Source organism: Pithys albifrons, chromosome 2 (assembly GCF_047495875.1).
Source record: "Pithys albifrons albifrons isolate INPA30051 chromosome 2, PitAlb_v1, whole genome shotgun sequence".
In the NCBI taxonomy this organism is placed as follows: domain Eukaryota; kingdom Metazoa; phylum Chordata; class Aves; order Passeriformes; family Thamnophilidae; genus Pithys; species Pithys albifrons.
This window is the reverse complement of record NC_092459.1, coordinates 119,122,698-119,251,399: the sequence shown is the minus strand read 5'-3', so window position 1 is coordinate 119,251,399 and position 128,702 is coordinate 119,122,698. Positions and strand designations below refer to the sequence as shown.

The following is a 128,702-nucleotide window of genomic DNA, read 5'->3' as shown; positions in this document are numbered from 1 at the left end:
GAGGCCCAGAGCTGAGCATCGTGTGAAGAAGGAATTAATCCAGCAATTCCTCCCAACTGAGGGGCTGTGCTGGAGGTTCAGCCAGTTCAGTGATGCCCCTGCTGTGGTGTTCAGGCTGGGAGCTCTGCTACCCTGGGATCAGAGTGGAGACAGCTGGGCATGTCTGGGAAGCAAATCCCACCTTAAATCACTGATCCGACTTGCCCAGTGCAGTCACTGCAATGGACCTGGCAGGTCCTGTCAAGATTCAACGTTGAGTGGATGCATCCAAATCTGCCTGGGAGCTGAGAGACAGTGGTGCAAGGGGGGTAAAAGTTCATCTGTAATTCTGTAATCGTGAAATCAGTGCCTTCCAATGAACTGTCACATCACAGGATCTCCTGCAACTCCAGCTCTCCTGCAAAGCCTGGCACCTGGAAGGAGCAGGGAGGTTGCACCAACATGCTCCAGCCTGGCCTTTCCTAATCCTGGAGCATTTGACTCTGCAACTGCAACACGTCCTCCATCCTCCTGTGCGTGGGGGGAGGGAAGTGGGAATGTTTTCTAAGGTTGTAAAAGCCCAGCAGGCAAATCCACACTCCAGAATTACCCAGAGGCCTCAGTCTGCATTTATACCTGAATAGGACCAGGGTCAGGGGCACACACCCTTCTGCAATGACCTTCCTGTTATTTTGGTGTGATTGTGGCCCAGGCTGAGTGCCAGGAATGCAAACAATGCCCAGGTAAGGGTCAAGGTGAGCAAAACCCAGGGGTCGTTCACAGGAGGCTGTTCGGATTCTGGGAGAATTTAGTAGGAGGGAAGGACCAGTTGGTCTCAGAGCTGATCTCTTTATTTTCCTGCATAGATGTATCCATGGGAGCCACCAGAGCCTCTGGAAGCTCGATGCCACCAATGCCACCAAGGCACAGGAGGAGGCTGCCACCTCTCCCAGGCGAGCTCTGAAGAGAATCAGCATCACAGAATCAGCATCATAGAATCATGGAATCATAAAATCACAGAATATTCTGAGCTGGAAGGGACCCAAAAGGATCATCCAGTCCAGTTCCTGCCCCTGCACAGACACCCCAACAATCCCACCCTGTCCCTCAGAGCATTGTCCAAACACTCCTGGAACTCTGGCAGCCTTGGGGCTGTGCCCACTGCCCTGGGGAGCCTGGTCAGTGCCCACCACCCTCTGGGGGAAGAACCTTCTCCCAAGACCAACCTACTTGGGACCTGCACTCTGCTGAGACTTTCCCCAGTCTGTGCTGACAGCTGTGGAATAGGAGGCCAAGGGATGCTCCTTTCTCCAGTCCATAACTCAATGTCCCCTGTGTGTATATACATAAAATCATAGAGTCATAGAATGGTTTGGGTTGGAAAGGACCTTAAAACTCATCCAATTCTGCTCCCTGCCATAGTCCAGGGTGCTCCAAGCCCTGTCCAACCTGGCCTTGGACACTTCCAGGGATGGAGCAGCCACAGCTTCTCTGCCCAACCTGTGCCAGAGCCTCACCACCCTCATCATAAAAAAACTCTTCCCTATATCTTGTCTAAATCTACCCTCTCTTAGTTTAAAACCATCACCCTTTGTCCTGTTGTGAAATGCTCTGCTAAGAAGTCAGAACTTGTCTTTTATATCTATATTTATATCTATATCTATATCTATATCTATATATAAAGTATATATTTATATTAATATATTTATATATATTTATTTATACTTTATCTATATAAAATATATATTTATATATATATGTGTCATATCTTCTGTATATGTGTATATATATCTACAGATGTCTATATATCTACATAAATGTCTATATTTTGTATCTCCAGTGAATGACAGAGGTAGAGTTGGGAATACCAACTACCCCCGAGCAGAGTTGATGGTGCTCCTGGATTTAGAGAAAAATGAAACCTCAAGCCCTTTCTACTCTGGAGGGTCTGAATGGTGACAATCACAACTACAAGAAGTGTGGCCCTGAGAGGAGAAACATCAAACAGCTGGTCCCAGGTCAGGTGTGCTGAGGAGCCTGTTTTAAACTAAGGTTTTTGGCATCCTCCCTGAATTTTGGCCAAGGCCCAAAAGGGCAGTGTGGAGGTTCTTCACTCACCAAATCCAGCCTTTCCCACTGAACCTTCAGGAAAGAGAACCAAACACAAAAGCAATGTTTTGTTTATCAAACCAAGAAAACAGGGGGTGGTGGTGGACAGGGATTTTGGGTGCCCTGGCAGGTCTCAGGGCTCAGAGGGACCTGCCATCCCTCGATACCCGATCCCGCTCACTGGGATGCCAGGAGGGCACAGCAGGATCGTGACTCAGCCCCCACGTGAGCAGGTTTCCTTCCTGCACCACCAGCCTGGGCTTCTGATGTTTTGTTTGCCAGTGAAGCTCTGGGGCCAAGTGGGAGCTCCTGGAAATCAAAGGAAAAGAACAACATCTTGGGCTTGACAAAGCGGGGTCCCACCCGGCTGGGGCAGGGGGGGCACTCTGGGTGCTGAGAGAAGAGGGAGGGGTGGGAGGGTCTGGGAGTGGGCACAGGTCAGGCCTCCAGCATGACCCTCATTATCCACAAACTCTCCTTGCACTCAGCATTGCTCCTTGGATGTTCTTCAGCTGCCGGTGGAACCCTCAGGGGCTCCTCAAGCTCTTAGGAGGAAGAAGGAAAGGGGTTCCTCCTCTCTCCTGTCTTCTCTGAGTGTCTTCCAGTCCTCTCTCTGACCCCCCAGCAACTCCTTTTGGATTGAAATGGGATAGGAGGCACCTCAGCTCTTGTCAACCACCCTGGACAGGAGATTGCCAGATTTTCTCAATTTTCAGTCTTCACCCTGCTGATGCCAAAGATAAAACTCTCAATCAAAAATTATTCAGTGTTTGGTCCTGAGGCCCCTGGGTTGGTCTGGCCACATCCAGACCACGTGGACCCATTCAAACCTTCACCAAAAATGTTCTCACTACCCCTGCCCTAGGGCTGGGGCAGAACTTGCTGGCTTGGCCATCACTGTGTTGGGGACTGGGGGATTTTCAGTGGCGATGGCAGCGCTTCAGGGCTGGGGGTCTTCCTTGTCCTGGTTTCTTGAGCAGTCTGAGTGTAGTGAGGGGCTCTCTGTGTCCCTTCCAGCATCCAAAGGTGACCCTGAACATGCACCAGCCCTGAGGCAGGGCAGAGGTTTTGTGGATTATCCCAGAAGGATGGCAGGAGTGCAAAAGCTGCATTAAAAAGAGGATGGTCCAGTCAGCACTGGATTCTACTTATTTATTTGCAAAGATATGGAGAAAATCTTTCTTTATCTCATTCCCTCCATACCCAATGCACAACCCCTCCCTCCTCCCCAGCCAGATGGACCCAATTCTCCCATTATCCACCCATTTTCCACATCCCTGGATGACAGAGGTGGGCAGAAGCTCACCCTGGACCTCCAGTAGGTGTGGGTGCCTTGGCTCCTGCCTTGAAGGGGCTCATCTGAGGGGCTGGATCTCCTCCAGGTGGGCACCAGAGGTGACACACTGGGTTTGGCCAAGGCAACTCTGGATTGGTGCTGAGCCTGATCCTAACATTCCCGAGCCTGCACTATCCAGCCACAGGCTTTCCTCCCCCTGCCTTTGCCTTGGCACCCTCCTGTCCCATCCCCAGCGGGCAGGGAGAGACCCCAACCCACAGTCCTCCTCCTCCTTCTCCCCCATCACCCACCTCCATCCCCTCGCCCCCGTTTCCCTATTCCCAGCATTCCCCTCCCCGCACGTAGCCCTGGGGGAGCCCGAGGATTGTACACAGAGGGAGAAGTTATTTTTCCTTGACATAAACATCCAAGCCTTTCCTCGGCCCCTTCTCTTGAAACGTGGAGGTAGGACCTGGACTCATAACATCCGGCAGGAGGGGCTGGCCTTATCTGCCAGGAAACACTCAGCTCCGGATACATCCTCCCCTGCTCCCGGCACCCCGAGCAGCTCCCATTGGCAGTGCCGGGCAGGAAACCACTCAGCAGCTTGTCTCATTCCCTGCTCTGGAGACACGGCAGGGAGCGCCCGAGCCAGCCCTCCCTGCGGGGTTCGGAGCCAGGGTGGGATGGGGGGAAAAAGAGGTGGAGGGGGAAGGTGTTTACTCGTGAGCAGAATGGGGTTGATGGAGGCAAAAGGGGATTTGGGGATTGGCTCTGCTGCTCAGCCAAGTCACCTCATCCCCTTGTCAGCCTCTACTTCCCTGCCTTGGTTCTGCTCTGAAAAGCTGGGAAAAACATCAGCTTTCAGCTCATTTCTCTGCAGGATCCGTGCCCCTCACATGGGGTGGGGACCCCTCCTGTTAAGGGCAGAACAAGCACTTGGACCTGTCCAAACTCTTGGGAAGACACAGGTCATGTCCCAACGCTGATCAGAGAAAGGAGGGGAGGGAAGGAAGTATTATCACTTTTACAAACAGGGAAACTGAGGCACGGAGCACCCACGTGGCTCCTTGTCCTCAGAGTCCACCCCTGCCCAGTGGCCCTGGGACCAGCAGATGTGGCCAGTGAGGCTGGAGAGGAGCCACTACCTGCTCTAGGGATGCAAAGGAAGTTGCTCAGGGCATGACACACACCCAGCTCCCGGCCAGCCCAAATCCCAGCACTGTCCAGGAAAGTGACCTCATCCCTGCTCCCAATGCCTGGCACTGTGACCTGCACAGCCACGGGGGCCAAGGACTGGCCAGAGGCAGAGGACACTGAGGGCAGAGGGCTCCCAACCCTGGTCACCTCCTGGCGAGGAGACACCCTTGTCCTGCCCCAACCTGACACCCCTGAGCAGAAGCCCAAATGTGGTGTGAGGCCCTTTTATCCCTTCCTACAGCCCTGATTTGATTTTCCTGCTGGTTCCCAGCCCATCCCAGCCTGGGGAAAGCTGGCCACAAACCACAAAGCTCCTCGGCGTGCGCAGAGACAGCCTTGGGCTCCTGGATTTGGAATGGGGAGGGAGGAGAAACATGCCCAGGATTGATGCAGAACAAGCCTTGTGTGGGGTGGAGACGCCCCCCCAGCATCCATAAACCACTGTGGCCATCAGTCTTCCACACAGATATCCACTTCCCAACCAGAAAAGGCTCCATCCCACCTCTCTCAGCCGCTTATTTTCCAGCCAGTCCCCACGGCATCCCAAAAAATCGCTGTGGGGAGTGGGTTGGGCTGTAGCATTGCCTTTTCCATGCCTCTGGAGAAGGGGCTGGCTGGTTTTACTCCTGGCCTTCATCCCCATTGCCGGTGTGGCGGCGGTGGGCGCCGGCTGCCCGCGGCGCTGGGCGTGTGCCGGGATCCGGCCGCGGAGCTCTGGCTCCCAGGGAGCCGCACCTCGCCTTGGCTGCGACTCCCAACGCCCTCGGGGGGCCCCTGCTCCCCGTTGGGGCCTGTAGCTGTTCCTGGCGTGCAGAGAGCGCAGGGACACGCTCCCACCTCTCCTCACGTGGCTCCAGGGTTGGGCAAGTGGGGACAGGCTGGGCTGGCAGGACTCTCCGTTTATCCCAGGCTCCTCGGGGCTGGGATGCCTGGAGAAATCCCTTGTCGTGGAGAAATCCCATTGTGGAGAAATGCCTTGTCCCGGGGAAATCAGGCTCTGGCCGCTGCCACTGGGAGCTCTTGGAGGGGACTTTGCCTCTGCCAACCATGAAGGTGGTGAAGGGAAGGACAGAGAAGCTCATTGATCCCATTGCTGCTCGGGCAATGGGAATAAAGGCAAGGACAGGTGGGAGCAGCCAAAGTCCCCCAGAGGAGGGTCCCACTGGGGGGATGATGCAACAGCCCAAATCAGGGTGGGGGCAATACCCAAAGCTGATTTTGTGGGGGTCTGGGACAGCTGAACCTCTTTCCCAAAGCAGTTTAAAACTCATTACACTGTTCTCAGCTGCCCCTCAGGCCTGGGGCACCACAGGGATCGTGGTCAGAGGTGGAGGAGGGAGAAACAACTTCTCCAGCCCCACTTCTGCTCCTGGAATGGTCCCATGTGACTCAGTGCTGCTGGGCAGAGAGGCCAGACAGAGTCATGGCACCTCCCTCCCTCCAGCCCTACCGTGCTGGCTCACAAATCCTCTTGGAAAAGTCACATCTGGGATGAGCCACACCAGCCAGGGAGCCACCACAGTGCCTGGGGCCAGCAGGACACCCAAGGGTGTCCATTTTGTTCTCCCTAAAAGAGAAACCAGCTGCACGTGGCCAAGGGTGAGTTTGGATGCCTGAGAGTTGGACAAAGCAAGAGGCTGCGTGTGATGGGAGAGCTGAATCCAGAGGGCACGAGTTGGGGACAAAGGAGCACCATAAGCACAGGGCAGGAGCATATCAGTGTCTCCCCAAATACTCAGACTCCCACCTTCTGGGACCATGGGCTCCCTGGGGCAGAGAGAAGTCATTTATGGGAGGCAAACCAGCCCAAGTGTTTGGCTTGAGTTCAGTGAGTGACCTCTGGAGATCCCTTCCCACCAACACAGAGATGGGCATCACAAAGTTCTCTGAGAAACTTGCTCCTCCACTTTTTGGGGCCAAGCAGGAGGATGCAGCCTTGGAAGACACTGCTTTGGAAGGTATTTACCCAGCCCTGGCAGCGGGGTTGGAAAAGATGATCTCCAGAGGTCCCTCCCTTCCAACCCTAACAATTCTGTGTGCACATGGCTTCACCTCCAGGACCATGTCTGGCAAGAACAGGCTGTGATGTTTTTCCATGGACAAGATGAAGCTTTTCCCTTTGCTGGCCAGGCCTGAAGACCATCATTTAACATCCACCTTGACCCACACATTTCTCAGGCCTCATTACCTTGATCTGCACCTGCACCAAGGACCCTTTACATGACCCTCACACCATGGAGCACCTTAAATGGTGCCTCAGCACAAACTGTGAGAGAAAACCTTAAATGGGATTAAAAGTCACACTCCAGGCACTGGCACTCGCTCCATAAATTGGCAGCATTTTTTGTGCTCTCCAAGACACCAAAGGCAAAGCTCTGCCTTAACTTCACTGTAATATTGACATAGGACCTGGTGCTAAAAGATCCCATTTGAGAGATGGGAAAAGGAGGATCGAGGCTACCAGAGGGCCTTGTTGCCCCCCAAAACACACCTTGAGAAGCAAAGGTAGGAACTCGTCATTCCTTGTGTCAGTTTGTTAGAAAGCAATTCACAATTTGTAAAGATAACCACAGATCTTTGTTTTATTTTAAAAAAATGGAAGTAGAAAAATTGGCTGAAAAGACCAACAACAACAACAACAACAAATAATAATAATAAAAAAATAGCACTCGCAAGGGAAATGTTTCTGTTTTGAAAACTTTTGTCAATAGTGGCAGCAATTTAAATCATTGAACAATCATCGTATAAAAACATATTTATTTTAAATTAAATATTTTATGCAAACTCGTATCTACACTCATTCAAAATGCATAGAGCCACACAAAAGAGATGGAATGTATTAGCTTAAAATCCGGTGAAATTGTGGGGTGGTTTGGGGTTTTTTTTTTAAGTATTACTTGCAATTATTATTAATACTTTTTGGAGACCGAAACCAGGAAATCATAACCACGCTACTAACTAATCATTACCAAGTGCCATACAGTAAACACTAAGATTAATCATGTCATATAACTGATTTAAAATAAAGCTTCATCTTTATGAAAAGGAAGAGAACTCCAGCAATACAAAATCCGAGGAGGGGGGGAATAATGAAAGGAATGAATCAATGCACAGCTTTATTACAAGCAATAATACGCTGGAGTCAGGAGAGGAATTGGGCACTGTGGCTCCAAACGTGGAGCCTTCGCCTTCAAAGGATGGTTGATAGAAAAAGTGTCTGCTACATCATCACCTCTTGGCCAAATGTTCATCCCAGGGGTGGATTCTGGATGGATCCTGCCTTTCCAAGTCCTGATCTTACCCTCCTCTGGAATGTGCTGAGCGCCCTCAGGGCTGCCTGCCCCCTTCCTGGCTGGTGTCCCATCCCCTCGGGGGTTTCCCAAGGAATGAAGCCCCCAGTCCATGCTCCCAGTACGGGTGGGGGGGGTTTAATCTCCGCCGCTGTGATCGGGCGGGTCAGGGCGGCTGCAGCAACATCAACACCAGAACCCAAGAACAGCTCAGAGACCATGCAGCCCTTCCCCAAAACCTTCCCTTTTCCTCCCATCCCTGCCTTTTCCCCTTCCAGAGGGACTTCAGACCTGACATTTGCGGGATGCTGCCGCACTCCTGGCTCCAAAACAGAGCTGGGGATGCCCCAAAATGAGGGGCAGCCTTCCCGCGTTCCCACGAGCATCTCTGCTTTGGAAGAGGGACCTGGGCCAAAGGGCTTTGGCATCGCGAAGTGCTCCCCAGCCCCGTTCAGAGCAGGGCACTGGAGGCTTTGCACCGGTGGTGACCCAACAACCAAAATCCTTTACCTACGGCACCGAGGAGACTCCACGGCCCTGGCGGCTCGGACTCGGTCACCCCGAGGGGTGGGGAGCGACGGCCCCGGGGAGCGACGCCCCGGGACGTTGTGTCGGGTCCTTCCAGGCGGCCCCGGCCGGGCTCTCTAGGACACGCTGTAGTTGTTGTAGTAGGTGGCCGTGGCATCGGCCAGGACGGAGATGAGGCTGTTCTCGGAGGTGTGGGAGCTGCCGGACGCCGGCACGTGTCCGTTGACCAAGACCCCGCCGTGGTGGTCGCCGTGGTGGCCGGGGTTGTTGAGATACTGGTCGAACTCGTTGCGGTCCATCTCGCCCAGGAGCTCCGCCTGGCTCAGCTGGTCCAAGGTGTCAAAGCCGTGGTGGTCGGGAGGTGGGGAGAGTTGGCCCAGGTGGGCATGGAGGCTGGGCGGGGGCAGGGAGGGGAAGGCGGGGGTGTAGTAGCTGGGGGGAGGAGGAGGAGGGAGGGAAGGGCAGCTGGAGGCCGGGGGGATCATGCAGGTGGCCGGCTGGGACATGGGGCTGAGCGGGTGGTGGTTGCACGGGAGGGAGTTCCCCGCGTACTCCGGGGAGTAGGTGGCTCCGGCGAGGTGGGAGCGGTGATGCTCGTCGGGGCAGGGCGAGGAGAAGAAGCTCTGCTCGGGGTCTATGGCGTCCAGCGGGGACATCTCCGGCGGGGTGGGCAGCCCGTAGGGGTAGGTGTCCACGCTGGCGCTGCCGCCGCTGCCCGGAGCCTCCCGGTATCCGCGGACCGCCGGCAGCCCCGGGCGGGGCGGGTACTCACCCTGCCCCTCCTTGTCCCCCCCGGCCCTGCTGCAGGTCCGCTTCTCCGGCACCGCGTTCTGGTCCCGGGCCAGGCTGCCCAGCAAAAAACCGGGGTCCACCCTCTTGCCGATCCGCTTGACCTGCTTCTTCCGCCGGGGCCGGTATTTGTAGTTGGGATAGTCTTGCATGTGCTTCACCCGCAGCCGCTCGGCCTCCTCCACGTAGGGACGCTTCTGCGAGAGGCTCAGCGCCTTCCAGGACTTCCCTGAAACGGGGAACACACTCCCTTAGAACCCCGTGGGGCTGGAGGGAAGGGGCTGCCTCCCAAACTTGCAGGTACTCTGTCCAAGGGCAAAGTGGGGGCTCCCGATATCCGAGCTGGCACACACGAAGGACACATCCCACAAAACCCACAGGAGGACAAGACAGCAGTGGAGAACAGGAGATTGAAGGCACTGTAGATTCTCCAACTTTCTCAGTTCCAAGTCCCCAGACAGGGTGGGCTCAGGGTTAGGATATAAATCTGGGCAGATAAACTGTCCCAGTTCCACAGCCTGGGACAGAAAGCCAAGGCCATGCCAGGCTGAGCAGGGGGGTCAGGACGTCGTGCCCTTGAATGTGCCCCAGCCTGTGCCCTGCCAGGACTTGCACCAGGGCATAAGAGAACCTGGGCACTGTGACACCTGCTCTGAGCAACCTGGTCTAGTGAAGGTGTCCCTGCCCATGGCAGGGGGTTGGAATTAGGTGAGATTTAAGGTCCCTTCCAAGTCAAACCATTCTGTGATTCTATGAATCCGTGACTTCACTTCTCCCTGCTTGAGATACACCAAATGTCACCAAGACACAGGACAGAGGCAGTGCTGGGTCGGGGAGGGGGTTGTATTCCATGGAGAGGCTGTCCCAGAGTTCTCCTCAGGGTAAGGGGGAGAAATGAGGATACAGATCAAAGCATTTGATGCCTTCCCATGGCCTGAGACAGCAGAAATTACACTAACAAGCTGAGATACTGCATGGCAAAGCAGCGAGGAGAAACCCCAAACCACCAAAGAAAACACCACACAACTGTCCAGGGAACACAAACTTTGGATGAGGTTGGGCAGCAAAGCTGTTTTGCAATTCGGGCAGCACTTTCTCAGCCTGTCTGGGCTGGTTATTTCGGTTTGCCCACTTGGTTTCACACAAAAAAATGGGGATTGGGAGCTGGGAAAATTAGTGGATGGGGAGTGGGAAACAAATGTGTGCTTAAAATGGGTTGTGATCCCCCAAAGAAACGGCAGAAATACAAAATATACACACCCCAACCATGAAATGCTGGATGGGTGAGTGAGGTGGGGGACAAAGTGGAATAGCAAAGACATGCCAGGAAAATTTTGGGGTCCCTCCTTGCACAGCAAAGCAGCACCTGCAGGGTTTGTACACATGGGTGTCTGTCCCCTGGGGTGCAGGACACCAGCAGGATTTACACCCCCAAGGCGTCCAGGGGGATGTTAGCCCAGGGTGCCAGACCCAGGCTGGCTTTGCACCCTCAGGTGGGTGCAGGGGTGCCCACCTTCTGTGTGCCAGACCAGCTCCCTATCTCTGCAGGGTTTGGACCTCCAGGGATGGCTGCGGGCACAGGGGTTCCCAGTCTGGGGTACTGGATCTGGATGGGATTTGCCTCGTGCCCACCCCAGGGCACTGGATAAGAACGGGATTTGCACCCCCGGGGAAAGCTATGTGGGTGCCTGAGTGCCCACCCCAGGGCACTGGATCCGGGCAGGATTTGCACCCCAGGAATGCCCCGGTGGGTGCATGGGTGCCATAGGGCACTGGATCCGGGCAGGGTTTGTATCTGGATGGGTGGGTGCCTGGGTGCCCACCCCGAGGTACTGAATCCGAACGAGATTTGGACCCCATGGAATGCCTGGGTGGGTGCCCACCCCGAGGTACTGAATCTGAACGAGATTTGGACCCCATGGAATGCCTGGGTGGGTGCCCACCCCGAGGTACTGAATCCGAACAAGATTGGACCCCATGGCATATCTGGGTGGGTGCCCACCCCGAGGTACTGAATCCGAACGAGATTGGACCCCATGGCATGTCTGGGTGGGTGCACGTCCCAAGACACTGGATCCGAACGGGATTTGCACCCCATGGAATGCCTGGGTGGGTGCCCACCCCGAGGCACCGAATCCGGGCAGTGTTTACCCCAGGGGGGATGCCCGGTTGGGTACCCACCCTCCCATCCCCGCCTCGCCCCCTCCCGCGAACCCCCCACACCGCCGGCTCCTCACCGAGCATCTTGCTGAGCTCCGCGTTGTGCAGGTCGGGGTTCTGCACCGCCAGCCGCTTCCTCTCGTCCTTCGCCCACACCATGAACGCGTTCATGGGCCGGCGGATGCGGCTCTCGGAGCCCTTCTCGCCCTGCGGGGCTCGGGGGGGCGGCCCCGGGGGCAGCCCCTCGCCCGCGTCCCCCTCCAGCCGCTCGGGCCAGGGGTAGGTGCTGAGCAGCGCAGCCATGACCCCCCTCGGGCCCCCCCCGCCCCCGCTGCGCTGCCCTCGGGGTCCCCGCGCAGTCCCAGCCTCCTGCCCGGCCTCTCCCGTATTTATGAGCTCCTTGGAAAAAGCCTCCTCCAATGACACCGAAGGGACTCGCTGCTCCTCCTTGTTTGCAAACTCCTCAGCCCCGGCCGGGATGGTGCGGGGAGAAAAAACTTCTCCCCTCCCTCTGCCCGGCACCCCCCGCGGGAGGGGAGCAACCCCCGCAAGACTCCCCCCCCCCTTCTCCTTCCCATCCCCCTTTCCCTCCCCTCTCTTTATTATTGTTATTTTTACTTATTTTGCCCGCTGAAAGGGAGGGAGGAGGGAGCTGGAAATGTCCCTGCCCACCCCAAGCAGCTCCGCTGCCCCCAACACCTCGGGGACCCTCAAACTTTAAAGGCTGAGGGGGAACGCAGACACTGCAAATGAGGGCACTGAGAACTTGGGAAAAAAGGAAAATGTCCCCAAAAGAAGGTCCCCAGCAGGGTGCTAAAGGTCCCCCCAGACCCCTCCCCAGGATTTGTGACCCGCCGGGGCACTCTTTTTGCCAGGGGAAATCCCGCAGTCCCACGGGCAGGGCCCCTTTGCCCCACTCCTGCTTTAACCACAGTCCGGGCTGTTCTTTGCCACCCCATCTGGGTTTTCACCCCAAACTTTCAGGTCCCCTCATACGGGATGGAAACTGGGACGCTGAACCTGCTGGCGGGTGCTTGTCCAGCCTGTTTGGGCTCCTGAGGGAGCTTTGCAGGAGCAATCGAGGCAGGGATGGGGCTGGGTACAGCCCAGAGAGGCTCCAGCATTCCCGGGCGGTCCCAATTGCACAGCCCTGGACACCGGGAAACAAAGGATCTTTTCCTTGCTGCTGCATTGTATGGGATTGGTGCCGCATCCCGCAGAGCCACTCCGTGGGATTTCCCACTAACCCCAGTTTGGTGTTCCTGAGGGTGGGAAAGTCATCCGAGCAGCTTTCCCCTCACTAGGACAAAGGATCTCCAGGAAGGCGAAGGGACCGAAAATTCCCAGCTGGCTGCCCTTTCCCGGCTCATCCCTGCAACCTGCCCCGAGGAATATATTTAGTCGCTGGATTCCTTTATGATTCTGACCCCCTGACATGGGTTGCAGGGCTGCGGCGGCTCCGCTGTGACTGATGGTGGATTTCCTCTCCGCGCTGCCAGAAAAGCAGCGGGACGGGGTGCGGGACGGGATGGCATTTCCTGCGGGTGCGGGATGGGACGGCATTCCTTCGGGATGCGGGATGGGACGGCCTTTCCTCGGGCTGAGCGCCGCTGCCCCATCCAACGCCCGGAGAAGGGGCAAACCCCGGCGCAGCTGCCGAGCCCGGGGTGTTTGTGCAGGTCTCCCACGTGCCTGGGTGTTCTATTGACTCTTGTCACATTAGGAGTGATGGAGAGAGCGGTGTGTAAATGGGAGCAGGATCCGCCTGGGCTTCCTGGTCTGTCCCTTCCCCTTTACACGGATCGGGATGGCTCTGGTTTCTCAGGGATTACAGCGATTTTGGGGATCTGGAGAGGTGGGATCTGCCAACTCCACTCGCAGCAGAAGCAACAACTGCCCTTTCCGAGCTTTTCCCCGGGACCAAATTAAAACCCTGCAGAAGCAACAACATTTTCCAAAGGAACTGATTAAATCTATTAAGCTATTTACAAGTGGGCTCCATCAGAGCTGCGTTATCTGGGAATACAACAGGAAGGCAACTTCTCTTAAATCTAAAAGGCGCAGGAGATTTCCTGGTCTCGGGACAGATTTATAAACCCTTTACACACAGAGAGGCCTGCACGGAGCAGCTGCCTTTTATCTGGGATTTGGAGCTGGGGACAGCTTGTCCTGTCCCAGGAGGAGCTCCAGTTCTCTCCCCAAGTCCTTCCTCACGCCTGGAAGTGCCGGGATGGCGCAGGGAGGGAGGATGCCAAGCCCTCCATCCTGCCCTCAACGGGTCTCCTGGGTGTACTTTGCAAACGGGATTTGCTGCAGAGGTTGAAAGTGAGAAGTGGGGAAGAAAACCTTGTAACATCTCTAATTTTTTTGAGTTCCCTTTAGGAGGGGTTGAAGTGCCCTGAAAAAGAGGCTTGTCTGGGGTTGCAAGGTTTGGTTTTGAATAGGGTGGTGTTCTGGATATGGTGAGTGTGGTGCATGGCCCAGCCTTATTTGTGAACCCTCAGGATGTTTAGGGCCTGGGGATCATTAATATAAGAACACCACCTCTGTCAAGGGCCCAGAGACCAGAAATTTTTAGTAGAACACATTCCCTCTAGAGAAAAGGATAGGAATGGATGAATTTCACTCAACCCCTTTTACAGGACTCCCTCCACCCTGCCCTGGGTTTCCACATTTTGCAGGATGGGAGAAAAGGTTTGGGGGGAGGACAAATCCCTGAGCAGGGCCAGGACCTGCATCCACCTCCTGTCTCTGCTGTCCCTGACCTGCCTATTCCCTCCACATCCTGGGGGTAACCCTTGATCTCCCACAGGTATCACTCATGGCTTTTCAGAATTCCCTGAGACACAAACTGGGACTCCTGTGGGGTCACAGCACAAAGAAATCCAGCAAAAAAGTCCTCATTTGGATTTTCTCCTTTCCCTGAGCCCCCCCTTCAGCATTTTAAGTGCAACCACCAATACTAATACTACCAATAATCCTCTTTTTTCCTTTCTGCCCCTCTGCCACAGCCCCTGACATTCTGATGGCATTAGTAAGAAGGGTTTCATTCTGCACCCTGCCTAAAATGCTGGTTAAACCTGTCCTGTAGGAAGCTCCTGCGTTACATAAAGAGGTGAAAATGCCACCTCTTCATTGCCACCCTATCAGGGTAATTAAGCAGCAGCCTGGAAAAACTCAGCATTACCTTTTCCATGCTCTGGTGTGAGGCTTCACCTGTATCTGGGGCACAGGAAGCAGCAGAGCTCTCCCAGGGCTTTGGGAACAGGGAAATTACAGCTAAAAGCTAAAATAGACAGAGCAGACAAAGGGGGGAAGAAAGCTTTGTTCTCCCCATTTTCACGGCTGGGGAACAGTGGCAGCAACTCCCAAGGGTCAGGCAGGGAATTAGTGACTGAACCCAATCTGGAATGACCATCCTCACCCTTTAAAAATATCCCTTTTTTTTGGGGGGGGGGGTGGATCCCACATCTGGCATTTCACTCGGCTTGCAAAGTGCAGGTTTATTTTCACCACCACCTTGAGGGACATTCAAATGTGTGAGAAAGTGCAAACCCTAAATTAGCTCAATATTCTCATGTTCCTTAATTATTGATGAAACTCTCGGCTCCCAAGGGCAGTTTTTGCACAGACAGCTGGGGGGTCCCAGCAGAAGAGCTGCAGTCCCCACCCCTGCCCACTGCCCATCCTCCCTGATTCCACCAGGTTTTCCCCAGGGATCACTACCTGGACCATTTATTTTCTAGGAAAAGAACCAGAGCTTTCCCATTATACAAAAAAAATGCAGACAAAAACCCCCAAAGATGCTGAAATTTTCAGCAAGCACACATGGTGCTGAATATTTCTGCTCTATTTTTAAAATGCAGGTTTAAGTTATAAAAAAATACATATTTAAGTCAAAATGAACCAGCAAGTTTCCATCTTACAGTTTAAAATTTATAAAAATGGATTAAGAAAAAAATATCTTTGAGTGACTCAGAGGTGGATTTTAAGTTCTGACGTGCTGAGAAATGGAGCTTCAATTTGTTTTTGTAACACCATTCCCACTTCTGCCACCACAAAAATGTATATTTTTCCTCTATTTCCCAGTCCCACATCACGAAAACTTTGCTGATCCAAGAAAAAGTTGGTTTATCCCTGGATGGGACAGGTACAGAGACAAGAGCCTTGCTTATTGTCCCAAGTTCTTGGAGCTCTGATCCTTCCTGGAGATTCCTGCCCAGGGACAAGGAGGAATAAAGCAAAGGATGGCTTTGGGTGCCCACAGTTCTTACAGAATTCCAGGACCTTTTTTTTTCCAGCTAGGCGTGATGCTGGGCAGTGTTTCCAAGAGACTTTGTGTGGTTTTCCTCTCTTCTTGGAGCTTCCTTCCTCCTCTGAGTGTTGGCAGGTTCGGAGGGTTGGTGACGCAAATGGCGCCTTTTGAAGGTGGACGCTGCGAGAACGTCAAAGTCGGGGCTTCAAACAGGAGCAAATCTGCTCATTCCTTCGCTGCAAGTGGCTCATTTTCGGGGCTGAGCTGATGGTGGGAGGGCAGTGAAGCACCAGAGCTGCTTAAATAAAGGGGAACTGCAGCAACCAACACGGTGTTGAGCTGTCCCCAAATGCAGCTCAGTCACACAATCATTTAGGTTGGAAAAGCCCTCAGAGCGGGGAGTTCAATTCCCTCAGCACTGCCAAGGCCACCTCTGACCCATGTCCCCAAGTGCCACATCCACAGGGCTTTTAAATCCCTCCAGGGATGAGGATTTAACACTGCCCTGGGCAGCTGTGCCAGGGTTGGACAACCCTCTGGGTGAAGGAATTGTTCCCACCATCCAACCCAAACCTCCTCTGGCACAACTTGAGGCTGTTTCCCCTCATCCTGTCCCTGTTCCCTGGGAGCAGAGCCTGACCCCCCTTGGCTTCCTCCTCCTGTCAGGGAGTTGTAGAGAGCCAGAAGGTCCCCTCTGAGCCTCCTTTTCTCCAGGCTGAGCCCCCCCCAGCTCCCTCAGCTGCTCCTGGAGCTCCAGCCCCTTCCCAGCTCCATTCCCTGCACACGCTCCAGCCCTTCAATCCACAATTTCCAGCTGCATCTCAGATACCATCAAATGGACTCAAATTCACTTAAACCTGAGGGGAAGTGGCTCTGAAATCATCAACAGTGTGTTGCACTTATGCTTTGAACCAACCCTGGTTGTCACTACAGAGCACTTGGGGACATGGTCAGTGGTGGCCTTGGCAGTGCTGGGGGAACATTAGACTGGATCTCAGAGGGCTTTTCCAACCTTAAAGATTCCAGGATTCTCTGACTCTGTTTTCACTGGCTGCTTGTGAAGCACCAAAGCCAGAACATCTTGGAAGGAAATTCCAGGAATGGTGCCTGTCCCACACATCTGGGCTGCCACACAGGGAGCACCAGCTTGGTGTCCCATCCCTGGCTCCAAGGAAAGCTCCACACCAAGATCAAAACTCCTAAAGCCCAGAAAGCTCATGGTCTAATGCAGACTTTGGTCTAATGCTGGTACCAGGCTGCTTTTCCATGGCCTCCACTTCCCGGGATAGTTCAGTGCTTGCAGGTTTCTACAAGCACAAGGCAACCAACAGTGCACTTGCAAACCACATCAGGGAACACCCAAACCTGCAAAGAACGGAAAAACTCCCGAGAAACCATCAAGGTGGAATGTTCAGTGCAAAAAGGGAAGTTTTCTTCTCTGTCACTGGTGATCTGGGGTTGCCCAAACTGAAAATATTTTAATATCTGTGCTGCGTGTGCATCGTTCTCTGGATGTGAAAGCACAGCCCCATTTTGGTTATTTTCTAAGGTAATTCCACTTGGAGGAACATCCTTTGGGTGCTGCAGTTTGGGAGCACAAGGGATAAATTAAATACAATGGATAAATGAGCAACAAAAGGCCTTGCAGTTTAAGAGCCTGAATTTCATGGAAATGAAACCAAGTCATTCCTTTGTGCTCACATTCCAGTTCCACCATTTGGGCACTGATGTCATTCTTTTCCTTGTGCTTTCTAAAAAAAGGACCTTCTTGCCAAACCAGAGTTTGGTTAAAACTGAACTCACAGCCCACTACAAACAACAACAGCAAAAAAAAAAAAAAAATCATAATTTATTACTTTGAAACATGTTCCTGTTGTTCCAATTTCACTGGACAGTATCTTGTAAGAAGAGCTTTGCATTGAGTAACACAGTGAGGGCTGAGCCCTAACACAGAGCAGGGCACTTCAATGAATTGCTTGTGTCAAATACAAGCAATTTATGATTTGTGATTATTTATTTATTATGGTTTTTCCCCCCCACAACCACATGCAGAGCTCGAGGCACATTAAAATCCCACATTTTCTGGGATAAAAAGCCATGAATTGCTTGTAGAGACTCTTCCATTTGTAGCTGCTACTTCCATCTGAGCCAGAGTTAAATCCTGGGTATCCTGTACTTTGCTGCAGTGAAACCATAAATTTAAAGATTTATTCCTGGTTTGATTCTTTCTATAACTGGCACTGGAATGTGGCCAAACACCCCAAAGAATTAGCACATAGAAACAAGAGAAGATTAATAGAGGGAAAAAACAAGCCCAGCAGAGTTTGGAGAAGGAAATTTTATTCCTTGATTACCTTTTGGAACTGAAATCCCAGACAGGCTGAATTTCAGCTGCTTAAGAGTTAAAAAGAAATTAATTAGAAACAATCAGACTTTTGGATTCTACTAATAAACAAAAATTTTGACCTGGGGTGAGCAAGATGTTACATAAAACATTATTTTGCTGTCTTCTTCCATTGAGAAGATTATTTTTTCATCTCAGTCATGGAATTTACTCCCAACTTCAAGCTGATGGCATCAAGTGGTATTTCATTTAAGGTAGCCAGGAAAAAGCAGGATCATCTTGGATAATAATTGTATTTCCCCTGAACAGGAGATGCTCCAAGGGTTAAAACCCACTGGCAATGATGTGAAACACAAAGAAAGGCATCTTGTTCTTCCATACAATAAGTAAAACTACAGTAATTTTGCTGCAATGAATGAGCATGTCCTGAGGGCAAGAAAAAAAAAGGTGCACTGGAAAGCAGGAGATGTTAAAAGGGAAGAGTTCAGCTGGGACTCCAACATCCCAAGCCATGTGGTCTGTGCTGCAGATGAAGCTCCTTCCACTGGACAATAAAAGCAGCTTAAGGAAATTTTTTTCATATTCACATCTGCATCTTGACAATGTTTCTCAAACCCTGTTAAGCAACTCCACCGAGCTGAGACAATATAAAAATGTCCCCATTTTATTCAGCAGAGCAGCCAATGGGATGTTTTAGATTTGCACTGATGAGGCACAGCCAGGCCTGACTGGAAGGAGCTGAATTCTGGATCAGACCAGGATAACTGGCTGGTTTTCAGGGCTCTGCTGTCCATTTGCTGTGGCCAAAGGAATACCAGAACAGGACACCAGGATGGTGAATCCTTCTTCCCATTCCAACACTTCCAAGCTCACCCATCACTTCTGACAGCTCTTAACTGAGAGACAACACATCAAACCTCATGCTGAATGTTTAAGATCTCACACAAAACTTCTCCTGGCAGTGCTGAGTTCCAGCATTACTGATTTCCAGGCTCACAATTAGAAACAAGCTCTAATTTGGTTATCAATCTAAACTGCAAGATCTTTTTAATGTGTAAGTGGCAACACTAATGCACAGGACTGTGCTGTTAAAAGCTATTGGTCTCCTAATTTCATAAAACAAACTTGCTCCATCCAAGACAACTTTCTGAATGGCAGATGCAACACTGAAGAGACCCTGAATATTCCTGGGAATGAAAGATTTAGGCTAATAAATGATATGGTTAATAGTCATCTAAATAAACAGGTGTGGTTCCCTCATGGCTCCTTCAGCTTTAGTGCAAAGTTACAACAGTTTCACAGCAATTAACAACTGGTTTGGAAACACAGGGAGGCATTTTTATTTCAGTATTTGATATCAGTATTTTAGTACTGACACTCAGTTGTAAACCTTTAATCAGAGTTAAGTATTTTGAGAAGAGACAACATTCATTCCCATTGTAAAAGGACATCAATGAAAAAATTAAGACACCACTTTGCAAAAATCAGTGAAAAAATACAGACAGCTTTGCAATCCCCCCTCCTGTTTCCAGAAGCAGAGCTGGGCTCTCCCAAGGGAAAACAACTTTAATAAAAAAGGCAGTGGTAGGGGTGACTTTTCTGTTATTTTTTCCTGGATTGAGAAGAGCACAGTCAGTGTGAAGCAGCAGAAAGTAATTCCCTGCCTTCCACAGTCTCAGCCATGTGTCAGTCCCACATGGAGCCCTTTTGAACGTGGCACTGAAGCTCCTGTTGGCCCCATCACCACGTTCTCCCTTGGGAGAGACACTTAATCCCAGGCTGTGGGCCCAGCTGGAGGTGGAGCAGCAAAGTGGAGCACAAGGTGGTTGCTGCTGAGTTTGCAGAGTCCTCCTCTCCCTCAGCTCAGAGCCCCAGCCTGACTCTGGAATGGTTAAATGTGCTTGCAGTGCTTCTTTTTCTTCCTGGGGGCTCCTTCCCCACACTCCTCCACCTCCTCCTTTTGCTTTTTGTGTTTCTTCTTCTGACGTTTCTTCTGCTTTGCCTCGTGGTCCTTCACTCCAAGATCCTCCCCATCAGAAATTCCCAGATACATTTCTCCATTGCCCACATTTCCATCACAACTGATGCTTTCCCCTTCATGCTGCTCTTTATGTTTCCTCTTCTTTTTCCCTCTGTGACATTCACTTAATGGAGCCTCCAATTCCTGCCCATCCCAACCTGTCTCAGGCTGTTTCTCACCACGTTCTGTCCTCTCTGCCTCCTCATCTCTCTTCTGCTTCTTCTTTTTCTTTTTCACTTTGGTTTCCAGCTCTTCCAAGGGCTCCAAAGCTTCGTCAGCTGTTGGGCTGGGATTATCTACCTTTGTTTCCTTCTGGACTCCCTTCAGCTTTGCCATGCGCTTGGCAAAATATTCCTGCACAGTGAGAACACTCTTCACTGTGTTGGAACCATCTGCAGGGTCAGAGAGCCAACCCTTCCTCTCCTTCTCCTCCTGAGACCCAGGATCAGTGACATCCTCCTGCAAGAAAACAGAGGGGCAGGGTCAGAGTCAGGATCACAGATCACAAACTGTTCTGAGTTGGAAGGGACCCACAGGGATCATCGAGTCCAACTCTTCAGTCAATGGCCCACACAGGGGATTGAACCCATGACCTTGGCATTATACAACCAAGTTTTAACCAACTGGCTTTAAATATAAAGCTAATTTTTGCACACTAAGAAGGAAAACATTGCAATGTGGTGCTTTGAAAATTAACTGTAGAAGTCTAGACTTGGGTGGAAGTCTTTATGTCAGACTTTCTGGGGGTTTAGAGGTGGGATCACACAAACCCAGACAATTCCCAGTTGGTCTGAACTCCTTATTTCACCTGCTCCTGTGCAGCTCAGGCAGGGTGTGTGCCCTCCCACCACACTCTCTGTGTTACACTCACTGAGTCTCTGCAAGACCTAAACCAACACAAGAAATAATCCAGCACCATCTCTCAGCCCACGGCACAACGGAAATCCCATCCTGGAATCCCTCTCCAGGGAAGGACTCAGGATCCAGGGAGCAATCCAGCACTGAGGCACCTCTTCCATCTTATCTGATATTTAGAGATGTTTGTCTCGTGGCGTTTGCTGTCATTGTGTCCCAGATGTTGTTGTTTAAACACCCTCCATTTGATCACACCTTATCAGATGGCAAAAACAACATCACAGGTTACATCTTACAAGGCTCCTGCAGACATGAAATGAAGAGCTGCTGAGCTCTGCTTGCAGGTGAGGAGTTATTAAAAGAGTTGTAGCTGGAAAGTAAATATAAAACTAAAAGCCAAGTCTGGCTATGGGGGTGGATGTTTTATATGGCACCAAGAGAACTGACTCTGAAAAAGCAACAAATGCAACAAGTTGCAAATATGTAATTTGCTAAATTGTCTGGGATTTACAAAATAAACAAGCCAAAGAGGCAGCTGAAATTAAGGCTTGTTCACATACATACCAAAGCAGCCAAAAAAAAAAGCCTGTGTGGCTTTTGCTTGGCAAAAGTCACAAATGACTCTTGGAAATGCCCCAGATTTTCAAAGAATCCCAGAATCAGTGAGGTTGGAAAAGATGTCCAGGATCATCAGGTACAAGCAGTGACTGATCCCCACCTTGTCACCCAGCCCAGAGCATTGAGTGCCATGTTCTTGGACTCCTCCAGGGATGGGAACTCCACCACCTCCCTGAGCAGCCCCTTCCAATGCCTGACCACCCTTTCCATCAAGAAATTCTTCATGATGTTCAACCTGAACCTCCCTTGGTGCAGCTTGAGGTCATGTCTTCTTGTCCAATCACTTCTTGCCAGGGTGAAGATGCCAATCCCTACCTTGCTCCTTTCAGGCAGTTACAGGAGCAAGAAGGTCCCCCCTGAGCCTCCTTTTCTCCAGGTTGAGCCCCTCAAGCTCATTAATTGTTTTTTTAATGGGATCATAGAATCGATTGGGTTGGGAAAGACCTCTGAGATCATCTTTTAAAGCCTTGTTCACACTGCAGGTAACCCAAGACATCCCTCTGGATGGGAAAAGCTGAGCAGGTCAGGATGAAGCAGAATCCTCACCACCATCTGGCCTACAACCCATTCCTGAAGGGGAGATAAACCACAGCTATTCCAGCCCAGTGTGGGGAGTATGACTGAGGTAATTCCCTGTTTTTCCATTCAGAAATGCCCAGGGAGAGAAGAGCCTCCACTCTGCCCACACATCCTGGATGTGAACTGAGGGGACTGTAAACCACCTCCAAATGAGGGCAGAAATATTTCACAGCCACTTTACTGCCATAAACTGATACCCAGGGAAGGCCAGCAGAGAACTGGGAGATATAAACCCACTTATCTCAGCCCTTTACAGTTATTGACCTGCCTCTCCTTGGAGCATCCTTAAACCTGCTGGCTGGACTGGGGTTTGGGAGGAAGGTTTTCCAGCTCTGACTCCTTCTGCATCCATAACCTTTACTCACATGAGCAGGAATGCACAAATTGGTGTAATTAGTGATGCATTACGAGTGGATTTCCTCATGTATCTGCTTTCAAGAGAGCTATTCCAGTGGAACCAAAGTAAGGCTGCACTTGAGATTCCAGGAATGTTTGTGTGGGGCACTTATGAAGATCAGGTACTTTTCTTGTAGGAATATGTTGTAGTGTTCCTGCAGGTTTATGGAGTAACTGAAAGTATTTGGCTTCTGGTAAAGAAGCCTGAAAAGAGATATTGGATATGGGGAAAACCAGGATGGATCCACAGACATCCATACAGGTGACATTTGAAAGGGGAGCTGGGGCAGAGGTTTGACAAGACAGAATTCCCAGGATAAATGGACTGAGCTATGTTTATAGTAACTGTTTTAAATAAGACTTAACCTTCTAACCCAACAAGCACAGAATCCCACTGTATCCCTGAATCCCTGAGGTTGGAAAAGACCTCCAGGATCATGGAGTCCAACTTGTGACTGATGCCCACCTTGTCACCCAGCCCAGAGCACTGAGTGCCACGTCCAGGTGTTCCTTGGGCACCTCCAGGGATGGGGACTCCACCACCTTCCCTGGGCAGCCCCTTCCAATGCTTGAGAACCCTTTCAATGAAGAAATTCCTCCTGATGTCCAACCTGAACCTCCCCTGGCACAACTTGAGGCAGTTCCTTCTCCTCCTGTCCCTGCTCCCTGGAGCAGAGCCTGACCCTCCCCTGGATCCATCAGGGATTGCAGAGCCAGAAGGTCCCCCCCGAGCCTCCTTTTCTCCACGCTGAGCCCCCCCCAAGCTCCCTCAGCTGCTCCTGGAGCTCCAGCCCCTTCCCAGCTCCATTCCCTGCCCTGCACACACTTCAGCCCCTCAATGGGCTCTTGTCTGAGAACTGCCCCCATCACTGGAGGTGCCCCAGCAGTGCCAGCACAGGGATGGGCACTGCCCTGGTCCTGCTGCCACACCAGGGCTGGTACAACCAGGTGCCCTTGGCCACCTTGCCCACGTTCAGCCACTCTTGCCCAGCCCCTGCAGGTCCTTTTCCAGCTTTCCAGCCCCTCTCCCCCAGCCTGGAGCTGCAGGGGGTTGTTGTGACCAAGCACAGGACCCAACACTTGGCCTTGTTGAGCCTCACCCTGTTAGTCCCAGCCTGGATCCAGCCTGAGTGTGGGTCAAAACCTGCTGCCCTGCCAAGCCCAGGGAAACAGGGCATTTGCCCTCTGCCCACTGCAGGGTTTTGACACCCTGTGTTGCCAAGGGACAAACAGTCTCCCAGGTTTTCAGCCAGAACAGTTTCCCTCCCCACCCCAATATGTAAAACACTCCTGGGACCAGAACACCACCAGTCACCCCCTGGCCAACCAGGAAAGGATTTTCTCATTCCCTTGGTGACTTCAAGTCCTGACAACTTAATTACTGTAATTGAAGGCAAATATTACTTGAACTCTACACGTTTCTTTTTATAAAATACATTAGGCATAAAAAACAAATGTTCCTTTGGTTGAGCAGAAGAGTTCAGAAGGTTTGCACGAGCCCAGAAAATAAGAACCTTGCTCAGAAAGTCCTTTATTGATAAGAATTTTAATAACCACGGGCCACTGAGCACAGAACTAACAGGGCATGGAGACAAGCAAAGAGGTGCCAACCCTAGAAAACCTCTGGGTTTAGGAAAAGCTTATGTAAAACCATAAATCACCTGGAAGGGCTGTTAAATGCCAAAGTGTTCCCATTGCTGTGATGTACCTGTCCCAGTAGCCATGGGAACACTGCTCAGCTCCAAACAGGGGTTTTCTCTAACCCCTCACAGTTCATGCAATTCCTCCCCTCCTTGAGTCAACACACAGGAAAAATTCAAAGAAAAATAAGAAGTGCATCCTGCAATGTGTATTGGGCTGCTGCAGGTTCTGAACAGCAATTTTGCACAAGATTAAAGACATTCCTATTCCAAAAAATGATGGTCATGTAAAAGAGAAAGAGCAATTGGGCTGTAACTGGTGGGAAACCTGAAGATTGGGCTTTGGAGGAAATAAGAGACATGTTTGTCCTCACCACGAGTTCCAAAATTGTCAATGGAATCGGTCTGAGAAGATGATTTAGAAGGAATTGAGAATCCTGCTCTGTAGGGAATTGGTAGGATGGTCCCCAGCAAGAGAAAACAACTGCTTGAAACGTGGTGCTAAATGTGGAATGATTAGCAGGAAACAATAGGAAAATTCAAGGAGAGGTTGGGAAGGGCACAGGAAAAGAGGAAGGTCATTTAGAGCCACAAGTCCCCAGTAAATATCAGCTGTTTATGTAATTAGTTCAATGTATGGAAAATAATCGGAAGGACATAAAGCACTTTATGTACTGCTGTGTTTTCTTCACCTGCTGATTAAATCATTACTTATGGGGGGAAATCCTGGTGCCCCTGAATCCTGCAGGATCAGGATTGTACCTCTAAGGTGTCACCTCTCAAACCACCTTCCAGGCAATTATTTAGGGAAAGAAAAAATTGGGGATTCTGGTCAATTATCAAAGCAATTCACATCACATCATGACAACAGTCTGGCAAGAGCAGAAGCCTCAAGTGGAAAGGATTTGGACACCTGAAAACATAGTTTGAAACCCAGACTGGTCTAGTGGAAGGTTCCCTACCCATGGGAATGAGATGAAATTTCAGGTCCCTTCCAACCCAAAGAACTCTGTGACTCAATGATAATTAATATTCAAAAAGTAAAACTGCACCTGCACGTTGGTCTGGGAGGAAAAGTGAGATACAACCAACCAGCAAAGCACAGGGTGCTGGGACATGAGCCACAGAAGCAGCTTGGGTTAATTCAGAGAAGTTTCCCTCCTCTTCAGAATGCAAGGATGTCTTTTTTGGCACTTAAAAAGAATAGAATAGGGGAATAAAAACTCTACTACACATTCTCAGATCTGCCAATATGAACTACTATTATTTAAGCCTTTGATTCCTTGCTTGGAAATGAGGGGGGTTCTAATTCACACCGATTTTGTGAGCTCCAATTCACAAAAATGACACAAAAGGCAAAGGCAGGATAAAGCTAAACTCTAATTTTAGTAGAATCTCACTTAAATTACAGAAAGTTGGCTGGGTGAAGCACTTGGAGCCTGAGTTACATGGAAAACACACATCATTCAGAGCTTTAAAATGCACCCACCCCTTTTGGCTGAACCACAACCATCACCCACTTTCTTGCTGGGAAACTGTAACAATGAGATTAAGATATTCTTAAAACAATAAATTGTTTTTCTGCTCCTTCAGATCCTCACTGAGGTGAGCTGGGCTGACCCTGTGCTGTGCACAGAACTGGACAGGCAGGACCTGAGGGATCTCTGTCAGCCAGGAATGGTGCACATCATTCCTGGAGAGCCACTCCAGAGCTCTGCAGACACCAACAGTGACAGAGTCTTGCTGGAAGGAGCTCACAACCTCCAGTGAAGTGTGAGCAGAAACGTTTGGATTGGGATCAAACGGGCAGGAGAGTGAACAAAGAGTTTAGCACGAGGAGTTTAAGCAGGATGAAAATAAATACATGCATAAATAAGGACACATCCCATCAGTTCTGAGCTCAGAGCAGGTGCTCAGGAGGCTCTGATGGTTTTAGTTTACCTGCAGACAGCATCTTGTGAAGAACTAATGACAACAGGCTTCCAAGGTAGAAAGGGCTGATGCAAAGGGAAAATGGGACAATTTTCCTGCTGCTCATGAGGAGAAGGATGTAAATCACCCACAGGAAACTTTGCCAGCAGCAGAAATCAGTGCTTATGTAGAGCCTCAACAACCACGGGGAGTCTCAACCACTGAAAGGAACTCAGACAACTCTCAGGGAAGGGTTAGGTGAGTTAATCCTTGGCTGGAATGGAAAATGGAGGATCTGGACTCCAGAAGCATCTCTTGGCCCTGTAATGCTTTAGAAACTTAAACAGGGATACAATTTGACCTCCTGGTAACCTGGGAATTTAAGGCTGGAAAAGCTCTCTTAAGGTCATCAAGTCCAAACATCCCTCAGCACTGCCACGGCCACCACTAACTCATATCCCCAAGTGCCACATGTTTTAAACCCCTGTTAGATGGGGACTCCATCACATCCATGTTACAAGAAATGAAGGCCACACCTTGAGTGTTGTGTTCAGTTCTGGGCCCCTCAGCTGAGGCAAGAGATTGAGGGGCTGGAGCGGGGCCAGAGAAGAGCAACGAGGCTGGAGAAGGGACTGGATGTGGCTCTGAGTGTCCTCTGTAACACCTCCAGGGACAGAGAATCCACCATGTCTTGATCCAACCCTACTGTGATCACCAGCCCAGGGCACTCAGTGCCATGGGCTGGTGATCACAGTGGGGTTGGATCAAGGGTTGGAATTGATGATCTCAGAGGTCTCTTTCAACCCAACTGAGAAGAGCAACGAGGCTGGAGAAGGGACTGGACATGGCAGAGTGTCCTCTGAAACACCTCCAGAGATTCCAGAGAATCCACCATGTCTTGATCCAACCCCACTGTGATGTGGGGAGAGGCTGAGGGAGCTGGGGGTGTTCAGCCTGGAGAAGAGGAGGCTCAGAGGTGACCTCAGCACTGTCTGGAACTGCCTGAAGGGAAGTTCTGGCCAGGTGGGGGTTGGTCTCTTCTCCCAGGCACTCAGCAATAGGACAAGGGGGCACGATGGGCTCAAGCTCTGCCAGGGGAAATTGAAGTTGGAGATGAGAAAAAACTTCTTTGCAGAGAGAGTGCTCAGGCATTGGAATGGGCTGCCCAGAGAGGGGGTGGATTCCCCATCCCTGGAGGTTTTTCAGCTGAGCTTGGCCGTGGCACTGAGTGCCATGATCTGGTAAAGGGACTGGAGTTGGACCAAGGGTTGGACTGGATGATCTTGGAGGTCTTTTCCAACCCAATCCATTCTAGGATTCTATGATAAGATTTCATAAAAGAGATAAGAAACAGGAATACTCAACCTGGGAAAAAAATCATAAAAATTCACCTCACCTGCAATTTTGGTTTTTTGGTTTTATTTTTTTGCTGGTATTGTAACCACCAGGACACCTCAGAGAACCACAACAAGGTTTAACTTTACTGCTGTTTATCCTGAGTGCCAATAAACCAGTGAATCCACTTGTGGGAAATGGAATGAAAATCCTGAATGTCTAATGCCTGTATGACATGCCAGCACTTTTTAAAAGGCCAAGTTCCAATTGCTACAGAAAAGCCCTTTCCTGACTCCATTAAAGTAAGTTCTGTGTTGGAATACACTGAAAAACCAGCTGCTGTCTCACAGTTGAGATCAACTGCTGCACTCCCCATGAACTGTCAGCTCCTTCTCTAGCCCAGCAAGGACAAGGAGAGAGGTTAGGAAGTAATTAATGGAAAGGGGACAAGGAAAAACTGTTTTTCCATGGAATTATGAAGATCCATTTTTGCCACACCTGTAACTCCAGAAGACACAGCAAACAGGTTTTGCTTCTTGCAATTAAAAAGCAAAATAATTTTATTATGGTAAATCTCTGCACAGAATAATTGGGGGGGTTATGAATAGAATCCTGGAGCTCTGGAGGTCTTTAGCCCAGCATTCAGCCTGGAGCAGCACTGGACAAGGTCAGCTTTTGTAGCAGAATCTTGGAAACCTCCAAGGACAGAGGTCCCACCATCCTTCAGCACTCCCAGATTCTGAGCAGAGAATCCCAGAATGGTTTGGGTTCAAGGGAGCTTAAAGATCATCTCATTCCAACCCTCTGCCATGGGCAGGGACACCTCCCACTATCCCAGGTTACTGCAAGCCCTGTCCAACCTGGCCTTGGATGTGGCACCACAGCACAGCGAGGAGGTTTTAGTACCACATGACTGAACCCGTTTCATTCCTATATAAATCTCCAGATACTTGTTTTTTAAGTACAATTACACTGTGTTTGCTGATTCCATTTTTTATCCCAGTTTTAAATTCTGACGTGATGTGTTTCTCTTAGAACCACATTTAAATTCTGCCAGGTTGTCTTGTAATTCTATTTTATGGTTTTGCCAAAAGCTCATCCTGTACCTCAGAAAGTGGCCAATTTCAGCATTTTCATTCGTTCTCACAATAGAAAGGCACCATCTCCAGGTATCCAGAATGCCATTTGTTTGTCATATAACCAACACATCTTTAGTGTTTTGGATCCCAGCCTGTTCCCAGCACTGAAACAGGAGCTGCACAATGAGCTGGAACCCTCAGCCAGGTTTTGCCTTCAGCCTGCAAACAACAGAGGGCCAGGAAACAACAGGGTTGCAAAAGTGCAGGGGATTAAATGTTGGCCTGAGAGCTGATTGCAACGATAGCCATGGGGATTCATTCCAGCTGTCATTAGCAGATCCTGGGCAGTTCACAGCACCTGTACTTCCAATGGCAGCTTGGGAACCCTGACAGGGTGTTGCACAGACTTCCTCCTACTGTTCTTCCACTTTTCAGGAAAAAAAAAAAAGCATTTCTTTAAGTTTCAGCACAACAAAGGCAGTAAAATCCAGGAGCTGAGGAGAGAAGGGGGAACACCCAAGAGGTGCAGAAGGCTGAAGGCATGTAGGGAAAGAGTTAAAAACCTCAGCACAGGGCAGAGAAAATCCCTGTGACATCTCGTTTCAGTGCAGCTCCACTGCTGAGCCCAGCAAAACCTCTGTTCCTTTGCATTTCCTTGCAAATTCCATCTGTGCCTTACACTGAGCATAAACAAACCTAAAGGAAGAGTTTTCCCTTAGGATCTCTCTATTGGCACAGCACAGAGATCCAAACACAGTGACTTCATCTTCCCAGCAGCACCTAAATCAGCTCCAACCGTTCTGTTCTCACCTTGAATAACAGAGGAAGTGCAGACCAGCAAAGAGCACAGGAATGGAAGGTCACGTTTCCCAAGTTCTCTTCCCAGCTGGTGGAATGCCTTGGGGAAGTTATTCCCTCCAGCTCTGGCACAGGTTATCAAAGCACCAAACATGCCTGATCAACTGTATGAAACTCACAGAAGAGCTCAAGAGTTTCGTTAAGTGTTTGGGAAGTGCTTTGAGATCCCTCAAAGAGGGACCCCAGATGGACAGGACACTGTGGAAGGATGGAATAACTCCAGTGTTCCCTTCATCTGGGGCTCTGCTGCAGGGCTGGGACACTCAACAGAGAACAGACACAGCTCCACCTTTGTCTGTGCTTGATATGCCTGTATATAACCAAAACATCAGGAGACCTTCCAATACAGCATTTTTAAGGAGTACAATCATAGAATGGTTTAGGTTGGAAGGGACCTTAAAAGCTCATCTCATTCCACCCCGTGCCATGGGCAGGGACACCTTCATAGAATCATAGAATGGTTTGGGTTGGAAGGGACCTTAAAAGCTCATCTCATTCCACCCCGTGCCATGGGCAGGGACACCTTCACAGAATCATAGAATGGATTGAGTTGGAAAGCCCTCCGAGATCATCAAGTCCAACCCTTGGTTCAACTCCAGTCCCTTTACCAGATCATGGCACTCAGTGCCACGGCCAAGCTCAGCTGAAAAACCTCCAGGGATGGGAAATCCACCCCCTCTCTGGGCAGCCCATTCCAATCCCTGAGCACTCTCTCTGCAAAGGATTTTTTTCTCATCTCCAACTTCAATTTCCCCTGGCAGAGCTTGAGCCCATCGTGCCCCCTTGTCCTATTGCTGAGTGCCTGGGAGAAGAGACCAACCCCCACCTGGCCAGAACTTCCCTTCCACTAGCCCAGGTTGCTCCAAGCCCTGTCCAACCTGGCCTTGGACACTTCCAGGGATAGGACAGCCACAGCTTCTCTGCCCAACCTGTGCCAGGGCCTGCCCACCCTCACAACCAAGAATTTCTTCCCAATATTCCATCTATCCCTACCCTCTGTCATTAGGAAGCCATTCCCCCTTGTCCTGTCCCTCCAGCCCTTGTCCCGGGTCCCTCTCCAGCTCTCCTGGTGCCCCTTCAGGCTCTGGAAGGGCCTCCAAGGTCTCCCTGGATCCTTCTCCTTTCCAGGTGACCCCCCCCAGCTCTCCCAGCCTGGCTCCAGCCCAGAGGAGCTCCAGCCCTGGAGCATCTCCGGGGCCTCCTCTGGACTCTCCAGCAGCTCCACATCCTTGTGCTGCTGTTCCCAGGGCTGGGGCAGCTCTGCAGGTGAGGTCTCACCTGAGGGGGCAGAGGGGCAGAATCCCCCCCTCTCCTGCTGCCCACACTGTGGGATGTGCCCAGGATGCAAATCAGAGCAGAGTGGTCTTTTCATCCTGTCTCCACACTCTGAATGCCAATGCCCTCCAACCCCCAGGACAGTCACCACAGGTATTGGTGAGATGCCAGTGGGACTACAAGGCACACTCAGAAGAAATCCAAGAGTTCTCCATATGTAATTTCATTCCCTGGGCATTTTTCATCATCCCTCTGTGATGTGTGTGGAACAGACACCTCCTAATCAGGATTTGGAAGACAAACCCCTCCTTGATTGATGAGCTGAGGATTTTTAACTGTGCTCCACAGATAGAGAAGGACTGAACAAACCACAAGAGAACTTGGGCAGCCAAACTGGGAACACAAGCAAAGGTATTAACAAGGGCTCTGAAGATTTAAGATGCCAAGACAAGCCACTGAGAGAAAAGATGCAATAAAAACCACTGGAAGTACAACCAGAGGAGAGAAAGGAGTTCTGGTGGCAGTTCCCAGAGCAAGGACACTCAACATCCCAGCCTGGCTTCTGGCAAAGGAGACTCCATGTGCTTCCAAATCTGAAAATAACACCTGCCTACATAAAACTCCTCTTTTAGCTCTTTTCTATTCATACATGTAGAAAACCAAACCTGTGTATAAATGAAGGAGCACTCAGAGCATGCAATTTAAACCAAACCTTCACTCCTTTCCCCTTCCCCTTAGAAAATGCTTCTCCAAAGGAAAAGGCACACTGGGAACTCTTCCGTTTCTGTGCTCTGAGAGGGTGAAAAGCTGCAGAGCTGCTCCAGGGATCGAAACCAGCTCAGAGCTCTGGCCAAGGGGACAGACATTTCCTGTTTTTCAGCCCCAGCAGTGGCTGAGGAGCTGCTGAGAAATACCTTGTGTCACTTTTTCAGTGTGCCTTGGTCAGACTTGGTTCCTCTGCTCTGAGCAGGTGTGAAAGGGCACTCACAGTGCAGGAAAATGAATCAGAACATCCCAATCTGGAGCAGCACAGCCCAGAAACACCACAGGGCTGTCCTGTGCAGACCAAAGCACAGATGCAGAAACACAAACAGCAAGAGGGAGAATTAAATTTGAAATACAACAGCATGGATGTGTCTGCAGAGTTTTTTTGTTTCTCTCCTATCTATAAGGGTCTGAAGAAAGCAGTTTGTGTGAGCAAAGGGTTTTATTTTTCCAGCAATATCACTCATGCAGTGCACCCACAGGTCACAGGGATCTCATCCCTGTTTTCCAGGATTCACACAGCACAGCCCTGGGACTATAACCCAGCCAGGTACAATCTCCCTGCAGCCCTTTTTTCATAAATTCTTGCATTTCTTCTTCATTCTTACCTTTAGTTTTGGTGCTTCCTTAAACAACTATTCTGACAAGTCAGCTCCTCAGATCAATTCCAATTAGGATCCCTCCTCTCCTGCACAAACCAGCCCAACTCTTCTCCTCCAAGCCTCCCAATGCTGCTCCTGAGTTTCCCTACCCACATTTCCCGTGTCCTACCTTACCCCCTTTCCCATCTGAGATGTGTAACATCCTGCCCTTGTTCTGTCCATCATTTCACTGGAAGCTCTCTGGGGAAGCAATTAGCCCACTTGTGAGCACTCCTATAACATAATTAACAAATAACAACCACCGAGAAATGTAGGCCAAAAAAGCAAAGTTATCACAGCACCATTTCTGCAGAGACTTGTACTGTTCTGTGCTCACTTGCAGCCCCCAAATTCCTGGAGGCACATTTTGAACTCCAAGCAGCACAAAAGCAAAGGTGAATGCTGTGCTTTGAAGAAGACATAAGATGTTCTGACTTTATTTGGATTTACAGGCTTTGCTGCTTTTCATTAACATGAGCAGCTCTAAGTGTTTACACAGAACACTACAATTAATTTCAGGATTGGAGGTGAAAGGCTCCTAATTTGGGTCTAAATTAACATTGGCAAGGAGAGTATTGAAGGAAGGAAAGACAGGATGACTGTAACCATGAGCAAGATGCAACACAAACGTTGCAATGACATCATTTAGTATGAAAAAACTACTAGAGGAGGCAAGGACAGAACCTCCTTCTTGGGGATTCATCCACACACTCACAACAGTCAGTAGGGAATGGCAACAGTTACCAGGGAAAGCTTAAAAACTCCCTCTTATTTCAGCAGGAAACAAAATATTTGCAATTCCTGAGTCTTCCTCCTGCAAGACAGCTCTTGTAGCCTCTTGCACACTTGGTAGGAAGTGCAAGGAGACCTGGGTATGCCTTCAGTGCTGCCTCTATCCCCTTGATAATGAAAAATAAGTCTGGCTGTTAAGGTGCCAGAGCAATTTGACAGAGGTTTCTAATTAAGCTGAAGCAGAATTCCTACTTCATGGGGACCTGAGGAGCTAAGGAAGGATAAAGGAGAATGAAAAAAGGGAAGAAAAGCATAAATGATGAATTTGGAGTGGTTATTGGGATGAAGGAAGAGGGCACTTGGAATGTACAGAGGAAGAATTATGTGATTTCACCTCCACATTTGTCATCCTTGGGTTATGTCAGTGACTCTGAAATACCAATTTTAGATCCAGCCATCACTGATCCTGTCCTGAGACACCAAATTAAGGTGGCCCCTACTGAGCAAACAGAACATTTGGGCCACAAATGGTGGAAAACCTGCCAAGGAGAGGTGGCACTAATTTGTGGATAATCCCTGGAGACCACAAGTGCCACCACGACCTGCTGAGCGAGACGGGACACGTTTGATGTGACCTGTGACAAAGACTTTCAATGGTCAGTTTGTGAAATCTGCACTCTCTGGCAGAACTTTGGCTCTGTCAACCTGTGAAACAACTCACCTGGTTTAACCTTAGCAGGTCATGTGAGGAGAGAACAGCTTAGATCAGCAGGAGCAAGGTCTGTATTTCCAAGCCTGCCTTGATGGCAAAGAAAGTCTTACCTATCCATGAGAAGAAGACAAGTCTTGTCCTCCAAAACTGACAGACAGCCATGACAGGGGGGTTGGAACTACATGATCCTTAAGGTCCCTTCCAACCCAAAGTATTCTGTGATCTGATGATCCAATAACACTGAGACAGTTTGCAGCCTCACAGTCAGGGTCTCAGCTCAGCTTCTCTGCCATGGGCAATCCACCCCTGATCTCCAAAGCACTGGAAGTGAAAACATTGGGTTTGTTAGTGTTTCACATCCCTATCTGTCCAGGCTGCTCTGGGGTTTACATCAGTTTCCTCTCCTGGGAGTAAAGGGCCTGATTTTCCACCTTCAAACCAATCCTTGGGCTGTATTTCCTTTGGCTTGTTTTCCATGCCCAACCTTTGTGTTTCTGCTCTGCCTTTAATAAAACCATGGAATGGTTTGGGTTGGAAGGGACCTTAAAGCTCAGCTCATCCCCACTCCCTGCCATGGGCAGGGACACCTCCCACTAGCCCAGGTTGCTCCAAGCCCTGTCCAATCTGGCCTTGGACACTTCCAGGGATGGGGCAGGGATGTTTCCCTCCCTTCTTCCCTTTTTTTTTGGTGATAATTGCTTCTATAATTCTGACCTAAGTGAGTTCTAAAGACACAATACACTGAGCATTACCTTAATGATACTGCACAAAAATTCAGCAGTAACACAAAAAGACACCAATGAGAAAATCCCTGTGCCTGTAATTCCAGCTCGATTTCCTAGGATTTTATTCTTAACACCTTCTGTAATGCCCTAAGGGAAGCCAAGTGCTCTCTGGTTGCCCAGAGAAGCACACAAAGCACATAACCTGTGCCTTAAGGGACTTGCAGGTTGAAGCCTTGGGTGGGTACAAACCAATCCAAGTAATTGCCAGGGAGGCAATCCCAGAGGCAGCCTGGGTGTTCCAAGCTGGAATGTCTCCTGGCACAGGAGCTTTGAAACAGGAGTGGGAATGGGATGCTCATCACAGCTTAGCAGCAAAGTGCTCCAGGAATAAGCAGCAAAATGAAGACTCAAGAGGAAGTGTCAGATTAAAGGGAAGACCAATTTGTTCCCAGTGTTTGACTTGCTCCTATTGCTTTACAGGGAAGCAAAGGCAGGGAAACAGAATCATTAAGGCTGGAAAAGCCTTCTGGGATCACCGAGGCCAACAACTCCCCCAGCACTGCCAAGGCCACCACTAACATGTCCTTAAGTGTCACATCCACATGGCTTTTAGATCCCTCCAGGGATGGGGACTCACCACTGCCCTGGGCAGCTGTGCCAGGGCTGGACAGCCCTTCCTATGAAGAAGTTTTTCTTAATATCCAACCTAAACCTCCTCTGGTGCAACTTGACATTTCCTCTGGTCCTGTCACTTGTTCCCTGGGAGAAGAGCCTGACCCCCACCAGGCTCCCCCCTCCTGTCAGGGAATGCAACAGCCCAACAAAGCTGCCACCTCCAGTCCCTCAGCTGTGTCCTGGGAAGCTGCTCTGCAGAGAGGGAAGAGCTTCCTTAGCAGAGGGCTTGGATGGGGCAGAGAGGAACAAGGTGCCAACCAGCAAAGAGAGTCTGCTTGATGCTGAGCATTCCAAGGGTATAGAGAAAAGAGGAAAACAAGAATCACAGAATGGTTTGGGTTGGAAGGGGCCTTAAAAACCACCCAATTCCAACCCCTGGCCATGGGCAGGGGCACCTTCCACTAGACAAGGTTGCTCCAAGCCCCATCCAACCTGGCCTTGGACACCTCCAGTGATGGGGAACATCCCCTCCTCCAACAGAGCTGACTGGCCCAGCATTTAGCAAGAGTGGAGGAGCTCTAAAAGATGATGTTTAGTCCCAATTAGCCTCTAACAATCCACCTTAAAAGCTGCTCTCTACCTTTGCTTTACCTCCTTCTGGTTAACCTTCTACTCTTTCATTAGCTGAGCCCTCTGCTAATCCCTCCTGTTCCCTCCACCTGGAGCTGAGCTCCACCATCACCTCAAACCCCAGAAGTGACAGCTCAGGTTTATTCCTCCCCTTCATTCCCCCACACTTAATGCCCTAAGAAAAGCAGGAAGGTGGAGCCATGGAATTCTTAAAGAAGTCACTGCAAGCACAGGTGAAGGTCATGGGCACTCCAGGGTGTGAACTATGTTTTTCATTCAAGAAAAGATGGTTGTAATAACTCTGAGCAGAGGAACTTGACTTCCTGTGGCTTTGCATCTTGTGGCTGGATGGCCCCACACTTACCAAGTGCAAGTTCTGACAGGAGCTGTTCCTGTGGTCACCGAGTTTGTAACGGCTTCGCTCTGTGTGGACTCTCTGATGTCTAATAACACAGTTGGGTCCAGCTGGGAAGACAGTTTGTCTTTCCTTTTCATGAGACCATTTATTCTCACAAAGAGTAGGAACTTAGTATCTATAGGGTTTCTGTCTGCCAATGTTATCACAGAATCATAGAATGGATTGGGTTGGAAAAGATCTCAGAGATCAAGTCCAACCCTTGGTCCAACTCCAGTCCCTTTACCAGATCATGGCACTCAGTGCCACGGCCAAGCTCAGCTGAAAAACCTCCAGGGATGGGGAATCCACCCCCTCTCTGGGCAGCCCATTCCAATCCCTGAGCACTCTCTCTGCAAAGAAGTTTTTTCTCATCTCCAACTTCAATTTCCCCTGGCAGAGCTTGAGCCCATCGTGCCCCCTTGTCCTATTGCTGAGTGCCTGGGAGAAGAGACCAACCCTCACCTGGCCAGAACTTCCCTTCAGGCAGTTCCAGACAGTGCTGAGGTCACCTCTGAGCCTCCTCTTCTCCAGGCTAAACACCCCCAGCTCCCTCAGCCTCTCCCCACAGCACTTGTGCTCCAGTCCCTTCTCCAGCCTCGTTGCTCTTCTCTGGCCCCGCTCCAGCCCCTCAATCTCTTGCCTCAACTCAGGGGCCCAGAACTGAACACAACACTCAAGGTGTGGCCTCCCCAAGGCAGAGTCCAGGGGAAGGGTCACTGCCCTGGGCCTGCTGGCCACGCTACTTTGGATCCAGGCCAGGATCCCATTGGCCTTCTTGGCCACCTGGGCACACTGGTGGCTCCTCTTGAGCTTCCTGTCCCTCAGTCCTCCCAGGTCCCTCTGCCTGGCTGCTCTCCAGCCACTCTGTGCCCAGCCTGGAGCGCTGCAGGGGTTGGGGTGGCCAAAGGGCAGGACCTGCACTTGGCCTTGTTGAACCTTATCCCATTGGAATCAGCCCATCCCTCCAGCCTGTCCAGATCCCTCTGCAGAGCCCTCCTGCCTTCCAGCAGGTCACCACTCCCTCCCAACTTGGTGTCATCAGCAAATTTGCTGCTGATGGACTCAATCCCCTCATCTAAATCATCAATAAAGAAGTTAAACAGGACTGGACCCAACACTGACCCCTGGGGACACCACTGGTGACCGGCCACCAGCTGGATGCTGTGTGGTGGAGATCACTGAGAGAGGATGGAAGACACAAATCAAATCATGGAATTGTTCAGGCTGGAAAAGACCTTTAAAATCATCAAGTCTCACCATCAACCCAGCACAACTAAACCATGTGCTCAAGTGCCCCATCCACACATTTTCGGAACACTTCCAAGGATGGTGAGTGCTCAAAAATGACAAAAAATCATACAGGCTTTAACTGAGCTGGAAACCAGCCTAAAAGTGAAGCAGTCATTTAAGTAGTTGAAATAACAACAAAAGAAATTTAGTGTTACAAAATATAAAAGATATGCACAAATGTAAAGAAAATAAAAATAAATGCACTTGGGTCAAATAGAACCTGGCACTGAAGAGTGTAAAAGTCAGGATGTATTTGAGCAGTTCACCCAGCCTGTCACTGGATGTCATTGACAGTTCTGCATGTCTCAGATATCAAACACATTAGTAGTTGGACAACTGAGAAAGCAGCAAAACACAGAGAAGGTTAAAAAGAAAATCCAGGTAATGCTGATGAGCCCCAAATCTCCCAAAGTCCAATGTGCCAGAACTATTCCCTATTAAACCTTTCTGCCCTTACTCTGCTTTCTCAGACATCTCTCACCCCTTCAGGAGAACATGAGCTGTGGGAAGAGTAGGTGTTGATTTAATGTGGAAATGAGGCTCACTGAGGATTAGGAAAACAGTAATGACACTATAAATGACCACTAAAGACCACTTGGAGTAATACTTTGTGCTGAAGCAGATGAGAAGCAGCCCCAGAGGCCGTTCCAGAGAGGAAATCACCTCTGGAAAAGTGGCACTAACACACAAGTGGAAGTGGTGAGGGTAAGGTGCAATGGCAACCATTAGCATGACTGTTTTTGCAGCAATCAACACCTCTGGAAGGCAAAGGAAAGAATCCATGCTAAGTCATAGGTGGTAAGGAGCCAACACATCCCTGCAGAGGAGGAACTCTTCAATTATTCCTCTGCAGAGGCACCGACATCCATGTTACAACCTGTTACCAACCGCAGCACGTCCAAGGGATTAAAAGCTCATGACAAAGCACCATTCCTCCTAAAACCTTGTGCCAAACCAAGGTCTCCCACTTTCCCAGCCTAAATATCCACAGTTGCAACATCACACCGAGGCTGTTTGTTCCTAATGAAGGAGGTGATTCACTTTCTTCCGAGGAGCTGCACCGTAAAATGTGGATTAAAGCGCAACCCGCCCCCAAAATTCAAAGAATACAAAGTGAGGTGTAAAAGGAGATGGGAATCGAGGGGGAAATCAAAGCAGAGAATCCACCAGGAGGTAGAGATTTTATCAAAGTGATTGGTTCATTAGGCAGAAAATTTGACTGTGCATTACCACGGTACAATTGTGGTTTTTGTTAGGGAGGTCTTCAGGGCAGACACCTTTGTCTTTCTACTTGTAAAACACCAATTAGTACCTTGGGCAGACTACAAACAAATCAACATTAAAACAAAGCAGTGAAATAAAACCATTTGTATCTCTCGTTATGCCTGGAGTCACTAGGACAGATTCAAGTCTCTGGAGAGACACCACATTCTTTGTTTTCCAACCATCCTGCACGTCTGCAGGAGTTAAACAGCACAAACCTGGATTTAGCTCCCTGCTTTGGTTCAGAGGGAGTTCACCCCAGGATGCAGCTCTGGGAATTCTTCTTACACCTTTCATGGATGTGTATTCAGGCTGGGTTTAAATTAGTCACAGAGGCATCAGTGCCTTCCCAACGTGGTTACCACCCACCCTCTGAAGGATCACGTTTGGGATTGCTGGAATGGGATTGGAAGACATACAGGGTGGAAGGAGTCAGACATGGCTCAGTCATGTCCACATGGTTGGACTGGGAAGGGCTCCTGGCACTGTCTCCAGGAGTTCAAAGGGGGTGTGTCTTGGAGAGGAATTGCTCATTCACTTTGAAGCAGAGTTAGGGAGGGAATTTACTTCCAGTATCCAGGAGGGAAAAGCAGGACCATGTTGTATCAGCAAAGGTATATACAGCAAATCAAGAGAACTTATTCCACAGACACCACCAGCTTCCCTTTCATGGAATCACAGAATGGTTAAGGTTGGCAAAGACACCTCAGATCAAATCCAACCACCAGCCCAGCACCACCACCATGCTCACCACCAAATCATGTCCCCAGGTGCGACATCCACACATTTTTTGAACACTTCCAGGGATGGTGATTCCCCCAGTTCCCTGAGCAGCCTGTTCCAGGGCTGGACAACACTATCCAGGACAGAATTGTTCCTTATACCCTAACCTAAACCTCCCCTGGCACAACTTGAGGCCATTCCCTCTCATCCCTTGTTCCCTGAGAGCAGATCCCAAATCCCCCCAGCTCTCCCCTCCTGTCAGGGGTTGCAGAGAGTAAGAAGGTCCCCCCTGAGCCTCCTTTTCTCCAGGCTGAGCCCCCACAGCTCCCTCAGCTGCTCCTGCTGCTCCAGCCCCTTCCCCTTTCAACCTGCCCTACCCAATGCAGGATCTTTCCAAACACTTTCTAAATAATATTAAATGTCTTTTCTGGTTTAACTCCCTAAAATATGTTCAGAAGGTCAGACACATCAGAAATCTGCTGGTTTAGGGTCACAGTAACAGTTAAGATGTCAAACTACAGATCCAGAGTCTGAGCCTTCCCTGAATCACACTAAGGGCTGATTAGGGGCAAAAACCCAGTAATTTAGCCTTGATTGAAAAAAGGTGAAGATCTGTCAGTCACCTCCCTGCCTGACATGCCAGAAGGCATTAAAACCCTAATCAAGGCTACAGAAAGGAGTGAATGACTTGGGGTTTATGATTCCTAGAGCAAGGCTGATGTCAAAGGTTGGGAGAGAACAACGGTCTTCTCCTCCCTACGGTAAAGAAATAATGATCTTAAATACCAGTGACAGAAATCCATTTTTTAGGATCTGGAAAAGCCTTTCCACATTTAGTCAAGCACACAACAGGCTGTGCAGAGTCTGTGGGGTTCATGAGAGAAGCCAGTTAAGTGTTTTTTAAACACATCTGTCACGACTCACGTGAGCAGAGAAAAGGTGATGGATTTGATGAGCATTTAAAGTCCTTTCCTGACTTACCTCCTTTGTAAAGAAACCTGGACAGCAGCTTGGAGACAGGAGACTTAGAGGTTTTATGAAAGAGTTAAACATTCAGACAGGTAATACCTGAATTTTGAAAGAATTTGGCCACTGCAGCTCCTTCCCTGTAACAGTTCCGAGAAGCTGCTGCCAAAGGTAACATCGGGAGGCAGATACCGACAGGACTTCTTTGCCCAGTCAGATGCTGGGATTGACACTCATTTAGACAAGCCAGTACAAACAGGAATAAAAGGCCACCTCCTGTGGCAACGCTGCTCAAGGAGCTAAGAAATGCACCAAGAGCCATGAAATCTCTGGCAAGGAGAAGGGTTCACTTCCCAAATGTCCTGGGGCACGGAAAAGCTGATGTGACTCACGTACAGCAACGGTTCCTACCACGCTGCTGAAGCCCGGGGAGATGGAGAGATGAGTGACAGCCCCTGCAACATCCAACAGCAATTGTTCAAACCTGGCAAGGTGGCCTTTCAGACACTGGCCAAGGATGGGGGGGAAACTGTAGTTGCAGGTCAGGCTCCTCGTGAGAGGACAGGAAGTTTTGCAGAACCACCAGCAACATGAATTTTACTTCAGGCTTGAATGCAAAGAGCAAATTTCTTACACAAGAGTTACTGCCCAGGTTGGACAGGGCTTGGAGCAACCTGGCCTAGTGGAAGGTGTCCCTATCCATGGCAGGGGGTTGGTATTAGATCATCTTTAAGGTTTGAATTCTAACTACTGCCCAGATTTCTGCCTCTGCATTTTACAGCTCTGGTCACACCATCTCAGCCAACAACTCTGTGCTGGTGCTGAAGGTGACACTGATTCAGAGAGGAAGCTGAGCTCATTCTGCCAAGTCCAGGGGAAGGGTGAGCTGTGCATGAGGTACAGAGTGTTCCCTCACAGTCTGGGATCTGCACAGCCCGTGCTCAGACCAGTTTCCAGTTTTCCTGCCTCTAAGTCAGGGGGATGTGGGTGTAAGCCTGGAGCTGAACTCCCATCTCCAGCCACTCTGCTTCCCAGAAAACTGCCATCAGCATCCCTGTAGCTGGCATTTCAATCCAAAATTCTGCCCTTTAGTCCACCACTTGTTTGAAGGCTGCAGAATAACCTCAATCCCAACAAATTTAATCTGAGCCCAGCAGCACTTTAGAAAAAGTTTTGGCACCTCTGCCCAGCAGTTGTGCTTTGAGTTTAAGCCAAGCCGACAGCAACATGGATCCTGGAGAGCTGGATAGCCATGGAGGAATGACAATGTAAAGGTTTCAAGATGATTTCTGGAACACCAGAAGGCCTGGATAGGGAGCTGAGAGCCTGCCATCGATGCCAGAGCAGCCAACTCTCCAGGGTACAATTTGCATCTGATTCACAGGGACTGGAAGAGAACTGGGAAATTGAGATTATAATGGGATTAATCATCTGACTGCAGGGATCCCATTCATCCCACTGCTGAAGGGCCCTAGAGCTGCTCTCTGCTGTCTGAGCTGCATTTAGGAAGTTTTGAGGGTTTGCTGGGGCAGGAATATCAGATTGGAAAGTGGAAGAGATAAAGGTTTGCTGGTTTTCCACTCAAAGCTGTATCAAAGTTAAGTGACCACAAGCCGAGATTAAGGACTGTCCCAAACCTCAAATTCCAGACTGGAGCTGAAAACCTCTTGAGATTTAACGCTGCTAAATTCCAACAGCTCTCACATTTCCCAGGAGTGACTGTTCAAAAAAAAATAAAATAAAACAAATCAATCATTGTGGAGGAACTGTTCTGCATCCTGAAACAAAGGGAAAGGATGAGATCATCCCTATTTCTTCAGCCCTGCTGAGGTCTCAAGTTAACATCTGAAGCAGCTGAGGAGACTTGTCTCAGCAAGGCCTGCCAATGTCAGAGCAATAAATAAATGTCCAAATAATAAGGTGATGTGGCAGCACATTGCACTGCTGTCAAACCCAGGGAAGGGATCCCAGGATTGCTGGGGAACTGGAGATCTGGTGCCACGTTGACCTGAAGGGACACTCTGGAGCCAGGGGACAGGGTTGGGCTGCCAGGCCCTTCATTACAAGGGAAACACTTTCCAAAGTCTCTTTCCCACCATGATCCTGTGTGTGAACTTGGCATTACCAAGGAGTTCTTGGGCTGTCCTACCAACAGGGACACCAAGGCCCAGGGAGCAGCAAAGCACTTTGTCCCAAACTCTTCAGCATCAATATTTGATGTGGGGACTCCTGGTTTTGTTCCTGCATTTCTCCTCCTGAACTTTGGCCACTGAGGTTATTTCCAGATGAAAAAGAAAAGCTGCAACCTGGAGCTCCTCAGGAACAAACTCCAACTATTATTAAGTGCCACAAATGGGCTGGTGAAACCAATTCAGAACAGTGTTTATGCTTTTCCAAGATTGAACTTGGCATTACCAAGAAGTTCTTGGGCTGTCCTACCAACAGGGACACCAAGGCCCAGGGAGCAGCAAAGCACTTTGTCCCAAACTCTTCAGCATCAATATTTGATGTGGGGACTCCTGGTTTTGTTCCTGGGTTTCTCCTCCTGAGCTTTGGCCACTGAGGTTATTTCCAGATGAAAAAGAAAAGCTGCAACCTGGGGCTTCTCAGGAACAAACTCCAACTATTATTAAGTGCCACAAATGGGCTGGTCAAACCAATTCAGAACAGTGTTTATGCTTTTCCAAGATTGAACTTGGCATTACCAAGGAGTTCTTGGGCTCTCCTACCAACAGGGACAACAAGGCCCAGGGAGCAGCAAAGCACTTTGTCCCAAACTCTTCAGCATCAATATTTGACATGGGGACTCCTGGTTTTGTTCCTGGATTTCTCCTCCTGAGCTTTGGCCACTGAGGTTATTTCCAGATGAAAAAGAAAAGCTGCAACCTGGAGCTCCTCAGGAATGAACTCCAACTATTATTAAGTGCCACAAATGGGCTGGTGAAACCAATTCAAACAGTGTTTATGTTTTTCCAAGATTGAACTTGGCATAAACCAAGGAGTTCTTGGGCTGTCCTACCACCACGGACACCAAGGCCCAGGGAGCAGCAAAGCACTTTGTCCCAAACTCTTCAGCATCAATATTTGACGTGGGGACTCCTGGTTTTGTTCCTGGATTTCTCCTCCTGAGCTTTGGCCACTGAGGTTATTTCCAGATGAAAAAGAAAAGCTGCAACCTGGGGCTTCTCAGGAACAAACTCCAACTATTATTAAGTGCCACAAATGGGCTGGTGAAACCAATTCAGAACAGTGTTTATGTTTTTCCAAGATTGAACTTGGCATAAACCAAGGAGTTCTTGGGCTGTCCTACCACCACGGACACCAAGGCCCAGGGAGCAGCAAAGCACTTTGTCCCAAACTCTTCAGCATCAATATTTGACGTGGGGACTCCTGGTTTTGTTCCTGGGTTTCTCCTCCTGAGCTTTGGCCACTGAGGTTATTTCCAGATGAAAAAGAAAAGCTGCAACCTGGGGCTTCTCAGGAACAAACTCCAGCTATTATTAAGTGCCACAAATGGGTTGGTCAAACCAATTAGAAAGGTGTTGATGCTTTTCCAAGAATTGGTTCCTAACCCAGACACAGCCCAGACCTTGGCACAGGTCCTGAGGTCCAGGCATTCCTGGTGGAAGGTTCTCTTTGCTCCAATTCCCATTCCCTTTGCCTTAGACCCTTCATTTCTAGGTCACATCAAGACAATACATAAAAGAGAACCTCTGATGTTCATCTACAACACTCACTGTCCAATAACCCCTTATTTGAGGACAACTTTGGTCTGACCTTTGTTCTGATTTTTTTAATAAAACTCTTGGAAAACACAGTTAACTTTTTTTTTCTCTTTTCTGTTTTTAAACTTAATTCACCTTCTGGGAAAAAAAACTAAACAATTAGGAGTCATGCTTGAATTTATGTCCTTTTGGGGGAAAAAATATCTACACATATCCACAATATCTACAGAGATGTCTATTGACCCAGCAGTTATCAGAAATGTGGTGGGGTTTTTTTTCCCTTTTTGGCACAAACCCAGCTTTCTAAACACCAGTGACCCACTTTCACCTAGCTGGCCTCTGAAGTTGAGAGAAGATTCATCCCCTCTAGACGCTGGAGGCTCTGTTTGAAGTCCCTGCTGTCAGGAGATGGTCAGTTTACGTCTCCTGTCCTAGCACAGGAAAAGGATGCACTCTCAGCTCCATGTGTTGCAGGCAGATAAGCACAAAGATTTCTGTCCTATGCCCTTATCAGCTTTTCCTGCTACTCTCCAGAACAGACACCACCAAGACTGGCAGTAAAAAAAAATTAAACTTCAGCAAAAAAAAAAAAAGAAAAAAAAAAGAAAAAAGAAGAAAAAAAAGAGTCAAGTATTTCTCGTAACTGTAATTGAAAAGGTTGAAGGTTTGGGGAAAAAATTCTGGGATTTTTAGTACTGAAAACTACCTAAAACCTTCTGTATCCTCAGTGCAAATGGATCTACTGCTCTGACAGAGCCAGGGTGACTTAGGGTTTAAAATACATCTCAGCAGTTCATGGAATCACAGAATGGATTGGGTTGGAAAAGCCCTCCGAGATCATCAAGTCCAACCCTTGGTCCAACTCCAGTCCCTTTACCAGATCATGGCACTCAGTGCCACGGCCAAGCTCAGCTGAAAAACCTCCAGGGATGGGGAATCCACCCCCTCTCTGGGCAGCCCATTCCAATGCCTGAGCACTCTCTCTGTAGCTAAATGGTCTTTGCTGCATGAGAGATAGAAATAGTCAAGTTGAAAATAAACTCATCAGCTGGTAAAAGGACACTCCTTGTACATGGAAATGATCAGAATCACAGAATGGATTGGGTTGGAAGGGACCTCAAAGACCAACTTGTTCCAACCCCATAAAGCTGAGGAAGAAGTGGGACAATAACACCCCCTTCAACCCCCTCAGCTGAGCTCAGCCCACCCAGAGCCTTCATCTTTCCTCCTCAAAACTTCCCTTTGCCCAACCAGGACAGATTTAATCTGTTCCTAGACCCATATTTGGTCCATTCCTGTGGTATTTTTCCATAACCACCTCAGTGATGGGGATTTTAGGTCGGTTGGTTCCCTTTAATGTTGCCACAGAAACAGTAAATGGCATCTTGTTGGCATCCAGGTTGGGATGATCCCAGGAGAGACCCCCATGACATTTCCTTGAGTGTGAAACCATGTCCCCAAAAGGGACACCTCCCACTAGACCAGGCTGCTCATTCTCTATATTAATACTTTTATTTCATGGTTTCCTTTGCTTTGCACTCTGTCTTTGCTGCTCTCTCCTTCTCTTTATGTGCCTTCAGTCCTTCCACCTCCCCTGAGTGTGCAGAGGACACAGAAAGAGCCTCCAAGGGTTTGGTTTATCTCCCATCTTCCCATCTCCTGCCCACACAGCATTTAATTTATGGCTCTTCAGCCTCCACCCTGCATAAAACTGGTGTTACTTCTTGTTAAAACATCATCACCCACAAGAGAGATGGGACTCAACTTGGTTTTAGGAGGCATCTCCAACCACCACTTGAACACACAGGTGATAAATAAACCTTCCAGATGGAAACCAAATCTCTCTGCAAAGCCCCACTTTGACCTACCAATGTACAGAAAACCAAAACACCCTTTGGCATATCCCCACATATATAGAAACCTCAGCAATTGTTCTTCTGGTCCTTCTCAGCCCTCAATATACTAAAATTACGAGTCTTGACATCTCTCACTGCCTCTCTGAAGCACCAAAACCCAGAGAAAAGAAAGAAATCAGCAAAGTCAGCTTATAAATGGAACCAATTTTAGAAAACCCCCCTGATGTGATTGCAGCAGGTGTTTAATACACATCATGGAAGTCACAGGGAGTCAAAAACTGTGAGGAGAACTTTGTGGATACTCAAAGTATCACTGAAAAGCCACAGGAAAGAATTCCTGCCTAAGTCAAGTCTCTTGACTTCTAGACTCACTTCTGCTACTAAATTCTTCTAGGACAAGGTATTTTATTTTTAAAAGCACACAAAGTCTTAAAATATATTCACTTTCCAGGGGACTGAAAGACCAACCTATGTATCTACACAGAAGAACATCTGGAGAGCCAAAATGAACTTATAATCCATACACTTGTTTTTTAGGCAAAGCAGAACTTCCCTGTTAGGAATTCCTGGTTTTCCTCCTCCTTAAAAGAAGCTTCTCAAATTTTGCATTTAAATTAATATGTTCCTGATACGTTTTAACCCTTAAACCTGACTGAGTAACCTCATTCCAGCAAAAAAACCCACTTCTCTGCATCCATGGAATACCAAAATACCAATATTCTTGAGTTTATTGAGGATTCAAAAGGAAAATCATGATCTAAGTCATTCTGCCACTTCTCTGTAAATTCTGCTCCAATGAAGAAAAATTCACTCACTCTAATCCTTTGCAATAATAAGAAAACATGGAAATGGTGACAAAATGCACATTGGGCAAGGCAAGAACTACAGTGATGGCATCAAAAATGTCAAATATTCCTTCGAATTGGAATGAAACAAGTATTTTAAGAATGAAAGAACAAACCCAGCAGTCTGGATAAACCCTGTGTGGGGCTGTGTCTGGGTGTGTTTATCCCTAAGATATCAGACAGGACAGGAAAGGAAGAGTTGAAACACTTGTCCAGAAAATGCTCCAAAAGAAAACACAGCCAGACCAAATTTAGAAGCTGCCCTGAGCTGGGATATCAAAGGCAGAGCTGCCTGGAAAAGCAACCACCTCTCAAGAATGGCAAAGTAAACTTCCACGAGTCTCGGGAGGAAAACACGGATCAGAGGCTGGATATTGTTCCCTGCTCCTGTTTTGGTTAAGGGAGGTCCTTTCTGACATTGCTGAGATAGTCTTGTCAAAGAACAACAAAAAGGAAAAGCAAAGACAAAAAGACACGAGGCATTTCAGGGGGAATCTGTTTGGCAAAGGGCCTTGGAGTTGGTGTCTGAAGGAACAAAATGAACACCCTAAAATATTCCACTTTTTTAAATTTTTTTTTTTTTTTTACTTTTGGTCTCCTTTGGAAAAGCAAATTTCAATGGGCTGATTGGCAACTCGTTCCCTGATCAAAGCTGAAACATCTGAAATAGATTTGCTGAAAAAAGCAGGGGGAAAAAAGCATTTCAAGCTCAATTCAGAAGAAAGTTTCCCAAGCAGAAACTAGGCTATTTGAATTTTTTTTTTTTTTAAAAAAAGGAAGTTTCCATCAACTACAATGAGCCCAAAGTGACATATTTTAGTAACTTCTGTCTTCAAGACATGCAGATCTATCACCTGGCTAAGACACCAGGGTACTGAAATGAGGGTTGGAAAGTGTGGTGATTAATTTGCTCATATTTCACAGAAGAGGATTCACCTCAGACTCAGGAGAACATCTGGATTCTTCTCTCCTAGAAACCATAATCCCAATTTTATGCACAATTTTAGATGGGAGGGTTGCATCACTGCTAAAAAAAAAAAAAAGAAGGAAAAGTGGAACAAAAAAGAAAATCCTGAACTTTTTCCACCTGGGGAAGTCTTGCAGGAGGATTCAGTGAAGCAAAGTGTGTCAACGTGATCTGTACCATCCAATGGAGAAAACTGGCTGCAGAATTCACCCTCCAAGTGCCAAACTGCCTTGATATTCCCAAATTGAAGTGATGTCAAGCAATTTCCCTTGGCTTCAGGTCCTGCCAGCAGACAGACACTCTGACGCCAGCAGAGCGCGATGGGGAGATAGTGAGTCCCTCTCATTTGCACAAGAACTCCAGGGAGCTGCTCCCCTATCTCGGGCAGAATTAATCAAGATAACTTCATGTGTGATAACATGTATCTCAAGTGCTCAGAAGGCAAGAAAACCTGGGCAGCTTCTGGCTCTCCAGGATTAACTGCACCAGCTCTCCAAGAAACACAAAACTTTCCTTTCGGGCCCTGATCCAGCCCAAGAGCAGAGCTCAGGCTGGAGAGTGGGAGGTGAGGGTGAGAGGACAGGGGATGTCACAGGGATGTGACACCATGGAGAAGCAGCTCATAATATTGACCTATTATTGATGGTTTTACACCCTGGCACAAGAAGCTTTTACTCCTCCTGCTGCTGCTACTCTCGAAATACTCCACAGTAATGGAATTATTTCTCCACCCACAAACATGGGCATTTTGAGGCATTTCAGGGAGGTCTAAGCTCTATTTTGTTGCTCTATTACCAACATGACAGGTTTTATATTACATGAAAACACCAAAAACTACTGGAATATTTGAACTGTGGGGAAGGTAGGAAACTGCACAAAGGTTTTGGCTGCAACCATGTAAGGTGGAGTGTAAAGAGACCACTGTGCAAACACTCCCATGAACTTTTCTCTCTGTCACCCAAGGGCACCACTCAAGCTGTTGCCTTTCCAACCAGTCCTGCCTTTCCAGTCACAAAATTATGGAATCACAGAATGGTTTGCAGTGGAAAGGACCTTAAAGATCATCCAGTCCCACCCCTTGCCATGAGCAGGGACACCTCCCACTATTCCAGGCTGCTCCAAGCCCCATCCAACCTGGCCTTGGACACTTCCAGTGATGGGGCAGCCTCTCTGTGCCAGGCCCTCCTCACTGCCAAGAATTTTTTGCTAATATCCAATTTAAACCCGCTGTCTGTCAGTGGGAAGCCATTCCCACCTGTCCTGTCACTCCAGGCCCTTGTAAATAGTCTTTCTCCACCTTCCTTGCAGGCTTCCTTCAGGCACTGAAGGCTGCAATTAGGGCACCCCAAAGCCTTCTCTCCTTCAGGTTGAACAATCCCAACTCCCTCAGCCTTTCCTCCTCTGATCATCTTGGTGGCTGCTCTGGACTCATTCCATGTTCTTCCTGTGAAGGGATCCCAGACCTGGAGGCAGCTCTGCAGGTGGGGTCTCACCTGAGGGGACAGAGGGGCAGAATCCCCTCCCTCAACCTGCTGCCCACACTGTGATATTCTTTTTTATTCTTCAAAAAACTCTTATGAAAACAGAATGAAAAGATGGGCTTGACATTTTCCTTGGTCTGTAACCAAGATGACATCCCTGAAGTGTCCAAGGCCAGGTAGGACAGGGCTTGGAGCAACCTGGGCTTGGGGAAGATGTCCCTGCCCATGGCAGGAGGGTGGAATGAGATGATTTTAAGGTCCCTTCCAACCCACCCCACCCCACGATGCTGCTCTGTGGGCCATGAGCTGACTATAAATGATGGGGATGAGTCACCACCAGAGGTAGACACAGAGAAGATCAACTCACAGAATCATAGAATGGATTGGGTTGGAAAAGACCTCTGAGATCATCAAGTCCAACCCTTGGTCCAACTCCAGTCCCTTTACCAGATCATGGCACTCAGTGCCACAGCCAAGCTCAGTTGAAAAACCTCCAGGGATGGGGAATCCACCCCCTCTCTGGGCAGCCCATTCCAATCCCTGAGCACTCTCTCTGCAAAGGATTTTTTTCTGATCTCCAACTTCAGTTTCCCCTGGCAGAGCTTGAGCCCATCGTGCCCCCTTGTCCTATTGCTGAGTGCCTGGGAGAAGAGACCAACCCCCACCTGGCCAGAACTTCCCTTCAGGTAGTTCTAGACAGTGCTGAGGTCACCTCTGAGCCACAGCACTCGGTACCCAATTAAAAAGCCACCAGAAACAGTAAAATGAGGGGTATGTACAACAACACATTTTTGCTTACTTTATATCAACTGCTCTGGTTGTTCTGCCCTGCAGCTGCCAAACCTTTGGAGGTGGCACAGTCTGCAGGACCACGAGGGGCTGGAGCAGCTCTGTCCTCCCCAGTGTGACACAGCAACTCAAAGAGTCCCCCACCAGCTCCCAGGGGCTACAGACACTCCATCTGAGCACCTTCACCCATCACAAATGAGGGATGTTGCAGCCTCCAAGTCTTGCAGCCACACGACAACAAGGAACACGCAGGAGTCACAAACCACCAAGCAAATCTCTGCTGGGAGTGCTTTGAAGTGTTCACAGGGAATTCCCAATGAGTGCAATCAATTAGATGTAATTAATAAACCATGCCAGCAAGACAGGGGCTGTCTGCTTGTGCTCACTGTCACTGGCAGGCACATACAGGCACACAGACATGTGCACACAGGGACATCAGGGATGGAGCCAGGCAGCCAAAAGGGGCTAAAAATATCTCCTGGTATTTTTAGAGGAAATACACTTTGAATGGAAAGTTCTGGTGCTCCATTTTCTCACCTGCACTGCTCACAGGGTGACATATATAAGCACATCCTGATGGCATGGATTAATAGAGCAACTCCAGAGGCTGAGCCCCCAGCCAGGTATTTATATCACCTCCCATTGTGAGCTGACTCCACTTATACAAGAAACTGTAACCCCCCCCCCAAAAAAAAAAACAAAACAGGCAGAAGTGTCAATACATCAAAAAAATGAAATCCAACAGGAAAAAAGTTCCAAATTTGTCTGTTTTGTTTGCTGACACGTTGGATGTGGAATAACCTTTTAAATTAAGGGTGATGTGACCTGCATATTTCCCTCAGGCATAATTTGCCTCTCTAATAAAACAATAACTCCCCACTGTGCTGTCATGAATAGCATCACCTGAAATAATGCCTGTTTCTTTAACCCAGGAATATATGGAAGGATGAGAAAAGCATTCCCATGTATAACAAATGAAGAACAAAGGGTTGACATCAAAAACTGTCTTTTCTTTAGTACTTTGGAGTTCCCTCAGCAGAGACTTAAAAGTGAAAAGCCCAAATCTTCCAGCTCCAGGTGGGTTCAAACTCCATCACTTGAAGCAAGATGAAAACAGAAGGAGCTGAGATTTTGGCTACCTGAACCTGCAAACCTAAACCCACAGACATCTACAGTGCCCTGTACAAAATGGGGCAAAATTACTTCCTAAGAAGAGATCCTGGTATGGGCTGATTTCCTAAAAGCATCATTTGGCCAGGGATTGTTCAATGGCATGGACAACCAAAAACTTTTAAGTTTACTGTCAAAAAATACAGCTTTTAAGCTTTGTTGTCCATCAGAAAGTTGGGATTGTATCTCCTCCATCTCACAGCGACATTATGAGGATTGGAACAAGTTTAACATCTTTATTGATGATTTAGATGAGGGGATTGAGTCCATCAGCAGCAAATTTGCTGATGACACCAAGCTGGGAGGGAGTGTCGACCTGCTGGAAGGCAGGAGGGCTCTGCAGAGGGATCTGGACAGGCTGGAGGGATGGGCTGATTCCAATGGGATGAGGTTCAACAAGGCCAAGTGCAGGTCCTGCCCTCTGGCCACCCCAACCCCCTGCAGTGCTCCAGGCTGGGCACAGAGTGGCTGGAGAGCAGCCAGGCAGAGGGACCTGGGGGGACTGAGGGACAGGAAGCTCAAGAGGAGCCACCAGTGTGCCCAGGTGGCCAAGAAGGCCAAGGGGATCCTGGCCTGGATCCAAAGGAGCGTGGCCAGCAGGCCCAGGGCAGTGACCCTTCCCCTGGACTCTGCCTTGGGGAGGCCACACCTTGAGTGTTGTGTTCAGTTCTGGGCCCCTCAGCTGAGGCAAGAGATTGAGGGGCTGGAGCGGGGCCAGAGAAGAGCAACGAGGCTGGAGAAGGGACTGGAGCACAAGTGCTGTGGGGAGAGGCTGAGGGAGCTGGGGGTGTTCAGCCTGGAGAAGAGGAGGCTCAGAGGTGACCTCAGCACTGTCTGGAACTGCCTGAAGGGAAGTTCTGGCCAGGTGGGGGTTGGTCTCTTCTCCCAGGCACTCAGCAATAGGACAAGGGGGCACGATGGGCTCAAGCTCTGCCAGGGGAAATTGAACTTGGAGAGCAGAAAAAAATCCTTTGCAGAGAGAGTGCTCAGGGATTGGAATGGGCTGCCCAGAGAGGGGGTGGATTCCCCATCCCTGGAGGTTTTTCAGCTGAGCTTGGCCGTGGCACTGAGTGCCATGATCTGGTAAAGGGACTGGAGTTGGACCAAGGGTTGGACTTGATGATCTCGGAGGTCTTTTCCAACCCAGTTGATTCTGTGATTCTAAGGGAGGGAGGGAGAAATTCTCTTTGCCTTGAAGACTCCAGATTTTAACTTGTTCTTCAGGATCTAACTACCTGTGCTCTCCAGGTACCTGATCCCTTCCCCACAGCACAGAGGAAAGCCTGGAAAGAAGGGATGTGGCTGCTACTGCAGCAAACAATGCAGAAAGCCAGCAGGAAAATTCACAATTCTGTCTTCTGAGCAGCATTTGAATTGTATGTAGTAAATAAAGACCAAGGGCACACCCTGAATGAAAACAAAATACTGAATAGCTGCTCATTATGTGAGTGCCACTTCCAGAGAAATGAACAGTACATAATTATGTAATTAACAATTATGATTGTCTAAATAATCTCACTGTAGGATTGGAGAGTCAAGTTACATGATCAGTCTCAGATTCTGCACTTCTGGATTCTGCAGTACTTACACAAATTGGTATTTGAATTGGGTTGAGTATAATATATTGAGAATTGATATTATCTAGAGTAGAAAAAGGATGAAATAAAATTTAAAATTGCATTATATAAAGGTCTTTAGGAGACATTGCCTGATCCACTCAACCAACTCCAGCCACAGCCAACTCACACCCACACTCAGCCCAAAATCTTGGTGAGAACACACAACTCCAACCTGATTTAAGCACAAGCAGGAAATCCTCAGCTTAAACATTCCTTGTGTGACACCCTCATGTCTCCCATGAAGAGAAAAGCCCCCCAAAAATGGATGGATTTTTTTCATTGGTGTTCAAGGCCTGGTGGATGAGCAACCTGGACCAGTGCAAGGTGTCCCTGCCCATGGCAGGGGGTTGGAATGAGAAGAGCTTTAAGGTCCCTTCCAACTCAAACCATCCCATGATTCTGTTTATTCAAGTATTTTCCAGACAGCCTCAAGGAGTAGATGTAAACTTTTTAAAGACATCAGAGAAACTTCTTTCAAAACCTTGCCATAAAAACCCCAGAGCAACATCCTCTCCCTCACACAAGTAATTTCAAATACAGTGCTTAAAGCATGAGACAGAAGCTGTGAAACATTTTAGAATTTTGAGTTCAACCAGAGCTCAGACTTACACTTCACTAAAAAAATATTGGGAAAAAAGTTACACTCTTTGCACTGTGAAGCTCCTTTAGTTCAAATACACAGAGGGTAAGAGAAGGTCAAACACAGAACAGCTGAGATGGGAAATACCAACACAGTATTTCAGCCTGCACTGAAATTCAGGAAGCCACCCTAGACATGCTGTGGTTTAGATTAGATAGTAGGTTCAGATTAGACATTAGGAAGGAATTGTTGGCTGGGAGGGTGGGCAGGCCCTGGCACAGGTTGGGCAGAGAAGCTGTGGCTGCCCTGGAGGTGTCCAAGGCCAGGTTGGATGGAGCTTGGAGCAACCTGGGATAGTGGAAGGTGTTCAGGTTGAAATGAGATGAGCTTTAAGGTCCCTTCCAACCCAAACCATCCTGGGATTCCAATATTTTATGTTACAGCAATAACAGTTTTTACAAGGAACTACTTCATTGTTGCCTTACAAATGGATTCATCAAATGCCCCTTTAAGGCTTTTCTGAAGGCAATAAAATTTTCAGTCTCATGGTTTCCACTTCAGGGTGGACAAACCCCACCTTTTCCTTTGGATGAAGCCCCAGCTATTCCTCCAGGAGCTGCCATTCCCCCTGAACCAGCCAGCCAGGGGCTGAAGTCAGTGTGGCAGGGCTTGCAAAACAGAAAGTCCCTTTCCAAACAGAAAGTCCCTTCCCACCCAGACGGTTCAAACCTGTCTGGAGCCTGTTGGACTCCTCGGAGCAACTGGATGCTCCAATAGTCTTGGCAATACATGTTCTCATTTTCTCTGGGGTTGGCCAGAACAAGATTAGACCACATTCCTGTTGGCCAGCAGGTGATCTGTGCTTGGCTAAGCTCAGCTACAAAGGCAGGTTATCTCCATGTCTGAGCTCGCTCCGCAGAACCACCTCCAGTGAAAAGAGCAGCTCAAGAACAGATCTCCAAAAAAATAAAAAATAGCAGCCCCCTGAGACAAGGTCTTTACTGCCATAAAATCCTGGGAATGGAATCCAGCCAGCCAGGAAAACACAACTGGCTGCAGTTCCCAGAAATCCACGTGTACCTTCAAACAGCTCAGTGGTTTGTTCACACATCACACGTGAAACAGGTAAAGCAAGAGAGTAAGTTATTCCTTCTTGTTTAATGAGGAAGATTTAAAATTATATTAAAATGCTTGAAAAGTGTTGAAGAATGGTGTCAGTAAGAATTAAGAGGGAGCACTACTATTTTTGGCAATCAATCTGCCCTCCAAGCAGAGCCCAGGTGCTGGGAGGTATCCCCTCTAGTGCTCTTGGGGATAGAAAGGTAATCAATAATAAAATCAATGCTTGGGGTTGGAAGGGACCATAAAAACCACCTTGTCCCACCCCCTGCCATGGGCAGGGACATCTCCCACTATCCCAGATTGCTCCAAGTCCTGTCCAACCTGGCCTTGGTCACTTCCAGGGATGGGGCAGCCACCTGTGCCAGGGCCTCCCCACCCTCTAAGTGATATTCTTAAATAATATGGAATAAGATAATCTTAAAATAAGATGTAGCAAATCCCATTAATGCTTTTTAATGTGCCTTTTGGCTTATGTATTTGAAAGCTGACTGAACAACCTCCCAGCTGACAACAGGGGAGGGGTACAGAGCATAAAACTTTCTCCTCAGCAGTTAAAAAACCAATAAAGAAAAGATATTTTGGTTCCTGTTAAAGCCAGAACAACCAGCTTTCTAAACAATTACTTTAGAGAGGTTTGTATTGGCTCTTAAACCACAGCCTTGTGTTCTGAGCTTTGAATCAGTCTCACATCTCTCCTCTCAAACACTTGGTGTTCAGAACAGCCTTGGGAATCCCACGGGAATTAATCCAGTGTGCCTCAGTCTCCCTGAGTGGAGAGAACCAGCAGGTGTATCACAGGGTCATTAAAGAGTTAATTAGGTAGTGCTTGAGTCTCTGGTAACACCTAATTAACAAATCTCTGCTGAGCTGTTTCTTAGAGAGCTCGGGGTTGGTGCTCCTTGGAAATCTGCCCCATGCCAGCCCTGCTGCCCCTCACTGAGGGCATGTCCTCATCCCCCTGGAGGGGTTTAAGCTGCCACTCATGCCCCCCTCTCAATAAAAGTTTATTTACTAAACTTAGGAGCATTTCATATGGAGCAAAACCCCAGGCAGCTACATCAAAGCCTCCCTATTATCACTCCCTAGTGAACTGTGAAAATATAAATTCAAAGCTGACAAGCTAGTTAGACTTTTAACTAAAATCTGAGGGCAATTAACTTTACCCATGCCACTCTCTGCTGTACTTCTGGCACCAGCTTTGAGAAGTGGCCCAAATTCTTCTGAGGAACAGAAAGACCATTTATCTCCTGTATTTATTCAGGGCAAACCTCCTCCTCCTCCGTGTCAAGGTGGGAATGTGGCGTTGCTGACGGTGACTGGCAGTGATAAAGGAGCTGGGATGATTTTCAAATGAGCAGCATGTCCTGCTTTTCCAAATGTTGGAGGGAAGTGAATAATATGCCCTCCTAAATAAGAGCCACTCTGGGGAAAAGGTGCCTATAAATTCCTGGACACACAAAGCCACTGCCCTAAGGAGGATTTCTGCTCAGATCTCCTACATAAAGGTGTTTTTATGTGCAGAAGGAGAGTGATCAGAAGTGATAGAAGGAATATTTATCTATGGGAAAGTTGGGAATTGACATTAATTTACAGAGTAAATTGTATTCATGTGATCCCCTCCAAGGTTCCTTGAGGTGCTTTTCATGTGCTGAGTCCTTTTTGTGGTGCCAAAAATGGGTGTCCCTGCCCATGGTAGAGGGATAGGCACTATATTTAAGTTCCCTTCCAGCCCAAACCATTCTGGGAGTCTATTCTAGGCAGAAACTGAAATTTAAGCACACACATGGAAAAGAAAATAATATAAAGCTTTTATATATTTGCAATATATGAATGTAAACCAAGAGCTTTGTCCCTAAAGCTCAAACCAAGTATTTCTCTTTAGTGGAAGCTTTAAATCTGGAGTCTCAAATCATCATATTCAATGGAGAGAGGTGACCCTCAAGTGCACAGGTCATGCCTTAAGCAGGTTAAATGGCCCTTCACTGGGGCTTTTCTCTTCCCCCTCTTCTTAGATGTTACATCACTCTATTTAACCTCTCAGCCAGGATTAATCTCCCTCTGCTTTAGGCATTTAACTTAACTCTGAAACAATTGGAGAATATTGCCTTGACTCCATCACTATCAGCAAATCTCCACGGCCACAAGAAGGACAACAACAGGAAAGGGAAGTGGGTACCTCTTGCATGACACCCTGAAAATGATTTTGTGTCCCTTAAGTGGTGTTAAACCCCAGGACTTTCTCTTAAACCCCAGGACTTTCTCTTAAACCCCAGGACTCTCCCTTAAACCCCAGGACTTTCCCTTAAACCCCAGGACTTTCCCTTAAACCCCAGGACTCTCCCTTAAACCCCAGGACTTTCCCTTAAACCCCAGGACTCTCCCTTAAACCCCAGGACTTAAACCCCAGGACTCTCCCTTGAGAGTAACCTCAGGTTTTCTTTCAAGGACTTCAGAATCCTCCTCCCAGCCTGACAAGAGGTACCACAAAAACTGGTCACTAATTAGGACAGAAGAGTTTTGCAGCTTTCAGTTCAGAACTTTTAACCACAAAAGCTTCTTGAGAAAATAAGTACAAAAAGTGCTTTACAGATGTCATGGCAAAAATCTCACGTTTTGTTGCCTGACTTGAGATGATTTTTTCCTACTTCCCAACCCTGCAAATTCCCTCTGGGAAGGTGCCCAGTTCCCACCCCTTCAGCCATTCTGGGCTCAGGTGAAGAGCATTTTGTTCTGCTATTACAGGGAGGAAAGAAGCTTCAAGACTAAACCATCCTGTGATTGGAGCAGAATCTGCAACAGCCCTGCAAGGCTTTAGGTCTGAGCACACCTGAGGAGGTCCAGAAGGGCCCCAACCCACAGTGGGTGGGTGAAAGCTGAGGGGCAGCATCTCCACCCCACTGGAAGATTCCCAGAGAGTGAAGTGCAAGCCCAGCCTGGGCACAGAGCCCTTTATTGTTATCAGTGGTTTTGGAAAACCAGTTGCCAGGAGTGACCAAGCTCTGTTTTCCAGTAGCAAGTGTCAAACCCAGGACACTCCTGGTGCTGGAGAGCAAAGGGCTCTGTCTCTGAGAGCCTCCCACTTCCCTGGGAGATGCAGGAAAAAGGAACGGGCCACATTCCGTGCCTTTGGATGGGCTCCATCCCAGTTTCTGCACACAGCATTCCTTTGCCAGTTGGGAACTGCCAAACACCAGGCTTAGGAAGAAGGGAAAAAACAACAAAACCCAGCCCTGCAGTGCTCTGGTCAGGGAGGTCAGGAATGAAAGGAATCAGGGAATCAGCAGCCCAAGGGATCCATTAAGTCCTGGCTGTCAAAACAAGGGCTGAAGCTGCACTTGACCACTTCTACAAACACTCCTGTCCTGCAGGTGATGCTCCAGAGCAGGGCCCCCCTCCCATCCAGGTGTTCTGTAAACAGCTCTGCTTTTCCAGGGATTTCAGAGAAGCTGGAGACAGTCACGCTTCGGGAATCTCTGAAAGTTTAATTAAGTTACAGTGTCTCAAAACCACAGTATGAGCTCTGTTGGCTGTGAAGTTCAAAAGGTGAACAGGGAAGCACACACAGAACACTTCAAATAGTTTTTCCAGCTTTTCCAGCTCTCCCAGAAATAACCACCAGGAGAAACTGAACCCATGGGATACACTTTGCACTTCAAAACTTTCAGTTATCACCAAAATATTTCAATGCCCTTCATGAACAATGACATATTTGACACAAATTAGGTGAATTGTACCCATCAATCCCCAGATTCAGTGATTGGGAAATTGGGATGAAGGGAAGGAAAGTGATCCAAGGCTGCTGAAAAAAGGGAACCAAAGAGCCCTGACTGGCTGTGCCTCTGCTGAGGATCCACTTGCAGGGTGATGCCCTCCACAAATAAATCACATGCCCCCATCCAGAGGGGATGGGAGAGAGGAGCTGAAAAGCAGTGATTAATTGAAGGCTTAACAAGGCAGAAGTTAAAACAGGGACATTGTGCCTTCTTAGTGTGCAAGTTGCAACAAAAAACTTCCTCTTCCAGTCTCCTGCTGACGTGTGGGATTACACAACCCTCTCTCATCACCTCTGAGTTTGGCCCAACATTCTCACTGCATTTCAGATGAAATGTAAATGAATGTTTAAGCTCCCAGCACAGGCTCAGGTATTAAAAGGCTGAATTGAGGTCACTTTGGCCAATGCTGAATCTCTTCCCACAGAACATTCATTCCTCAATTCAGGAGGAGAAAGATTTTTAGGCAGGAGCAAATTTGAGAACTGGATAACCCCAGAGTTGTGTGTTTTGTTGTATCAGTGCCCCAGATTCAGGCTGAGAGGCACCAAAAGGTTGATTGAGCAAACTGTTCTGGTGGTCTTCATGGAATAATCTGAGTTTTGAACTGGTGCCATCACTGGAGACAGATCTGAGGCCATAGAAAAGGAAGATATTTAGAAAACTTAATAACCCACTGGGCAAAATGTTGTTTACAAACTGATTGAGGACCTCAGAGTGGGACAGCCAGTAAATAAAGATTTAGAGCTCTAAAATAATTTGGGAATTGTTGGAGGGAACAGCTTTTGCTTGGATGTGACAGCAAGGACAGAGGGAATGAGTAACCCCCCAAATTCCATGCAGACAAACAGAATTCAGAAGGTTCTCTTTGACATCTTTCATACCCAATTTCTCAGTGTCTTAACACATGAGGAGTTGCAGAGAAATTCCACATGCACTAAACCACAGGGGACTTGACAGTGATTTTTCCAAGCCTAGGAAATGTTCCAGGCATCTTGGAGTGTTTGGTACAATGTTCCTTCAATACAATTAAGAGTTAAAGGAACCCAGAAAAACCTTCTGCTTAATTACTTACCCAGTTCCCCTTTTCCTCCACTGAATATAAAAACCATGTTCATAACATGAGACATCAAACAAGTGCATATAAACAAAGGGTTACCTGAAATAAATAAAACTGCTTCATTTTCTTCCTCATCTAAGGTTTTACTCTATTATGAGATGGTGGTTTAAATAATAATAATAATAATAATAATAATAATAATAATAATAATAAAAAATAATAATAATATTAATAATGCACATAATAATAAATAAATAAAAATAAATAATAATAATGCACATAATAGTGCACATAATAAATAAATAAAAATTATTATTATTAATAATAATAATAATAATAATAATAAAGCACCTGCAAGCTTTCACTAGACCACAGCAAAACGTTTGTAGCAATTCCTGTTTTTCTAACAGCAAATATTAATTGCAAAATTTGAGTATTTGAAGTGATTTTTTTTTAAGAAATCAGAAAAAATTTGATGGTATTTTTTGTGAACTAGAAAACACTTCCTAATTAGCATTAGCCTTTGACTACCTTGTACTACAGGAACTTTCTTCTACTCCCAAGCTCAGATATTTCTTTGTAAAAAAGTATTGAGAATAAATAATTTTCTTTCAAGTATTGAAGTACTGAGTGACACTTAAATTCTTCAATATTCTGGAAAACAGGATTTTAGGGCAGACAATATTTTTGATCTTCTCTTCATTTGTTAAAAAACAACCTGTAACTCACAGGTGATCCAGTCAGCCTGAGCTGGGTTGGATTCTGCTGTCAAAAACATGTCCCAGCACTTGGGAAAAGTTGGCTCTTGGGGAGAACATTTCAGAGAAATCCCAGGGAACAAGAATTAATAAGATAGAATTAAATCAGAACTCCTGAGTGCTCTGGACAGCCACACTTCTCACCCTCTGTGCACTCTGCTATCCATGGGCAAATCATTCCTGGTCCTGCCCTTTTCATGGGAGCTTGAAGTTCATCCAACACAGTGTTAGTGCTGAACTTCAGCAGAGGGAGTTCCAGCTGGTCCCCAAACAGCCCTGGTTATTTTGGATCCTGAGGGCCAAACTCATCAAGGCAGAGCCTTCTGGAAGTCCATCACAGGCTCCAACAAACCTCCAGAGGAATTAATTATCTCAGCCAGCCCACACTGGAGCTCATGGTCACTGACACCCTCTGGGTTCGTACTCAGAGTCTGCCAAAGCCAAACACCTGAAAGCACAACCAACTTCCCACAAGGAGAGAAAGAACAAACTACACACAACAGACCCACGTCACATCCCTCAGTCCAGTGCAGGGAAGAGTTCAGACCCTGTTATATGTATGGGAATGTTGCAATCTGTTCAGGAGAGAACCCAAACTCTTCCCCAGCTCCCTTGACCTCCCCTTTGCTGCTGTTTCTGTTGCTAATTCCAGTTGTTGTCACAGAATGGTTTGGGTTGGAAAGGATCTTAAAGATCATCCCATTCCACTATCCAGGTTGCTCCAAGCCCTGTCTAACCTGGCCTTGGTCACTTCTAGGGACGGGGCAGCCACAACTTCTCTGGGTAACCTGTGCCAGGGCCTCATCACCTTCACAGCCAAGAATCCCTTCCCAATATCCCATTTATCCCTGCCCTCTGGCAGTGGGAAGTCATTTCCCTTGTCCTGTCACTCCATGCCCTTGTCCCAGGTCCCTCTCCAGCTCTCTTGGAGCTTCTTCAAGCACTGGAAGGGGCTCTAAGATCTCCCCAGAGCATTCCGTCTTCTCCCTCTCCTCTCCTTTCTCCTCCCCTCCCCTCTACTCTCTCCTCTCTTTCTCTTCCTCCCCCTTCCCCTCCCCCTTCCCCTCCCCTCTCCTCCTCCTTCCTTTCCCTTCCCCTCCCTTCCCCTCCCCCCTCCCTTCCCCTCCCCTCCCCTCCCCTCCCTTCCCTTCCCTTCCCTTCCCTTCCCTTCCCTTCCCTTCCCTTCCCTTCCCTTCCCTTCCCTTCCCTTCCCTTCCCTTCCCTTCCCTTCCCTTCCCTTCCCTTCCCAAACCTTCCCAAACCTTCCCAAACCTTCCCAAACCTTCCCTTCCCTTCCCTTCCCAAACCTTCCCTTCCCAAACCTTCCCTTCCCAAACCTTCCCTTCCCAAACCTTCCCTTCCCTTCCCAAACCTTCCCTTCCCTTCCCTTCCCTTCCCAAACCTTCCCAAACCTTCCCTTCCCTTCCCAAACCTTCCCAAACCTTCCCTTCCCAAACCTTCCCTTCCCAAACCTTCCCTTCCCTTCCCAAACCTTACCTTCCCTTCCCAAACCTTCCCAAACCTTCCCTTCCCTTCCCAAACCTTACCTTCCCTTCCCAAACCTTCCCAAACCTTCCCACTCTGAGGAAACTCAAGTAAGCCCAAACTAACTCCAAGCTGCCCCATTTGCCAACATCCCAAGCAGCTGAAGGGAGGTCAGAGAGGAGGGACCAGCTGGGACACCGACTGGGAAGTTTATCCCTATGTCACACTCCAGCACCAGATCTGGGAGGCAAAGAACCAAATGGTCACAGCTGAAGAAAGAACAACCCAGGAGAGATGCTGAAATACTGGACCTGGAGTGGAAAAGCTTCTTTCTTTGATTTCAGGCACCTTCTCAGGCTTAATCACTTCTTTTGCTCCAGTTTTTGGGTTGCTGAACCCACCTGATCCAACCAGCAGTTCCACAACCAGTTTGATGAGCCAGAAATCTGAAATCACCCTTGGAGAAAGGTCAGACATCCTAAGGCAGCAAAAATCAGGCTGTGCATGAACACCCAGCCCTTGTGCAGGGAATGGATCCAGAGGGGAATAAAATACATTCTATTCCCAGATTTCTGAGAGAGAACAAACGCTGCTGTTTCCCTCTCATTCCCACAGCAGTGTAATCCCTACAAGAAGACAATCCCAGATTTCCCTCTGATTCTCCAGACAGGAATGAGCTCCTCTGGACAAAGGACCCTCCCCTTGGCTCTGGGCTCCAGCAGCAGCAGGAAAGAGCAGGCAGCACATTCCAGCAGCAGGGAAAGCTGGGCAGGTACCAGCCTGGCCATCAGCTCCTCATCCAGAACTTGCCCACCTGGCTTTGGAATCAACAGGAAACCACCTGCTCAGTTCCCACTTCCACATACAAATCCTGTTATGATGGGATCAAAAAAAAATGCACTTTTCCTTGTTTTGAGCTGCTGCTGCACTGGAATATTTTTTCCCTTTTTTCTTTTTTTTTTTTTTTTTCCAAGAAAGCTCTTTGATGAGATGAATATTTTTAAAAGGAAAAACAAAGCAAGCCTGGTCTCTAAAGTGCAGGCCATGGCAGGGGCTGCTTGAGAGGAAGGGATTCCACATGACAAAAACAAGGTGAAGTTTAATCCCTGGTAGCCAAACCCATATTCTGAGGGACTGGGGTGTTATTTTCTCACAATATGCACAACTAAAAAAGAAAAAAAATGAGAAAAAGGTAAGGAAAAAAGTATGGAGAAAGCAAGAAAAATGCAAGGAAAAGGCAAGAGAAAGAAACAAGAAGAAAAGAAAAAGTAATGAGAAAAAAAAGCAAGAAAAGAAACAAGGAAAATTCAAGGAAAAGGCAAGAGGAAAAAAAAACAAGAAAAAAGGAAAAGGAACAAGAAAAAAGCAAGAAAAGAAACAAGGAAAAGGCAATGAAAAGGCAAGGAAAAGGCAAGGAAAAGGGAGGGAAAAGGGAGGGAAAAGGGAGGGAAAAGGGAGGGAAAAGGGAGGGAAAAGGGAGGGAAAAGCAAGAAAAAAGCAAGGAAAAGAAACAAGAAAAAAGTAAGAAAAAGAAACAAGGAAAATCAAGGAAAAGGCAAGGAAAAGGCAAGGAAAAGGGAGGGAAAAGCAAGAAAAAAGCAAGGAAAAGAAACAAGAAAAAAGTAAGAAAAAGAAACAAGGAAAATCAAGGAAAAGGCAAGGAAAAGGCAAGGAAAAGGCAAGGAAAAGGGAGGGAAAAGCAAGAAAAAAGCAAGGAAAAGAAACAAGAAAAAAGTAAGAAAAAGAAACAAGGAAAATCAAGGAAAAGGCAAGGAAAAGGCAAGGAAAAGGGAGGGAAAAGCAAGAAAAAAGGAAAAGAAACAAGAAAAAAGTAAGAAAAAGAAACAAGGAAAATCAAGGAAAAGGCAAGGAAGTGGCAAGGAAAAAGTAAGGGGAAAACAGGGGAAAAGCAGGGAAAAGGAAAGGAAAAGACAAGGAAAAAAGCCAAGAAAAAAAACAAACACGAAAAAAGAAAGAAAAAAGAAAAGAAACAAGAAAAAAGCATGGAAAAGATAAAAGAAAAACGCATGGGAAAAGTAAGGGGAAAGCAGGAAAAAAGCAAGAAAAAACAAGGAAAATGCAAGAAAAAGACAAGAAAAAAACCAAGGAAAAAGTAAGGAAAAAAGCAAGAAAAAAGAAGGGAAGAAACAAGGAAAAAGCTGGGGAAAAGCAAGAAAAAAAAGCACAAAAAAGGTAAGGAGGAAAATAAGCAAAAAGCAAAGATTTGGGCTGAATTCTGACCTGAGCCAATTACTGGTTTATGGTTCCTTCTACAATTCCACTGCTTTAGTCCCACCTACCCCATGTATGAGTGTTTGTAGATCACATTTATGCAATTTCATTTCAAGCTGGATTTCCTCCCTTCCTTCTTTATTTTACTTCTTTAACTCTCAGTGAAGGTCCCACTGGGGGAGAATCTTTGCAGGATAAAGGGTTATAAAACACACAGCTGGCAAGGCCCAGCATAGAGATGCCAAAGCCACTCCTAAATCAGGTGAGTTAAAGCCATTTACCAACACAGACCTGTATTCCACTCCATAGATTTCCCCAATTATTTCATTTATGGATATCAGCTTTGGCCATGCAGTGCCTGAGGACTGGACATGACCCACTGAGCAGCCTCAGGATATTTAAGTGACAAAAATCTACAAACAATTCTAATTCCAGACCCCCTCCATCTCAAAACAAAGCTGTGATTTCCCTCTCTTTGAGAGGGAAAAAAACCCAACCCTTGACTTTTTTTTTTCCCCAGCTCTGAAAACAGAAAAACCCCAACTGCAACAAAGTTCTGATTGGCCTTTTCCCTCTTGAAAACTTCCAAAGCTCCCACAATGCAAAAAGCAAAGGCAGCAAAAATCCACCTCCAAAACTGCAGCACAGCCTTCACACCAAGTGTAGTTAAAAAATGACTAAGTTTTCTTGATATATGAATTTGTGGGTAAACCATTCATCAATGACCTGTTTACCTGTGCAGCAGAGTCCCTCAAGCCGAGGGCCATGTCATTCCCCTTTGACTGATTAATTAGCCAATCAAGGGGTATTTTTCACTGTGAGGAATGATGGTTTATTCCAGCTAATGCCTGGTCTCTAATGGTAACACATTAAAGCCAACTCGGCTCTTTAAACCTATGGAAGTGACCAAAAGGGAAGGAGAGAAGATAAATCAAAGGAGCTCCCCCCAGTTTTGTTTCTGTTCCTAACAACCCCCCCAAGGAACTCACAGGAAAGGAAGACTCTTCTCCAATGAAGAGGGAAGAAAAAAGCACCATTTCCTCCAGACTGGGAGATGTCTCCTCCTCTCCCTCTCTGCTGATACCTGAACAGCAATAATTTATCCTCCAGTTGATTAACAAGGTGCTTATAGAGCAGGCAACGAAATATCAATACTTTGCTCTTCCTCCTTTTATCAAAAGCACTACTAGGACTCCATGCTGGGAAAGGAATTTTCCCAGTGTTCCTTCAACAATGTCATCTGCATGGAGAAATATTAAAAATGCAGCCCAAATTAACACCTTGAGCCTAATTAATTTTCTGACTTGCAATGTATCCACTTCCCACTGTCTGTGCTGCCAGATTTGTTCTACCTGTAGGCCTTGGGCACACTGAGGATGCAGAGCCTGGAACTGGATGAGTTTTAAGGTCCCTCCCAGCCCAAACTGTTTGTGATTCTCTGATTTAGCCTTTCAGCTGTCCCACTTGTGGGTTTGTGTCACCAGCCTGTCCTGGTTGCTCTTCAAAGTTCTGCTGACTGGTGGCAGGATCTGGTTTTGAGGGTTTTTCTTCCTCTTTTTCCTTCTGGCTGTTAACAATCCTGGAGAGGACAAAGGACCTGCAGTATTAGAGATGTTGAAAAAAGCCTTTGCTAATTATTGTAGAATTATGGAATGGTTTGGGTGGGAAGGGACTTCAAAAATCACCCAGTTCCACCCCCTGCCATGGGCAGGGACACCTTCCACTAGCCCAGGTTGCTCCAAGCCCTGTCCAGTCTGTCCTTGGACACTCCCAGGGATGGGGCAGCCACAGCTTTTCCGGGCAACCTCCCCACTCTCACATGGAAGAATTCCTTCCTAATATCCCATCTAAACCCATATTCCCTCATCTCAAGATCACTCCCCTCTGTCCTGTCACTCTACACCCTTGTGAAAAGTCCCTCTCCAATAACACTCTGAGTACATTTCAGAAAGAAAAAGCACAACAAACCCAATGAGATCCTCCACCACCAGTGACACTGCAGAGCACTGAGAGCTCCAATGAAGCTCCCATGGAGGTCCCAAGGAGAACTAGGCCACTGTGCTGCAATTCCCAGATCACAAGTCTAAAAATCCACACTGAGGAAGAAATCCTGGTCACAGTAGCACTGAATGAGATGCTGAGAGAAATTTCTCTACTCAGAAGCAATTTGGGAGATGCCAATCACAGAAACATAGAATGGATTGGGTTGGAAAAGACCTCTGAGATCATCAAGTCCAACCCTTGGTCCAACTCCAGTCCCTTTACCAGATCATGGCACTCAGTGCCACGGCCAAGCTCAGGTTAAAAACCTCCAGGGATGGGGAATCCACCCCCTCTCTGGGCAGCCCATTCCAATCCCTGAGCACTCTCTCTGCAAACAAGTTTTTTCTGCTCTCCAACTTATTTCCCCTGGCAGAGCTTGAGCCCATTGTGCCCCCTTGTCCTATTGCTGAGTGCCTGGGAGAAGAGACCAACCCCCACCTGGCCAGAACTTCCCTTCAGGCAGTTCCAGACAGTGCTGAGGTCACCTCTGAGCCTCCTCTTCTCCAGGCTAAACACCCCCAGCTCCCTCAGCCTCTCCCCACAGCATTTGTGCTCCAGCCCCTTCTCCAGCCTCCTTGCTCTTCTCTGGCCCCGCTCCAGCCCCTCAAGCTCTTGCCTCAACTCAGGGGCCCAGAACTGAACACAACACTCAAGGTGTGGCCTCCCCAAGGCAGAGTCCAGGGGAAGGGTCACTGCCCTGGGCCTGCTGGCCACACTACTTTGGATCCAGGCCAGGATCCCATTGGCCTTCTTGGCCAAAGACATAAAAGCCCCATTAGATGGTCTTGCAGACTCTGCCTTAGAGGTCACCAGCCTCTTCCAACTAACCAAATGTTATTTCAAAAATGCAGCTTTCACAAGAGCAGAACAGGTCAAGGGAGTTAAGGACAATCATGTGCTCACAAGATCATGAAATGGAGCATGTTCAGAGTATCATTTCTTGGACAGGGCAGCTCCCTCATAGATGTCCCGTGGGGTCAGTGAAGGGGCACTGATCTCTGGGAAGGGTTTGATTTCATATGGAGTCACAGAATCACTGAGGTTGGAAAGACTTCCAAGATCACCAGGTCCAACCTGTGACCAATCCCCTACCTTGTCACCCAGGACACCCTCAGAGTGCCACATCCTGTCACTCCTTGGACATCTCCAGGGATGGGGACTCCACCACCTCCCCAGGCAGCCCCTTCCAAAGCCTGATCACCTTCTCCATGAAGAAATTCCTCCTGATGTCCAACCTGACCCTCCTCTTTCCCACCTTTGGAGACAGCTGATACATCTGTGCCACATCACTAGGAAGGGATTCTGGAGAAGAAGCCCAGATCTTCTACCAAATCCCACCTTTTTGACACCCATGTTTTCCTTTGCCTGGATTCTTGGAAAACATGATGTTCCCTCTTCCAATGGAATGTTCTAAAATGGGTTAAAAGTCATATATAGGAGTGAGCAGTTTGAAATTTTAACCCCAAATCCGCCAAACTTTGAGCCTGGGGATAATTATCTAATACCAAGGCACAAGATAATATCTATAAAAATGCAATTAATTCTCTCTGCCAATAAATGTATCATAAAAAAGGAAGGACTATGTTAAAGACAATCTCAGTGTTTCTCTACTGCCCTTCTCTGGAACCCACTGAGTGCAACTACATTTTTAGTTGGATTTCTTAAGGAAGCAAATTTTCCATGCCTGCCTTGACATTTGTGTCTATCACACCCCCCTTTCTCCTCACCAGGTTTTTAATCCAGCCCAGCAGAATCTTAGATACAAATACCCTAAAATATTCCATGAAAACAGGCAGCTGGATGGGGATGGCAACAGATCCATGTGCACATGGACAGGGATTCCAGCATGGGCACAACCCAACCCCAGCTGGGTACCTGGAGCACCAGAGCCACTCATGGAATGACTTGCTGGGAGATGTTTTATTAACCCAAATTATCTTTATCCATTCCAGCGGGTCTGAAAGTGTTAAATTCCTGGTTTTTTCTTGGCATCACTAACTGAGGAGCTGGGATTTCCCTCAGGAGACTCCTCCAGTGCCCTGCTGACATCACTGTGAGGAAGCCTGTGAGGAGCAGGCTTGGGTCTTCCTCTTTCTAATTGGAGTCCTCACCCCCCAGCACCAGCCCTGGCTTTTGCCTGCTCTGATTACTGTCCCTTCCCTTCCTCTGCTCCTCCCTCCCAGCGACCCCCAGATATTTATAGGCAGAAAGGTCACCTTTTTCTGCTTCTTTTCTGAGATCAACGTATCCAGTTCCTCCACTCTCTCCTTCTAGGACATGCCCTCTAACCCTGTCACCCATTTTACTAAATCCTTTTGGACTCTCTCCAGGTTTTTGATGTCTTTTTTTTTTTCTGTTCTGCCTCTCAGTCCCAAATACCTCATGCTAGTTGTGGTCTCCAAAGCAGAACCATGAAAAATCCGTGTTAATTTGTAACTCATTTTTTCTCTCCTGAAGTTTTTTTTCTTTCCCTATCATTGCTGAAAAAAGGAAAAGCAAAATAAATTATGGGTAACCCCTGCAACAAAACTTTGGTCACTGGTAAAAAAAAAAAAAAACCACCTTGTAACTTGCCTAAAAATTGTGAAACCCCACAAACATCAATATAAAAATTGGGATTGTGCAGAAAGTTGAGGTGGGAATGTTCAGCTCCCCCATAACTTCAGGGGAGCCCATGGCAGATCCAAACTTTAATGGATTTTCAGGTCTGTCCCTTAAGATCAGCCAACATGCTTTTCTGATAAGTGCTGGGAAATATTAAGTCAGCTGAGGAAGTTCTGCAAAATGTGTCAGAAGACAATTTCCTGATTAAAAAAAAAAAGGTGAAAAAGCAAAGGGGTGGATCATCCCATTTCTAATGACTAACAAGGAAGAAATCACTGTAAACTTGAGACTTGGATTAGGTGGTTGAAGGGAACTTAGGCAGGTTTTACATCCAAGTTACACAAATTTGGAGGAAGCAGATTACTCCTGGAATGGTCTGGGATGTGGATGTGAGAGGGATGCAAAACATTCAAGGGTTTTTATGCATCCCAAACAGAGCTGGAGCAAACCAGAACTGCTCCCCCCAACCCCCAGAGTGAAATCAGTGCCAGAATCACGTTGTTCAGCAACCAAGTTGGGACTGTCTGCAACTCATTCCCAAATCCTCAGTCTCACCCAGGAGCATTTTCTCCAGTGATAAGGCTCCATCAGGAAACACAGCTGGATGGAGGAAGGAAATTCTGAGAAGCAAAAAAAAAAAGAAAAATAGTGGGGGTTCCAGGAAGTTCAACCAGATAGGAACTCATGGAATTTGTTTTTCTGTCTCCCCAGCTCCCAGTGTTCCTGAGCAAGGGAGAAAAATCAGAGGGAAAGTGGGGGCAAAAAACCAGGCTGGCAGATCCCAGCCTGGGAAAAAGAAAGGGTCCTCACTGGGGGTCCCCAGAGAGCTTCATAATTACAATTCAATATTTTCGATCACTTGCTCTCCCTGGGAAAAACTGCAGACGTTTTCAATTTTGGGCCATTGTTTTCTTTCCCTCTCCTCGTTTTTTTTAACTTGTGGGGTTTTTTTTAAAAAAAAAAGTCCCTGTGTAGTTTATTAAGGAGGTTTGAGTTGGGCATATGATTTATCAAAAATAATTTTAAAAAAGGGCTGTTGTGTTTAAGGTTCAGGAGAATTAAGGGTTGCAAGTGGCTCTGATTAGGAACACAAACCCCAGAGCCATCAAAGCAACAGCTTCGACTCCTATCTTGGTTTTAGCACTTCTACAGAAACTCCTTTTGACCCTCAGGGGCAAACAGCATTTCCTTCCATACCCTTTGCAATTCCACTCTTTTGCAATCTTTACAATCCTCCAGCCAACTCCCTCTTCCTTTGATAAGGCTGATAATCCAAGTTTCAACATTCCCCACTTACTGCAGTGGTGCTGGTGTGAAAAAAGGAGGATCCATCAACCAGATCCCTCCTTGACCACTGAGACAGCCAAAAGTGAGTCTGAGATCACCTCTGTGGTTGAGGCAGCTCAGATTAAGCTCATACAAAATATCTCCTGCCAAAGGCTACTCCACAGGCCAAGATCATAACATGATTGCTGATGACCACACTGGAAAAGCCTGGCCAGGACTAACTGGAGCAGTGGCTCAGAGACACATTTCTCACAGCATCAGTTCAGAGGTGACTTATTTTTGACAAGAACTTCAGAAGAGCCAGGATTATCTTGCTGGTCCAGAGACCATGGCACTGAGCCTTGAGTCCTTCCACTAATTTCCCTGTGACCATCAGCACAGATGGAACTCCTTGGGTTTTGGGTTTTTTCCTCTTTTTCTAATATTTAAGTCTGGTATGATCCAGCCAACCGGCCAGACCTGGTATGATGTTTGGGTGGGAGTGGGTGGTTAGATTGGCTATTAAGAATAATTTCTTCATGGAAAGGGTTGTCCAGCTCTGGAAGAGGCCCAGGAAGTGGTGGAATACCATCCCTGGAAGTGTTCAAAAAATGTGTGGATATGGCACTTGAGGACCTGGTTTACTGATAAACGTGGTGGGGGTGCTGGTTGAACAGATGGACTTGATGATCTTAAAGGTCTTGTCCAACCTTAATGATCCTCTGATCCTCTGACCTTCTGCTCTTTCAGTGATGTCTTCCTTCCATCCATCCACTGAATTTTGGCACAGCTTTAAAGGGGAGGCTTTAAGGAAGGCTGATAATCACAACTCAGCTGGACAAACTCCTCAATAACTTGCCACAGCTGACCCTGCTTTGAGTGACTGATCCAGAAACCTCCAGGTCTCCTCCAATCTCAGCAATTCCATGATTCTATGGAAAGCAGTTCCTGCATCTTTCCATGAAGTTATACCCAAGACTGGTCTGATCCCAGACTAAAACAACTAGAAATGTAGAAAAAAGAATTTTGCTGAGTATCTTTGTTAAAAGATGAGGAGTGGAATGACAATTCTGTTGCAAAGTGAGGATTGGTCATTGAGACACAATCAAAGCTGTGCTGGAGGCCTCTAAACTGCACCTCTGAACAAAGAGGAGGGATCTGATACCCTGGAAAGAGCCTTAAAAACAGGACTTCAAGCTCCAGAATTCCAGGATGGTTTGGGTTGGAAGGGACCTTAAAGATCAACCAGTTTTACCTCCTTGCCATGGGCAGGAACATCTCCCACTATCCCAGGTTGCTCCAACCGTGTCCAACTTGGTCTTGGACACTTCCAGGGATGGGGCAGCCACAGCTTCCCTGGGCAACCTGTGCCAGGGCCTCCCCACCCTCACAGCCCAGAATCCTTCCCAACATCCCACCTAACCCTGCCCTCTGGCATTTTTAAGCCCTTTCCCTTGTCCTGTCACTCCAGGCCCATGTAAATATTCTCCCTCCATCTTTCCTGTAGGTCCTACCCAGGGCTCTGCTGGACACCAGGACTCTTCCTACATTATCTCCACACAGGAAGAGATAGGAAAAACTTCCAGGAAAGTGACAGCACCTTCCTGCTCCTTCAGTGAGCTCTGTGCCACACCAGGGAAATGCCCAGGGATCTCAAACCAGAGAGCAAACACACAGAGAGAACTGCAAACCCTCCCAGGGCAGTTCCATCTGTGCCACCTTAAGGACCAGGCTCTGGAACATGATGGAAAGGGATCATGAGAGTTCATGGGTGCAGTGAAATGAAATTGCTCCGAGCTGGAGGGCCCGAGCAGTGCATTTTTGTCCTGTGCAAACTCCACAGATCTCTCATCCATGAAGAAAAGGAGAAGGGGGGCACTGGGGGAAGCAAATGTGCTGCCTCTGCCTCTGCCTGCCTGTGGCTGCTCAGCAGCAGACAGTAGCCAGGGGACCACAATGCAGCTCCAAATGACACCATCTCCTGCCTGGAGCTGCATGTGGAAGTCTGGGTGCTTTAGACAGAACAATCTGTGACTTCTTTGCCAGAACCTTGAGCCACTTCAGCGAGGGGAAAGAGGAAATCTGCACAGTAGCCACAACTGGGATTGGCAAAAACATTCACAAAGTTATACACCTTTCATAAGCAACCTGAAATCCACGGGATCTGCAGCATCAGTCCATGAAAGAGAAGGACAAGTGGCAGGACAAAACCCCAGAAAGAAGCAACAAGCACTTCCCAAACCTGAGTTTCAAAAGATGTGGAACCTCTGGAGAAAAAAAGACCAACTTTTTGGGACAACTCATGGGTGGGCACAACCCACTCCCTCACCCACAGCACTGCTGGGCTGCTTTCCATCCCAGATTGTCCTGCTTTCCATCCCAGATTGTCCTGCTTCACATCCCAGACTGTCCTGCTTCATGATGTGACAGCAAGGGAGCCAAGCAGGAGATCCATGGCAATTTAGAAGTGTTAATCTGCAGGCTCCCCTGGTACAAGTTTCCCCACAGTATCTGAGAGCTCCAACAGCTCCCAGGGGTTTGAAGTCCCCAGATTCCCATTTTCAGGCAATAACAAGCTAGGATGGGTTCTGTGGTGGCTCAGGGTCTGTTCCCAAGCTCTTGCCTTGCAAGGCAAACCATGTGACTTGTAGCAAAGGTTCCCACTGGTTTTTGCAGTGGCAGACAAGACAGGGCAGTTCTTAATTCCTTTAAGTTTCTTGCAGTCTCCTGGTTTAATTAACTCTAAGTGTATTTTATAGAGAACTCAGGAAACAAGACTTGACATCTTTTTCTGCCACCACTAAACCCACCAACAACTTAAAAACCATCAGCAGATTCACTGGAACTGTTACACCACATGGGATAATGGCACAAATCCTTCCAACTGTTCAAGTGAAGGTACCCCAGTGAAGTATTCTTTATTTTAAGGAGTTTTTCCAGGCAAGAATCCCCAGGGGATCACTCTTCCTTCTTCCCAAGCTCCCCTGTCATTCCATCAGGCATTGACACCTTCTATTACTTCCACCACCATCCTCCATCTCTCAGCACGTTCCCCCCAATTCCTCTCCTCCCAAAGCTCCCAGAGGCCTGATGGGAAGTTCCAGAACAATCTCTAAGAGTCCCGCACAAGGAGAAAGGTGCAAAACACACACAGGGCATTCCAGAAATTTCCACCCAATTTCAAGCTCCATCTTTCCCCCTTAAACAAGAGATTTCAAAGAACTTGGAACCAACAGGGCAATTCTTGCGACACATTTTCCAGATGTTATTTTTTTCCAAAGAATCTTTCTGGATTTTTCAGTGCCTGTTATTTTATACACTGATACAGCAGGTCTGTTCCCTGCAAGTGCAAAAATGTTAATGAACACATAAATAAAATAAAAGCCAGCACAAACCTTGATCTCATTACACCAAGTCAGGGGAAAGGTCTTCTCATCAAATATTTATCAGTGTTCAAGCCACCTTTGAATCCTTTGCAGCTGCTCAGCCTTTCCCAATTTTTGTGCCAATAAGGGCAGTTTGTTGAGATTGCCCAGTTGCTTCTGAATGACCAATTTTATTTTGGATATTTATGGATCTTCCACAGAACCATTTAGGTTGGAAAAGACCTCTAAGATCATTGAGCCCAACCTCTGACCTTTCAGATCAAGCAAAACTCTCCTTTGTGATGTGCATTTCCCAACAAGTGTAAGATTAAAATGCTGAGATTTCCCAACTCCAAAGAAGTTACATCATAGTAATTCACAAAAATATGGATTAAATTCACTTTTATCTCCTCACAGTTCAACCACAGCCCTTCAGGTACAAACAACACATGAACAGGAAGACATTTAAATACTGGTTTTGTTATCAGGGACAATAAGCAAGGAAACAAGGGAAAGGTGAAGCTACTTCTTTACCTGTGTCTTCCCACTCTTCTGTCGCCTCCCAAATATGCAGGACAGATCATGTTCACTGCAGGATGAGAGATCCTTACCTGGAAGGGATAAAGAGAAGAAAAAAATCCCAAACCTTCACATTTGGTGATGACAGGAAAGTTTTGGTAACATAAACTGGCCCACAGAGGTAATTTTTTTGGAGGTGAACAAAAATCAGGAAGATCTCACTGGATGGGGCTTGGAAAAACCTGGTCTAGTGGAAGATGTCCCTGCCCATGGCAAGGGGTGGAATTAAGGATCATGAAGGTCCTTCCAACCCAAACCATTTTGTGGTTCTATGATAAAGACACTGAATGAAGGTACACATGAGGAAATGTGTGTAGGTATCTTTGGATTCCCAGGAGGATTCCCTCTCTCTGACAGAACCAGGGAGTTGTAGCTCCTCCATACAATGACAAAAAAATCCATCTTTACCCCATGGGGACTTTTCTTTGATTCATGAAGTTGCTTCTGAAAACCTCCATCTCTACAACTCTTTGGATTATTCCAACTCAAACCAATTTCGAGGGTGAAGCCAAGATTTCCAGTAGGACCATTATTCCCATCTGACTGGTGTGTGGCTGACTGGATATGGAGCAGGGAGAGGGAAGCAGAAATGTGTGATGTGCTATTCAGAATTACAGGCAAAACTTCAGCCAATTCCACAGTGCAGGAACCTTTACATTAACTTGTCCACTGCTTCTCTCAGAAAATTCTTTTAAAAAAGCTCAGCAAAAGTTAAAAGAACAAAATTAGTCCAGACAGGTCAACTTGTTAGGAATCTGCTGGGGTATCAACCACTTGATTTTCTGATTTCAAAATCAATGATCTCAAAATGAATCTTGTAATGGACAGAAAGACCCAAACAAAACTCTGACTATTCAACCTGTTTCTTTGCCTTGGGATCCTTGACTGCCCACAGAGGGAAAAGACATGTCAGGCTGGAGGAGAAAAGTGTGAGCCAATTTTCTGGTGCCTCAGGGCACAGCCTCTAAATGTCCTTACCCAAGAAAGCTGGAGGAGAGTGGTGGTTGTTTCCAGCTCTCTCTTGGCCAAGGCTTGGAAAATGACCCTAAAAATCCTCCTGCTCCTTTCCTTCCCCTGCGTTTTGTGCCTGTGCCTTCCCTGCTCCTCTCTCTCTGCTCAAAACCAGCTCAGCTGCCATCCCTCATCTCCTGCAGCATCCCAGTGGAACAGCTCCCAGAAAAGCAGCTGCAGGCAGTGTTTTAATCTCAGAGTGGTGTGCATTTCCCAGCCCCAGGGGTGGCTCTGTGTGCTCCCCGTGTCCCTCCAGCCCCAGGAACGGAAGCTGCGTTTGGTGTCGTCGCTGTTCCCTTCTCCCCCTTTTGTGTGAGCTTGTCTTGTTTAGTCTGAAAGGAAGCAGGATCAGGCTTAAACAACAAGGGCCACAACAACATCAGCCTTTCTCAAATAACTTTTCCTCTTTCCCTGAAAAAGAACAATTTCCCTGGTTTAGACCACAGAGGGTACAAGCAAACAAGGGGCTGCCTTATGGAAACACGACCAAACAAATAAGGGATATTGTGAATATGAAAGCCTTGATCTGTATTTTACCTGCTCAAAAGACACCTCTTTTTTCCCCTATATTTAGCAAAAGGTTAAATCCAAATCAAAATAAATCCTCTTTGCTACTCCCTCAAACAGGCCACGGCCTCTGCACTTGCAAGCCCTGAACCAATTTAATTGTTTAATGTCATAAAGTGGCAGGGTCGTGTTAAAAGGTTTGTCTTCAAGGTCAAATTATTTAATCAAAAATCCCAACCCCCAATATAAAATTTGGCCTCCATTCAGACATCAATTAGCTCTGTTTTAGCAGAGCATTGGCTGTCAGAAAACATTACCCAAAGCTTCCAGTCTAATCAATCAGCCATTAGTGGCAATTGATCCTGTGCATGTCCTGGACCAGGGACACACACCGTGGTCATGTGGGAGTGGGAAAGGGGAGCAGAGAAACAGAGAAAGGATTCAGGAATTGTCAGGAGCCAAACCCAGGGCTGACTGAAATAATGGCATTACTCTGAGAAAGAAAGAAATTCCTGAACTCCACGAGTTCTTCTCCCAGGCACTCAGCAATAGGACAAGGGGGCACGATGGGCTCAAGCTCTGCCAGGGATGGAAATTGAAGTTGGAGAGCAGAAAAAACTTCTTTGCAGAGAGAGTGCTCAGGCATTGGAATGGGCTGCCCAGAGAGGGGGTGAATTCCCCATCCCTGGAGGTTTTTAAGCTGAGCTTGGCCGTGGCACTGAGTGCCATGATCTGGTAAAGGGACTGGAGTTGGACCAAGGGTTGGACTCGATGATCTCGGAGGGCTTTTCCAACCCAATCCATTCTATGATTCTGTGATTCTGATACAGTTTTTCTGGCCAGCAAGCACTGTCCTAACTGATCCCATCAAGTAGCTGGTGGATGTCAGAGGGCTTTCCTCTGCCTTCCTGCAGGGTTAATCTGACCCCTGATCCCATCCACATGATGTCTTAGCAGGGGTTAGTGGAGATTTCAGGGGTAGTGCCACTAAGTCACTCCATCCCCACCTTTCCCCTCCCACCCCCTGCTCACACACCCACTGCTTGAACAGTCACTGCTCCTTTACCCACCTGATGGCTCCTTCAGGCAGGAATTGTTCTGTTCCCAGCCTAAAGCCACCCAAAAATACCCAAAATAAAGAGGAACAGCACATGACAGCTCAAAGCAAGTTCCTGCAGGGGCTATTCCCAAACCAAGAGTTAACTTGCCAGATTTAGACTTCAGAAGGCAACAGATCACCCTGGCAGGGTTGGTTCTAAGCTTGGCCAGAGCTTATTAAACAACAGAACTCCCCTTACCTTTGGCAAACTTCATATAATGGACACGTTTCTTGGAGGATTTGGATTTTTCTTCGAGGCTGAATGTCTTTTTCTGGTTTTTCACTGAGGACTCTAAAATAAAAATCCAAGCAAACAAGTTCCAACCCTGTTAGAGGCACTTTAACCACCAAATTCAAACATCATTTTTCTCCCTCAAAACCCAGTCTTAATAATATATCACAATACAATACTAAGGAATGTCTGAGACATGTTACTGCTTGATTTTTTTTGCCACATCCCCTTCCCATTTCCAATCCAATGTCATTAGAAAAGGCAGATACAGGTACTCCAGATCTAAGGACATCTCTGTGGTAAGAAAACAACAATAGGTCAGGGATTATTGTGCTATTTGTTACAAAATATCCCCAGTGCCAAAGTCTGAGCCAGATGTAATAGTATAAAATACTGAACCTGCCTGGGTAGAAAGGGGAGGAGAAAATAAAAAGAATCCCAGGATTTCCACTTTTAACCCTACACCTTTATTTCAACATTATTTCATTCATCTGTGTAAGGAAACTGAATGGTGGCAAAGCTTTTCTGCCCCTGAGGCCAGCCAGAAAAAATTGCCACATCCATATTATTTCATTTTCCTTCAGCTTCCAGGAGAGGGACTGCACCTGAACTGTCCCCTGGGAATGGCCTCTGGGGCTGGATAAGTCCCAGACTCACTCAGGAGGAGTTTGGGAGATTGTCAGCAGGTTAAAGCCACGTGAAGGATTAGTCCCATTATTTAACAGCAGAGGTATCACGTTCCTGAGCTGTGGCAGGTTATTTTAGGGGAACATTTGTCCTCTTGGCACCCACAGAAACTGTTGATTCCCCCCAAAAATCTCAGGAGTGGAGAATTAACCTGCTGTACAATTAATAACTACTTTATTAGTTCTGCACTGAAAACAGGCACCAAGGGATTCTCTGCTCTGCAACTCCAGAAAAGGTTGCTCTGGTGAGATGTTTTTTCCCTCCCAGTGGCAGCTGGGATGGGTAAGGAAATGAACCCATCCCTGAGGGCCACGTTGAGTCACCTTCTTATGGGATCCCACCCTGGAAAGCTTTGCAGCCCAAGCTTTTCTGACACTGGAATTCCAGCACTTCCCTGCTTGCCACCTGATGATGGAATCACTGACCTAAACCTGAAATGCTCAGCCTGCAGTGGGATTTCCAAGTGTCAGGAAGGTGGGATCCACTCTCCCACTTAAACACTGAGCCCTAATGGGAAGAGGAAGGACCAGCAAACCCAGTTTTTAGCAGAAAATCCTCAATAAAAATGTTCTGTGGGGAAAAGAAGCATCTCAATATCCTGACCAGAGATGTGACACTTTAAATCTGTTCTCTGATCTACTTGTACTAAAAAAAGCATTTCCCAGCAAAGGGTTTCCAGTCCTTCCTCTCCCAGGGAAAGGGGCAGCAGCACCACCTGGTGCTTCCAGGGAGGAATTTCACTCCTGAAACCTGCTGGCACTTCCAAGAGGCAGGGAGGTACATCCCTGTGTCTTCCAGGGCCTGGAAAACCCTCGGACAAACTGCAGGAGTATTAATTGCTTTTTAAAGCAATTTAGGCAGAGCAATAAAGCCACGTGTCACTTCTGCAGCAAACCTGATACGGATGGATAATCCAAGGCATGTCATGGGAACAGACAGGATGTTCCCAGGAATGGGAAAGGGACATGGATTTCATCACTGAGTATCCCAGCAAAAGAGCCAGGAATCATGGAATGGTTTGGGTGGGAAGGGACCTTAGAGACAACGCAGTTCCAACCCCTTTCCACTATCTCAGGTTGCTCCAAGCCCTGTCCAACCTGCCCTTGGAGAGATCCAGGGATGGAGCAGCCACATCTTCTCTGCCCAACCTGTGCCAGGGCCTCCCCATCCTCAGAATAAATAATTTCTTCCTAACATCTAATCTAATTAAACCTGCCCTCACTGGGTGCTCTCCAAGGAAAAAGGAAAAGAAAGGTAAAACTACATCCACGGAGGGTATTTGGATGTTGGCAAATCAACCCCCACAGGGCCTTCCCTTTCCAGTCTCCAACTGCAATCCAGCTCTGGCAACTGCAGCACTTCTTTAAGAACAATGAAGTTTTTCAGCTGACTTAATGCAGTTTGAAGCTGGATGAAGGCCAATAATGTAACTCTTGATCCTGCAGCACAGCTGCAGGCAGAGTTTTCTGGATGAGCTTTGCCAGCTCAAAGAATTGCCAGAAGAACAGGTTTTCAGAGCTTTGTGTTTTCTGTAAATCCCCAAAGGGGATTGTGACCAGGAATTGTCAGTGTGCACCCAAATTGCTTCTCAGTGATTGAAAAGCTGCCCCAGCTCCTGCAATAACCGAGTGAAACAGGGAGAAATGCAGGTTCCAGGGAGCAGCCTGCAGCAGTGGTGGCCCAGGGAACACTGCCCAGCTTGAGGAACAAGCCAGCCTTGCTCAATGGGCCTCTGTGCTGACTCACTGTGGCCCTGGGCAAGTCACTTCAGCTCTTTGCTCAGCACTCTGCAACTTTCCCACCACTCACACCTTCCTGATCTTCCCATGGCTCAAGCTGGAACTTGGGCAGGATTTAGTTATGAAGGCAGAAAGGAACTTTTGGAATTCCCCTGTGATATGCTCTTCTACCTCTCAAGGGCTTGAAGGAGAGCACCAAGTGTGGCCTCAGATCACAATCAGAGCTCCAGTGCACAAGGAGAACAATTTAAAAGAGGTGTTTTTAAAGCATTAGTTTCAAAATTTTAATCCCAGTTGTCCAGGATTGGAAAACCTTCTTGCCAAGTGATTTTCTTCCTTTTCTTTCTGCATTTCCTCCCCTAGAAAAGCTTCAGTTGCTCAAGGGGTTAAGAATGAATGAATGAAGAGTTGCCAAATTCACTAAGCTGGCAGTTCTGGCACAGTTCTTGCTGTGTCCAAACAGGAGCCCTTGGTTTAACCACAATCCAGGGAGTTGTTTTGATACATGATCCAAGTTAAAACTGAGTCTCACTAAAGGAGAGGTGACAAACCATTTAAGCCAATTCTTTCTGTAAGTTCACACCACCACCAACTTCATTTTTACAAACCAAGTTCTAAGAAGCTTTTCAAAAATGAGAAGACTTTATAAATAGCCCTTTGGGGAAAAGTTGTGGTTTCCCCACTTGTGTGCTCAACACCAGGGCTACAAAAATCACATTCCAGCACACTCCAAGCAGAAGTGCACAACTCTGAGTCAGAAGCCAAGCAGCAGCTCTCCAAGGACAGGAAATTTCAGGTATTTAAGAAACCACTGGAACATGGAAGCCAGGAGTGACAATTCATTAGCAAGAGGAAGGAAAAGCATGGCAGTGGTGAGTGAGTGTTGTGAGCCTTCAGACAGACTCTGGATGCTTCATAAAGAAGTATAGGCCAGAAAAAGGTCCCAAATATTGTTATCCTGGATAAAATAAACATTTTCTCTTTTCTTTCCTCAACAAAAAGCCTTTATTTGAGTCCTGAGAGCAAAACTGACCCACTGAGATCTACACATCCAGGCAGAGAAACTTCAGCACAGTCATGGCAACACATCCTTTGCCTCCCACTGATCTGGGGGAGGAAAGGAGCTCTCAGCCCAAAATGAGCCTCAGCTCATCTTTTATTTTAAGACACAGAATGGAAACTCTGCTAAGCTTCCAGCACGTGAGTGAGCAAAGCATGAACCCACCTGGTTCACCCTGTCCATGGCAATTATTCAGCTCAGCCAGGAGCTGGTTGAAGTCATCCTGATGAGCAATCCAGTTGTCCTGTAAACATCACCCATGTGAATACCAGGCAGAAATATCCAGAAATAACAGAAGTTCTGCTAAAACAGATATTAAGTAGTAAATTCATTGGGTATATTCAATCCTTGTTGGTGGGAGGGACCCTGAGAAGCTCCACAGGTGGTACAACCACCAAGAGCCCATAAAGTCCCTGCAGAGTGAAATGCAACTATAAGAGCTGTGTTTGTAAGTCCTTAAACAATGTTTGGGACATTCTACTACCAATGGATTTCATTAATATTCCATTAAAAATGTGCTTTAGCTGGAATGGGAGCCACTCCCTCCCCTGGGTTTAGTTCTCACCTCGTGGTTGATGTTTGCCCCCAATCCCAGCATGTTGTTTTTCACCTTCACCCTGATATGTTCTGGATTTCCTTGTTCCTGAGCCCCAAGACCCTGAGGAAGATTTAAAGGTAAAATGTAAGGATTTTACAGCAGGGACTGAGCAATCACAGCTTTTGTACTGTAAGAGTTTGCAATGAAATAGAGCAAGAAATCACAACTTACTGTTTATGTGCCTGCCTGTGACTGAATTCACTCATTTAGCACAGGTGAGATACTCAGTTTTTAAAATTTACTACTTAAGCCTCCAGCAAAGTATTACAAACACTAAAATAGCAACAACATTAAGCACTTGGGTGATTAATCAGGAAGCCACCTGACATTGCCAAGCAAGTTCAGAGTGTTCACAATCTTAAAATAAGACACCACACAAAAAGAAGAGGCCTCTCCCCAGAAACTCCTGTGCCACTGGGAAGGCAGATCCACATGGGAAGCACAATCCAGGATAAATTTATATGGGAGGGAAACAGGGGAGAATCAGACTGGAGCCAGCAGGACATGAACAACTTCTTCCACTTCATTCACACTCATAATTTGATGAAAATATTGGAGCAAACAACTCTGGGGTGTGTTTGTCCTAAAACTGATCATCACTCAAATCTGGGAAGCAACACTCAGGCCCAATGTTATCCTTCTTAACTGTATGATCAGGGTGAAAAAAATTGGTTTATAACTTTATTCCTGCAATTTATGTGCTTTTTGCCTAATTTGTCATCAGTAACAAACCCTGAGCAAAGTGTTTTTGCTTTAACAAAGGATGTGGTGCAGCCATGGAGAGAACCCCCGTGGAGAGATCCTGGGATATCCAATACCTGAGGGAATGAGGCTGTTGCTGCTGCAAATCCAGCTGAGTTTATTTGGGCAGTGGGGTGGAAAATTTGCCTTGAAACTTGTGCTAACCAAAAAGTCTGGAAGCAAACAGGGCTCTCTCTCAGCTCCACACCCTGCCCTGACCCAGTTCCAACCCAACTGCTGACAGGACTGGGGTAAGCAGCTTAATTTCACTGCACTGATGGGCTTGGGTTCATTAATTTGATCAAGGTGAGGTTCCATTTGTTTGAGTTTGTAGTGGAATGGAGACATAAATCCTTCCTGTACAGCTGAAAGTGTTGGAAAGGAAGATCCAGGGTGAAAATTATTGTTTTAAGGCAACTCAGGTACACTGAGAAATGCAAGAACTGGCTTTAAAGAATTCACAGAATGGAGAGTGATTCTGATTTTATTCCTGGTAAAGAAAGTCTGGGAGAGGAAATACAGGAGGAGAATTGAATGAAGGTAGTGGAGATTTTCTGTGCAATCTTAGCACTAAACATGCTGAGGTGCAGGTCCAAATCTCAGCTCGACTGAGGCAACTCTGGGGAAGTTAAACTGGGTTTAAGGGGCAGCTGAGCAGCTTGCAGGATAACCCAGAGGTTTTAATTAGTGCCAGAAACCAGTGCCCTCAGTCCTCAGGTACTGGTTGGAGCTGGGAAGGGCTTCAGCTCAGATAAAGCTGCATTTTGAGGGTTCAAGGAACAGATCTGAAGCAACCTTTAAAACAGGTGAAGGATTAAAGCAGGGAGAAAAAAAGCAACTTAAAGACTTCAACCATCACCTGATTTAATGTGCCAAATCCTGCTCCTATTTGGGGGCATTACCTTGTCAAAGAAGGGAGAAAAACTGGAAAGCAGCAGAGCCACAAACCAACCTCTGCAACGAAGTGTAGAAATCCAACATTGCTCCAGTTCTCTTCAGAGAATGAGTCAGAGTGCCCTGGCAGTTTTAGACCCTTCAGACACACAACTCTCCTTTAGATCCTACCTTTCCTTTGGACCAGCCCATCTTTTCCAGCATCTTCTGGCCAAATTTAGAGTCATCCTTACTCCAAGCACTGTTTCGTGGATCCACGGACCACTTCTGCTTTCTGCGGGCTGGGACAGGGAGGAAAAATTCCAAGAGGTTCTACTGACATTCCACAGCATTCCTGGTATTGAATCAGTTCAATTAAAGCTGTTCATTGCATAAGAAAACCCACAGAACTTATGCCAGACTAAACACATTTGGGGGGATTATGTTACTTACCAAAGAAAACCAACAAAAAAGGGCTGGTGAAAATATTAAATATTAATGTGATGAATGTCAAAGTTAAATTGCTATGGAAGTTGTTGTCCCTAAGGATGGGCTGCAGTTCAGGGAAGGCTCTAAGGATTACCATTTAGGTGTACAGGCCTAATTTCCATATTTATTCTGCTTTTGTTTTACATCTTCAACAGGAAATCTACAGGGGAGGTGATTTCAGTGCTGCTCACCCAGTTCTGGACTAAATCCATTGTCCAGCATCCCTTTTAATCAGCACATACAAGTTTTAACATTTGCTTTCCTACCAAAAATCACATCAAAAATCAAATGTAAATGACCAGAAATGACAGAACACTCCTGGATTAGGAGCTGGCTGGAGGGTCAGGCCCAGAGAGTGCTGGTGAATGGAGCTGCATCCAGCTGGTGGCCGGTCACCAGTGGTGTCCCCAGGGGTCAGTGTTGGGTCCAGTCCTGTTTAACATCTTTATTGATGATTTAGATGAGGGGATTGAGTCCATCAGCAGCAAATTTGCTGATGACACCAAGTTGGGAGGGAGTGTCGACCTGCTGGAAGGCAGAAGGGCTCTGCAGAGGGACCTGGATAGACTGGAGAGACCTGGAGAAGGATCAGAACAGGCTGGAGAGATCTGGAGAAGGATCTGGACAGGCTGGAGGGATGGGCTGATTCCAATGGGATGAGGTTCAACAAGGCCAAGTGCAGGTCCTGCCCTTTGGCCACCCCAACCCCCTGCAGCTCCAGGCTGGGCACAGAGTGGCTGGAGAGCAGCCAGGCAGAGGGACCTGGGGGGACTGAGGGACAGGAAGCTCAAGAGGAGCCACCAGTGTGCCCAGGTGGCCAAGAAGGCCAATGGGATCCTGGCCTGGATCCAAAGTAGCGTGGCCAGCAGGCCCAGGGCAGTGACCCTTCCCCTGGACTCTGCCTTGGGGAGGCCACACCTTGAGTGTTGTGTTCAGTTCTGGGCCCCTGAGTTGAGGCAAGAGATTGAGGGGCTGGAGCGGGGCCAGAGAAGAGCAACGAGGCTGGAGAAGGGACTGGAGCACAAGTGCTGTGGGGAGAGGCTGAGGGAGCTGGGGGTGTTCAGCCTGGAGAAGAGGAGGCTCAGAGGTGACCTCAGCACTGTCTGGAACTCCCTGAAGGGAAGTTCTGGCCAGGTGGGGGTTGGTCTCTTCTCCCAGGCACTCAGCAATAGGACAAGGGGGCACGATGGGCTCAAGCTCTGCCAGGGGAAATTGAAGTTGGAGAGCAGAGAAAAATTCTTTGCAGAGAGTGCTCAGGGATTGGAATGGGCTGCCCAGAGAGGGGGTGGATTCCCCATCCCTGGAGGTTTTTAAGCTGAGCTTGGCCGTGGCACTGAGTGCCATGATCTGGTAAAGGGACTGGAGTTGGACCAAGGATTGGACTTGATGATCTCGGAGGTCTTTCCAACCCAATCCATTCTGTGATTCTGTGATTCTATTCTATGAACACAACCCAGTGGGATTTCAGCTTTTGGATTTGCCAGAAATGGTTTATGGGGAAACTGAGAAGCCACCAGGAATTATTGCAGCAATTAAGAGATCCAAAGGAGGATCAAGGCTCCTTTATCCTATGCAGATTCCCAAAGAAACCCCAATCCCACGTGCATGTTCTTGCCTCTCCCACCAGGAACAGCTTCCTTGAAATCAAGGAAGAAAAGCCAGTTAACAAGGCACTTCAAGTGTGCACCTAAGCAGAAGCAGGAAGGCAACCTAAATAAACAAGACAAACAAAGGATGGGAGACAGGAAGATTACAAACTTCATTAGCCACCATGGGAAATGAGGCATCAGAAATGACCCCTTCACCCAAGGCCACACAAAGTCAGGGAGAAGCCAAATCCAGGGAGGTGTTTTCGATGTAATCAGGAAGTCATCGTTCCCTGAAACACCAGATTTGGGATCTGGGCCAGAGGGAGTGAATATTACAGAGATGTTTGACTCATTTTTTGCCCAGTTCTGGTTTGTTCTTAAAGAACTAACACTGTCAGACTGCACAGTGGGGGCTTTTTGAACAAACTTCGGATGTTTTGAAGCTCAAAATGGTCCAAAAAAGATTTTACAGTGGGTGAAGTGACCAAGAGCTGTGAGAGGAGAAGCCACAGCCTTTGCTTGGTTCACTTCTCCACAGGAAACAAATTATTAACCTCAGAAGCTGTGGCTGCCCCATTCCTGGAAGTGTCCAGGGCCAGGCTGGACAGGGCTTGGAGCAACCTAGGATAGTGGAAGGTGTCCCTGCCCATGGCAGGGGTGGGACTGGATGGGCTTTAAGGTCCTTCCAACCCAAACCATTCTGGGATTCTGTGATTATTTCCATCAGGCAGCTCCATCCAGAGCAGCATCTACTCTAAGCCCTGCTTGTGCAGCCAACAAAGGGTGGGGAAGCCACAAAAGAAGCAATTCCACAGGCTTAGACCAGTCCTGGTGTGGCAGCAGGACCAGGGCAGTGCCAGTCCCTGTGCTGGCCCTGCTGGGGCACCTCCAGCCCTGGGGGCACTGCTGGGCCCCTCAGACAGGAGACCCTGAGGGGCTAGAGCGTGTGCAGGGCAGGGAATGGGGCTGGGAAGGGGCTGGAGCAGCAGGAGCAGCTGAGGGAGCTGGGGGGGCTCAGCCTGGAGAAAAGGAGGCTCAGGGGGGACCTTCTGGCTCTGCAATCCCTGATGGATCCAGGGGAGGGTTGGGCTCTGCTCCAGGGAACAGGGACAGGAGGAGAAGAAATGGCCTCAAGTTGTGCCAGGAGAGGTCTAGACTGGATATTGGGAACAATTTCTTCTCCCAAAGGGTTGTCCAGCCCTGGCACAGCTGCCCAGGGCCGTGGTGGATTCCCATCCCTGGAGGGATTTAAAAGCCCTGTGGATGTGGCTCTTGGGGACATGGTCAGTGGTGGCCTTGGCAGTGCTGGGGAATGGTTGGACTCGATGTTCTCAGTGGGATTCTCCAACTTTAATGCCTCTGCCTGGATTCTAACAGAGGTGATGCTGCCCAGTTGAGCAGCTGCCCTCCTTGTCAACCAGATTTCCTCATTTCTGCCTCTGAAATCTCTCAATTAACATGAAATTCCTCTCACTCAGCCACCAAAAACTGTTCATTGCCCCTCTTTAAATGTAACAACACTTTAAGGATGCCCACACTGTGTTCCACTCTCTGTAACCAGTTCCCCAGGTGGTGACTTTGCAAATCCCAAGGAATTAAATCCAATGCAACTCCTACAGCTGTTAAAGCACTGCAGTTTCCAGGGATTTGTCTGCACAGTGAAGTGACCCACACCAACCAAATGGGTGAATTTAAATTAACTTCCAAACTGAGTTACTTCATGTAGTTCAACTACCACACTTCAGAAGTTAATTTCTGATATTTTTCTTCAATATCTCTTTGTGGAGGAGCCCTGAGATGTTTCACTCCCAGACACTGATAACACAACACAAGGGCACCTGACATTAATATTTCTTGGGCTTTAAATTAAGAGACCTTCCCTTGCAATGTGTGTATTTCAAACTTCTTAATTACCACTATTTCATTAATCCTCAGATTTCTGCCAGGTTGACACACTCCTATTTTTAAATAGGGTAAGACAGATGCTGGGAAAAAAAAACCCAAACAGACTTGCTTCATCTTTAGAGAAGAATTTAAGAAAGTTGGATACAACTCCATGAGACAAACCAACCATTAAATCATTTTCCCTTTCCACAAACCCAACAAAAACACTGTTTAACAGATGATTTCTCAAAAATGTTTGGCCACTCATGTTTTAAGGGTGAGAAAGGAAACAAGGTATCAACTGCCAGCCATAAGATTCAGCTCAGAAGGGATGGGACAGTGATGGATCCCTGGGAGAGCAGCACCATCCAGTGGAGAAAATCATCATTTGTGTATAAAAACAGAATCGCTGAGGGCTGGAGCCCCCTCTGGGCTGGGGACAGGCTGGGAGAGCTGGGGGGGTCACCTGGAGAGGACAAGGATCCAGGGAGACCTGAGAGCCCCTTCCAGAGCCTGAAGGGGATCCAGGAGAGCTGGAGAGGGACTGGGGCCAAGGGCTGGAGGGACAGGACACAGGGAATGGCTTCCCAGTGCCAGAGGGCAGGGCTGGGAAAGGGGATATTGGGAAGGAATTGCTGGCTGGGAGGGTGGGGAGGGGCTGGGCTGGAATTCCCAGAGAAGCTGTGGCTGCCCCAGCCCTGGAAGCGTCCAAGGCCAGGTTGGATTCCCTTAGAGCATCCTGGGACAGTGGAAGTTGTCCCTGCCCATAGACTGGATGAACTTTAATTCCTTTTCCACTCTGGATTCATGAGAACACCTGGACAAGAGAAGGATCGAGGGAGACCTGAGAGCCCCTTCCAGAGCCTGAAGGGGATCCAGGAGAGCTGGAGAGGGACTGGGGTCAAGGGCTGGAGGGACAGGACACAGGGAATGGCTTCCCAATGCCAGAAGGCAGGGATAGATGGGATACTGGGAAGGAATTCCTGGCTGGGAGGGGCTGGGCAGGAATTCCCAGAGAAGCTGTGGCTGCTCCAGCCCTGGGAGTGTCCAAGGCCAAGTTGGATTCCCTTGGAGCATCCTGGGATAGTGGGAGGTGTCAGGGTTGGAAGAGGATGATCTTTAAGGTTCTTTCAACACAAAACATTCTGGGGTTCTGTGATTCCACGGAGCTGGACGGTGCTGCTGGCTGGGATGGCTCCAGGTGGGGAGTGACCAATCCCATGGGATGCAGCTCCAAGGGACTAAAGCAAAAAACTGAGCTCCAGGGAGACCTGAGAGCCCCTTCCAGAGCCTGAAGGGGCTCCAGGAGAGCTGGAGAGGGACCTGGGATAAGGCCTGGAGGGACAGGACACAGGGAATGGCTTCCCAGTGCCAGAGGGCAGGGCTGGGAAAGGGGATATTGGGAAGGAATTCTTGTCTGTAAGGAATTTTTGTAAGGAGCTGGGGCTGGAATTCCCAGAGAAGCTGTGGCTGCCCCATCCCTGGGAGTGTCCAAGGCCAGGCTGGACAGGGCTTGGAGCAACCTGGGATAGTGGGAGGTGTCCCTGCCCATGGCAGGGAGGTAAAACTGCACGAGCTTTAAGGTCCCTTCCACCCCCCATTACTCTGTGATTACTGACCTGTGCAGTGTCCAATTAAAATAATTAACAAATTCTGAAAAAAAAAATGGCACCAAAGTTCACACCTAAACCAACCAGAAAATTACACATGCAAATGCAATTTTGGTTTTTTTCACTTCACACCCACATTTTCCACCCAAAACCTTAATTTCTAACTACTCATTATAGTCCCTATTTCCTCCAGTCAAGCACACAAGTTCACCACACTCTGTGCTCTCATTTTCCAGGTCTTCTGACAGCAGAAAGTTTACTGAAAGCAACTAAAGACATTAAAAATGCTCACACAGAGGAGAATATTTGTCCTGTTACATGAAAATCTAGTTAAGTTTAGTCTGTCTGACTCATATAAAGTTTTATATTTAATAGAACAGACAACTTAGAAAGCACCTTTAAGTTGGCAGCAAAAGTTTTTAGTTCCTACTCTGGCCAGCCCTGAGGGATTCTGTTTCCTGAACTTCAGAGAGAGTTTTCTCAAGTTTTCTCTTTCTCTTTCTCTTTTCTATCTTTCTGTGCCTGGCAAAGAGGATATTCATCCAATATTTATATCAATTCTCTCAGACATGCAGAGCCCAAACCCTCAGTCCCCTCAGAGGCAAAAGTGAAGTTCTGTTTGTTCCCAGTATCAGCAAAAGGATAAACAAAGTTCATAAAAACACAGAATATCCTGAGCTGGGAGGGACCCACCAGGATCATCAAATCCAACCCCTGACCCTGCACAGACATCCCAACAATCCCACCCTGACCCTGAGAGTGTTGTCCAAACATTCCTGGAGCTCTGGCAGGTTTGGGAAGTGCCCATTCCATGGGCAGCCTGTTCAGTGCCCACCACCCTCTGGGGGAGGAACCTTTTCCTGGAATCCATCCCAAACCTCCCCTGGCACAGCATCCCCAGGACACAAAGAACCTGCCAAGGACCCCCTGCCCCCCCTTACCCAACACCAACACCCCCTGCCCCTTCCTGGCCATCCCACCATTCCCAGCTCCCAGACCTCCCTTTTCCTTCCCTCTGGGCCCCCATTCCCACCTTTCCCAGCCTCCAGATCCCTCACTTTTCAACAACCCCATCCTGGCCATCCCGGGTCTCCCAGACCCCACTTTTCCCTGATCCTGGGACACCCTGGACCCCATTCCTGGCTTTTCCAGCCCCCAGACACTCCCTTTTCCTTGACCCTGGGACTCCTTGGACCCCATTCCTGGCTTTTCCAGCCCTCAGATACTCCCTTTTCCTTGGCCCTGGGACTCCCTGGACCCCATTCCTGGCTTTTCCAGCCCACTGACACCCCATTTTTCAACATGGGAGACCACCTGAGCCCCTGCCCTGGCCATTCCAGGTCTCCCAGCCCACAGATTCCCCTTTTCCCTGACACTGGGACCTCTTGGACCTCCATCCCTGTCTCTCCCAGCCCCCAGACTCTCCTTTTCCTTGATGCTGGGACCCCCTGGACCCCATTCCTGCTTTTCTAAGCCCCCAGACTCCCCTTTTCCTTGAACCTGGGACCCCCTGGACTCCATTCCCGGCTTTCCCAGCACCCAGATTCCCTATTTTTCAACTCCAGGGAGCCTCTCCCCATCTGTCTGAGGTCTCCCAGACCCTCCCTCCCTTTCCTTGATCCTGGAACACCCTGGACCCCCATCCCTGCCTTTCCCAGCCCCCCCATTTTCCTTGATCTTGGGACACTCCTGACCTCCATCCCTGCCTTTTCCAGACCCCTTTTTCCTTGATCCCAGGACTCCCATCCCTTCCTTTCCCAGCCCCCCATTTTCCTTGATCCTGGGACCCCCCTGGACCCCCATCCCTGTTTTTCCAAGCCTCCTCATTGTCCTTGATCTTGGGACACCCCTGACCCCCATCCCTGCCTTTCCCAGCTCCCCCTTTTCCTCGATCCTGGAATCCCCTTGATCCCCATCCCTGCCTTTCCAAGACTCTCCTTTTCCTTGATCCTGGGACCCCCCAGACCCCCATTCCTGCCTTTTCCAGACTCTCCTTTTCCTTGATCCCTGGAATCCCCCGGACCCCCATCCCTGCCTTTCCCAGCCCCCCATTCTTCAGCCCCGAGGACCCCCTGAGGCTCTTCCCGTCCCTCCCGGTCTCCCCCCATCCCACATCCCCCCTTTTCCCGATCCAGGGAATCCCGAGCCCCCATTCCCGGGCACAGCGACCCCCCCATCCCACCTCTCCCATCCCCTGTGCCCTTCCCTCGGCTCTGGGACCCCCTGAACCCCCTTATCGGGCACCGCCACCCGCCCGCACCCCTCGGACCCCTCAGCGAGGGCTGTGGGGGTTGTGGGGGCCGCTCCCCATCCCCATTCCCGCCCCATTCCCGCCGGGATCGCCACTCACGCTCCGCCAGCATCGCCATCTTGGGGCCCTTCCTTCCCCTCGCAGGGACTTTTCTCATCTCCGGCGCACAAAAAGCGCCGCCTGCTTGGGAAGTTTTAAGACAGGCGAGAGCGGAGGGCACCAAAGTGTACACAGAGGGTGTAAAGTTGCTGATATTTTATTAAATTTATTAAAACACGATTGTGCTCCCGCGGCAGGGAGCGACGGGCAGCGGTCGGGGTGGAGAGGGAATAAGGACCGCGGGCTCGGTGGTGAATATTCCTGGGAATTGAGGGGGGAATGTCCCAGAATTCCACGGAATCTTCCTGTCGTGAGGGGATGGGAAGGGACACACAGAGGCGGCCCCTGCCCAGGGGAAAGCTCAGGCTGGGACAGAGTTCCTTAAAGGTGAAACAACTGCAAAGTCGTGGAATGGTTTGGGTTGGAAAGGAGGGGAAGGATCATCCATTCCCACCCCTGCCATGGGCAGGGACACCTCCCACCATCCCAGGGCATCCAACCTGGCCTTGGACACTCCCAGGGCTGGGGCAGCCACAGCTTCTCTGGGAATTCCTGCCCAGCCCCTCCCAGCCAGGAATTCCTTCCCAGTATCCCATCTATCCCTGCCCTCTGGCACTGGGAAGCCATTCCCTGTGTCCTGTCCCTCCACACCTTGGCCCCAGTCCCTCTCCAGCTCTCCTGGAGCCCCTTCAGGCTCTGGAAGGGGCTCTCAGGTCTCCCTGGAGCCTTCTCTTATCCAGCTGTTCTCATGGATCCAGAGTGGAAAAGGAATTAAAGCTCATCCAGCCCATGGGCAAGGACAACTTCCACTATCCCAGGATGCTCCAATGGAATCCAACCTGGCCTTGGACACTCCCAGGGATCCTGGGACAGCCACAACTTCTCTGGGAATTCCAGCCCAGCCTCTCCCCACCCTCCCAGCCACCAATTCCTTCCCAATATCCCCTTTCCCAGCCCTGCCCTCTGGCACTGGGAATCCATTCCCTGTGTCCTGTCCTTCCAGCCCTTGTCCCAAGTCCCCCTTGGACAAATCACACCTTCATTCCCCTTTTCAAAGCACATCAAGATTCCTTCAAGAACACAGACATTCCCTCCAGGAATATCACCTCAGTGCTTTTTGCCTTACTCCCCTCTGATGTGGGAACAAAAGGGTATTTTTTCCTTTCTGCAACAAGTTCTACTCGAGGGCTGAACCGACCCCTCTTTGCTGAATCCACCCACGAGCTTTTCTTGCAGATCTTGGTTCTGGTCTTTCATGTTTCCTGCTTTTCAGCTGCTCCTCAGCTGTTTTGTTGGAAGAACAGCTCCCAAGACATTCCCAGTGCTGCTGGTCCTTCCCTGGGGCTTTGGGCACTTCCTCTGGCTCCTCTCTGGCCACGTTTCACACCTTGTTGCAATATCTTGTTCTTTAATATCCCTCTGAGAGAAGGGATAGTTTATATTCCCTTCCCATTGTCCTGCCTGCTCTGGCTGCCCCACTCTCTCCTTTAAACAGGAGCATCCAGTGCTTTCCTGCCCTTCCAAGCCCTTATCCAGCTGTCAGGAATCCTCCCAGCCTTTGTTCTCCCCACACTTTATTGCCAGTTCTCTGCACTTTCAGGTCAGATTCATCAGGCTTGACTGATGTGAAAACACATAAATACTTCCCAGTCCTTCGTGACCTGAGAGATCTTTTCCCTTCCTGAAGTTTCATGTAATATTTTCCTGGAGGAGGAAATCCCTGGGGATCAGAGTCAACACTAGAAGAGCCTTCTTTGCTTTCTTTTTTTCCCTGTCCTGACAAAATTCATGTCCTGCTTGGACACTCAAGGAGAGGACCCACCTCCCCTCCCTCATCTGCCTTGTAACCTGAATTCCTGGAGCCCATCTCCTGACCCAGAGGGAGTTTTGGAGCCCAGCAGATTCTCTGGATAGCTCTGGTGGGATCCCATCAGTCCTGCTCTCTTCCTAAGGGACAACAGGCTGGATGAACTCTCATGTCACCACCAGCTCTGTGTCACCTCATCATCTTTCCAGTGCTCACAGCTCACCCACAGGGATGCTCATGGAATCATTAAAGTTGGAAAAGACCTCCAAGATCATCAAATCCAACCATTCCCCCATTAACCCACATCCCCAAGTGCCACATCCATGTGGTTTTTGAATCCCTGCAGGGACAGGACTCCCCCACTGCCCAGGGCAGCTGTGCCAGGAATGAATAACCCTTTCAGTGAAGAAATTGTCCCTGATATCCAACCTAACCCTTCCCTGGCAAGCTTGAGGCCATTCCCTCTTGTCCTGTTCCTTGTTCCCAGGGAGCAGAGCCCAACCCCCTGTCAGGGAATTAGAGAGAGTCTCCTCCTCCCCTTCCATCCCCACCCAGGGAATCTGAGCAGTGGCCACTCTTTGCTGTGACCTGGATCCTCCCCTCCCTCATCCTTCTGCCTGTGCTCCCTGATCAAATATCCCCTCTTGGCATTAATATCCATTTCCATGAATTCCTCCTCCAAAGTCTCTTTCACATTGTGTTGTCACCCACCCATCGAGTGTTTGAACTGTCACTTGTGTGAGCCACTTCACATCAGCCAAATTCTGCTCCACTTGTGATTTCGGAGAGGTTTAATTCTCCTAACTGAGAGCTGAGTGTTGTATCTGATCATTCCAATAGGTAGCAGCATTCCACGCGTTTGGATCAGCTCCTCTCTGCTATAAAGACATCACTGGAGGTGGAAAATCTGAAGTAATTTCTGTTAAAAGATGCCCTGAGGTTCAGATTCGTTTCTTGTTTGGTTTTCAAACTTAATATCCCACTGCATCAGAGCATTTCTAGTTCCAAAGCTCTAACTCCTCTTTTGCAAAGAACCACAGCTCAAAACACAAAGGAGATCGTACCTGCTTTAATTATAATTTAATATTTGCTTAACAGGAGGCTTGAGGTCAAGGCCCACATTGCTCTGCACAAATGTAAACACAGTTCTGGCAAATCAGGAGTTTAAAATACATTTAAGTCCGTGAATATGCACAGGGGCAGTGAAATTAGGCCATGTGTATAAAAGGGAAAGGTTCCATCCAGGGGCAATTGTTGTGTTTCCCAGTTACATTGCTGAGTAAAAACTGGTGCCACAGGAATCAAAAATATATGGATATATAAATATATATATGTTTGTTTATGTATTTCCTTCCAAGAGAAATACCAGCTGATGTGGGTGAGCGCAGCCCTCTAAGAAAATCGCCTAAAATCCTGTTTCCAGTCTGCCTGGAGAGGTTGAAATGTAGCTCCTCTCTGAAAAATAAACAGATAAAGATGCCTGCTGGGCATTTCACTGAGTTTTCCAGCAATTCCTCCCAAGGGCCTCACTTGAAAAGAGATGTTTCCCTACTAGCCAGCCCTGCAAAGATCACTCAGGACTCAGGGAATTTTCCTCTTGGCATGTCATTATCGATCCTTGCTCTGTCAGCATCAGCTCCAGAGTCCCCACAGGTTCCGGGGAATTCCTCTGATGCCACTCGAAGGTTGGAATGTTGGGATCTTAGGGAAAGATGCACAGAGCCAACAGCACAGGGGAATTGAGAGGGCAGGTGAATAGAGGAGGGTTGGGAGCCCATCTGAGCCTGATACCCACCTTGCCAACCCCATTCCACCTGGAGGAGACCTCTGGAAGGAAGGCAGGAGGGACATTATGTTTCCCAGCTAAGAAACACCTCCTGTGCCACCAGCAGTGGGCCAATGTCCCCAAAAGCTCTGCACCAGTCTCTGGCTACCTGAGGACACTGGTCTGGGATCCATGGACATGTTGTAATTCCTTGGAAGTTGTTGGGAAGACCAGCACTTGCAGTGTGGGCTCAGGTCTGCAAGAAGTGTCTAGATCTGAATGCATCACCCTGAGTTCAAATGAGGAATGAACAGCATCACTCAGAACACTCCTTTTCCTCTCTCTGTGCCCCTCTCAGATGCCCCATCAACCAGGGGGGTGTGAGGAGGGAGAGGACAGGCAGCCAGGAAAAGAGAAGTGGGGGGGGAAAAGGAGAAGAAAAGCGAGTAAAGAAATAGGATGTGAGTCCCGGCCGTGCAACAAGTCGTTTGGGAGGCAAATCAGCCTCTGTTGTGTGATAAATGGCCCGAGGCCAGGCTGGAAATGCCTATTGAGGGAGTCCTGGCAGAGGTGTGATGGAAGCACTGGGGACAGGGGCTGCCTGGAGACCTTAAACCGAAGGGACAGGTTTGATTCCGGACGCTGATTCGAGAGAGCACTCGGATTAGAGGCGAGCTCTGGTGTGGGGCTGCGAGAGCCACCCATGGAGTGCCAGGCAGGGAGCGAGAGACTGACAGCGTCTGACCCGCCGAGCAAAGGATGTCACAACGAGCGCCCCAGCCGGGAGACGAGGGCTTGGGGCGGGGAACAGCCACTGGGGCGGGCGAGCAGCACGAACTGGCTCCAGGCGAGGGGCTGCTGCTCCTGGGAATGCTGCCAGCCAAGGGCTCGGCAGTGCCTTGCAGTGCCTGGCAGGGAACGCTGGAGGGAGTGTGGGCAAAGGAGGCGGCAGATGGAAATTCTGCTAATTTTCCTTTTATTCCATGAGTTCAGTGTGTTTTCATTATTGTCGTTGCTTTTGGTGGTTTTATTTCATCAGCCTGGGCTTTATGGGATCAGAGAATCACAGAATGGTTTGGGTTGGAAGGGACCTTAAAGCTCATCTCATTCCAATCCAGGGACACCTTCCACTATCCCAGGTTGCTCCAAGCCCTTTTCAACTTGCCTTGGACTCTTCCAGGGATGGGGCAGCCACAGCTTCTCTGGGCAACAAGAGAGGGAAACTGAGGCATGGACATGATGTGAAAGTCAAGGCAGCAACAGCTTGTGTTCTTGTGAAGATATTTTAAATTATTAAGGAGTGCTGAAGAGTTGGATGCTCTTGGGAGATTAGACATCAGGGGTTACATTGGTGGATGTTTTGTTTGTTGTGACTGATGTTGGTGATCAGATTTCCTGGCTGGGCTGTGTGGAAAGTGGGTTGGAATCATTGCCCTGAGCTGTTGTCATGGCCAGGCACCACTGGATCCCAGTCCAAAGATGGTCCAAAGACTGGGAGCCAGCAGGCATGACAGGGGGTAATTCTGAGGGAGGGTGAAGATGAGGATCCCAAGGATATGGACACAGCTCAGGGCTTGGCAACAGCCTTGGGTAGGTTGATTTAAGAGGCAGTGGAGGCAGGGTTAGAAACCATTAAGGACCAGTCTGACCTGAGAGGAGGTGAGACTGGGGAAGGAGCTGTAAACAAAGACATGGAGCAGAACTACAAAATCTACAAACTGGCCAGGAGTCTTTGCAGAGGTGTGCCCTGAGAAACCATCAGCTGCTGATGAAATCCATCAAAGAGTGAAACTGCCAACAAATAGAAGCTCTGTAAGTACATTGCAGGAGAAGTAAGAGGAAAATGGGACAATCTGGGCCAGTTCTTAAACACAGAATCACAAAATGGTTTGGGTCAGAAGGGACCTTAAGGATCACCTACTTCCAACTCCACTGCATGGGCAGGGACACCTTCCACTAGACCAGGCTGCTCCAACCCCATCCAACCTGGCCTTGATCTCACTTTGATATAGGTGAGGTGGTAACAAACCCATAAGAAACACTGTGAGGACACCAAAGGATTTGCATGTTCCTTGTTTTCAGTCTTCCCCAAAACCCTGATGGAATATTCAGCTCTGTTTAATGGTGCAGATCCAGGGGTGGGAAGAGAGGATTGATGTGTCCACTTGGAGGTTTGTAACTTGGGAAAACTCAGCCTGGAAATTTTATGAAATGTCCTGAAACAGCCTTTGAATCACTAATGAATATTGTGGGAGAAAGAGGAGAGCAGTGGAGTCAGGGAATCATGGATGAGTTACCTTCCCTCCAGTCCTTGGGAAAACCCTGCAGAAGATCTCACATAATTGGTTCAATGTTTGGCCAGTGGAGCAAATCAGAGTGATGAAAACCCACCTAAATGACTCAACTGGGAACAATTCTCCACAAACCAACCCAGTTTTTGTCTCTGCCCATGGAGTTGGATTTGGGGACTAAAGGAACAAGACTTTTCATCCAGCAACAGCCATGTGGGGGAAGTGGGAATGACCAGGATGCACCAACACTGAGGGGAAATAAGAAAGGGGGAGAAAGAGGAAGGAGTAAAGCTCGAAAATAACAAATGAAATGAGAACCTGTAGTTTAAAAGTGGTTCAAAAGGAAAAATTTCTTTCTGGATCACATTACCTGTGATGGAAGAGGATAATTTCTTCCAGCCTTGGAGGTGAAAAAGCCTTGGATGTATTTCTGTGTCCATATCTGGTCACTGCACTTAAGGAATTCAGGGATGAGCCAGATATGGAGCAGAGGGGAGAGGAAGGGACACAACCAGATGATTAGAAGGCAGCCTGAGGAAGAGTTTGGAGGAACTGGACTTGTTTGGTCCAGAAATGAAAAGCCTACAGGAACTCCAGTGCAGGCTGCTGGGATGAGGACAAGCAATTGGGTTTCCTTGTCCATCACCACCTGGAAAAGCAGAAACCAACATAATTTCCTGGAAAAGCAGAAATCAGTATAATTTAGCATGTTGGAGAACATGCAGAGTACCAGAACACCTGGGACTGGCTGGTGGGTGGTGGGATGGTCTCTTTTGATGGTCATGCTTGTCACAGATGGACTGTTTGGCCTGACCACAGAATGGGGGAAGGAGATAAGTGTCTTCCCAAAGGCTCCTCCAGTTCCTCCAGTTCTTCATGTCTTTATGAATGAATTTAGGAAGCCCTCTGAGAAGGTGCCTTCCCTCAGCTCTGGTGCAGTGACTGAACCACAGAACCCCCCAGTGCTATTTAATCCTCTGTAAAGTGCAAATTAAAGTGTCCCATTTCATCCCATGAAACTCACTTCTGTTACTCAAATTGAGATGGAAAAGGGGAAAAAATAAAGGATTCCTTGAAGATGCTGGTTCAGATTTAAAAATTAATCCCCTCCCACCATCATTGTGTTCTTTTTTGAGAAGCAGCTGAGCAGCAAATTTCATTGACACAAGACATTTGTTGCCTGGTGGGTTCAAGTGTTATTTACCACACACAAGAGATAAGAAGCAAATGGAACCTTTGCAGATACAGGAATCACTCCCTCCTCTGGTCACAAAGAAAGAAAATAAGTAGTTGAGCAGCACAAAAGCAGTGCCAGTGTCTCAGCAGGACCCACAAAAATGTCAGGAGGAAACTGCTGAAATTAAACAAAACATTCCTGCCCCAGATACCAAATACTTCTGAATTTGCAAACGGTTGCAAGGAAAGTTCATCCCTTTCCACGAGGAGGGAATGCCAGGCCCAATAGAGCATGTTTGATACATTATTCATAAGAAATTATATGCTGAAGTCTCGTCAGAATCTGCAGCAGCAAACACAGGTCAGCAGTGGAAAAAAAAAAAGGCAAATAAACCTGGAATGGATTTGAAACTGTTTAAATGCATCCAGTTTGGAGTTCAGTTTATTCATTAGCCCTGCTTGTCTGGGACATTCTCGGGGTGGGATGGAGGTTTCTTCTGAAGATTTCAAACCAGCACTGCTCACAGTCTCAGCAGGGCTCAGCTTTGTAAACACAGCAAATTAGATTTAGGGCTTTTGAACAGAAATAAAGAGGGAAACCCACAAGGACGTTGCTCGCTTTTCAAAGTGGAGCTGCACTTTCAAGGCTGACCCAGTACTGTCATTTCGGGGCTGTTTGAGCAACCACTGGAAAATAAAAGGGCACTAAAAATAGCCATGATGGGCTCATTAGCTCCTTAATTACACATTGGTTTTTCCTTTCTCTAGTCTGCACTTCCAACATTGTCCTGTGATCCCTCCACTGACACTGACTGGAGCTGCTTTGGGCTTGGGGACACCACTGTGGTTCACTGCCAGTCCATCTTCCCATCCTTCCCTTTTCCGTGGATTGGAAGAACAGGATTCCCCCATGAAGCCCATGGTAGGAAAAGCATCAAGGAATCACAAACTGAGAGATTTGAGACTGTTCAGTCTAGAGAAGAGGAAGCTCTGAGAAGACATCAGAGCCCCTTCCAGTGCCTAAAGGGGCTCCAGGAGAGCTGAGAGGGACTGGGGGCAAGGCCTGGAGAGACAGGACACAGGGAATGGCTTCCCACTGCCAGAGGGCAGGGATAGGTGGGATATTGGGGAGAAATTCTTGGCTGTGAGGGTGGGCAGGCCCTGGCACAGGTTGCCCAAAGAAACTGTGGCTGTCCCATCCCTGGAAGTGTCCAAGGCCAGGTTGGAGGGGGCTTGGAGCAACCATGGCAGGGAGTGGAACAAGATGATCGACTCATCTCATGCTCTTGTGGCTGCTGAGCAGTCAGAAAACACTCAGTACACCACGTTGTTCTGGACATGTTTTAAACACTGGAAACTTGAATTTCCACACTCTCCTTGTTAGGCAGGAGCTGAGCTGGAGCTTTTGTTCGCTCATCATGTAGTCAATGAGCCAGGGAGTGTTTGGTGGCACACTTATCCCACAGACACCTTCAAATGCAGATACCATTGTTTGCTTAATGTTCTCTGAAGCACTTGGGAAAGTGCTCGGCTTGAAAAGAAAATCTCCTCCTTAAGGCAGCGCCTGGTCCCGGCTTGTTCTGGGGAGAGAGAGAGATTTACAAACAAATAAAATGCACATGCACACGTGGCCAGGTGTTTTGTTAAGCTTTAGGTGGGGGAATTGTATTAATTAGCTCAATCTATTGAAGTGTAGCTCTAATAAACCCTGGAGGAGCGTCCACCTTCCCCTTGATACTTGGAAAGTGGGTGTTCCCAGAGGGCAGGGCAGCATCTGTGCTACCCAAACCAGTCCTGCTGAATCACATCTAACCCCTTCTCCACCTCCACTTGGGAATGCTCAGCTCCCACCCAGGAAATCCACCCAGTGTCCACTTATCCTACCAGGAGGAAGTTGCTCCTGGTGTCTCTTCTCATGCTCCTTTTCAGCCACTTTCTTCACTTTTTCCTTACTACTTTGTTCTTTTTCCTTACTAGTTTGTTTTCTCATCCCAACATGCAGTTTGGGACCATGTCGACCCTCTCCATGGGCCTTCCTAACAGAACCAAACTCTGGGAAAGTCTCCAGAGAATTCCCACTGACTATCTGGTCTAGGTCAAGGCAACCACCACCTACCTTGTGCTGTAAGATGGCAGGAGTTCACTCTGCAGGTGAGGAACAACACAAAAGGCAGTCAGGCTGAAGACCGAGTTGAGGTTTTCCTTTCCAGAAGTTGTTTGTTAGTAGCAAACCAGGGAAAAGTATTAAGGAAAGTTTTAAAAAGCAACTTGGCAGGTTGTTGAAAGGGAATTGATGAATTCTGTTTTGTCAGAAGGATGTCCTGGGATGGGTATCAGGAGAAGTAATTGCTGTGTAAAGAAATTCCTTCACTTTTTTCCCCACCCTGATAGAAAAAAGATGGTTTTCCCAGGATTGCTGCTCTGCTCTGCCCTTGGTGCAGGTGAAAATCCCTTGGAATTCTTCCCTTAGCATTGATTTCTGCCTCACATCCAAACCTTGGTGGTGTCCTGCCTGTTTTTGGTTCCTTTAAGTTCCTTCTCAGCTTCTCCCACCGTCCCAGGACCTCTGCAACCCCATCCCTATATCCTGCTCCTCTTCTCTCCCTTCTCCTCCTCATCCCAGCCCCAAACCCCACACTGCCAAAGCATCTGCCTGGTGCTCCTGATCCAGGAAAGAGCAGGAATCCCATTGCTCCTGACACAGCTGGGAAGTCCAGAGGATGGAGGGGTAAGAATTTTGTATCTCAGGGCTGATTAGGATTAAGATTAGGAATCTTTGCATGTCAGGGCTGATCACCCAAGCCTTAGAGAGCAGTCTGGGAGCTCCCAAGCCACAGCACAGCTCTGTGGTGCCACACACAGTCTGCATCCCCCTGCTCCTGGAGTGAGGAGCAACTGATCCATCCCCTTTGTGCCAGAAGTGTCTTCCTGCCCCTGGAAGAACAGGGGAGGCTGCAGTGAGTGAGGAGCAGAGCACAGGGATCAGAAGGGGGAAGGTGATCACACAAACCCAAGGCAATGGTGTGGAAGTTTGTCGTGGATGCTGTTTGTAATGGTTTGACCCATGGCTTCCTCAGTAACCATTGTATCTAAGGAAGTTACAAGTATTCCACTCGTGTCTTCCACGTAGCAGGGGGGGAGTGGTTTAGTTTTTTTCCTTCCTTGGCCGCGGAGCTGGTGGGTGTTGGAGCCTGATCCCTCCAGTTGTTGGTAGTTCTCCTGTCCTGGGTGAGATTGTTTCATGCTTGTTCCCCTTCCTTGGGGTTTTTAATTGTGTTTGTCTGATTCATTTGTTTCTTTAAGTTTGGTTTTATTTTCTTCTCAATTGTCTGGTTGATCAGTCCCCTTTTCCCCTTTTCCCTTTCCCCTGGTGGTGGGATCCTACGTACTGTGTATACAGTGTGGTTGTACATGTTAGAAAAATGTAATTTATTCTTTTTTTTCAGTTCAGTTTCTTTTGACTGTGTTTCTTTTCAGTTTTTTTCCTTTCCTTTGCTGGGAAAGTTTCTAGGAGGGGGAAGGGGGGCCAGTCTAGGGTTGGTAACAGCTAAGCCAAACCTGCAACACCGTTTCAATACGAGGCCTCCTGTACCTAAAATCCCAGCCCCCCTTTGGTGGGGAGCAGAGGAAGGTGCCCCACAACAGCCAGAGTGGGCTGTGCTGAGCTCCATCCACCCCAGGGAAATGGTCTCTCTATAAGAGGTCTCCCCAGGCCTCTCCTAGAAAAAAATCAACTTTTTCTGGGCAAATCTTCTGTGGCCATGACGTGTTTGCTCTGACTCTGCAGGGCTGCAGCCCACCTGGCAACCCCCTCATGGGAGAGCAACTGTCCAACTCCTTCTCTTTTAGTCATGACGAGGGTGGACTCCAACTGAGTGACCTGATCCAGTGGAAGGTGTCCCTGCTCACTGCAGAGGGATTGTAGTGGATGACCTTTGAAGGTCCCTTCCAGCCCAAACCACTCCATGATTATAGGGCTGCCTGTAATCACTTTCTCCATGGAGTGATGGATCAAGGGGTCAGTTATCATTAAATGTGTGTTTGGCTTCAGGAGTGAGCTGGGAGAGGGACTCATCAGGAGGCATAAACTGAGTCCAGAAAACCAGAGCAGAGAATCACAGAATGGTTTGGATTGGAAAGAAGCCATGGGCAGGGACACCTTCCACCCACCCATCCAGCCTGGCCTTGGACACTTCCATGGATGGGGCAGCCACGGCTTCTCTGGGCAACCTGTGCCAGGGCCTGCCCACCCTCACAGGGAAGAATTTCTGCTGAATATCTAGTCTGGTTCTCTCCTGTTTTGTTTAAAACTGTGCCCCTTGTCCTATGTCTGCCTGTGTAAATAGCCTCGCTCCCTCTTTGTTATAAGCCCTCTTTAATTACTGAAAGGCCACAGTGAGGTCCTTCCAGAGCCTTCCCTTCTCCAGGTGAACCCCCCAGCTCTCCCAGCCTGGCTCCAGCCCAGAGGGGCTCCAGCCCTGGAGCATCTCCGAGGTCTCCTCTGGACTCTCTCCAGCAGCTCCAGGTCCTTGTGCTGTTGTTCCCAGGGCTGGAGCAGCTCTGCAGGTGGGGTCTCACCTGAGGGGTCAGAGGGGCAGAATCCCCCCCTTCCCTGCTGCCCACACTGTGGGATGTGCCCAGGGCTGGGAGTGCTCATGGGGGGCATGTCCAGCCTCTCACCCACCAGAACCCAAAGACCTTCTCCCAAGGTCTGACCTCAATGAGTTCTTCTTCCAGGCTGAGCTCAAGTCTGGGATTGCCCTGACAGAAAAAGCAGAGAAGTCAAAGCCCAGCTCAGCAGCAGCAACAGAGATGTGCCCCTCCATGTGTGTGTGAGGGGTTTATCCACCACCTCCACCACGCTGGGCAGGGATGTGGAGGGGCAGGAGGTGACAAAGGAAGTGAATGAAGAAAATCTGGGATAGGCATTGAATTTATTGGAGAGAGTCAGTCATTACTTTGAGTGAGTGGGGATGAGGAGGGGCAGGGCAGGTGCCAGACATGGTCCCTGTGTGGGTCACTCACCTCAGGGCCTCAATTCAGGGACCACCCCACTGCCAGAGGATGCAAACTGCTTCCCTTGGAGCAGGAGACATGGGGTGGCTGTGACATTCCCTGCCTGGGGACTCCACATCACCCTGAGCCAGCAGCAGGCAGGTGGATGTCCAGGGTGTGTGTGGTGTTTCCCTCTGAACCTGGGCCATCCTCACCCCCAGGTCCTCTGCTCTCACAGGTAACCTCATCCCATGGCTGGACTCAGGGCCCCTTTGGTTTCCCTGGAGCATCCTCCTAAAGACACACTATTGTTCTATTTTAAAAGAACCTCGGGATTGCAAAGATCTGAAATATTTCAGATCTGCTTTTGGTTTCATAGGGTCAGTGCCCAGTGTGGGGTGGAAAGGAAAGAATAAAAAGACACAGCACGCTGCAAACATGTTATTAAAATGAACTGTTTATATTATCTCAGTTGAGTCAATACATTATAATGTATTAAAATGGAAAGGTACAAAATTGAAATAAATACTTTCTGATTCATGTATAAATCTTTTGTCAAGATGACATTTTGTTTGTTTTTTTTCTTTTTTTTTTCATCAGTACATGTTTCAATAAAACATTTAAAATGACAAAGCATCATTTAAAATGACAAAAGCATCATTTAAAACATGGTTCATGGAGGAAAAGGTTGAAATCAAACAACTTTTGGCTTGTTTTGGCATGAGATCTTGACACAATCTGGGTTCCCCAAAACCACGTAAATGGTGGTAAAATATAAATGCTCAAACTCATTTAAAAAAATAAACAGGCTTTACAAAACCCTCTGATCCTTGACTTAGCCACTTTTCTGTATAGTCTGCACTTACGATATATACATTCATTATTGTCCAAGGGAAGACAGCCACTGACGTTCATTTAAAGAGCTTGGTGGAGAGGCTTAACAAACAATTAATGCAGCTGACGACGATTAACACCCTGAAAGAAAACAACCTCCTGACGGTGCAAGAAAGAAAACAACCTCCTGACGGTTGGTGCAAAAAAGAAAACAGCTCAGAAAACCAAAGCTTAAGAATGGCACAAGGAAGAGGCGAGTGCACAAGCCCAGATCTGGTGCAAAGCTTTAAGCCAGGTCTGACAGAACAGCTTTGGCCAGGATAAGTGTCTTCTTCTCCAACTCTGATGGCACTGGGCGCTCCCCTGCGGCTCCCAGGGGTGCCCCTGCTCCCGGGGAAAGCCACCCCTTGGCACACAGGAACCTTCTGCAGGGTCTCCTTCCTCGCTGGTGGTGAAGGCAAGAGCAGAGCTGAGCGGAGCATCCTGGTGTAAGCCTGGCCTGGGCGTGGGGAGTGATGTCCACACGAGGAGTGGCAGAGCGGGAGGGGAGGAGGAGTGGGGGTGACTGTGGCACCTTTGAGGACAGGCAGTGGGCAATTCCCTGCTGGGCAGTGGGTTTTATCAGGATCTGGAGCAGGCTGCTTTGTGTGCTTTAGTCTCAACAATGTGCTTATCTCTTTGTCGCTGTAGCCTTGGGCTGTCGTGGTCCCTCTAACCTCTACCATGTGCTTATCATTGCTGGGCAATGGGCAGGGGCTGTTTGGGGCAGGGGGAGGGAGAATGGGATTCCCTGATGGATAAGGGAGATTTCTTCCAAATTTCAGTATTCCAGGAGCTTCTCAAATGCCACTCAAAAGGACAAAAGAAACGCGGTGATGTTAAAAATAGTATTAAAGAGAATCTTTGTTGCTGCCAGCAAGTTAAACTACACAAACCAAGGAGTGGATTTCCTTAGTTTGGTTGGGTTTAAGGCAGGAGAAGACTTTACCTCCTCAGAAAAGAAGGACAGCCCCATGTGGCTTGGTTGAAGGGCAGGCAGGACTTGAGGTGGTGCTGCCTGGGCTGTTCTTGGTGCTCCACAGGCCGATGGGGACTTGGACACCTGGTTGTTCCCACCCTGTGAGGAAGGACCTCATGGCAAGAGTTGTTTGCAGGGCTCTGGATGTTCTGCAGGTGCAGGGCTCCCATATCACAGGGAATCCCATTGCAAAGAGAGCTCTCTAAGGTGGCCTAGAGGGTCAAGAGATGATGGGAAGGGTGTTCTCTGGCAAAATTGTTTTGTCTCCCTCCACAAAAAGCCAGAGCATCACAGTTAAAACTTCCTGGGAAATGGCACCTTCAGGCCTTTTCCTGCTGAAAAATACCACATCTTTGGGAAAGGAATGACGTGATTTGAAGCTTTTGGATGTCTTCTTGGACATCTTCCTTCAGTTGTTTTTCTTTTTTTTTTTTTTAATTTTTTGTCAGTTCAGAACAGCTTTTATTTCAAAATGCAGGATAATTTGTATTAAAAGAAAAAAAAAAAGAGGATGCACACAGGGAAAGATCAAAACAATCTCCCTCCAAGAAACCCAAACTATTTTGCTTGACATATGCATTGTTTTGCATATTTTTCTTTCATGTTTGCTCTTAGCCTTGAGGTTTCCATGTGGTTTGGAAAAATAAATGCAAAGAAATCCTTAAGGGATGGAGCAGTTCTTTCCTACCCCACTCCCTCGTGCAGAAAACTCAATTCACCTCAACTAAAGCTCTCCCCTCCCTCCTCTGGCTTTGAGTTTGTGACTCAGTTTTCAGAGGCAAACAATGCAAAGTTCTCTCAGTGCTGCTTTCCAGTGAGAGGGACCCACTCAAAGCTGCTCCAAGAATTCCCATGGACCAGCGTGGGTGAAAGGAGGTCATTTCTCACCCAGTTTTCCCTTCACCAAATGCACAAGAAGGGTTTTTTATGGGCTTCTTTTCCACCTCTCAGAGCATATTTTACTCTTTTTTCTTTGATTTCTTTTTACCATTTTGTGTCCTAATCCAATTTTCTTGCAGTGGAGCTCCTTTGATGTTTGGCTTTCTTGAATAAAGCAGCAGAAATTCCAAGGAGAAATTCCTGGGACAGGGTGGTATTCATCCTGCCAACCATTCACTCTGGATAAGATCAAACTTGGGATAAACCAGCATCCTGCACTGACTGTGGGGTAGGATTGGACTCTGGCAAAGTTGTCCTCTCCTCCAGCACCAATTGCTGGCACTCACCTCCCAAATCCTGGCTGCCAGAGCCTGAATCCATTGGCTGAAGTGTGTCCAGCCAGGAAGAGTCTGTCTGGGGCTGCTGAACTCCTGTCAAAGCTGGATATTATTTTAAAATCACTTTTCCCTGCTCATCCTTTCAAAGGGCAAGCAGGAAACATTTCCTGGGGTGCTCCTGGGGTGCTGTAGGACAGCCTGGAGTTGGCACAGAAAGCACTGACACCTCCCATGCAGCCAAAATGTGCCCTTGCCTGATTCCTTGGGGAGATTTTGGAATTCAGAGACTGAGGGGTCATGGGGGCAAAGAGTTTGATGAGGTGGGACAGTGGGACAAAACCCCTTTGTCCACACTTGTGATGGTAATTTCACATGTCTCAGGAATAAGAGCAGAAATTCCCCTCCCTGATCTCCACATTTCATATCCAGCCTTGCCCTTGATGGAAATCATCAATCAGAGGAAAGGAATGAGTACAACTCACAACAGGGTTGGATTCTGCCAAGAAAGAGCCACAAGCTGTGGGAAGGAAGAGCTTGTGTGGAGGACACCAATGAGCTGATCGATGGCTGGGGCATCTCTAGCACATCCTCCAGAAAAGGCTCTCAGCAAGGAGCCTCCCAACCCCCCATGAGGTAGATATTGTTGGACCTGGGTGGGCAAATGGAGTCACACTGAGAGGAGTTATGAGGAAAAGCTGCACTGAGGATCCTCAGGGGTCCTCAGGACCTCCTGCTCCGAGGAGCTTTTTCCTGTCTGAAGAAGACAAGTGGCTGCTGGAAGGTGGGAGAGACACCAAACGAGCTCCTGGGACAACAGGTCAACATTCATTTTCCTGTTTGAAGTCCAGGGTTCAGCTTGTGAATGGTGAGAAAAGGACACTGGGCAAGACATCAGTGAAAGAGAGAATCCAGAAGAGGTGAGAAACCAAACTGGGATGGGGACATGAACAAAAGCACTTCCAAAAGGGAGATCCAAATGGACGTCTCTGGGCTCTTCACAAGAACACCCTCAACTGAATGTCAAAACTATGATGGACAGGCCAAATCCAGTGGCTTCCAGTGAACTTTCTGCCTCATCATCTCACTAGAAAGAAAGAGGGGAGGGAGGAAAGGCAGAAAGGCAAAGAGATAATGAGGGAGAGAGAGACGGAGGGAGGAAGAGATTTAAAAGAGGGAAAAGGAAGAAAAATAAAAGGAAGAAGGAAAGAAAGGAGAGAAATAGAAAAGAGAGAAGAGAGAGATAAAGGAGAGACAGAAAGAGATGGGTGAAAGAAAGGGCAAAAGGAAGGGAGGGAGGGAGGGAGGGAGGGAGGGAGGGAGGGAGGGAGGGAGGGAGGGAGGGAGGGAGGGAGGGAGGGAGAAAGGGAGGAAGGGAGGGAGGGAGAAAGGAAGGAAGGAAGGAAGGAAGGAAGGAAGGAAGGAAGGAAGGAAGGAAGGAAGGAAGGAAGGAAGGAAGGAAGGAAGGAAGGAAGGAAGGAAGGAAGGAAGGAAGGAAGGAAGGAAGGAAGGAAGGAAGGAAGGAAGGAAGGAAGGAAGGAAGGAAGGAAGGAAGGAAGGGAGGGAGGGAGGGAGGAAGAGAGGAAGAGAAAGAAAGAAGGAAAGAAGGAAAGAAGGAAAGAAAGAGAAAGAAGGAAAGAAGGAAGGAAAGAAGGAAGGAAAGAAAGAAAGAAAGAAAGAAAGAAAGAAAGAAAGAAAGAAAGAAAGAAAGAAAGAAAGAAAGAAAGAAAGAAAGAAAGAAAGAAAGAAAGAAAGAAAGAAAGAAAGAAAGAAAGAAAGGTATTTATATAGAAAGAAAGGAAGGATAATGGGGAAGAGAAAGAAAAAGGAGGAAAATCCACCTGTAAAGCCACAGAGTTCTCCCCATTTGGAACCTGCCCCTGCTGGGACAGAGACAAAGGGGGGATTTTCCCTTAGAACATTCTGCAAAGTTCTGCTTGGCGGAGGAAATCCAGGGAGACTGTCCCATGCAGAAGGTTTTGGGAGATAGCACCTGGCACAAGGTTTGCTACAATAAGTTGCTTGTTGTTTATTGCGTTGGAAATAAAACAGTCATGGAAAGTCCTGCATTAATCCACAGCCTTGGCCTGCAAAATCTCCACCTCATCTGGACTTTGCTGAATATTTTCAGGGTTTAGAGCTTTTTATTTTGTTTTGTTTTATTGGTTTGGTTTTGTTTTCATGGATGGAAATTAGAGCTGGTCATGGGATTTGTTCTTCTCAGGGGGAGGAAGGGGAAAGTCTGTCTCTACAGAGAGGGTCTTCTGATGGGTTGTGGTGAGGATGAGGTTAAAGGGTGAGCAAAACAGGGTGCCCAGCTTGGAAACCAGTGTAATAAACGTGAAGAGGACTTTTATCTAACCCCAGAACATGCTCCAGTTCGGCAAATCAAAGCTTGGGAGGCACCTGGAAGATGAAAGATCTGGCAGCTGGTAGAGAGCTGTGCCATGAGTTCTTTCCGTGGGATTCAGGTAATTTAGATCAGGGGTTTGGTTAATTCCTCAGATGGAAACATTTCCATGAGATGAGGGAGGACCATTGGAGGCTGATTCTACAAGAGGCTGCTCCAAAAACCAGATTCCTCTTGGTGTGTGTGGGGCCACGAGGAGGCAGATGGACCAAGGGCAAGGGGACACTACATGTCCAGACATCCAGATTGCTTCTCTCAAGGGATAAACTCTTTCCTATCAGGAAAAGATGTGCTGGAGATACAGAAGGCCAACTCTGCAGAAACAAAACTATCAGGAAAAGTCCTCCATGTGAGGATGCTCCACAACCCTGAGGGGTCTGAAGGAACTGCTCTCACAGCCTTTGCAACTCAAACTTTTCTAAATAAAGACCTTGGACTGGGGATCGACTGAACCCCTCTGAAAGGAAGATCCACTGAGCACCACGCCATGAAACATCAGCCAGGTGACCTCCTCCTCTCACCCCAGAGCCGGTGTTGGGGCATTCCCACTGTTTTACTGGATCTGGAACAAAGTGAGGACAAAGCTTACCAAGCTGAGGAGGCGACGGCAACGAGCAGCTTTTCAGACATGAAGCCAATCCTGCAACAAATCACAGGAGTTGGAGTCAGCAGCAAGGCCACAAGCTGGCATCCATCAAGCTGTATGAGCTGGCCCCAGGACACTGCATATATCTGCATGCCAAGCAAAAGGAGTCCTGCCAGTGCCTCGTGTCAGGCTGTGTGTTTCTGTCCAGATTAAAACCAGTTAGAACATCAAGCAGCAAAATCAGAGTGCAACTCGTTTAAAAGATGTGGTGGAGATCAGGAAAGACTGGAAGTTAATTGGTCAGTGACTGAGAGGAGAGAGAGGAATGGAGTTGTCCTATTTCTGGAGCTGAGAAGGAAAGATTTGTTCCCTATCCTCCTGTGTGAAAAGAGTATTTTTAAAGTTTTCAGGAAAGAAAAAGCTGATGAAAACAAACTGGAAAGTTTAGATTACTCAGACAGCTCAACGCCCAGCTTGGTGTGAGGACAGGAGAAAAGCAGGAAACTGCCCAGAAAAGGGAAATTAAATGAATCAACCTGTGGTCTCAGCTGGGATTTGTGCCTGTGGTACCTTTGCTGAGCTCCCCCAAAGGTGTTGTCCACCCCTCTTGCACCAGACTGTTGCATAGAGTTACTGAGGGCTGGAGGATGTGGGGCGGGTTCAGCCCAGAGGCGGCTGCGGGTGGTAACAGTGCTCGGCCACCTTACAGGCTGCACGAGTCACATCGTGGTGATAACGCTGGAAAAGCCCTTTGAGACCCTCTGGGATGATGATCATGAAGCAGTTGGGTAGCTCTATGTGTCTAAGTCTAGCTCTGTCTGATTTTTGGGAAAGGCCACTGGAGATTTTTCAGGCATTGAGAAACAAGAACCTGTGAGTCCACATTGACCAGCATGGGAAGGGCAATCCCAGGAGCCATCAGTGGTCAGTAAAACCAGCAAATTTAGATGGTGTTGGTGCTGGGGGCTTGGAAGTGTCCCCATTCTGGTGGTTCAGCAGAAGCAAAGCCTGGAGAAAACTGGGAAGAGATGTGGTGGGGGAGGAGATGTGAAAATGGACCATGACCATTGCCCATGTGGTCACCTCTGGGATGTTTGGTCCTGGCTCTCATGACATCCCTCAGCCAGGCTCAGCTCTGCAGGACACAGAGCCAGCCCCTCTGGAACAGGGAAGGTTTGTGCTTCTGGAAGGGAGCCTGGAGCTTATTGCAAGTGCTGAAGGTTCATCGTGTTTCTCACGGTGGCAAGGGCTGGTGGTCTGTCATTCCAGCAGTGTGGGATGGCTGCCACAAAAAGCCAAATTCATCCATTAGAGAGCTGGGAGAAACCCCAGGGGGTGCCTGCTGTGATCCTGATAAAACACACTCTGCCAAGGGGAAAATCCCAGCCTTTTTCCCTTGAGGAAGGACCAAATCCTGCCCTCATCAAACCCCTCCATCGTCAGAGACCGCCAGGCCTGGGGCTGGTGTCCCACTGGAGCAAGACCCTGAGGTCCTCCTGGTCCCAGTGGCACCCCCAGCCTGGCCTGGAGCATCTCCCTGCCAGCAAGGAAGGTGAGATCCCAAAGGCAAGTCAAACCTGGACTTCCCAGCAAATTAAATGGAACGCAACTGAAGGGCGGCCGCGATGGGAGAACATCGTCTTGAAGGACGAAACGCAGTTTCCACAACCTGGTTTTAAGGAACAGCATCACACAGAGATAGATAACGCTATGCTAGATCTTGAGAAAGGAAAAAAAAAGAGAAATCAAGATGCTAAAGAAACTAAGACATACAGTATAGGGGATATTCTGATCAACAAACCAATCACCATTAGAATCAAAAAGTAAACCAGCCTTTCACTTAGGACCCTAACAACATTTCTCAATGCACTAAGTACATTTTAAACCATGCAAGTTTACACAAACATCTTAACTAGGTTTTTTTTTTTTTGTTGTTTTTTTTTTTACTTTTTAAAACACCAACATTATGCATTTCTTTGTTAATTATATTGGTTAAAGTTGCAGCCGTTCACTGCCAAATATCAGATACATCATATACATATTTTTATACAGAATCTGGACAACACAACATTACACAGCCTAAATAGAGAAAAAAAGATTATTTGTTCCTTTGTTTGTTTGGTTTTTTTTTTTCAGTTTTGTAAAAAATATGAAATGGTGATAGGAAGGAGGGAGAAGGTGTGGGAAATCTTCTACCAAATTAAAGGATTATATCAAAATAATTCCCAACTCACAGTACAACAAGGAAAAAAATAATGGTTCAAACTCAGCTCCACAGTTAAGATTCTCTTAGCTAAGAAACAAGACTTTACACACAGAATGTATCAGTATTTAAAAACAGAAAGGATTGCAACACCATGCTGTCTGATTCCAAACGCCTTATTTAAAAAAAAAAACCAAACCACATTTAAAAAGGGGGGAAAAAAAGAAAAAAAACCAACAACCAGTGACTCAATAAAGGTAGTGATTGCAAAGTTATCTCGTTGGTTAGGGTTTCCTACCTACTCTTGATGCATTGCTGGGTGGTGGAGCTGGACGTGGCCAGAGCAACGCCAGGAGGAAGGAGGGACTCGGGAGGCGCTCGCCGGCTCTCTGGGGGCAGCTGGAACTCGGAACCACGGGGGGCTGAAACCATCCCAGGGCTTGGGGGGCTTGGCTTTGCCTTCTACTCAGCTTGTTCAGGCTCTTGGAGGAGAGCAGGGGCTGCCCTGCTCGGTTCCCATGGCCATTCCCTGCCCATCCACAGGGAGCAATGCGTGGGTTGGGTTACAGGGAACGTGGAAATCAACCGTGGGGGATGCTGTTGTGGACATGGCAAGTCATACAAAAATGCTAAAAGTTCAGGTATAATCAAAGATACAAAATCAGTTCTGACAAGTTTTTCTTTTTTTATATAGTTTTTTTATAGGTGTTTTTTTGTTGTTTTTTAATAGCAACCATTACAGTGCAAGGTTTTAAAAGTTAGTATTACAGTAAAAGGTGTGTATGTGGTTTTACAGTAACTGTAGCACTGATTTTTGTCCTGTAGAGAAGGTCCCTGATGTAAAGTGTATGCACCAGTTGGAGAGAAAACCCCGCACCATAACGGCTCTTTAGCTTTAAATACACTTCTCCTTTTTTAAACACATACAAAATAACACATCAAGTTTTCACAAGGTCACAAGCACGGACTTTTGCCTTAAGAAAAAGCATGAAAACTTTGTCAAAACCCCAACATTTAAAGTAATGCAAAAACTGTTCAATGAGGGACGTGACTTGTGTGTTTGAGTCCCGGCTTTCTGCCACCCCACTGAGCTCCTGGAGGTCACAGAGGATTCTGTGCTCTCCAAACTGCTGCTTCACTCACTCACTCACTCACTCACTCACTCACTCACTCACTCACTCACTCACTCACTCACTCACCCACCAGATTTATTTTGGCCAGGCAAACTGGTGTTCAGCTTCCCACAGCTGGGATTTGAGTTTGTGCATTTAATGTTATAAAAATTGTCTTTTTTTGGGGTGGATGAGTTCCCTCAAGGAGGATCATCCACGGTGGCTCTGGGACTCCAAGCCACAGGTGTGTTTGGAAGGGGCTCTTTTCTTGAAATGGTCAAGGTGAGATGCAAGTGGTGCTGTTAACTAAAACTCTCACCCTCAGCTAACTCGAGGAAGAGGCTCAGCTCTTGCCCTAAAAGCCAACCTGAGGCTAAGCAAGCCACCAAAAAGGAGAGAATGCAGGAAATCCCTGGGGCAAAACCACATTCAACCCCTTGATTCAGTGGGGTTAATCCACAATGGCCACAGTGCCCTGATCTGTCTCTGGGGGGTGGGTGGGGACAACTGAGGCCCCACAACTTCACACCTGTGTCTGCTCTGAAAGCCCAGCAGGACATCCCAGTGCTCAGAGAGGAGCCACCACTGTGTCTGTCACTGCTGCTGTGCATCTGCCCTCCCTCCACACCTCTCTGTCCTGCCCATCACAAGCCCTGGGCGCACACACACGACTTAAGGTCATCACAGGATCATTAAAGTTGGAAAAGATCTCAAAGATCATCAAGTCCAGCCATCAACCCAGCACAGCCACCAAACCATGTCCTCAAGTGCCACATCCACCTCTTTTCTGAACACTCCTGTCTCATCCAGCTTTGACTTGGAGTTAAACAAGCTTTAGGGGAGTAGTAGAATCATGGAATATCCTGAGTTGGAAGGGACTCACGAGGTTTATCAAAGTCCATCTCCTGGCACAGAACAGCCCAAAGAACCCCACCATGTGCCTGAAGCATCCTGGTCACTCACTAATTTAGTCAAACACACTGATTTTACTTTACAACCACCTCAACTTTTATCTAAGCAAGAAAAGATGGTCATCAGAAAACATGCAGGAAAACCCTGAGGCTGCAGGAAAAATCACAGCTCCAAGAAGGTGTATCCAGCTGACCTCATAACCACCACAAACACAGGCTTACAGCTGAAATGCTCCTGTCCCATGGACAGTACTTCAGGAATTTATTTACTGACTGATTCTGCCTTTTCTGCCTCCTCACGTTGCCTTTACTCAGGTAAATAGAATGAGTTTCATCTGAGTTCAGGTTGTTGGAAGTTAGACCCAAAAAAGTGATGTGGAATTCCTCTCAGAGGGGCCCATCTCCTTCCACTGATGACAGAGGGAGCAGATGCAAAGAGGTCACACTGTGACAGCAAAAGTTAAGTGGGATTAATCCCTCTTTCAGCTCCCCTCCCTGCTCCAAATGGGTGGGTAAGTAAATCTACAGGACTCATGTGGGAAGGGCTGCAGAATTAATTCAAAGCAATATTTTATACTAACTAAAAATGCAGTTTGAGAATTGCTCCTGCAACCCTCAGTGACATGCAGGTCCAGCCAGAGGCCAGAGGAGGTTTGATGGACATTATGAGCTCAAGGGAGATAAGGACACATGTTTTTCAAAGTTCATCCCTCTCTGCCTCTTCCCTGGACCCTTGGGAGACTTGAAGAAGCAGCAGGAGCCCTAAAAGTGCAGTTTGAGAATTGCACCTGCAACCCTCAGCAAAATGCAGGTCCAGACAGAGGCCAGAGGAGGTTTGATGGATATTATGAGCTCAAGGGAGATAAGGACACATGTTTTTCAAAGTTCATCCATCTCTGCCTCTTCCCTGGACCCTTGGGAGACTTGAAGAAGCAGCAGGAGCCCTGCACAGGGGTGGGATGCCCATGGTTGCATCAGTGCCCACCCTTCAGTTCTGTCAGACACCACCTCCTGCCAGCAGGTCCTCCTGCAGCAGCTGCACCACTGCCCCTCAGCCTTCTTTGCAAAGCCTCTCCAGGTAGGAATCCCCTCCTCTCTCCCAGCACACCCTCCAATGGCATCTCGGTCACCTTCACATCTCCTACTTTTGGAGAAGAGCCTTTGCTGGTTCAACCTACCCAGCACTGTGGGAGCTCCCAGAAAAGTAAAAAGCTTGACAAAATCCCTGATCAGGAAGAATTCTTATCCCTTGAGAGAGGAAAGGATCAAGGATTAGACACATTCTCATCCCAGTGCTCCTCTACCCTGGGCTTTAATTACATGAGACAATTCTCTGGAAGTTTGATGAGCCAGTGGAGGAGCCCTCAAAGCATGGAGGGGTGTTCCAGGTGTGCTGCCTCACTGCAGGAGGCATTTCCTTAGCTGTGATCATTGTTCTAAAGCAAAAATCAATTTAACAGACAAGTTCAACAACAAAAAATACTTTGCAAAAGGAAAAGCACCACTCCTCCCCAACTCTCAGCAACAAGGCAGTGAACCACAAGCCTAACCCCAAAAATGCTGGAAAGTCAGGATGGCCATGGACACTTCTTTATTGCCTAAGCTGAAAATATCCAGGCAATTAAAGAACAAGCTAGAAAAGAAGTGGTAAAAATCTGATGAGCTGAGTCGCTTCTATTAAACCATGTCAAGCTTTGGGAGGTGAGACTGTGAGGCTGGTTGAGAGGGGCTGGCTTTGTTACTGCAGGAAACAATGAACACCTTTGAGGCTGATTTTGCCTCTTGGATGTTCATGTCCGAACTTCTCGGATGAATTGCAGAGGGAAGAAGGACTGCAGGAATGTTGCCTCATTCCCACACAAAAGAATTTGCTGAGAATGTCCTGTGATCTCCACATTGTGTGAGAGCATCGCCCTCGGCTCCCTCTGTAGTCGGTGGAAGGAAATTGGCATTTCCAGAGACTGATTGATCCTTCAGCTCCTTCAGATATCTCTGCTAGGAGAGGTGAGTGTTATTCTCCACAAATCAAAGAGAAAGTTGAGCAGCACTAACTTGAGTTTGGAGAGTTAACTTTGAGTTATCCAAGTCAGATAAAGTAGATCTTGCCAGTCTTAAACATCTGAGGAGAGGTTTGGATTTTTTAAAGCACCAGCACATTTCACTGCTGGTTTATTCCACCTTGAACTTCTCAATCCATGCTGGAATAACAATATCTTAAACTTTAATTCCTTTATTTATTCCAAGGCAACACAGCAGTTGTGAGCACAGTTCCTCTCATCTTGAGACACCTGGAGTTTGTTTCCAGCGAGATGTTCACAAAGAAATCAGCCAGATCTGTGTTTTGTGGAACACAAGGAATGTCCCAGCACTGGATCATTGTCACCAGTCCTCTAAAACCTCTTTGGGAGATGAAAACAAGTTAATCCATTTGTTCTATGAGAAAAAAATAAGCCAGTTTTGTGCAAGAGATTGAAGGATTTCTTCTCCAATAAGAAGGGAACAGACATTTTTGACTGTTTTTATATATGTTGCAATATAAATTTGGAAGAGGTGCTGAAGGACTTTACAGTGTCCCTTTGGAGGGGCTGATCTTGGTTGTTTAAGGCTGTGCTGCCTTTTGCTGCAATTTTGATTCCCAAACAAAGCAAACTTGGCCATGACCAAATGTGGAGAGAAGATCCAGACTGAAAGCAAGCCTGGATTTTCAGCAGGTGACACTTCTCTACTGAAACCCTGAATTTGGGGAAGAAGATGAAAATGGGATGGTTGGGAAGTGCTGCTGTTCAAATAAGGTGTAAAGTGGCCACTAAAGTTCCAATGGGATGTTTTGCACAAATAGAGATTTTAAATATCAACACCTTGACTCAAGTGTTGGACATGAGAAGTTCTTTTCTTTCCACACCTATAAAGAGTGGAAGAAACAGAAGATCACCCTGACAGGTGAGCAGCCTGCAGGCCACACTTGAACAATTGCTGTTGCTCTTGGGACACTGGGAGCCTCATTAGCTGAACAAAGTGAGGTTGATGCTCATGTTTGAGTTGGTACCTCAGACTTCTTGTACAGCCAAGACAGAGAGAGACATTTCTAGGTCATGATTCATCTGACAAAGAGCAGGCAGCTGCTTTACAGTGACAGGAATGGCATCCCAGAAGGGCATATTCCTTTCCACAGGCTGGAAAAGTGGTGTCCATTCATTAGTTACACGAGTGGGGCATCCACACTGTGGATGGCTGAAGTTGGGGGAGATGAATCTCACCTTCCATTGCAAAGTCACTCATTTTCACATCATTTTGCCTCCCAAAACAGAGGCAATTTTTTTTACAATTTTAATTTAAAATTAATTTTAAGTTGATTTTTAAATATTACCTACAGAAAGGTCAAGGGCCAAGGATCTCTCACATTGAGGAGATCTTGTTTCTAGTGGAGACAGCCAGACACTTAAAACTTCAGAGATTCTACTGGAGCTCTGTGGGAAACCTCTTAAATTCTGGATAAAGAGCAAGGGGAAGAAATAGAATGCCCTGGAAAAATGACAGGATTTCACTATCTTGCCTCACACTCCCCCATCCCAGGTATAGAGGGGTGGCAAATTGTCACGGGGATGGAAATGAAAGACACCTTAATAAAGACCAGAAAACAACCCATGCACTAAAACCTTGGGCTGTTGCTGCCAAGATGAGTGTTCAAAGCACAAAATTGGCAGCGTAGAATCCCAGTTTTATCCTTAATGCTTCCAAAACCAACCATCCCAAGGTCCTGCCATGATAACCCAGCCTGGACACACCCAGGGAAGAACATCTGGCTGCACATGTGGCTGCCAAAGCCTGAGAGTTTGAAGGAGATACCCAGTGCAACCCCTCAGGTAGCCAAATAAATTAGAGATGCATCCATGGGACATGACAATAACCAGATTTCAATCATTGCTGAAATATTTTCAGAGTAGACCCAATGAGAAATGAGCAGAGAATTGTTTCTTCACTTAATACCAGATTAATTTCAACTCTTTTTGCTTCGTGCAAACCAGGCACTTCTTCTCCTGACTCTCCTGCTCAAACAAAGTGTTACAGGTGAGCTCTGCTGTTTGAACTGCCAATATTTGGTTGATATGGATAAAAAATTGCTTGTGTTATGATCTAAGAAGTGGCAAATACATGTGGGGTTTTTTTTTCTGATAAAATGTGACATAATTACAGGGAAAAGGTAATAAAGCAAAACCATCTGATGTACTGAATACAAGACCTGCTGGAGTGACCTCACAAGTGATACAGAGAGTTGTGCAGCTCCTGATTTGCCAGATCTGTGGTTTCTTAACCCAACCTCAAGTTGCTGTGCTGAACTCCTCCCCAGGCCTCACTCCATGCAAATTCTCTCAGTGCTCTGGGCTATGAGTTTTAGGAGAGCCCAAGGCTGAGTTTCTGTTGAGCCCTGGAGCTTAGGAAGGGTTTGGGGAAGCAAACAAAGAATTACATTTTAAATCTCTGGCTGGGAGGAAGCCAGAAAAAAAAATAACCAGAAAAACTCCCCTAGCCTGAAAAATCAGGAGTTATTGCAGGAAAATGCAGCCAGCTCTGGAGGTGCTGAATTCTGCAGAAATATCTTGCTTATTGAGGGGAAATGCAACAAACACAGCACATTTTACACTCTCAAAGCTCGTGCAGCACAGTGGAGTCTTTGTTTAAAAAAGAAACAACATAAAACCCCAAGTGTAACAAGGCCATATGCTGTCCTTGAGGCTCTGCTGGCAGCATAACAAAGGGAAAACATGGAGCAAAAAAATTCTGGGCTCTTCCTGGAACATCCTGATCCCTTCAGCTCCCACGGAAAGCAGGGATGGTATTTTTGGACTTAATAAGAAACCTTTGGCACCTTGCAAAGCCAAAGCCTCCTGCTTTGGTTTGTACCCTGGGATAAGAACAGGGTGCAAGTCACAAGGATTAAAAGGGCCACAGAAGTTGGTTAAGATTGGGATGGCAACACTGAGAAAAAAAAATCAATTTTTAGACATTTTTAAGCACTTTCTAGTCACGTTTTGGGAGCTGGAATAGTCCAAGGTAATCCAAGAGGCACGGTTTGGAGGGGGAGGTGTTCTGATAATAAAATATATATTTCTTCTAAAATATATGATCTCTCCCTCAAACCTTGTCTCTCTTATTAAGCAGGGACTGGTTTGCAGGTCTAGCCTAATATCACCTCCTCTTGACTATCACACCGTAGCTTGTCATGACATTATCTGACAAGGTTCATGGTGACTGTATCTATAATAAATAAAAGAAATGCTGCCAGGACCCATCCTGTCTCCATGTGACCTTGGCCTCCAAGATAGGGGCTCCCAACCAAAGTGTCTGTTGTCTCCAGACTCTGCTGAATCCTCACACAGGGAATTCTTTGGCTCAACCTGTTGCCTATAATGAAAAAACTTTGACAACTGAGTGCCAGATCCTGTTCTGCTTAATTGATTAGTGTGGATGGACACGAGGAACTCAACAGGGCTGAGATAATAATCTGTGTCTAATTAAGCTTAGAGCTTCTGCCTCTTGGGAGCACTTCCAAGTGTCCCATCTCAGGGATGGGGATGGAGAGACCCCAAGCAGCTCCACCACAAAGGCAGTTTGGTTGTTCCTCTCCAAGGCTCAGCTTGGCTGGGCAGTCCAAGGCTCACCTGGTGCTCAGGAAGAGCTGTACAAAATTCCCTGCCAAGTGATGTCATCAGTGTTGAGCTCATGATCCAAACAGGGACTGGCACCAGGAAGAGCTGAGTGTCCTCCCAGCTAATGCCATTAGCACCTCAGAAAAGCAATCAAGGTGCATATTTGAGACTCAAAAGATGGGCCAGGCCCAGGGAGAAGGGGGAAGATTATCCCTTCAGCTCCTACCAGCCTTACACCTCCTCCTTGTCTATCCAGACTGGGGGTGAGTGACTTGGCTGTTTGGATGACCCCAGGCTAATTCCTATCAGGATTAAGATGATCCATTGCTGGTTTGGACAACTGTCTTTTCCTGACAGTAGAACAGACATAACTGACAGACATCATGTCCTCAGGCCCCTTTGCTAAGTGAGTCCATCTTTCAGAGAAGGATTGCAAGGGTTTAAATTGCAGCACTTTTCCTATATAGTTTAAGCTCTGGTAGCTATTGGAGGATCTTCTGATGGTGCACTGGTCTCTTCCTCCTCGTGGGAGCCTGGCCATGTCCTGAGGCCCAACCACAGGGCCCTCAAGGAACCCAGAAGCCTCAAAAGCCTCAAATCTTGTTTTCACCATCCTACCTTGGACATAACTCTGCTTTTTGATGTGACCTGAGCAGTGAGTGACCCAACTGTGACTCTGTGCAGGGCTTTGTGCCTCCAAACCTCATGAGATAACTGAGAGCAAATAAAACAGTGCCCTGGAGCCTCAACCCTTTACCCAAACCTTCTCTCTAGTCCCTGAGGCAGCAGAAGGCATTCCCAGTGCTGTTATATCCACTTGTTACATCCCATCTGTCATGCAACAGGCAACAGAGAGGCAATTCCTGCTCCAAGGGCACACCCTGCTCATTGCTGCTTCTCCATGCCAGGGGAAAAGCTGGATCAGCTCCCTGGAAGCTGGTAAAGCTCTCCCACCTTTACCAAGCTGGACTAAGAGGACAATTTTGCTTGTGCTACAGCAGCCAAAATAAAAGGGATCTTTGCAGGAATGAACAGTCCTTCCACCTGGGAAAGAGCAGTGAGCACAAATCCAGAACCACTCCCTCCTCCACAGAGGTGGAAGAGACGCAGAGACCTTCTCAGCAAGGCAGAGCTGATGCCTCAGAAGGACTTGAGACCTCCAAGTCACCACTATGAGTGTTGCAAATTGACCACAGTAACAAACCAACAAGATGTGACAAAAAAACCCCTTCCATGACCCAAACCAAAGGCATCCCATTAGCACCAGGGAATATTGGGAGAGCAAGGGAAGGAAATCTAAGCTCCTTTCAAAGAGGTGAAGGAAAAGAAATGGTGAAGACTTTCCCTGTTTCATCAACCAACCACCAGCCCTCTGAAGATCTGAGGACACTGTTAATGCAACTTCAGACATAAACTGCACCCAGCACCTCCATCTCCAGCTGTGGAGGGCACCAAGGACACCCCTGGCCCCTCCTTAACATGGATCAGCGTGACCAAATCATGACTTAGTCCTTCCCAGACCACCTTCCACTGCAGAGGAGACAAAACCCAGCCATTTACTGGGCAGACTCCTTGTCACTGAGCTCAAAGGAGACCTTCTTGATTTTACAGCAGGTTTCAAAGAAAATAACCACCAAGTAGAAACTCCAACCCTATTTTTGAAGCAAAGAAAGAACAATAAGACCAGGAATTCCATGGGATTTCCGAGCAGAAACGAACCAGCTGCATCTCTCCCTTTTGCCTAATACAAGATGATTAATGAACAGGTTGAAAGGATTATGTATTTAACCTGAAAATTTGGAGATTATAATGGCTAGATAGGCAAAAAAATGAGTGACCATAATAGACCCTTGATGAAATTAGAACAGTTTAACAAGAAATTGTGCTTTTTTTTGGTATCTCGAGCCCCTCAAACTTCATCAAGCCCCGTTACTTCAAAAAAACAAACCTCTCACAAAGCTCAGTGGAGTGGCAAAATGCCCAAATTCAAACACACACTTTGGAAGCATATTTTTCATAGAGATATTTTTCTCATTGTTAGATTAGTTCTTTTTCCAAATCAACTCCAACCTGTAATTCCATCTGCTGTACAACTCCACGAACACATCTGCATTTCATTCCAGATAGACAAAATACTACACCATAAAAATAGAAATAGGTGGGGACAGGCAACAAAAGTAATGACACCAAACCAAAAACCAAGCCAGATTTGTACAGACACCAGATCAGAATGAGGGAAAGAAAATGCTGTTTGTACTGAACAGTTGTGCCAGTTTTAGAGAGAAGACTACACAGAAGGGGCCTTGGAAACCAAGCCTAAATCTGAGTTTTGCAGTCCTGTCTTGTGCTTTAAGTGAAACCCAACAGCATTTTCTGCACTGAAATTTATTCATCTTTGAGCTTAATTTCTTTCTTTCTTTTCTTTCTTTCTTTCTTTCTTTCTTTCTTTCTTTCTTTCTTTCTTTCTTTCTTTCTTTCTTTCTTTCTTTCTTTCTTTCTTTCTTTCTTTCTTTCTTTCTTTCTTTCTCTCTTTCTTTCTCTCTTTCTTTCTCTCTTTCATTTTATTTTATTTCCTAATGGAATAACAGGATTTAAACTCAGTAGTAATTTTTCCCCCTGCTTTAAAAAATAAAATATGTTGGATTCCATCTGTGTCCAGTTCTTTCTGGTCCCTAATTTTTTGTGGAGGAAAACATCACTCTCCCTGCAGTCTGGTGGAAAGGGGGAGGATTCCCCCCATTTTGCTCCCAGTAAAGTGAGATCCCTGTAAATATTTCCCAAGACTATTTGGGGCTAATTTTGTTTTTCTTTTCTAATTCCAGCCCATGGGAGCAGCTGGGGGTTGGGGGAGGAATGCACTGGGAATGTGGGGGCTTTGTCCCCTCACATTTCTGGCAGCAGGATCGAGCCGTGAGGCCCTTGGAAAGGCTTTATTGGGAATAAACAGATCCTGTTCACCCCAACATTCCTCCTGATGCTCCACCCCACCCAGTGGGACTTATCTGGCATTGAGGTGCCAGATGTTGGTTATTGGGTGTTACTGGTTATCGTGTGTTACTGGTTGTGTGTTACTGGTTATTGTGGTGTCACTGGTTATTGTGTGTTACTGGTTATTGTGTGTTACTGGTTATTGTGTGTTACTGGTTATTGGGTGTTACTGGTTATTGTGTGTTACTGGTTGTGTGTTACTGGTTCTTGTGTGTTACTGGTTCTTGTGTGTTACTGGTTATCGTGTGTTACTGGTTATTGTGGTGTCACTGGTTATTGTGGTGTTACTGGTTATTGTGTGTTACTGGTTATTGGGTGTTACTGGTTGTGTGTTACTGGTTATTGTGTGTTACTGGTTATTGTGGTGTTACTGGTTATTGTGTGCTACTGGTTATTGTGTGTTACTGGTTATTGTGTGTTACTGGTTATTGTGGTGTTACTGGTTATTGTGTGTTACTGGTTATTGTGTGTTACTGGTTATTGTGTGCTACTGGTTATTGTGTGTTACTGGTTATTGTGGTGTTATTGGTTATTGTGTGTTACTGGTTATTGTGTGTTACTGGTTATTGTGGTGTTATTGGTTATTGTGTGTTACTGGTTATTGGGTGTTACTGGTTATTGTGGTGTCACTGGTTATTGTGGTGTTACTGGTTATTGTGTGTTACTGGTTATTGTGTGTTACTGGTTATTGTGGTGTTACTGGTTATTGTGTGTTACTGGTTACTGTGGTGTTACTGGTTATTGTGTGTTACTGGTTATTTTGGTGTTACTGGTTATTGTGTGTTACTGGTTATTGTGGTGTTTGTTACTGGTTATTGTGTGTTACTGGTTCCTGTGTGTTACTGGTTATTGTGTGTTACTGGTTATTGTCTGTTACTGGTTATTGTGTGTTACTGGTTATTGTGTGTTACTGGTTATTTTGGTGTTACTGGTTATTGTGTGTTACTGGTTATTGTGTGTTACTGGTTGTGTGTTACTGGTTATTGTGTGTTACTGGTTATTGTGTGTTACTGGTTATTGTGGTATTACTGGTTATTGTGTGTTACTGGTTATTGGGTGTTACTGGTTATTGTGTGTTACTGGGTATTGTGTGTTACTGGTTATTGTGGTATTACTGGTTATTGTGTGTTACTGGTTATTGGGTGTTACTGGTTATTTTGGTGTTACTGGTTATTGTGTGTTACTGGTTATTGTGGTGTTTGTTACTGGTTATTGTGTGTTACTGGTTATTGTGGTGTTATTGGTTATTGGGTGTTACTGGTTACTGTGGTGTTACTGGTTATTGTGTGTTACTGGTTATTTTGGTGTTACTGGTTATTGTGTGTTACTGGTTATTGTGGTGTTTGTTACTGGTTATTGTGTGTTACTGGTTCCTGTGTGTTACTGGTTATTGTGTGTTACTGGTTATTGTCTGTTACTGGTTATTGTGTGTTACTGGTTATTGTGTGTTACTGGTTATTTTGGTGTTACTGGTTATTGTGTGTTACTGGTTGTGTGTTACTGGTTATTGTGTGTTACTGGTTATTGTGTGTTACTGGTTATTGTGGTATTACTGGTTATTGTGTGTTACTGGTTATTGGGTGTTACTGGTTATTGTGTGTTACTGGGTATTGTGTGTTACTGGTTATTGTGGTATTACTGGTTATTGTGTGTTACTGGTTATTGGGTGTTACTGGGTATTGTGTGTTACTGGTTATTGTGTGTTACTGGTTATTGTGGTGTTACTGGGTATTGTGTGTTACTGGTTATTGTGTGTTACTGGTTATTGTGTGTTACTGGTTATTGTGGTGTTACTGGTTATTGTGTGTTACTGGGTATTGTGTGTTACTGGGTATTGTGTGTTACTGGTTATTGTGTGTTACTGGTTATTGTGGTGTTACTGGGTATTGTGTGTTACTGGTTATTGTGGTGTTACTGGTTATTGTGGTGTTACTGGGTATTGTGTGTTACTGGGTATTGTGTGTTACTGGCTTGTCCCTGGTTGTCCAAGGACATTTTCCCCACTGGAGCATAGGGAAAACTCTTCCTCACTTTACCAGGAGCTCCCACCTTCCTCACCCCTTCCACTGACAGAGCACAAGGTAAAATGTCGTTCAGAATGATGCACATGACCCAAACTTGAGATGGTTTTCACGTCCCACAATATTTGTGCACTGACAGTGGGAGTCTCTGAGCCTGATTTTAGCCCATCAAGGTGAGGTCGCCTTCAAATTCTCCGTTCCATCCACAGCCACCCTGAGGGAGATTCATCCTTAGACAAGTGCCTGAATTAGCAGGGGGTGAACTGTCCTGGGGAACTCTTTGTCCCTCTCCATCCCCATAGAAAGGACCTGGATTAGTGACTTTGGATCAGTGGCTGCCATTGGACAGACAACTTTGCAGTGACTGTGGTCCCCATGCCCAGGGAATTGCCACATTCCACTTATTTCAAAGAATGGAATCCCTTCTTCACCAGATGAACACATTTTTCCTCCACCAATCCTTATAACCCTTCTTTGTTTGCTCCCTTTCCTCCTCCTGCCAAATTCAGTGTTGAGATCAGAAAGCCAAAACTGAAAGATCAGGACTGCAAATCATTTTCTTTCAATTTTGCTGTTCAGTTCCAGTTACAAACAGGTTGTATTTGGGGAAAAGAAAATATAAAAGTCAACCAAGGGTTTGACAATTCTGGTGTCTATCTCACATCTCAAAAATGTCACCTCAATGGAAAAGGAACAGAAATAATAACCATTCACTCATGAACACAAGATTGATTCCAGTGTACAGGAAAATAGGATCCAGACAGGATTTTACAACTGAGAAGGGAACATTACAATAAAGATTATGACATTTTATGAATATTCGTGTTATAGCTTTGAGCTTTATTGCAAAGCAAAAAATATATATTTGTATATATATATATATATTTTTATCTACATATCACCTCTGACATTGTATACAACACTAAATCACAAGAAATCAAAGAAATCATAGTGAGGTAGATACAAAACAAAGGGATGTGGAAGAATCCAGCTGCTAAATTTGGCTTAACACAACTGTCATTAACATATGTATATCCAACACAGCAGTGAGCTTTGATTCACAGCTTGATCAATGGATCCTACTAACATTGATATTGATATTGATATTGATATCAGAGCCCATTTAGTAATGATGACATTTGGGAATGGGGGGGGGGGGGGGGAAGTAAATCAGAAGCGTTTTCATCTCCAAGGGAAAATTTTCCATTGATTTCTCAGGACTTTTAATGGTGAGAAAACAGCTCTGAGAAATAGCCTGTGCTCTGGGGGCAGTGCCTGAGGGCAGAGGGGGGGAATCCACAGCAGGGGAATCAACACCAGCAAAAGAAAGAGAAACCACTTCCCCTTCCTCTTGGATGGCCAAGAGGAAGCAGCACAACCTGGGAATGCCTGAGGCCACATCCAGCAACGTGGGCTCGTGGATATCAGCTTGGCCTCGTTGATGGTGGCCAACCAAACGAGGCTGCAGCAGAAGGGCAGCCCCTCGATGGACTCTGTTGCTGTTCTCAGGCAACAGCAGATACGTGGCAAGAAAGACGGTACCGCTGCGGTGACCGGTGGTGGTGGTACCTGGTGGGATCTGCACCCCCTCAAGGAGACTTGTTAAGGCACCTGGATGGCTGGGGCTCCTGGGGTAATTCTCAGCACATCTTGGGAGGGATTGGGAACAGCCTTGGGCTTTTAAATTTAGTCTGTCAATCCAGGGAAATATGCACCTGGTGCTTCCTTCCACAGGTAGAATAAGGAGAGGTGGTGGGGTGAACTCCAGCAAGGGAGGACCAGGTTGGACACAGGAAAACATTTCCAACATGGCTGGTAAAAGCTCTTTAGGCCATTGGACCATCTTCATCCATAAGGTGGAATGTGCAACAAAGGATGGACGTTGCACCCTCATATCATTCAGGAGCCACATGTTATCAGGGATGTCAGGAACCCTCAGGTGCTTTATGGAAAACACAGACAAAACCAAGTGTGAAGCTCTGGACCAGGAAGCCCCTGTGCTGCTGCTCAAACATCTCCTAATCTTCTTGCAAAGGTAGGATGGGATGCCCTGGAAGGAGTTTGATTCCCCAGCTGTTCTGCAAGTGGTGGCAATCTGAGCTTTATTCTCATATCACTTACAATGTCATGGCTGAATTAAAGAAAATGAGGAGGATTGACCAGAACTGATTGCTAAGGAGCAGGAGGAGAAGCCAATGAGACTGTTACCAGAATTCTGCTGTGTGAATCCACTAAACAAGTCCCTGCTGGAGAGTGACCTTATCCTTCAGGAAAACACACAGAAGGTTATTGCTTGTGCATTGATTTCCAAGGGTTTTTTCCTTTTGTGAACCCTTACAGTGACCAGAACAAAGTCACAGAAAGTGTGTAGCACTTCAGAAAATGAAATTCCCCCAATTCTTGAGTGAGTCCCACTCTCTGATTCCCAGTGCTGGGAGGGGAATGCCTGATGTGGACGTGCCCCTGTGGCAGGGGCTGCAGAGTCATCCCAGAGCTACGTTGAAGGGGATAATTTTGAATGCTCATTAGCAGAGCACAGAGAGGACAAGTCTCACGAGAAGCCATGGTGGGAAGTGTTTTGGAACCGTGGCAAATCCTGCCCAATTTTGGTGGGATTCAACTCACCTAAACATAATCACATAAAGGCCACACAACAGACCTGAAGTGGAAACCAACTGGGGTCAATCCCAGACTGGAGTATCTTGCTGTCTGTCTTGGGTACAGAATGGACATTGATAACTCATGAGATACCCAGATCTTCTGAATAAATTACAGTTTTGGATCCCTTATTCGTAGGGCCAGTAGGCAAAGAACTTTGGACAAACAACCCCACGCAGGGGCGTGTACCAAGAAATTCTCTCTTAGGGTCTGAAATCTGGAAGTGGCTTTATACTTGTTCACAAAGTGAACTTGTCCTGTTGTTTGCTAAACACACTCCTAAAGATTTGGTTTTTCCTGTCACAAAAAAAGCCATTTTGACCTGAAATACAAATCTGGTTTTATTTTGACTCTGATGAGTGGATTGCTTTGCTTCAAAGGGACTGGTTAACCCAGAGAGGAAAAAGGTACTTGTCAAACACCTTCCACACATTCCTTTCCCTGAATAGATTTTCTAGGTGAGTCATGGAACAAGAAGCCTTTGCAAGTTACTTCCTTTAAGAAACTGGAGTGTATGAACTTAAAGGATTATGGATTGTGTCAAACTTGCCCTGTAGGTTCCCCCATTTGCTGAATGTAGCAATTAGGAAAGTATCTTCATTTTTTTCCCCTCAAAACTTTAGCAGAAACTGGGGCAGAGGATGACTCCACTTGGCCTCCTCAGGTGGGCACCTCTCAGCACTGCGTTTTCAGGGAAGGGAATTAGGTGTTCTGACTTAAAGTGGGCCAAGGGGTGGGGAAACACTTCTTCAGAAAACATGAATTAATCTTTAAATTAATCATTAATAATCATTAACACAGCCTGTAGATGCCAGAATCCTAATGGCAATCCAAGGGACAACTATGTCTCCTTGCAAACACCAGCCACTACCAGAGCCCCAAACCTGCCAATAGATGGAAGAGACCAAAACCTGCCAGTAGATGGAAGAGCAGATAAGGAGACCCTCGAGGTGTTACAGCTGAGCTACACCATTAAATGGACAAAGGGCAACATGTAATGCTGGGTGAGATGTCCTACAATAAATCCCTTGGGTGTGAAAGTTGCTTTCTGGAGAACTGAGTTACATGGGACACTCCCAGGAGGTTTCTGAGCCCACCTGGATTTTACAGATCAACCAACTGACTGACAACACTTTCAGCCAGGACATTGTGTGAGATGGGAAGATTGCACCCAGCTGCTGTTGTTTCCAGGTAAATGTGGCTGTAACTTCAGCAGAAAGACTGACTTGAAGTTCTCGGTAAGGACTCAAATGCAAAAGATTGGTTGAAAGAAGCACCCACAATGCCACAGACTTGATGTGGTCACTTGTGTTGCCACAAATATATGGAAGAGGTGCCACAAATCTATCCTTCCTACTTTTAATGGCTTCAGTAAGAGCCCCTTCTATATCCACAGCTGTCCTCTGGTCACTTGGAAGAGCTTCACTACATCAGGTGTGCAGTGAGTCAAAACTGGGGTTTCATCTGTCCTACCCCAAGGAACTTGAGGTCACAGAATCAAGAGTATCTCAAGCTGAAAGGCATCCAGAAGGATCCAGACCATGAAGTTTGAAGTATTTCAGACAAGAGTGGGCTGATGGCATGATGGCAGCAACCCAGGATTTTGCCCTTGGCCAAGCAGCTTCAGCACCTGGAGGTACCAAGGCTGAGGAGAGTCGGATATAAAGAGATTTGAGGAGTGTTCACGTCATGAGTCGTGACTCTCAAGGATGGGGAAGCACAAGAAAGAAGAAGCGCAACACCTAAAAAATAAGTGAGGGGATGAAGATCAAAGCATGGCCCGAGGAGGCAGCAGAGGCTTCCTGAACAGAAGAGAGATGGAGAACAAGGGGTAGGTTGGTGAAGATCTCACCGTAAACTGGCCCGAATCGCCTCCCACCGTCACAGGGAGGGACCCCGCGGGATTGGCAGAGCAGGACCATGAGTGCAAAGTGCTTAAAGGCTTGGTGAGCAACAGCAACCCCAGCTGGACAGGCACAGAGAAGTGGGAGTGACACTCTAAGCCATGAGGGGAGTGGGTGGTGGGGGTGAGACGTGACAGCATCTCGTGGGCGCGCGTTTTCCTGAGCTCATCCCTGGGCGACCCCGTTTCCTCACCAACACTCTGTCCTCAGCACCTGGTGATGAACTGGGGTGGGGAATGAATTCTTCAGGCTAAATCCCCCCAGGAATATGCACTGGGAATAGCAGGGGGGCAGAATTTTCTACCTCTCCTGACCATTTCTGGACTATTTCTAGACATTTTCTACCTTTCTAGACAATTTTCTACTTTCTACCCATCTAAGGACAGGGATGAAGTTTACCCAGTAGAGTCAGGCTATTTATTACAGCTTAAAGAGCTACAAAACTTCTACTTCAATGGTATAGATGGGCATGATCCTGTGTTTGGATGTGTGTATATATTATACACACCCTACCATGGACATACGCTATTATATATTTCTATAATATATAATATAGTATATAATACACACACACACATGGGAGATACTCAAACATCTTCACTCCTTGTGGTCATAGAATCAAAATGCTCTTCTCTGAGGGTCAGGTAACACTCACTACATTTTCTATATAGACAACTTTGTACATACAAGTCGTAAAGTGCGTTAAAAAGCGCGTAAAATTTTCTATGTAGAAAACTATGTACATTTAGCACACACATGTACCAGAACACTTGGAGTTAAGCCAAATTTCACCTTCATCTTCACATCCCCAATACCTACGATACAAAACCAGAACCGGGAAAAAAAAATATGAATAATAATTTTAAAAAAGAAATAAAAATTCCTAAAACCCGAGAGAGAGAAATGAACCAAGAAACAAAAACAACCCCCCCCCAAAAAAAAACCCCAGTCAACAGAAACCTGGCACATGTAGAAAACATCAATTCACTTTGAGAACATAAAGAGGGTCATGTCCGAACCTCCTTTGTCTTAAAAACAAAACCAAACCCAACCCCTTTTGTTTGTCTGTTTGTTAGCTCTTATCGTTTGAGAAAAGTCACAGTAGCACTCTCACCTTGAACCAGAGTTTGGAACTTTTTGTGTTTCTTTGTACAAAAGAAAAAACGGTTTAGGTTATGGAAACTAGTTGGGAAATTTGAGGTTGGAGAGAGGAGATAGAGAGAGAAACTGGAGGATTGCATAGTTGTGAACAGTGGCTTCTCATCAAGGTGAAAAAGTGCATCGTCTGATAAAATAGCATTTGATTATTAGTATTATTATTTTTCTTTTTTTTGTTCGGTTCCATACTTTTGTTTTTTTCCTCAGTCAACTGTACATGTCACACATGAAAAGGTATTTACAGCACACACACATGCTAACAT

General features: G+C 47.5%; 2 protein-coding genes across 2 annotated transcripts; both read right to left on the bottom strand.

The window, feature by feature from the left end:
- Window positions 1–7,128: 7,128 nt before the first annotated feature.
- SOX7 (SRY-box transcription factor 7) lies at window positions 7,129–11,783 on the bottom strand. Its single transcript, XM_071548121.1, has 2 exons — window positions 11,409–11,783; window positions 7,129–9,400 (listed from the first exon to the last, which is right to left on the bottom strand). The coding sequence occupies exons 1-2, from the start codon at window positions 11,632–11,634 to the stop codon at window positions 8,499–8,501; spliced, it is 1,128 nt and encodes a 375-aa protein (XP_071404222.1). The 5' UTR covers window positions 11,635–11,783; the 3' UTR covers window positions 7,129–8,498.
- A 6,121-nt stretch (window positions 11,784–17,904) lies between these two features.
- On the bottom strand, window positions 17,905–89,786 carry PINX1 (PIN2 (TERF1) interacting telomerase inhibitor 1). The gene is made up of 7 exons (XM_071547602.1): window positions 89,741–89,786; window positions 82,011–82,120; window positions 80,172–80,264; window positions 79,772–79,850; window positions 76,088–76,180; window positions 73,227–73,303; window positions 17,905–20,409 (listed from the first exon to the last, which is right to left on the bottom strand). Exons 1-7 carry the CDS (start codon window positions 89,757–89,759, stop codon window positions 19,822–19,824), a joined length of 1,059 nt encoding a protein of 352 aa, XP_071403703.1. The 5' UTR covers window positions 89,760–89,786; the 3' UTR covers window positions 17,905–19,821.
- Window positions 89,787–128,702: the final 38,916 nt, after the last annotated feature.

Bases quoted from the DNA above. Each gene is read 5' to 3' on its own strand.
- PINX1 (XM_071547602.1), bottom strand. The intron at 76,181-79,771 runs GTGGGTTCATGC...TTTTTATTTTAG, and splicing joins CCATGGACAGGGTGAACCAG to AGTCCTCAGTGAAAAACCAG. The intron at 20,410-73,226 runs GTAAAGAAGTAG...GTTTTCTTGCAG, and splicing joins AGAAGAGTGGGAAGACACAG to GAGGATGTCACTGATCCTGG.
- SOX7 (XM_071548121.1), bottom strand. From the start codon at position 11,634: ATGGCTGCGCTGCTCAGCACCTACCCCTGGCCCGAGCGGCTGGAGGGG. The intron at 9,401-11,408 runs GTGAGGAGCCGG...TCCCCGTTTCAG, and splicing joins GGAGCTCAGCAAGATGCTCG to GGAAGTCCTGGAAGGCGCTG.